The 116,528-nt window shown below is 47.7% G+C and overlaps 2 protein-coding genes across 7 annotated transcripts; both read right to left on the reverse strand.

Moving 5' to 3' along the window:
• Positions 1-3,926: 3,926 nt before the first annotated feature.
• LOC120996546 (mitochondrial uncoupling protein 2-like) lies at positions 3,927-24,544 on the reverse strand. Of its 3 annotated transcripts, XM_040426513.1 has the most exons (8): positions 24,493-24,533; positions 23,846-23,927; positions 12,019-12,203; positions 11,715-11,922; positions 8,037-8,234; positions 7,718-7,819; positions 5,208-5,388; positions 3,927-4,788 (listed from the first exon to the last, which is right to left on the reverse strand). In XM_040426513.1, the coding sequence occupies exons 3-8, from the start codon at positions 12,142-12,144 to the stop codon at positions 4,674-4,676; spliced, it is 930 nt and encodes a 309-aa protein (XP_040282447.1). In that variant the 5' UTR covers positions 12,145-12,203; positions 23,846-23,927; positions 24,493-24,533; the 3' UTR covers positions 3,927-4,673. The 3 variants fall into 3 exon arrangements, with proteins under 3 accessions (XP_040282447.1, XP_040282450.1, XP_040282448.1); XM_040426516.1 differs by lacking the exon at positions 23,846-23,927 and having other exon boundaries at positions 24,493-24,544; XM_040426514.1 differs by lacking the exons at positions 23,846-23,927; positions 24,493-24,533 and adding an exon at positions 15,265-15,320.
• An 8,022-nt stretch (positions 24,545-32,566) lies between these two features.
• Positions 32,567-103,932, reverse strand: C2CD3 (C2 domain containing 3 centriole elongation regulator). 4 transcript variants are annotated; one of them, XM_040426520.1, is made up of 33 exons: positions 103,821-103,932; positions 97,998-98,267; positions 97,679-97,836; positions 97,431-97,594; positions 95,630-95,847; positions 92,802-92,940; positions 90,212-90,370; positions 88,564-88,708; positions 88,328-88,470; positions 86,964-87,164; positions 86,256-86,365; positions 76,998-77,116; positions 76,762-76,893; positions 72,455-72,877; positions 72,049-72,200; positions 71,290-71,530; positions 58,873-59,047; positions 58,565-58,748; positions 57,802-57,974; positions 57,596-57,719; positions 57,243-57,511; positions 54,808-54,894; positions 53,947-54,549; positions 52,409-52,735; positions 52,201-52,339; positions 48,559-48,623; positions 46,821-47,026; positions 46,521-46,639; positions 46,165-46,320; positions 41,441-41,640; positions 39,852-40,674; positions 38,413-38,515; positions 32,567-33,341 (listed from the first exon to the last, which is right to left on the reverse strand). In XM_040426520.1, the coding sequence occupies exons 1-33, from the start codon at positions 103,864-103,866 to the stop codon at positions 33,195-33,197; spliced, it is 6,720 nt and encodes a 2,239-aa protein (XP_040282454.1). In that variant the 5' UTR covers positions 103,867-103,932; the 3' UTR covers positions 32,567-33,194. The 4 variants fall into 4 exon arrangements, with proteins under 4 accessions (XP_040282454.1, XP_040282452.1, XP_040282453.1 ...); XM_040426518.1 differs by having other exon boundaries at positions 54,808-54,906; XM_040426519.1 differs by having other exon boundaries at positions 71,281-71,530.
• Positions 103,933-116,528: the final 12,596 nt, after the last annotated feature.

The following is a 116,528-nucleotide window of genomic DNA, read 5'->3' on the forward strand; positions in this document are numbered from 1 at the left end:
TCATTGTAAAATGTTGCATGAAACAATCATTAAATAGGTGGCCAACAAAAAAGTGGCGGGTCAAAGGGCGTGGTAAAACACTGTCTGAGCATGCTGAGAGTTGTAGTTTTGCAACAGTTGGAGGCATCCTGGTTGGGAAAACACTGTGATAATATGAACAATGGGGGTTCTACAAAAGAGCTATCGTGGGGCAAAGTTCATATTCGTGTTTACACACGTGTTTTAAAATGAACGCTTTATTATAAACAAGTAAATAATGACGCAATGCTGTGGGGCTGGTGTGCAACTGTTTCCAGGGCTGGTTTTTATCCCCAGTCCGGCCCTGCCCCCTGATGCAAGGCGTTCCACAAGAGTTACTGACAAATGGAGATACAATTTCAGAATTTCAATTTTTCTGCAAATTTTCCATTTTAATCCATTTTTCCCAGTAACAAAGCAAGGGTTAACAGCCAAACAAAACTCTACATTTATGGCCCTGATTCTGTCGTTTACAGAAACACCCCATATGTGGTCGTAAACTGCTGTACGGGCACACGGCAGGGTGCAGAAGGAAAGGAATGCCATACGGTTTTTGGAAGGCAGATTTTGCTGGACTGGTTTTTTGACACCATGTCCAATTTGAAGCCCCCCTGATGCACCCCTAGAGTAGAAACTCCAAAAAAGTGACCCCATTTTAGAAACTACGGGATAGGGTGGCATTATTGTTGGTACTAGTTTAGGCTACTTTCACACTTGCGGCAGGACGGATCCGACATGCTGTTCACCATGTCGGATCCGTCCTGCGGCTATTTCGCCGTGCCGCCGGGGATGGGGGCGGAGCTCCGGCGCAGCTTGGCGGTGCACGGCGAAAGCCGCCGGACTAAAAAGCCTGACATGCAGTAATTTTAGTCCAGCGGCCTTTCGCTGTGCACCGCCGGAGCTCCGCCCCCGTCCCCATTATAGTCAATGGGGACGGAGCGGCGGTCCGGCGGCACGGCGAAATAGCCGCAGGACGGATCCGACATGGTGAACAGCATGTCGGATCCGTCCTGCCGCAAGTGTGAAAGTAGCCTTAGGGTACATATGATTTTTGGTTGCTCTATATTACACTTTTTGTGAGGCAAGATAACAAGAAATAGCTGTTTTGGCACCGTTTTTATTTTTTGTTATTTACAACATTCATCTGACAGGTTAGATCATGTGATATTTTTATAGACCAGGTTGTTACGGATGCGGCGATACCTAATATGTATAATTTTATTTATGTAAGTTTTGTGATATGTTTATAGAGCCGGTCAATATGGACGCGGCGATACCTAATATGTATACTCCCCCCCCCCCCCCCCCCTATTTTTTACCAATTTCTTTTTAACTTTATTTGGGGAAAATGACGTTTTTGTTTATTTTTACTTGAAACTTTTAATTTTTTGGGGGGGAAACTTTATTTTTTCAATTTTTTTTTCCACTTAATTTTTTGTCCCACTTTGGGACTTGAACTTTTGGGGGTCTAATCCTTTACAATGCATTCCAATACTTCTGTATTGGAATGCATTGGCTGTATGAGTAATACTGTGTGTATTACTCATACAGCTTCCGGCCTGTGAGATCCAGGGGGCTGGATCTCACAGGCTCTTCATCGGAAGGCAGCGCAGATGCCTCAGGAAGGCATCGCGCTGCCTTCCATGCCATCGGGTCCCCCCCACAGCCCCATGGGAACCCGATGGCACCGCCGCCGCACCAGGTAAAAGCCGCGAACCAAATCTGAATTGACCTGCAGTTTGCGGCAATCGCCGACACGGGGGGTCACGGGACCCCCCCCGCACATTTAGCCGAGGTGCCTACTCAATGATTTGCGCCGGGCGGCGGTGATCGGAACAACACATGACGTACCGGTACGTCATGGGTCCTTAAGGGGTTAAGAAGGGAGATGGGCCTATAGCTCCCGCAAAGCAAAGGGTCCTTTCCCTCTTTCGGGAGTATAGTGACTGTCGCCTCCAGTGATTGCCTGACATAAAAGAGCTGCACCAACCAACAGGGACACCGTCAGCTCCAGGGCTTTTCCCTGATGGCATAGAATTCATAATTTCCCTCACTTCCTCCTCGGTAATAGGTCTAAGCAAGGTGCCTATTTCATCTATAGTTAAGCATGGTAGGATTAGATACACGGCTCAGCAGACAGTATCACACAGGACAGGATTAGATACACAGCTCAGCAGACAGTATCACACAGGATAGGATTAGATACACAGCTCAGCAGACAGTATCACACAGGATAGGATTAGATACACGGCTCAGCAGACAGTATCACACAGGACAGGATTAGATACACAGCTCAGCAGACAGTATCACACAGGATAGGATTAGATACACAGCTCAGCAGACAGTATCACACAGGATAGGATTAGATACATGGCTCAGCAGACAGTATCACACATGATAGGATTAGATACACAGCTCAGCAGACAGTATCACACAGGATAGGATTAGATACACAGCTCAGCAGACAGTATCACACAGGATAGGATTAGATACACAGCTCAGCAGACAGTATCACACAGGATAGGATTAGATACACAGCTCAGCAGACAGTATCACAGAGGATAGGATTAGATACACAGCTCAGCAGACTGTATCACACAGGATAGGATTAGATACACGGCTCAGCAGACAGTATCACACAGGATAGGATTAGATACACAGCTCAGCAGACAGTATCACACAGGATAGGATTAGATACACAGCTCAGCAGACAGTATCACACAGGATAGGATTAGATACACGGCTCAGCAGACAGTATCACACAGGATAGGATTAGATACACAGCTCAGCAGACTGTATCACACAGGATAGGATTAGATACACAGCTCAGCAGACAGTATCACACAGGAGAGGATTAGATACACAGCTCAGCAGGCAGTATCTCACAGGATAGGATTAGATACACGGCTCAGCAGACGGTATCACACAGGATAGGATTAGATACACGGCTCAGCAGACAGTATCACACAGGATAGGATTAGATACACAGCTCAGCAGACAGTATCACACAGGATAGGATTAGATACACGGCTCAGCAGACAGTATCACACAGGATAGGATTAGATACACGGCTCAGCAGACAGTATCACACAGGATAGGATTAGATACACAGCTCAGCAGACTGTATCACACAGGATAGGATTAGATACACAGCTCAGCAGACAGTATCACACAGGAGAGGATTAGATACACAGCTCAGCAGGCAGTATCTCACAGGATAGGATTAGATACACGGCTCAGCAGACGGTATCACACAGGATAGGATTAGATACACGGCTCAGCAGACAGTATCACACAGGATAGGATTAGATACACAGCTCAGCAGACAGTATCACACATGATAGGATTAGATACACAGCTCAGCAGACAGTATCACACAGGAGAGGATTAGATACACCGCTCAGCAGACAGTATCACACAGGATAGGATTAGATACACAGCTCAGCAGACAGTATCACACAGGATAGACTTAGATACACAGCTCAGCAGACAGTATCACACAGGATAGGATTAGATACACAGCTCAGCAGGCAGTATCACACAGGATAGACTTAGATACACAGCTCAGCAGACAGTATCACACAGGATAGGATTAGATACACAGCTCAGCAGACAGTATCACACAGGATAGGATTAGATACACAGCTCAGCAGACAGTATCACACAGGATAGGATTAGATACACAGCTCAGCAGACAGTATCACACAGGATAGGATTAGATACACAGCTCAGCAGACAGTATCACACAGGATAGGATTAGATACACAGCTCAGCAGACAGTATCACACAGGATAGGATTAGATACACAGCTCAGCAGACAGTATCACTCATGATAGGCTTAGATACACCGTTAATATAGAGTTCAGTAGGCTGTATGATCTTTATATGTAAACTTTAATGCTTCACATTGCAGTAAACATGACACATGGATGGTGCGGTAACATGGAATGGATCCTGAACGTCGGGCGTCCTCATCGGGTCTCCTGGTATTGGTCGTTGTGAAGGATTTCACCAGTTGGTGTAATACCCCTTTAAGACACAGTCATCCAGCGATTAGATTTTTACCATTGTGACCTGTTGGTTCATCCATCTTGTTCCCTAAAATTCTCCAGAGTACAGTGATGGGGGCACAGCGGGCACAGTGCCAGTAGTCAGTGGTTCTGATAGGGGCCTACCGCTGGTCCTCTAGTGGTGGGGCCTTATGATTGCAATGGACCTTAGGGGCAGCAGTACCACCCTCCTCCCGCTGGGCGCCATTCATCATTTATGGCCAGCCTCCTGGCACAGGGAAATGTTTTTCACTAAACGTACAGATATGTACTGTAGATTTCAAAGTCCTGATCTGCTCTCTGTCCTCTTGCACCTTGCCCTGTTTTATACCCAGATGGCACAAGGCGTGGCACCTTTAAAGTTCAAATTAAGTGCTAACGAAGCAATTTACAGTCAGATATTGGCACGGCAACACTATGAGATACAATCCGCCTCCATGTAATCCTCCAGGCTCACGCCGGCTCCCCCCTCTACATGGCTGCCGCATGTCTATAGGCAAGGGTAGGTTGGCATCCAGAAGGCATGACCTTTGACCCTCTCAACAAGAGGCAAGTGGCTTAACCTGGTCACCGGGAAGTATTTTGACCCCTAAATGTGACCGCTCTTTAGTGGGGGTCTTCTAAGGAGCCATTGACCATCATCATAGCTCTCTTCAGCTGCTCGTAGCTGACGAACATGACGATATTCCAGGAGCCGAGTCTGAGGAACGCCGGGACAAACCTGCGGAAAAGAACCCAAAAATTAATAAAGAATGCACCTCTAACGTGTCACGTGAAGTCTCGTCTATTCCTATTTCAATTTACCATCCATTTCAATATTGATGCTTGCTGTCAGTGAATGTAAGCATTCTCGTTTACACAAAAAAAAACAAAAAAATCCGTCCTGACCTAATACTTCTCACAGCTGAGGGTTTGTCACAGACTATACAATCCTATACAGAACTGCTTGAAGATGTACAGAAGGTGTGCAGCATGTAATCTTGCAGCTTGTGTTAAGTGTTGAAGAAGAGACAGTTGTAATAGGTGAAAGCCAAAGCAATGGTGAGGTCTCCCTTTTGCATGGTCGCTGTCTAAAGGCATTGCAAATTTTTGCGATGTGCCCTTTGTGGTTTATATTGTACCAATCCGTTATTAGCTTACCCCTTGTAAAATGACAGTCTGCCCTCGTTAACCAGCATGGTGAAGGCGCAGTTCAATGCATTCTTGTATTGGCCAGCTGCAGAGTTCATGTATCGGGTCTTCACTACATCCACCGGAGAGGCCACAATTGTCGTACAGAAACCAGCACCAAATGCAGCCACGAAATGACACGGAAGGTTATCTGGAAACGATTCATCACATTACAGGGGATCGAAAATAATCTAATATTATTAGGGCTTTGTGCCCGTGCGGTCCGCAATGCATGGGCACTGGCCGTGTGCACTCTGTGCCGCAAATGCGGACCCGTTGACTTGAATGGGTCTGCGATCTGCAAGATACGGCAAAAGACAGGACATGTCTTATCTTTTGCAGTGCAGAAGCATGGAGCCGAAAGTCCACGGAAACACTACGAAGCGCTTGCATGTGCTTTTGGGTCTGTGCCTCCGCACCACAAAAGATATGTTCTATCTTTTGCTGGATCTTGCAGATCGCAGACCCATTCAAGTCAATGGGTCCGCATTTGCGGCATGGAGTGCACACAGCCAGTGCCTATGCATCGCAGACCGCTATTTGCGGTTCACAACACGTGCCCGGAGCCCTTATGTTCATGGGCATGAGCCCTTAAAGTCACTGATGACTGCAAACTAATTAGCAGAGTTACCTACAGCTGGAGGAAGGTAATACCCTACTGAACATGAATACTTCCACCAAGTACAAGAATATAACTACTATAATACTGCTCCTATGTACAAGGATATAACTACTATAATACTGCTCCTATGTACAAGAATATAACTACTATAATACTGCTCCTATGTACAAGAATATAACTACTATAATACTGCCCCTATGTACAAGAATATAACTACTATAATACTGCTCCTATGTACAAGAATATAACTACTATAATACTGCTCCTATGTACAAGAATATAACTACTATAATACTGCCTCCTATGTACAGGAATATAACTACTATAATACTGCCTCCTATGTACAAGAATATAACTACTATAATACTGCTCCTATGTACAAGAATATAACTACTATAATACTGCTCCTATGTACAAGAATATAACTACTATGATACTGCCTCCTATGTACAAGAATATAACTACTATAATACTGCCCCTATGTACAAGAATATAACTACTATAATACTGCCTCCTATGTACAAGAATATAACTACTATAATACTGCTCCTATGTACAAGGATAGAACTACTATAATACTGCCTCCTATGTACAGGTATATAACTACTATAATACTGCCTCCTATGTACAAGAATATAACTACTATAATACTGCCTCCTATGTACAAGAATATAACTACTATAATACTGCTCCTATGTACAAGAATATAACTACTATAATACTGCTCCTATGTACAAGAATATAACTACTATAATACTGCCTCCTATGTACAAGAATATAACTACTATAATACTGCCCCTATGTACAAGAATATAACTACTATAATACTGCTCCTATGTACAAGAATATAACTACTATAATACTGCCTCCTATGTACAAGAATATAACTACTATAATACTGCTCCTATGTACAAGGATAGAACTACTATAATACTGCCTCCTATGTACAGGAATATAACTACTATAATACTGCTCCTATGTACAAGAATATAACTACTATAATACTGCTCCTATGTACAAGAATATAACTACTATAATACTGCCTCCTATGTACAAGACTATAACTACTATAATACTGCCTCCTATGTACAAGGATATAACTACTATAATACTGCCTCCTATGTACAAGAATATAACTACTATAATACTGCTCCTATGTACAGGAATATAACTACTATGATACTGCCCCCTACGTACAAGAATATAACTACTATAATACTGCCTCCTATGTACAGGAATATAACTACTATAATACTGCCTCCTATGTATAAGAATATAACTACTATAATACTGCTCCTATGTACAAGAATATAACTACTATGATACTGCTCATATGTACAAGAATATAACTACTATAATACTGCCTCCTATGTACAGGAATATAACTACTATAATACTGCCTCCTATGTATAAGAATATAACTACTATAATACTGTTGCTATGTACAAGGATATAACTACTATAATACTGCCCCTATGTACAAGAATATAACTACTATAATACTGCCCCTATGTACAAGAATATAACTACTATAATACTGCTCCTATGTACAAGAATATAACTACTATAATACTGCTCCTATGTACAAGAATATAACTACTATAATAACATTATTGTGTTTTTCTGTATCTGTTGTGCTGTTGAAGGTACTTGGGAGTTGTTATCCGTCAGGTGTAATATTTCGCGGTGGACATATCGTCCTCTCCATCATCTTGATGAAGGTGTACAGATAAGTAATCGGCTGTCTGTTATCACTATATATCGGTATAATGTACTGGCACTACAGGTATTGGAATGTCCTGTGCTGCGGGGATAGCAGATATCGGAGGCTCCAATGTTCGCACACAGTAATCCTCACCTGTCATCAGCTGGCGGTTAAGGATGGCCTCTTTGATCAGGTCGTAGGTCACTAGTTCTGCGCAGTTTACGATGGCGTTGCGGGTAATGTTGGGTACAGTACCTGTGTGGAGAAAAAGGAAATTATTAACCTATTATAGTCTGTACAGATATATATAATAAAAATATTTCCTGTTTGTGTGTTATAATGACTTAGCGCCCCCTGTTGGCTCGATGTGTGTGAAAATGGAGAACGCTCAGTAAGGAAGGGGAAACGTCGTGGACATTGTTTCTGTAGATATTCCTGTCTTATATGAATCTATGTGGATTTGCTCTCCCACCTTTCCACAGTCCTCGGACTCCCTCCTCCCTGGCGATGGTCCTATAGGCGTCCACCGTCCCATTATACCTTCTGTTTCCATCTATGACTCTGACGTCAGCCTGGAACCTCACTTTTACCACATCTGTTGGCTGAGCGCAGGTGACGGCCAGGGCCCCGGTTGTAGATCCAGCGAGGAGTCGGCACGTCACCCCCGAATCTGGAAGACGAGAAAGAAGAAAGATATATCAAATAGAACAGAAGCCAGGCCTATGACACTATTATAGGTGCACTGTGATGTCACTATTATAGGTGCACTGTGATGTCACTATTGTAGGTGCACTGTGATGTCACTATTATAGGTGCACTGTGATGTCACTATTATAGGTGCACTGTGATGTCACTATTGTAGGTGCACTGTGATGTCACTATTATAGGTGCACTGTGATGTCACTATTATAGGTGCACTGTGATGTCACTATTATAGGTGCACTGTGATGTCACTATTATAGGTGTAATGTGATGTCACTATTATAGGTGCACTGTGATGTCACTATTATAGGTGCACTGTGATGTCACTATTATAGGTGCACTGTGATGTCACTATTATAGGTGCACTGTGATGTCACTATTATAGGTGCACTGTGATGTCACTATTATAGGTGCACTGTGATGTCACTATTATAGGTGCACTGTGATGTCACTATTATAGGTGTACTGTGATGTCACTATTGTAGGTCTACTGTGATGTCACTATTGTAGGTGCACTGTGATGTCACTATTATAGGTGCACTGTGATGTCACTATTATAGGTCTACTGTGATGTCACTATTATAGGTGTACTGTGATGTCACTATTATAGGTGCAGTGATGTCACTATTATAGGTGCACTGTGATGTCACTATTATAGGTGCACTGTGATGTCACTATTATAGGTGCACTGTGATGTCACTATTATAGGTGCACTGTGATGTCACTATTATAGGTGCACTGTGATGTCACTATTATAGGTGTACTGTGATGTCACTATTGTAGGTCTACTGTGATGTCACTATTGTAGGTGCACTGTGATGTCACTATTATAGGTGCACTGTGATGTCACTATTATAGGTCTACTGTGATGTCACTATTATAGGTGTACTGTGATGTCACTATTATAGGTGCAGTGATGTCACTATTATAGGTGCACTGTGATGTCACTATTATAGGTGCACTGTGATGTCACTATTATAGGTCTACTGTGATGTCACTATTATAGGTGTACTGTGATGTCACTATTATAGGTGCAGTGATGTCACTATTATAGGTGCACTGTGATGTCACTATTATAGGTGCACTGTGATGTCACTATTATAGGTCTACTGTGATGTCACTATTATAGGTGCACTGTGATGTCACTATTATAGGTCTACTGTGATGTCACTATTGTAGGTGTACTGTGATGTCACTATTATAGGTGCACTGTGATGTCACTATTTTAGGTGTACTGTGATGTCACTATTATAGGTGTACTGTGATGTCACTATTATAGGTGCACTGTGATGTCACTATTATAGGTGCACTGTGATGTCACTATTTTAGGTGTACTGTGATGTCACTATTATAGGTGTACTGTGATGTCACTATTATAGGTGCACTGTGATGTCACTATTATAGGTGCACTGTGATGTCACTATTATAGGTGCACTGTGATGTCACTATTGTAGGTGTACTATGATGTCACTATTATAGGTGCACTGTGATGTCACTATTATAGGTCTACTGTGATGTCACTATTATAGGTGCACTGTGATGTCACTATTATAGGTCTACTGTGATGTCACTATTGTAGGTGTACTGTGATGTCACTATTATAGGTGCACTGTGATGTCACTATTTTAGGTGTACTGTGATGTCACTATTATAGGTGTACTGTGATGTCACTATTATAGGTGCACTGTGATGTCACTATTATAGGTGCACTGTGATGTCACTATTTTAGGTGTACTGTGATGTCACTATTATAGGTGTACTGTGATGTCACTATTATAGGTGCACTGTGATGTCACTATTATAGGTGCACTGTGATGCCACTATTATAGGTGCACTGTGATGCCACTATTATAGGTGCACTGTGATGTCACTATTATAGGTGCACTGTGATGTCACTATTGTAGGTGCACTGTGATGTCACTATTATAGGTGTACTGTGATGTCACTATTATAGGTGCACTGTGATGTCACTATTGTAGGTGTAATGTGATGCCACTATTATTGGTGCACTGTGATGCCACTATTATAGGTGCACTGTGATGTCACTATTATAGTTGCACTGTGATGTCACTATTATAGGTGCACTGTGATGTCACTATTATAGGTGCACTGTGATGTCACTATTATAGGTGCACTGTGATGTCACTATTATAGGTGCACTGTGATGTCACTATTATAGGTGTACTGTGATGTCACTATTATAGGTGCACTGTGATGTCACTATTATAGGTGCACTGTGATGTCACTATTGTAGGTGCACTGTGATGTCACTATTATAGGTGTACTGTGATGTCACTATTATAGGTGCACTGTGATGTCACTATTGTAGGTGCACTGTGATGTCACTATTATAGGTGCACTGTGATGCCACTATTATTGGTGCACTGTGATGCTACTATTATAGGTGCACTGTGATGTCACTATTATAGGTGCACTGTGATGTCACTATTATAGGTGCACTGTGATGTCACTATTGTAGGTGCACTGTGATGTCACTATTATAGGTGTACTGTGATGTCACTATTATAGGTGCACTGTGATGTCACTATTGTAGGTGTAATGTGATGCCACTATTATTGGTGCACTGTGATGCCACTATTATTGGTGCACTGTGATGCCACTATTATAGGTGCACTGTGATGTCACTATTATAGTTGCACTGTGATGTCACTATTATAGGTGCACTGTGATGTCACTATTATAGGTGCACTGTGATGTCACTATTGTAGGTGCACTGTGATGTCACTATTATAGGTGTACTGTGATGTCACTATTATAGGTGCACTGTGATGTCACTATTGTAGGTGCACTGTGATGTCACTATTATAGGTGCACTGTGATGCCACTATTATTGGTGCACTGTGATGCCACTATTATAGGTGTACTGTGATGTCACTATTATGGATGTGCTGTGATGTCACTATTATAGGTGCACTGTGATGTCACTATTATGGGTGCACTGTGATGTCACTATTATGGGTGCACTGTGATGTCACTATTATGGGTGCACTGTGATGTCACTATTATGGGTGCACTGTGATGTCATTATTATAGGTGCAGAGTGATGGCACTATTGTGGATGCACTGTGATGTCATTATTATGAGGGCACTGTGATGTCACTGCTATGGGTGTAGTGTGATGTTACTATTATGGACATACTGTGATGTCATTATTATGGGTACTGTGATGTTACTATTTTGGGTGTAGTGTGATGTCACTATTATGGGTGTAGTGTGATCTCACTATTATGGGGTACCGTCGTGGTCACTGGCTCATTCCCTCTAAATGGATATTTAATTGATAACCGATGAGCCCACATGGAGATCTCAGAAGAGACAGAATAGACGTTTTTATGCTGACAGTTACCACGTTACACTCTGACACTACCCACAAAAAAACTCTAAAAAACAAAAAAAAATCCCAACACATTTAGAACCTTTTGCTCACTTTCGGTCTGCCGGCAGTAAAACTGTTTCACGGAGTCGTACATCCCAATCCGGATGGAGGCGAAGGTCATCTGTCGCTGCAGCCCGGCCACCAGCCCGTTGTAGAGACTAGCCGCCCCCTCCATCCTCACCATGGTGGTAATAGTCCCCATCACACCCTTGTACTGGACGATGCGGACTCCAGTCTCGGCCAGACCCTCCCCTTGGATCTGCAGATAGGACAAAGTGGGGAGACCTTCACGTATATATTCACGGCCCCCCCCCCCAATCTGGTCACCCCACCTCCGTATAATAATCCTATATACCTGCAGCCGGACTTTTGCCGTGTCTAAGGGGAAAGTTACCAAATCCGCGATACAGGCCGCCACCCCAGCACCCACAAATTTCACCATGAGCGTGGGGGGAACCTCCGAGGGCTTGAGTCCAACCATCTTTCTTCTAAGCCAAGTGGAGCTGCTGTAGACGACCAATGAGATGTTTCACTCCTTCCCTACGAAGATATAAGTTATAACATAAGGAACGTATCATATCATGATGGCCGCCATCATATGCGCTCTTAAAGGGCCAGTCTAGTGTAAACATGGTGAAATCAGTGCATTATGATATGTTTGATTCATCTTTTTCAAGATCTATGCTTGCTGTCAATGAAGATACGAAGAAGCTGACACCCTGACATGACCCAACACGTCACACAGCGGAAGAATAGCTATAGTGTGGATAAAATCTAAGGTTGGGTTTTCATTCGCTTACAGCCAGCAGAGGTAGACAAAGAATATAAAAAAAAAATAAAGGTAAGAGGGTTTCATAGCGGATAATCTGTGCAGGACTATAGGCATTTCTGGACTACTGGATGCCGGATTATAGAAATCCCGTCTAGTGTGTGTAAAAGCGATGTCGTAATGTAATGAGGGCTCGATGACGCGCACATTTTTAGAATTCTGTTCACGACTTCCCAATTCTATCCGCTCATTTCCTGCTGAGTCACCGAAAATAAAAATCACTGTGAAAGTTTCCTGTACTTCCCTTACTGACAAGATCAGGAACTTCCAATTAAAGGGCTCGTCCATTTGCATAGCTATAGTCATAGTTATAATAATGAAAAAAAATTCTAATTTCTTTATACACATTGGGAATGCCCGTTGTTACTGACAGCAAGCAGAGATCTAAAAAATGGAGGAGGAATTAAAGCCGATATTTCTGAAATTTGTCTATATGAAAAACTGTCTTTCTCACCCCTGGCAACCAATCAGAGCACAGCTTTCATTTTAAAAGGGCACAATAGAAAATGCTAGCTGTGATCTGATTGGTTGCTAGGGGAAAGGAAGAAGGGCAGCTTTATGAAACTGTGTTAAAAAGCAAATGCAGTCCCTAGCAACCAATCACAGCGCATCTTTCATTTCTTGCAGGGCTCTTGAAAAATGAAAACTGCGCTGTGATTGGTGGCAAGGACAGTTCATCATTAGTATTAATTCCCCATTATTTTTAAGATCTCTGCTCGCTGTCAGTGACAAGGGACATTCTTGTTTACAACCAGAGGCTTAAAACCTGTGTCTGATACTTCTCACAGCTGAGGGTTTGTTACAATTCTTAGGTAATCCACCTGCCTATGAGCCAAAAAATAAATAAAAATGCTCCCACTCATTGACAGCAAACAGAGATCTTGTAACACAATATTTTATTGACTAGAAAAGAACGACTGCTTGGAGACTATGATTTATTTCTTATTTTTGGGAGAACCTGGCTTGGGTTAGATCTGAAAAGCAGGAATATGGGTGAAGGGTGACTCCTACTGGGTGCCATGAAACGTGACCTTATGCTGGTCGCTGGGATCCGGGCTGAGGAGTCATAGATATCACAGTAATCGAATCTGCCTCCAGCCCCGCGGTCATGTCCTGCGCTGACCTTACATCCCATTTGGTCACTGAGCCCGGAATACCGCATATAAAACCGCCTCTATCCTAAGTGTGTCAGTTTTCACCGTAGTTCTGGCATTCTATTCACAAAGCAGGAGTTTTACCTGGCCCAGTGGGCTGACCCTGTGGACAACCGCAAGCGCCGAGTTATGTGACAGTGACGCCCATGTAGCCCTAGCTATAGAAAAAAATCATTTTCTTAAATTTTCAAATTACCTGACTCTGCGAAGATGGCCATATGGCGGTCTACACCCAGCTGTGTACAGAAGACGCCATCTCTCCGATGGAGCCGTGCACACTAGTGTGTGTATATATATAGACTTTTCTGACGTGTTTTTATGTAAGCCCCGTACCCTAACCTGGGGCGGCGTCCTTATACCTGTCCTGCCGGTTCATTGTTTCCATTCTATGACAGGTGACATGTTGTATAGCTTTCTATAGAGTACAATAACAATCAGGATCTCAGCCTAAAGCGATCAGGACATCACAGTAAATTCCTTGCTTTTTATAGATCTTCTTAATCCTGGGTCGGGCGGGACCGAAATCCCATAAATAAAGATATTAGGGCGCAGCGGGGCTGAGAAAACTCCTTGCGGTGTCGCAAAGGGAGGAGCTGAACCCAAATGTCACCAAAATCAGGTCTACAGACGTGGTCCCGTGTCCTATCTGACATGAAATCATTTTTTAATGGGAAAAAAAAATTCTGAATTAAAGGGAAGGGAGAAATTAGGATTTAGGCTACATGCGCACGACAGTGAAAAAAAAACGTCCGTTAAAAACATTTTTAACAGACTTTTTTTCACTGATGCCTTTCTAAGAAACGGACGTTAAAAATTGACCTATTCAATTGTATGGGGGCAGTCTGGACAAGATGGAGCATGTTCTATTTTTTGACGTCTGTTTTTCACTGCCATGTGAATAACCCCATAGACCAGGGCTGGCCAACCTGCGGCTCTCCAGCTGTTGCAAAACTACAACTCCCAGCATGCCCAGACAGCCTACAACTATCCGCCTACAGCAGTGCATGGTGGGAATTGTAGTTTTACAATAGCTGGAGAGCCGCAGGTTGGCCAGACCTGCGCATAGACGATCATTGGTCTAAAAAACGGATGTGTGATGGCCATTAAAAAAAAATCGTGTGCATGTAGCCTTTGGAAAACTATTTTTAATTCCTGGCCCTTTTGTTGGAAATGAGCTCCCTCTAGAAGACCACTTTGCAAGGCAATTTTGGGGCAGGTGTCTCAAAGAGATGCAATGGAAAATTTGAAAAAAAATAAATAAAAAAAATCCACTAAAATGATATAAATTAAACAATAGAGAGAGTAAAATAAGGTCAGCGGCTTTCAGACTCTGGAGTAATAATAATAATAATAATAATCCGCAATATAAAATCTATATAACAGATAATAGAAAAAAAATAATGCAGTAATTTTAATATAATATTATATTAAAACAATATGCTTATTAAATTGATGGATTTAAAATAATAATAATTATTTTTTCTATTATATAACTGTATACGTTCTATTATTGCTATTATTATTATTATGATGACGTCATTATTCTTTTACATTATTTTCTATCATTATTGTTCTGATATATCCTTATTGCTGTATTTCCCATCCCTCTGATCATTACCTGCAGCACTGGTTCCCGGTCGCCCCTCGCTGTGCCTCTCCCGCTCTGAGTCCAGTGCTGACAGGAGCCGGACCTCAGCTTTTATATTTTGGGCACAGCAGCCTCATCTGGTTACCAGTCTCCAGGAACAGGGATCACTTGTCACTGGTGTGAATCGCTGAGCACAACACAGAACAAAGCAGAAGGATCTTTGGCATCTAAGGCCTTATTCACACTGACACTAATATAATACTGGAACCAACGTCCTGCATTATGTGGAGAGTACAGGGAGGACAGAGATTGTGTCTCCTCTGTCCTGACGACATTATGTGGAGAGTACAGGGAGGACAGAGATTGTGTCTCCTCTGTCCTGACGACATTATGTGAAGAGTACAGGGAGGACAGAGATTGTGTCTCCTCTGTCCTGACATTATGTGAAGAGTACAGGGAGGACAGAGATTGTGTCTCCTCTGTCCTGACATTATGTGGAGAGTACAGGGAGGACAGAGATTGTGTCTCCTCTGTCCTGACGACATTATGTGGAGAGTACAGGGAGGACAGAGATTGTGTCTCCTCTGTCCTGACGACATTATGTTGAGAGTACAGGGAGGACAGAGATTGTGTCCCCCCTGCTCTCCTCTGTCCTGACGACATTATGTGGAGAGTACAGGGAGGACAGAGATTGTGTCTCCTCTGTCCTGACGACATTATGTGGAGAGTACAGGGAGGACAGAGATTGTGTCTCCTCTGTCCTGACCACATTATGTGAAGAGTACAGGGAGGACAGAGATTGTGTCTCCCCTGCTCTCCTCTGTCCTGACGACATTATGTGGAGAGTACAGGGAGGACAGAGATTGTGTCTCCTCTGTCCTGACGACATTATGTGGAGAGTACAGGGAGGACAGAGATTGTGTCTCCACTGTCCTGACAACATTATGTGGAGAGTACAGGGAGGACAGAGATTGTGTCTCCTCTGTCCTGACGACATTATGTGGAGAGTACAGGGAGGACAGAGATTGTGTCTCCTCTGTCCTGACAACATTATGTGAAGAGTACAGGGAGGACAGAGATTGTGTCTCCCCTGCTCTCCTCTGTCCTGACGACATTATGTGGAGATTACAGGGAGGACAGAGATTGTGTCTCCTCTGTCCTGACATTATGTGGAGAGTACAGGGAGGACAGAGATTGTGTCTTCTCTGTCCTGACGACATTATGTGGAGAGTACAGGGAGTACAGAGATTGTGTCTCCTCTGTCCTGACGACATTATGTGGAGAGTACAGGGAGGACAGAGATTGTGTCTCCTCTGACCTGACATTATGTGGAGAGTACAGGGAGGACAGAGATTGTGTCTCCTCTGTCCTGACGACATTATGTGAAGAGTACAGGGAGGACAGAGATTGTGTCTCCCCTGCTCTCCTCTGTCCTGACGACATTATGTGGAGAGTACAGGGAGGACAGAGATTGTGTCTCCTCTGTCCTGACGACATTATGTGAAGAGTACAGGGAGGACAGAGATTGTGTCTCCCCTGCTCTCCTCTGTCCTGACGACATTATGTGGAGAGTACAGGGAGGACAGAGATTGTGTCTCCTCTGTCCTGACATTATGTGGAGAGTACAGGGAGGACAGAGATTGTGTCTCCTCTGTCCTGACGACATTATGTGGAGAGTACAGGGAGGACAGAGATTGTGTCTCCTCTGTCCTGACAACATTATGTGGAGAGTACAGGGAGGACAGAGATTGTGTCTCCTCTGTCCTGACGACATTATGTGAAGAGTACAGGGAGGACAGAGATTGTGTCTCCTCTGTCCTGACATTATGTGAAGAGTACAGGGAGGACAGAGATTGTGTCTCCTCTGTCCTGACATTATGTGGAGAGTACAGGGAGGACAGAGATTGTGTCTCCTCTGTCCTTACGACATTATGTGGAGAGTACAGGGAGGACAGAGATTGTGTCTCCTCTGTCCTGACAACATTATGTGGAGAGTACAGGGAGGACAGAGATTGTGTCTCCTCTGTCCTGACGACATTATGTTGAGAGTACAGGGAGGACAGAGATTGTGTCTCCCCTGCTCTCCTCTGTCCTGACGACATTATGTGGAGAGTACAGGGAGGACAGAGATTGTGTCTCCTCTGTCCTGACGACATTATGTGGAGAGTACAGGGAGGACAGAGATTGTGTCTCCTCTGTCCTGACCACATTATGTGAAGAGTACAGGGAGGACAGAGATTGTGTCTCCCCTGCTCTCCTCTGTCCTGACGACATTATGTGGAGAGTACAGGGAGGACAGAGATTGTGTCTCCACTGTCCTGACAACATTATGTGGAGAGTACAGGGAGGACAGAGATTGTGTCTCCTCTGTCCTGACGACATTATGTGGAGAGTACAGAGAGGACAGAGATTGTGTCTCCTCTGTCCTGACAACATTATGTGAAGAGTACAGGGAGGACAGAGATTGTGTCTCCCCTGCTCTCCTCTGTCCTGACGACATTATGTGGAGAGTACAGGGAGGACAGAGATTGTGTCTCCTCTGTCCTGACATTATGTGGAGAGTACAGGGAGGACAGAGATTGTGTCTCCTCTGTCCTGACGACATTATGTGGAGAGTACAGGGAGTACAGAGATTGTGTCTCCTCTGTCCTTACGACATTATGTGGAGAGTACAGGGAGGACAGAGATTGTGTCTCCTCTGTCCTGACAACATTATGTGGAGAGTACAGGGAGGACAGAGATTGTGTCTCCTCTGTCCTGACGACATTATGTTGAGAGTACAGGGAGGACAGAGATTGTGTCTCCCCTGCTCTCCTCTGTCCTGACGACATTATGTGGAGAGTACAGGGAGGACAGAGATTGTGTCTCCTCTGTCCTGACGACATTATGTGGAGAGTACAGGGAGGACAGAGATTGTGTCTCCTCTGTCCTGACCACATTATGTGAAGAGTACAGGGAGGACAGAGATTGTGTCTCCCCTGCTCTCCTCTGTCCTGACGACATTATGTGGAGAGTACAGGGAGGACAGAGATTGTGTCTCCTCTGTCCTGACGACATTATGTGGAGAGTACAGGGAGGACAGAGATTGTGTCTCCACTGTCCTGACAACATTATGTGGAGAGTACAGGGAGGACAGAGATTGTGTCTCCTCTGTCCTGACGACATTATGTGGAGAGTACAGGGAGGACAGAGATTGTGTCTCCTCTGTCCTGACAACATTATGTGAAGAGTACAGGGAGGACAGAGATTGTGTCTCCCCTGCTCTCCTCTGTCCTGACGACATTATGTGGAGAGTACAGGGAGGACAGAGATTGTGTCTCCTCTGTCCTGACATTATGTGGAGAGTACAGGGAGGACAGAGATTGTGTCTCCTCTGTCCTGACGACATTATGTGGAGAGTACAGGGAGTACAGAGATTGTGTCTCCTCTGTCCTGACGACATTATGTGGAGAGTACAGGGAGGACAGAGATTGTGTCTCCACTGACCTGACATTATGTGGAGAGTACAGGGAGGACAGAGATTGTGTCTCCTCTGTCCTGACAACATTATGTGGAGAGTACAGGGAGGACAGAGATTGTGTCTCCTCTGTCCTGACGACATTATGTGGAGAGTACAGGGAGGACAGAGATTGTGTCTCCTCTGTCCTGACGACATTATGTGGAGAGTACAGGGAGGACAGAGATTGTGTCTCCTCTGTCCTGACGACATTATGTGGAGAGTACAGGGAGGACAGAGATTGTGTCTCCTCTGTCCTGACAACATTATGTGGAGAGTACAGGGAGGACAGAGATTGTGTCTCCTCTGTCCTGACGACATTATGTGGAGAGTACAGGGAGGACAGAGATTGTGTCTCCTCTGTCCTGACGACATTATGTGAAGAGTACAGGGAGGACAGAGATTGTGTCTCCTCTGTCCTGACAACATTATGTGGAGAGTACAGGGAGGACAGAGATTGTGTCTCCTCTGTCCTGACGACATTATGTGAAGAGTACAGGGAGGACAGAGATTGTGTCTCCTCTGTCCTGACGACATTATGTGGAGAGTACAGGGAGGACAGAGATTGTGTCTCCTCTGTCCTGACAACATTATGTGAAGAGTACAGGGAGGACAGAGATTGTGTCTCCTCTGTCCTGACGACATTATGTGGAGATTACAGGGAGGACAGAGATTGTGTCTCCTCTGTCCTGACATTATGTGGAGAGTACAGGGAGGACAGAGATTGTGTCTCCTCTGTCCTGACGACATTATGTGGAGAGTACAGGGAGTACAGAGATTGTGTCTCCTCTGTCCTGACGACATTATGTGGAGAGTACAGGGAGGACAGAGATTGTGTCTCCTCTGTCCTGACAACATTATGTGGAGAGTACAGGGAGGACAGAGATTGTGTCTCCTCTGTCCTGACGACATTATGTGGAGAGTACAGGGAGGACAGAGATTGTGTCTCCTCTGTCCTGACAACATTATGTGAAGAGTACAGGGAGGACAGAGATTGTGTCTCCCCTGCTCTCCTCTGTCCTGACGACATTATGTGGAGATCACAGGGAGGACAGAGATTGTGTCTCCTCTGTCCTGACATTATGTGGAGAGTACAGGGAGGACAGAGATTGTGTCTCCTCTGTCCTGACGACATTATGTGGAGAGTACAGGGAGTACAGAGATTGTGTCTCCTCTGTCCTGACGACATTATGTGGAGAGTACAGGGAGGACAGAGATTGTGTCTCCTCTGTCCTGACATTATGTGGAGAGTACAGGGAGGACAGAGATTGTGTCTCCTCTGTCCTGACGACATTATGTGGAGAGTACAGGGAGGACAGAGATTGTGTCTCCTCTGTCCTGACGACATTATGTGGAGAGTACAGAGAGGACAGAGATTGTGTCTCCTCTGTTCTGACCACATTATGTGGAGAGTACAGGGAGGACAGAGATTGTGTCTCCTCTGTCCTGACGACATTATGTGGAGACTACAGGGAGGACAGAGATTGTGTCTCCTCTGTCCTAACGACATTATGTGGAGAGTACAGGGAGGACAGAGATTGTGTCTCCTCTGTCCTGACGACATTATGTGGAGAGTACAGGGAGGACAGAGATTGTGTCTCCTCTGTCCTGACGACATTATGTGGAGAGTACAGGGAGGACAGAGATTGTGTCTCCTCTGTCCTGACGACATTATGTGGAGAGTACAGGGAGGACAGAGATTGTGTCTCCTCTGTCCTGATGACATTATGTGAAGAGTACAGAGATTGTGTCTCCCCTGCTCTCCTCTGTCCTGATGACATTATGTGGAGAGTACAGGGAGGACAGAGATTGTGTCTCCTCTGTCCTGACGACATTATGTGGAGAGTACAGGGAGGACAGAGATTGTGTCTCCCCTGCTCTCCTCTGTCCTGATGACATTATGTGGAGAGTACAGGGAGGACAGAGATTGTGTCTCCTCTGTCCTGACGACATTATGTGGAGAGTACAGGGAGGACAGAGATTGTGTCTCCTCTGTCCTGACGACATTATGTGGAGAGTACAGGGAGGACAGAGATTGTGTCTCCTCTGTCCTGATGACATTATGTGAAGAGTACAGAGATTGTGTCTCCCCTGCTCTCCTCTGTCCTGATGACATTATCTGGAGTACAGGGAGGACAGAGATTGTGTCTCCCCTGCTCTCCTCTGTCCTGACATTATGTGAAGAGTACAGGGAGGACAGAGATTGTGTCTCCTCTGTCCTGATGACATTATGTGGAGAGTACAGGGAGGACAGAGATTGTGTCTCCCCTGCTCTCCTCTGTCCTGACGACATTATGACTTCTACTGAAGAATGCAGGATTTTGTCAAGGGTTTCAGACAGGGCAGGATTTCATAGAAAGTTTCCAGGTACCGGCGTCCTCATATGTCATGTTTTATCTATTCCTGAAAATTTGGATGACAACCAATATGGGCGCCATGACCTTCCAACAGGGGTCATGACTCAGCTTTCCTAGAGTCCTGAAAAGCAGATCTTCATGGGTTGCCACCCAGCTTTCCTAGACTACAGAATGGTAATTATGGGCAAAGTCTAGTGAGGGGGGCCTTCACACTTCTCTCCAGCACTGGAAGGGTCACTATGTTTGTCCTGACCCCGGGGTGGAAAGTGTTTCATCTTCCCAGAGTCTCAGACGTCTTATTTCTAGAACATCAGACTTCATCCTTCACCGAGTGATAACAGAGCCCTGTGATTGTCAGGGGGCGTGGAGCTCAGCCAATCAGGAGCAGGGGCTGGTGGAGGGCCCGGCCCTGGAAAGGCTGTGTCGTTACCGGACCCCGGGGGACACCGGATCCCAAGAATGAAGGAACATGACATCCCCAAACTGTACAGAGGAAATATAGCATGGAGGGTGGGACCGTATCACAAAGGAGTGGCTTAGATACACTGACTCTGCATCACACATGAAAGGATTAGATACACCATTCAGCAGACAGTATCACACAGGATAGGATTAGATACACAGCTCAGCAGACAGTAGCACACAGGATAGGATTAGATACATAGCTCAGCAGACAGTATCACACAGGATAGGATTAGATACACAGCTCAGCAGACAGTATCACACAGGATAGGATTAGATACACAGCTCAGCAGACAGTATCACACAGGATAGGATTAGATACACAGCTCAGCAGACAGTATCACACAGGATAGGATTAGATACACAGCTCAGCAGACAGTATCACACATGATAGGATTAGATACACAGCTCAGCAGACAGTATCACACAGGAGAGGATTAGATACACAGCTCAGCAGACAGTATCACACATGATAGGATTAGATACACAGCTCAGCAGACAGTATCACACAGGATAGGATTAGATACACAGCTCAGCAGACTGTATCACACAGGAGAGGATTAGATACACAGCTCAGCAGACAGTATCACACATGATAGGATTAGATACACAGCTCAGCAGACAGTATCACACAGGATAGGATTAGATACACAGCTCAGCAGACAGTATCACACAGGATAGGATTAGATACACAGCTCAGCAGACAGTATCACACATGATAGGATTAGATACACAGCTCAGCAGACAATATCACACAGGATAGGATTAGATACACAGCTCAGCAGGCAGTATCACACAGGATAGGATTAGATACACAGCTCAGCAGACAGTATCACACAGGAGAGGATTAGATACACAGCTCAGCAGACAGTATCACACAGGAGAGGATTAGATACACAGCTCAGCAGACAGTATCACACAGGATAGGATTAGATACACAGCTCAGCAGACAGTATCACACAGGATAGGATTAGATACACAGCTCAGCAGACAGTATCACACAGGAGAGGATTAGATACACAGCTCAGCAGACAGTATCACACATGATAGGATTAGATACACAGCTCAGCAGACAGTATCACACAGGAGAGGATTAGATACACAGCTCAGCAGACAGTATCACACAGGATAGGATTAGATACACAGCTCAGCAGACAGTATCACACATGATAGGATTAGATACACAGCTCAGCAGACAGTATCACACAGGATAGGATTAGATACACAGCTCAGCAGACAGTATCACACATGATAGGATTAGATACACAGCTCAGCAGACAGTATCACACAGGATAGGATTAGATACACAGCTCAGCAGACAGTATCACACAGGATAGGATTAGATACACAGCTCAGCAGACAGTATCATACAGGATAGGATTAGATACACAGCTCAGCAGACAGTATCACACATGATAGGATTAGATACACAGCTCAGCAGGCAGTATCACACAGGATAGGATTAGATACACAGCTCAGCAGACAGTATCACACAGGATAGGATTAGATACAGTAGGTCAGCAGACAGTATCACATATAATAGGATTAGATACACAGCTCAGCAGACAGTATCACACAGGAGAGGATTAGATACACCGTTCAGCAGGCAGTATCTCACAGGATAGGATTAGATACACAGCTCAGCAGACAGTATCACACAGGATAGGATTAGATACACAGCTCAGCAGACAGTATCACACAGGATAGGATTAGATACATGCTCAGCAGACAGTATCACACATGATAGGATTAGATACACATTTCAGCAGACAGTATCGCAGATGATTGGATTAGATACACAGCTCAGTAGACAGTATCACACAGGATAGGATTAGATACACAGCTCAGCAGACAGTATTACACATGATGAGATTAGATACACAGCTCAGCAGACAGTATCACACAGGATAGGATTAGATACACAGCTCAGCAGACAGTATCACACAGGATAGGATTAGATACATGCTCAGCAGACAGTATCACACATGATAGGATTAGATACACATTTCAGCAGACAGTATCGCAGATGATTGGATTAGATACACAGCTCAGTAGACAGTATCACACAGGATAGGATTAGATACACAGCTCAGCAGACAGTATTACACAGGATAGGATTAGATACACAGCTCAGCAGACAGTATCACACAGGATAGGATTAGATACACAGCTCAGCAGACAGTATCACACAGGATAGGATTAGATACATGCTCAGCAGACAGTATCACACATGATAGGATTAGATACACATTTCAGCAGACAGTATCGCAGATGATTGGATTAGATACACTGTTATCTGGGATGTTACGGGTGGACATTACAGGTTCCGTGCTGTTCCTTCACACGTGTTCTCCGCTCCTTGGAGGGATGGCCGGCGTCTGGAAGGATCAGTGAGCACGTTGTGTAGTTTGTACGTCATACAAAAGTCGTAAGATTTTGCACAAGCAGCATTTTGGGAAAAGGGGGCAGGGGTGTAGCTATAGGGGGTGCCTAGGGATACTAATGGTGTTGCGTTGGAGGGGGCAGATGGAACGGAGTAACACAGGACTGTAGGGTCTGACTACACAGGGTTTGGATGTAGTCTGTAACCATGGCGACTGAAAGGTCTGCACAGGAGATGGATAGGCAAAACTTTGTAAATCAGGAGTAGGCGACCTCTGGCACTCCAGCTGTTGTGAAACTACAACTCCCAGTATGCATACTTCCTGTACTCTGAACTCTCACAGAAATGAATGGAGCATGCTGGGAATTGTAGTTTCACAAAAGCTGGAGTGCCGAAGGTTGCCGACCCCTGTTGTAGATACTGTAGATATTTGCATTGCTTGCGGCCCTGTGACCTGAGCAGTCATCTATGGGATTGCTACTTATGCAATTGCCTCACATATTCAGATATGACATCAAGCAATAGACATATAATAGTGGACATAACAGTGAAGAACTCACGTGCACCAGGGGCACCTGGGATGGGCATGAAACCATTCTGGGCACGGTGTGTATGATAGAACCGAGCCGGAGCAGACGAATCTGCAGTACCGTGATAAGGCGCTGATGAGTCATAACGTCCCGACCTCCAGAGGCTGCGGCCTCTAATAGACTCCGTGTTTCAGTTCTTCACCATCATCAAGATTTCTGCTTGCTGTCATTGAATAGGAACATTCATTGTTTACAGTCAGAGGACGGCAACCCATCACATGCCTCCCAACTGTCCTGGATCCAGCAGGACAGTCCGGGATTTCACGGGCCTTCGCTACTGTGTTGGGGGTCAAATTGGGGGGGCATTATTGATGTGAGGTGGGGGAAGGGGCACTAAAAGGATATCAACAAAACCAGTTGGGGTATATAAAGTTAAATATTGTAATAAAAACACATCACCACAACGTAAACCTGATTAGATAATTCATTTGATTGACATCAGAAATGAAACATGATCGGCACTATAGTGGTGGTCTTAGAAACAGTGCAATAGTAAACAGGCTGGTAATACAGTAACTAAAGGGAGGCTTTGTATACACATGGAACCTATGGCCACTCTCAGGGGCGCACCACCAATGAGGCGATCGGTAGGGGCAAGAGGGGGGCAGCGGAAGGGCCATGGGCAGTGAGCGCTTTCATTGTGGCTGCTCATGATTAGCAGATCACAAATAGCAAACCAACCAAAATCCTGTGCTACGGCAGGCCGCCACCACGCCCCGACGCACGCTTCGCGGTCAGCCGGTGCGGTAACAATGAGGAGTATATATACTAATATGGCCGAGATATTGACCAGTGGGTGTAGAAAAGTGTGATAAGCCGAACCAAAGAGCAGCAACAAAATAAATAATCAGATTCATGATTGCCACAACCTGGTAGAATAAAACCTCATGTTCACACTACTCCTGATGAGAAAAGCACCACAGAAGGCATGTTTGTCCTGCTCTCCTCAGCCTCTACTGAGTACTGTCAGCAGTTTAGCATGGTCAGAACTGCTGACAGACTTCCTTTTCAGCCGTACAGTACAGGGGCATTTATTAATACAAAAGGCCTCAAGACTGAATCGTTCTCTCGTATACCGCTGAAAGAGGCGGTGCTCTCCAGGGGCCAATCGGGAACTTAAACTGGTCCTAAAAAAGAAATAAAATAAAAGTGGGTCCAGATTGGCAGAAATCAGGGACTATACAAGCAGGTGGGGTCTGTTAGGCATTAAACAGTTGCTGAGAACATAAAGCTGGAATCTGACTGGTTGCAACTTCACCTTCATAACAACCAATCAAGTCATGGCTTTAATTTTCCAAAGGGCCGCTTAGAAATGAGAGCTGGAATCTTATTGGCTGCCTCCTCACCTTCATAACAACCAATCAAGTCATGGCTTTAATTTTTCAAAGGGCCTCTTAGAAATGAGAGCTGGAATCTTATTGGCTGCCTCCTCACCTTCATAACAACCAATCAAGTCATGGCTTTAATTTTTCAAAGGGCCTCTTAGAAATGAGAGCTGGAATCCTACTGGCTGCCTCCTCACCTTCATAGCAACCAATCAAGTCATGGCTTTGATTTTCCACAGGGCCTCTTAGAAATGAGAGCTGGAATCGTATTGGCTGTCTCCTCACCTTCATAACAACCAATCTAGTGATGGCTTTCATTTTCCAAAGGGCCTGTTAGAAATGAGAGCTGGAATTTTATTGGCTGCCTCACCTTCATAGCAACCAATCAAGTCATGGCTTTCATTTTCCAAAGGGCCTATTAGAAATGAGGGCTGGAATCTTATTGGCTGCCTCCTCACCTTCATAACAACCAATTAATTCTGGTAACTAGATAGGATTCTTTCGTGACAGCGCGTAACCATGACGATATGCTGCCAAATTGAGGTCCAGTTCACCCTCATGTACGTTATTTCTGTGACCCTTTAATGGGTGTGACCCTTGGCAGTGCCCGCATGTTATTATAATGCCAGCCTTTAGGCTGACATCTAAAACTGGGTGAAAGGTTATGGCGAGGCTGGTCCCGAAGCAGGAGATTTTCCTGGCAGCGGACCCCGCAGCTCACACTCTCCATTCACCGGGGTCTTATTTATTTACCAGCCAATGCAAAAAATGAATTGGCAGGCAGAGCCAATTCAATCAGCAGGACTGATGCACAAGTGAGACATTTGGGGAGATTTATCAAAAGTGGGGCCCATAGCAACCAATCAGAATGACCCTTTCATTTTCCAAAGGAGCTGTGAAAAATGAAAGGTGGAATCTGATTGGCTGTTATGGGTAAGTTTTCCTTTGCACCACTTTTTTTTTATAAATCTCCCCATTGCGTTGGTAGGAATCAGCGTCATAGATGGACACGGGGCAGATTCAAAATCCACCCTGAGGTCACACAGAAGAAGAGGAGCAAGCACAGTCTGCACTGATGGCCCCGACACGTGGCAGCATCAGGACCCTTTGATCCGCCATGTTCTGATGCTAGGAGCGTCAGGTCCTTATGTACCCGGCCAGCGTTCCTGGAAGATCTATTACAGTATTATACCAAAGAAGAAACCGAGGGGGGCGCTATGCACTAGCCCACCGGGACGTCTAAAAATCGGATGTGTCTAAATCCCAGGCCAAGGGGATCTCTGCAGTCTCTTCACTTTGCCGCAGTCCATGGAGTCCACTGAAAGGGTTAATCCACCCGCTCTTTCGTTAAGGCCTCATGCATACGACCGTAGCAGGTCAGTGCCCATATTGCGGCCTGCAAACAGCGGTCCGCAATATACAGGTACCAGCCGTTTGCGCACCGTATCACGGATGTAGACCCATTGGGTCCGCAATCCGGAAGATACGGTGCGGTGTGGAATGGAGGCACGGATCAGAAGCCCACGGAAGCACTACGGAGCGCTGTCCGTGCACCCGCACAGCAAAAAAGTACTGCATGCACTACTTTTTTTGCAGTGTGAATCGTTGGATGGGTCCGCGTCTGAAGGCAGCGGGAACATGGTCCGTGCCTGTGCATTGTGGACTGCAATTTGCGGTCCCCGCAGCACGGGCACGGTCGTGTGCATGAGGCCCGAGTCAAATTTTTGTTACTTTGTCTCCAGTTGTTTATGTGACTTTTTCTTTTGTTTTATGACCCAGAAGCAGGAGGCGATAGGCTTTTACCATATTTTAACCCTTTTGCACGCTGTGCTGTCCGTGTAGTTGGCAGAACCTGTCCTGCTGAGATGAGCTGACCCCCTGCTGCAGTGGTCATGATCAGAGTTAACTACGATCCTGGCAGTTTAACCACAGCCTAAGGTCCCTTTCACACGAGTTTTCCGCGCGGGTGCAATGCGTGACGTGAACGCGTAGCACCCGCACTGAATCCTGACCCATTCATTTCTATGGGTCTGTGCAAATTTGTTTCACACATCAGTTCTGCGTTGCGTAAAAAACGCAGCATGTTCTATATTCTGCATTTTTCACGCAGCCCTGGCCCCATAGAAGTGAATGGAGCTTCAGTGAAAAACGCATTGGAAGGGCTCAGTCACACGAACAAGTGATGCCCGTGCTGTGGACCGCAAATTGCGCATGGGGATTGCAGACCCATTCACTTGAATGGGTCCGCGATCCCTCAGTTCCGCAAAAAGATAGAGCATGTTCTATCTTTTTGTGGTGCGGAGCCACGGAACGGAACCCCAGAAAGTACTCTGTAGTGCTTCCGTAGTGTTCCGTTCCGCGTCTCTGGATTTGCGAACCCATTGAAATGAATGGGTCCGCATCCGTGATGCGGAATGCACACGGAACGGTGCCCATGTATATCGGATCCGCAAATGTGGTCCGCAATACGGCAGCGGGCATCACACGTTCGTGTAAACGAGCCCTAATCCGCGTTTTTCACTGATGGTTGCTAGGAGATGTTGTTTGTAAACTTTCAGTTTTTTATCATGCGCATGAAAAACGCATCAAAACACATTACACCCGCACGGAAAAAACTGAACAACTGAACGCAATCGCAGACAAAACTTGCTTGCAAAATGGTGTGAGTTTCACTGAACGCATCCTGAACGCATCCGGACCTAATCCGTAATAGGGTGACTGTCATAATACACTGCAAAAAGATGTAAAAAAAAGTGATACATAATTGCTATCACCGTATCCCTACGTACTGTAAGGGCTCATGCACACGACACGTGTTTTTGGTCCTCATCCGATCCGCATTTTTTGCGTGTTCTCCACATCCATGTCCGTTCCGCAGCTCCACACAAAATAGAACATGTCCTATTCCTGTCCGTTTTATAGACAAGGATAGGACTGTTCTGTAGATGGCAGGACGTTCCTTTCCGCAAAATTCAGAACGCAAACGCCCGGTATCCGTGTTTTTGCGGATCTGCGATTTGTGGACCACGAAAACGGCTACGGCCGTGTACATGAACCCAAAAGCTAACATTATTTATTCCACATGGTGAACGCTGTGGAAAAACCCAGAATTTGTTTTACTGTAACCTCACCTCCAAAAAATGGCTAAAAAGAGATTTTAAAAAAGCCATATGCACCCCTCAATATGGTGACACAAAAAAAAAAAACAATGGGGGTCAGCTACTAAATTTTTGACGCCAGTTTAGATGTAAAAAAAAAAAAAAAAAAAAAGTCACAAGACCCCATTTTGCTAAATGCCCATGCGGCAATATTTTGACCCATGGGCGTTTTTACACTGTCTTCGCTACTTGGGAGTGGCGGGGGCGTGACGGGGAACGGGAGGTTGGCCCCAACAGATTTATGCCTCATGCACACGACCGTTCTGTTTTTTGCGGTCCGCAAAAAACGGAAGCCGCCCGTGTGCCTTCCGCAATTTGCGGAACGGAACGGGCGGCCCATTGTAGAAATGCCTATTCTTGTCCGCAAAACGGACAAGAATAGGACATGCTTTATTTTTTTGCGGGGCCACGGAATGGAGCAATGGATGCGGACAGTACACGGTGTGCTGTCCGCATCTTTTGCGGCCCCATTGAACTGAATGGGTCCGCACCCGAGCCGCAAAAAATGCAACTCGGATGCGGACCAGAACAACGGTCGTGTGCATTTCCAGCATTTCTATCCAGGGGCTGGAATAGTTTGGACACCAGGCACACGGACTGCTGACGGTGGACCTACTTTATGGTGAGGAGCATCCTTCAGCAGCGCAGGGGGGCAAAGAGAGACCGTTGTAAAATGCAGCGTTTTTTTGTAAATGACCCCCAATGATTTTTGTGAAAAACTGTGCTTTATTGTGCAAAAGTAAAAATAAAATTATATCATATAGAAAAGAATATAAATAAAACAAATGAAAAAAACGATATACCGTAAATTTGGGATCGCTGTAATCGTACTGAACCAGAAAATAAAATGATCGTGTTATTGCGCCGCAATAGTTGCAAGGGTTTTCCGAGATTTTTTTCTACTGATGACCTCTCTTTTGGACAGGTCACCATTATCTGATCGGTGGAGGCCTGACTCCCGAGACCCCCGCCGATCAGCTGTTTGAGAAGTCACCGGCGCTCCTGTAAGCGCCACGGCATTCCCGCAGCTCCCTCGGCACAGGGCCAAACGTAGTACAGCGCTGTACTTGATATCGCACTCAGTGCCGTTCACTTCTATGGGGCTGAGCTTCGCCTTGGCCACGTGATCGATGAACGCAACGTCAGTGGCCTAGGAAAAGCAGCGAGAGGGACGCGGTGCTCACACCGCCGGTGCCTTCTCAAACAGCTGATCGGCGGGGGGTCCCGGGTGTTGGATGACCTATCCTCGGAAAACCCCTTTAAACAGTAAAAAAAAAAAAAAATTCATTTTGGCCTCCTGGTCTTCCGGAGGGATCTACCCTGACAAGCGAGTTTTATAGAGTTTTTTTATTATAATCATTTGATAATCCAGAATATCACATAATTGGTTGGGTTTTTTTTCTTGCGCTTTTTTTGTACTACTTTTTCCTGCAGTGTTTTTAGGAGAATGGTGCGTGGAATACCGCAATGGAAATTACGCCGCAGAGCTCTGCATTATAGGAAATAACTGAAATTTAGGGTCTTTTTACATTTGTCTTTTTTTTGCACTTTCGCAAGTAAAAAACTGCGACAAAAACAGAAAAACAGCCTGAGGTACGGTAATCTCCTCACTCCAGATGAGCGCTGACGGTCAGATGAAAGTGATTATGGTCGAGTGGGGGGGACGACGACGACACATGTTAGTTTCAGGAAATGTTATGGGGGGGGTCAGTGACTCAGCACATGCAATAATTTCTGTCAGCTGGTGGTCTCAGCCAATCACAAGCCTTATTATGGGAGGTGTGTGCCCTCCTCCTGACCAGGTGGTGTCTGCGGGGCCCCCGGGTGGCGGATCTGTAGCTGTAAACATCCCAGTAAGTAGAGGACGCATTACATACGACCACTGCCATGCTGAATTACCCATGGGGCAACTGTGGGTGATGCCAATGCTCTTAGCCACTGCCGCCACTAGATGGAGCGTCATCAAACTCCTGCCTCCCAGTAATGGTGGTGACCACCACTGGTGGGCAATGACCTGGTGGTGGGTTAGGCCTTCCGGATTCTGAATATGATTTTCCGATGCTACTGGTAGGCGCTGCTCATCTTTGAAGGGGCAAAACTAGACGAGAGGAGGGATGAAATGGTCTGAAGGTAACAGCAGAGACCCCTCAGGCAGAATGGGGACTATAGCTGTGCTTTCTGCATCATGAATAGAATGCTAGAGCTACAGTAAAGACTGACACCTCCATAGCTTGAGCAGGAGGAGAAAAATAGGGGGTTGGGAAGAAGGCAGGGGTATAATTTCAGGGAAACAGCACCTATGGCTACAGCAATGGCGGCCATTAGAGATCAACACGCCTGTGGCTACGTGATCCACTCCAGACCTGACACTGAGGTCACCGCTTTCCCATCATCTGAAGTACATTTATCCCTGCCTGTCGTGTCAGGATGTTCATGCTGCCATATTGTGGTAAGACACAGGCCGCACGCAGCATGGAAGGTGTATCACAGCTAGTACCAGGGAGAAAGCGAGCTGTTGCCCATGGCAACCAAACAGCTCACTGTATTCATTTTCCAGAGGGCCTCTTGAGAAATGAGAGCTAGAATCTTATTGGCTGTCACTTCACCTTCATAGCCACCAATCGGGTTGCTGCTTTCATTTGCTGAACAGCTTCTGAGAACGTAAAGCTGTAATCTGACTGGTTGCAACTTCACAGCATCAACCAATCAAGTGATGGCTTTAATTTTCCAAAGGGCCTCTGAGAAACGAGAGCTGGAATCTTATTGGCTGCCTCCTCACCTTTATAGCAACAAATCAGCTTGTTGTTTTCATTTCCCAAAGAGCTGCTGAGAAATGAGAGCTGGAATCGAATTGGCTGCCTCTTCACTTCCATAGCAACCAATCAATTCTGGTAACCATTTAGGATTCTTTCGTGACAGCGCGTAACCATGAAGATATGCGGCCAAATTGAGGTCCAATTCGCCCTCATGTGTGTGTTATTACCGTGACCCTTGGCAGAGCCCGCATGTTATTACAAAACTGGGTAAAAGGTTGTGGCGAGGCTGGTCCTGGCAGCGGACCTCGGAGCTTACACTCTCCATTCACCAGGTCTTATTTACTTACATGGGGCCCATCAGCTGCGAGGTCATGGCGTTCCGTAACACCTTCACTTGCATCTTACGGAATTGCACTTGTTATAGAGAGAAACGTGACCCCTGTTTCATCTCTCCTAATGGCCTGCCTGTGTGTCAGTGTTCACTGCAGTGCTGGCATTCTGTTCCTGAACTAGTGAGCTCAGGATGAACAGCAGGGACGGGCCCTACATGAAAAGATCAGGGAAGGATACGAGGGGTGACTGTATAATATACAAAGTGATCGTCTTGTGCTGTGATCGGCGCATGCAGCAGAGCTCAGTGAGCGCAATGTACTGCCCGGGTACACACAATGGCCACAGGGCGTTCCGGATCCGGATTATTGGACCTTCCGGATTATTTGACCCCCTCAGGACGCGGGCGATCACCGTTATATACAAAGTTTTATTCCAAACTTTATTGACAATGAATAAATTAGACATGATGATAAATCCATGCAGAAATAATTTATCTATAAAAGAAACGCCATAAATAGTTATAATACACAACTGTATATTATATATACACAATATCACACAGTGTACCGGAGGGGGCGCCGATGAGCGTGGGGCGGCATCACCACCGCCACACAGCAGGCGAGGAGGAGTAGTGCTAGGACGGGACACTGCTCTTTCAGTCACATGATAAAGCCTGTATTATACTCCAGAGCTGCATTCACTATCCTGCAGGCTTCAGAGCTGAAATCTCCAAATATTTCCTGCTTGTCCGGTATCTGCACAGAATTAGCTCTGAAGTGCATTCACAACCTCAGCCACAGTAGCCATCTAACCGTATCCCCCCATGCATTACAGGAACTCAACTTCATTTCCAATAACAAGCAGCAGAATTATGAATGCAGCTCTGGAGTATAATACACCACTCCATTTTACAGATTCAGGCCTCCAGTGATTGGGGAGGCGGTGTTTCACTTGAAGCATCTGTGTAATGTACGGACATGGGTTATCCCCACCCGCAAGGTCTACATCATATGTGCAAGGCTGCTGCAGAACTACAAGTGACAGCACACCCAACCCCTCACGGATGTGGAGGGTCGGAGACCAGGCTGTAGATATCGCCCTCACTTTTTATTGGAAAACTGCGCTGCAAAAATCCTTGCGATGCGGTTGACCTCGGCCTCCGGTAGTTCACCACTTGACATCCGGGGGAGCTGCCGGGGGCGACGCCGGAAAGGGATCCCTCTAGAGACCGCGGTGTCATCTCCATCCTGGAAAAGAAAGGTCAGTGAGATCCTGATGGCAGGAGAGGGTACAGACAGGAGACACATACAGGGGCGGGGAGCGACCGCCAGACGCCACCCTGCATCCTGTACCCCAAGTGTCGGCGTCATCATCCTGTACCCCAAGTGTCAGTGTGTCATTATCCTGCACCCCAAGTGTCACTGTATCATTATCCTGCACCCCCAAGTGTCACTGTATCATTATCCTGCACCCCCAAGTGTCAGCGTCATTATCCTGCACCCCAAGTGTCACTGTATCATTATCCTGCACCCCCAAGTGTCACTGTATCATTATCCTGTACCCCAAGTATCATTATCCTGTACCCCAAGTGTCAGCGTCATTATCCTGCACCCCAAGTGTCAGTGTCATTATCCTGTACCCCAAGTTTCACTGTCATTATCCTGTACCCCAAGTTTCACTGTATCATTATCCTGTACCCCAAGTTTCACTGTATCATTATCCTGTACCCCAAGTATCATTATCCTGTACCCCAAGTGTCAGCGTCATTATCCTGCACCCCCAAGTGTCAGCGTCATTATCCTGCACCCCCAAGTGTCAGCGTCATTATCCTGCACCCCCAAGTGTCAGCGTCATTATCCTGCACCCCCAAGTGTCAGCGTCATTATCCTGTACCCCCAAGTGTCAGCGTCATTATCCTGCACCCCCAAGTGTCAGCGTCATTATCCTGCACCCCCAAGTGTCAGCGTCATTTCCCTGGGCTCCCAGTGTCTGCCGCAGACAGTAAGTTCCCACACAGGGCCGGGGGGGCGGTGGTGCGGGGGTCGGCAGCTGCGGTTCCTCCTATCAGCTCTCAAGGCCAAATTTGCAGCTAATTTCGGAAGCAGCTGATTTGGCTCTGGCGGCCGGACAGAACCGGCTGATGATGATCAGGCTCTGAACTCTGTACACAGTGTCCTCAGGACCCCGTGATGTCATCGGTAAGACGCTGCACCCGCTGGATGACATAATACAGGACCTTTCTGGTCTGTTCCCCACCACGAGGAAGATTACAGCCCAGCTTTATGCAGACCCTGAATGGTGCATATATATATATATATATTCACATTACTAGATATGGAAACATCCGCTCTTCCTCTTTCTCCCCAGGAAAGTGTCAGTCTTCACTGTCCTTCTGGCATTTTATTAATGAACCAGGAGGCTCTGGCTGAGCAGGACCTCATCAATCTTGGATTGTTGAGTGAACAGAACTCCCTGTGGGTCTAGTGCTGATTCTGTAGAGGAAAGCGTTAACCCCTATACGGGCGCAGCCCTCTTTTTGTTTGCCATCTCCAAGAAAAACCGGTTGTCAGAAACAAAAAGATGGAGAAGAAAACATGTTTGTGACACGGCAGGAACATTCTCAGCTCCGTGACCTGCGGAGGACGACGCGCTCTTTCCATACCACAGACGTGTTTACTGCATTCCTGGCCTGGGAACCTGCCCGCTGCTGGAGCGGCCCTGGCACCTGCTGGGGGCGTCACTGACAACCCTCCCCTCCCCCGAGAGGTCGCACCTCGTATTCAGACCAGGTCTCTGAGGTTTCATCTATTTTGTCGTCTGCACGAATAATGGATACCGGCCGTGGGTATCCCGCAATATTCGCGGCCCCATTGTCACCTTAAAATCTCTGCTTGCTGTCAGTAAAAAAAGATCACTCCCAGACCAAAACCCAGTTCTGACCACATAAATTCTCACAGCTGAGGGTCTGTTACAATTGTATCCAGTCCAGATAATCCTCTGTGATCAGCAGCACAGATCTCTCTCCTCTGCAGTTTGTTACAATGTATCAGGGTGGATTACCTCCAGTAGCCATTGACACTGTGTGACCTAGTCCTGCTCACGTGGCAGGGTTTGCTACAATGTATCAACCTGCCTCCAGGTTACTAGCATTAACCCACCCCATTTATAGGGAAGCCACCACAGGCGATGACAATTTGGATTATGAAGGACTCTTCTTATACCCACATACTCTCCTCTGGAAACCATCAGTATTCCTGTACCAGCCAGTCTGAAGAGAATGGCCGCACTGGTGGAGACCCCTCAATGCCCATCCCTCTGCTGGCTGACGGAAAAGATGGCGTGCGCTGATAATTGTTGGAAAAGTCAGTGCAAAATCTGAATTATTCCATTTTCTTTTGAATTTAACTGATTTTCCGATTTTGCTCTGGTCTTATAGGTCCAAGAAAAAAATAAAAAAAGACGGTGCCCTCTAGTGGCTGCCACTGAGAACTGCATATTTCTAGGGAAAACTTAAGTAGAAGGGCGCATTCATACGACTGCGCTGTGTTTTGCGGTCTGCAAATTGCGGATCCACAAAACATGGATGCCTCCCGTGTGCGTTCTGCAATTTGTATAACGGAGCGGACGGCCCATTATAGAAATGCCTATTCTTGTCCGGACAATACATGCTCTAGATTTTTTGCAGGGATTCGAACAGCATACGGTGTGCTGTAGGTCCGCACCTGTTCCGCAAAATTGTGGAAGGGATGCGGACCCTGAATGTGGAATTTCCTCTGACACTACGGAGCAGGGACTCCGCGACGGCTAGGCTCGTCTGCCTCCGCGGCAGTTTTGCCGCAGATCTCAGACATGATTGACATGCCGGAACATTTGAAAACTGTAATGCAAAAGTCGTAGATGAGACTTGTGTCATCTCTGGTACTGTAATATGCTGCGGCTTCTCCGCACGGAATAACTGCACATATACTGCAATGTCTGCAGGTACCTTTATGTCTACTACTCCAATCACATCCAGAGCTGCAATATTGTGTCTCTAATCCAGTCACATGCATCACTGCCTTCTACTCCAGTCACATGCAGAGCTGCGTCACTGCCTTCTATTCCAGTCACACGCATCACTGCCTTCTACTCCAGTCACATGCAGAGCTGCATCACTGCCTTCTACTCCAGTCACATGCAGAGCTGCATCACTGCCTTCTACTCCAGTCACATGCAGAGCTGCATCACTGTCTTCTACTCCAGTCACATGCCGAGCTGCATCACTGTCTTCTACTCCAGTCACATGCCGAGCTGCATCACTGTCTTCTACTCCAGTCACATGCAGAGCTGCATCACTGTCTTCTACTCCAGTCACATGCAGAGCTGCATCACTGTCTTCTACTCCAGTCACATGCAGAGCTGCATCACTGTCTTCTACTCCAGTCACATGCCGAGCTGTATCCCTGTCTTCTACTCCAGTCACATGCAGAGCTGCATCACTGCCTTCTACTCCAGTCACATGCAGAGCTGCGTCACTGCCTTCTATTCCAGTCACACGCATCACTGCCTTCTACTCCAGTCACATGCAGAGCTGCATCACTGTCTTCTACTCCAGTCACATGCCGAGCTGCATCACTGCCTTCTACTCCAGTCACATGCAGAGCTGCATCACTGCCTTCTACTCCAGTCACATGCAGAGCTGCGTCACTGCCTTCTACTCCAGTCACATGCAGAGCTGCGTCACTGCCTTCTATTCCAGTCACACGCATCACTGCCTTCTACTCCAGTCACATGCAGAGCTGCATCACTGCCTTCTACTCCAGTCACATGCCGAGCTGCATCACTGTCTTCTACTCCAGTCACATGCCGAGCTGCATCACTGTCTTCTACTCCAGTCACATGCAGAGCTGCATCACTGTCTTCTACTCCAGTCACATGCAGAGCTGCATCACTGTCTTCTACTCCAGTCACATGCAGAGCTGCATCACTGTCTTCTACTCCAGTCACATGCAGAGCTGCATCACTGTCTTCTACTCCAGTCACATCCAAAGCTGTAGCACTGTCTTTTACTCTAGTCACATGCAGAAATGCACTACTGAGTCTTCTACTCTAGTCACATACAGAGATGCATCAGTCACTATACAACTCTGCAGTCCACCAAAATTGTGGAAACCTCAGCCAAGCTGTTGGGGTGGGGCATCTAACGGCAGAGAGAATGCAGCTTTGGATATGACTAGAGACATGTTATGGAGATTCTGACTGTTGATATTACAGATGATGAATGTCCTCAGTGCAGAGGCCGGACCTCCAGACAGAGCAGAAAGGTGTGGAAGATGGGGGTAATATGCCCGTGCTTACTGGTAATGTGGCTGGCACTGCTGGGAGGTACTTTGTGCTCCGGGGGACTGTTGGGGTGGGATTCGTGTGTGAATATGGCAGGGATGGCCAACCTGCGGCTCTCCAGCTGTTGCAAAACTACAACTCCCAACATGCCCAGACAGCCTACAACTATCAGCCTACAGCAGGGCATGGTGGGAGTTGTAGTTATACAACAGCTGGCCATGCCTGCAATATGGTATTGGCACTGCTGAGGGTTATAATGCCCATAGGAAGGGGGTACCTGGTTGGCACTGCTGGGGGTTATAATGTGCGTAGGAAGGGGGTACCTGGTTGGCACTGCTGGGGCTATAATGTGCGTAGGAAGGTGGTACCTGGTTGGCACTGCTGGGGCTATAATGTGCGTAGGAAGGTGGTACCTGGTTGGCACTGCTGGGGTTATAATGTGCATAGGAAGGTGGTACCTGGTTGGCACTGCTGGGGTTATAATGTGCATAGGAAGGGGGTACCTGGTTGGCACTGCTGGGGTTATAATGTGTATAGGAAGGTGGTACCTGGTTGGCACTGCTGGGGTTATAATGTGCGTAGGAAGGTGGTACCTGGTTGGCACTGCTGGGGTTATAATGGGCATAGGAAGGGGGTACCTGGTTGGCACTGCTGGGGTTATAATGTGCGTAGGAAGGTGGTACCTGGTTGGCACTGCTGGGGTTATAATGGGCATAGGAAGGGGGTACCTGGTTGGCACTGCTGGGGGTAATGCGGGCACTGGTATACAGTAGGTGATGCTGGAGCAGAAGGTGAGACACTCTGGATGTGAGGATACTATAATAGTGCAAATAACACAGACGCCACCTAGTGGTCACACATCACACTGCAGAAGAGTCTGTTCCATGGGGCATCATATGTCTATGTGGTCTCCATGCGGTGTAGTGATATGTCCCGGAGCGTCTGCTTCAATAATGAGGATTTCTAGAACATTGTGACAGATGAAATGACACGCACCTTCTGAGCGGAGGGGAGCGCGGGAGAAAGGCTCAAGAACCTCATGGAGGCCTCCAAGTGCTCCGGGGGAAGGAAGAAGTTTGGGAGAAGCACCGGATCCGAGCTGGAGCAGGAGAACGTTAAGGAGAAGATCAGTGCATGGCGATTCCAGCTACAGAAGTCACATGCCGGTGTAACAGAACATCCATCCGATCTCCGCGCCTGCGCAGTGTGGGGGTAGGGAGATATGATGGCCATTTTTTCTGTTAAATATATATATATATTTAACAGAAAAAAATGGCCATCAGATCTCCCTACCCCCACACGGCGCAGGCGCAGAGATCGGATGGATGTTCTGTTAGCCGCGCTTGCGCACTGAGCCGTAATCTTTCCCTACCCCAAGGCTGGTGACGCTCTCCGGCGCATGCGCAGTGTCCCGGTGTCCAGCTGAACTCCGTTGCGAGATTTCCCTAAACCGTCGTTTTGCGCATGCGCAGATCGGCACGCCTCCTCACGTCATTTCCGGTGCGACCGGAAGTTACGAGGTAGGGAAATCTCACGAAGTAGGGTAATGTAACGTTACATCTGCGAGCTGAACATATCGGCTGCACATACCTCTCTCCTGTCCTGATAGTTTGTTACAATGTATCAGTTCAGATAAAAGATATCATTCTGAAGTCCAGGCTGTTTACCTCACACAGACCCGGCACAGTCCTTATGCTTCTCACAGCTGAGTGTTTGCTACAACTGTATCTGGTCAAGACAATCCGCATGGAACTTAACAGTGTGGCTTTCTGGCTGATACAAAGCAGCAAAGTATCAGGACAGCAAAGAGGATAACCCCCAGCAGATACAATCATGAGAATTAATTCTGTACAGGTTTTTCAGCTTCTGGATGTAAACGAGAAGGTTTACGTTCATGGTCAGCAATCAGAGATCTTGAAAATGGTGACATCTCCTAGAAAATTGCTGAAAGCTTTGATATCCATGATGTCAGAAAATTTCCTTAAATGGGTTCTCCGGGTTTTTACCTAAACTCTCTTTTTCAGCTATCCTGAGGAAGGAAGAGAGTTTCCGCAGAATTTAACCCTTCCGATGTGCCGTCGAGTCCGCAATCTCGGCTGTGGTCATGTGACTCCCTGACCGGCTGTGGGCTCTACATGCAGATACACAGGAAGACACAGAAGCACCAGGACCTCAGCGGAAGAGCCCACATCCAGTCAGGCGATCACAGCGGAGATCGCCCGTCAGCTGAAAAACTAAATTTAGGGAACGCTCCGGAAAACCCCTTTAAAGCCCTGAGTAATCTGACAGACTGGTTGCTAAGGAGTTTCTGCTTTACCTTCTAGAAAAGACTGTGGCAGTGAATCCCTAGCAACCTGACTGTCAGACGGGTCTCCAGATTGTCTGTGCCACCCACAGCAGAGGACCTTGGCATCTATTCATACAGATAAGGATACAGTAAATGCCCGCTTGTACCCTCTACCGGGCCGGTCGCTTCCTCTTCGGACATGTCCGGGTGGGTAGAGTCACCTTGCGATCTCGTCTCGTCCTCAGATTCCTCGTGATGCAGATGAGGGTCATCAGTCTCCAGCTCAGCGGAGGTTTCCTGTGCCTCTCCAGATTCTTCCTCCTCGCAGTGGTTGGAGGTGAGGATTGTGTGCCCGGTCTCTGCGTCTTGTGCCTCAATGTCGTTCTGAGCACAGCTTGGGGCTCGGAGGTCCTCGTCTGGACTCTGGGATTCACTGGATCCATCCGAGGTCAGGGTATTGGACTGATCAACCTTAAAAAGTACCTGGGAGAGGAGAGGAGGGTTCTCGGTGGGATCTTCACCGTTCTGGCTGTCGGCTGGAGAAGTCTCATCTTTTCTTGGCTTGTGTTCTATGAAGTCAGGCTCAGTGTCTGAGTCCATGCTGGACCAGGGGCTGGTCCTATCTGTCAGGGTGGAGATTTCATTAAGAGTCCTTGGCTCGATGACATTTTCTTCATACTCCTCATCGCTGCTGGCATGGTAATCATCTTCTCTCAGCGGAGGATGAAAAAAGTTCTCCAAGTCATTCTCTCTACGAGTGGGGGATCCGGCTGCAGAGAATGGCGGAGTATCTGCTCTAGGGTGATCACTCTCATCATCTGACTGCTCCTGGTGACCAGTCATCTGGTTGCTCTCGGCACAAGGGGCAGGAGAAGGCTCCTGAGCTCCGGTGTCCACGTGCTGGCTGTGACTTGTAGCATCGCTCCGGCTGATGGTGGGCGGTTCTCGAAAGACATGTCGTCCCTGCAGACCTGGAGAAAAAAAAATGGCGGATCAGAATAATGATCACGCTGAGCATGGATCACAGAACATTCACCCCTTAAATGCTGGGCTTCTACATGGCTTACACAGGAAGAGTGTGACAACTACTACAGAGTCATGGGTTGTCAGCTAGCTTCTCCAAGACCCTGAGAGGCATATGAAGCCGCGGGGTCAGAGAGCATTAAAGGGATTGTGTTAAAATAGTCAACTTCTCCTATACCCACAGGATAGGAAATAAGTCACTGAACGGTGGGGGTCCGACTGCGGGAACTCGTGCTGCTGCTCTATGGGACTGCCAGAGATACCCAAGTGCTGGACCCGAATGAAAGGAGTGGCAGCAGGAAGGCTCGTCTGCCACCCCTTCATACTGGGCACAGGACCCCCTTTCTGTTGATCAGCGGTGGTCCGACTACTGGGACCCCCACTGGTCAGATACTTATCTCCTACTGCTGTGATGGCTAACCTCCAGCACTCCGGCTATGGTAAAACTACAACTCCCAAGATGCTCACTTGCTTCGCTGTTCTCAGAATTGCACAGAAATGAATAGAGCATGCTGGGAGTTGTAGTTTCACCACAGCTGGAGTGCCGGAGGTCAGACATCACTGTCCTACTGTATGGATAGGGTTATAAGTTTCTATCTTGGTACAACCCCTTTATATCTCCCCTTCAACCTATCCTGCTATACCTGTTTAAGTGTCAGTATTTACTAATGTTCTGGCATTACACTCATAAACTAAAAAGATCAATGTTTTTACCGCTGAGGAGGTCGCTGACTTGGGACACTAACAGACTGGATTTTGTCAGCAGCAGACGAGTTTCGGTATCTTCGGAGCTCGGGGGTTTTGGCTCCACATTCTGCAGGGACGCTCCTTCCGCTGGTTCTGTGTTGGACAGACTGCGGTACAACTTCTGGTTGAAATACTTCTGGATATCATCAAGTTCGCCGAGATTCCTCCTGCAAACAGACGAAACATTGCTTATTTAATCAGAACTAATTGAGGCTTTGCCTGTTTTCAAGATATCTGCTTGCTGCTGGTGAATGGAAATAGGCTTATTTACATGCTGATTGGTTTCATACCTTCCTGCCCCATGACGCTCTGGTGGTCCGCGCTGCCTCCGCTTTCTCCATCTTCTGTCCCCGCGCTGTTTATATATATCCATCTGGCTATGGGCATGGAAACATGCACCGCTCCAGCCAATGACTGGCTTCAAAAGGTGACATGCTGCTTGTGACCACATCACCGCTGAATCCAGTCATTGGCTGCAGCCGTGCATGTCACCATGCAGGGACCGGATGACGGAGACAGAACAGAGGACCTAAGCTGCGTGGAGCAGGTAAGTATGAATATTCTGTTGCAGGGACCATAGTGTTAAAAAATGTATTTTACTGGAAACCCCCTTTAAAAGGTTTCCATTCACTGAAAGCAAAGAGATCAAGGTTTTTGACGGACCCCGCCCATGCAGTCAACTAAGAATTGTCGCCTGCAAGACCACTCGGCCCACGCAGCGACCATCACGATTCCTCCTAGCCCAACAAGCGCCCACCGCTTTGGGGGAGTGAGCCGTGACACCTAAGGGTGGAACCCCGCTCCGAGCGCGGTAAGCTGCAGCACTTCCAGACCGAATCCAACGTGCAATCGCCCTTTGTAGGCCGCCAATCCCCAGCGAGGACCCTCCTGAGAGAAAAAGGGATCCGTACGCAGAGAGGGACCGGAGGCTGCTAATAATGAGTAGAGCACTGACAACGACCATAATGTAACTCCCTTCCGTAGGGTGCGAAGGAAGGGACCGTGATATGGAAGTCAGAGACCACCTTCGGGAGAAGAAGGAATGCTGAGAAAACCATATTCAGATCCCAAGGCTGTAAGGACGGTACAGAGGAACCGTACGTGACGCTCCTTGAAAGAAGATTCCCACGGGCACCAGGGAACCTGGAAAGCTGCCCAAGACGGAAGCGCCAACACCTGACCCATCAAGGAAACAAGGGCTAAACAAAAAGGTCCAACCCTTAAAGTAGAAAGGAGAAAGAAAACCCCAAAGTGAGGGGGACGTCTTGGCTTCAGAGAAGCCTCACAAGGACCTCCAGGTCCCATAACAGATACTGGCGATGCAGACTTCCTGTCCTGAATCATAGTGCGGAAGATATCCGCCGAAAAACCCTCTCCACGTTAGAACGGCGGACTCAATAGCCACGCCGTCATTGAAAAGGTCATGTAAGACTGAACCCCTTGAAAGAAGGACGTCTCTGAGTGGCGGTGACCAAGGGACGTCTCAAGGAGAACGAGGTCGGCGTACCACGCACGACGAGTCAGTTTCGGAGCGACTAGGATATGTCTGAATGTCCTCCATCCGGATCTTCCGTAGAACCCTGAGAAGGAGGGGAAGAAACTCCCGCCAAGGAGAATCAGGACCTCCATGGCGGATGCTTCCGGAACTCTGGCTCTGGAGAGAAGGCGGGAAGCCTTTGTGCAGATACCGTTAGCACACCCAGCCCAATGGAAGAGTAGGAGGAAGAATGTGGAGAGCGGCACAGCCCACCAGTTGGGACCAGATCGCGTCCGGAATGGGAAGGTAGCAACGTAGGAACTACCAAGGCATACGGGGTGACAATGAACCATGAGGTTCGCTGGAAGGGCGCTGAACAGGCGCAACTGCCAAGCTAGCTCCAGGGTAGGACCCCTACCAGAGGGGGATGTCCTACTGCAGCGACCATGAACTCGAACATTAGCGAAAAGCTGCACCAGAGAATGGGGAGTGGTGGATAGAGAATACGGAGTCAGCGAAAAGAGTCGACCCGCTGGAACGTACTCACTAGGTAAGTGCAACGGAGTATGTATTACGTATTGATGCGGACAATATCAGGACCGACTGGAGCAACAGAGGCCCATGGAGATGGGGGGTCTGTAAGACCCACAAGTGATGCTAGGAACCCCCTGGAAGACAGAGGAGGTTATAATCAGGCGCGAAAACCAGCACCAAAAGAAGGATGCAACGATGAATAGCCACCGTATCCACTGGTGGCACCCATATAACACTAGGGTAAGAGTGTCGGGCGCCTGCGAGAACCAACTGTAGCCACGCCCTCTTGAAAATAAGCAAAGGCACCTAGAGCCGCAGAAGATGCTTAGTCACTACCCGCTAGTGGATCACTAGCGGAAGGGGGAAATGCGACGGAAGCACGGTGATGTGGAAGGATAGCGGACAGTCGGAACCGTATTCAATGGTAGAGTAATTAGCTACCTAAGGAAGGTGTGAGCATACAGCAAGTACTGGTCAGTGGTAGGGAGAATACCCCACCTAAGAAGGGGGGCGAATGCCCACAGCGAGAACTAGCGCATATGGCGAGTCCTGTACCCCGTGGAGTGCAATAGTGCACCTAAGGGGGTAATGCATACAGCACATAATGTAACCAGTGACCATGTCATCGCGCCACCGATGGATCTGCATATGGCAGGTCCCGAACCCCAAGTCATTGTACTTAGTCCACCTATGGCAGGGGACAATGTATAAGGCAGGCACTGTATCCTGAAGTAGTGCAGTTACACCAAGGAAGGGGGTAATGCATACGACAGTACTGCCGGCCACCTAGACGCAATCTCTGGAAGATTGCTTCGGACTCATGTAAGGGTCCGAATTAGAGATTCTCCCCTCTTCCTGGACGGACCCTCCCCAGTGAGGGAGGGTGTGTCTGAGCATGATTTAGGGAGAAGGAGTAGGGGAGCGGAAATATTCGAGTCCTGCTGCGGTTCGCTTGAGCGTAGAGCTACCCTTCAGAATCTCGCCCCTGGCAGTTGTGGACTGCGCAGGCGGGGACTTATCAACCAAAACACCCGAGGGTGGAACGGAAACTCCCAGAGGTCTCTCCACCGGATTGCGAAGGCGGTGCATTATCAACCAAAGAACCCCGGAGGATGGATGGGAGATTCCAGCGGACCCCACTGGATTGTGCAGGTGGAGAATTATTAACCAACAACCAGGAGGGTGGATTGGGAATCCCAGAGGTCCTCCACTGTATGGCGCAGGTGGAGAATTTATCAACCAAAAGGCCCCGTAGGACAGATTGGGATCCTGCAGAGATCCTTCACTGGATTGTGCAGGTGGAGAATCATCAACCAAACGGCCCCGGAGGCTTTATTGGGAACTATGCGAGTGTGGCTGAGGAGGGGGACCCGTATGGACGGACATGTCCTTTATTATTATTTATTGGAAGCCGGCCTCAATGACAAGAGGCAGGAAGGGGTTAAATTCTCCACTCATGTACAGTATACTTAGGGGAAGGGTCCCAGATAATCAGGGACGAAGGCTGCAGCTTTTCAGAGATTGCCTTCCCCCCCACCTAATGCTGCACCGGCCGTGTCACAGATCGGCCGGACTGAATGGGGGCGTCACCCCGCCGGCTGGGCCGTTGATAGCGGGGGTCGGGCAGAGAAGGTGCGGGCCGGAGCACTGATACGGTGCACGGCTGATCGCGCTGCAGTTAACCCCTTCTGGAGCGGCACAACGGCGTCCGCTCCAAGAGGTGTAAATGTGGGAGGAGTCGGGGAGCGGAGTCTCCTCCGCATGTGTGAACGTCTGCCCTGCTGGCCGCCATATTCTTTGAGCAGGGCGGCAAAAATCGCGGCAGGAACACCGAAGCGGTGTCGGCCGAACGCAGGGTGGTTAACCCCCTCAGGAGCGACGCGCCCGGCATCCGCTCCCGAAGGGGTGGAGAAGGGTAAATTGACGCCTTGTCGGAGAGCGGGGGTCACCCCTTCAGCTACTGGCACCGTAGTCGCAGGACGCTGGAAAAGGGGGCTTGGATGGGTGACCCCTCGGCTGGCGGGATGCAGGGGAGCGAGGCTGCCCTGGTCCACCTTGTCTTCTGTGGGGGAGGCAGCAGTGCGGGTGACCGCCACTGGCCCAACTCGACCCCGGGAGAACAGGGAGGCGAGGCGTCCACTGTTGTCCCATCTGAAAAAATTTAAAAAAATAAACCAAAATATAAAATCTTCAGGAGATGCCTCCTAGTGGACATAGCTATACCACGGTCTCTGTGTCCCCCAATGAATATGGGCGAGAAAAAACAACCCTACACCTGTCCATAGCTTGTGCTTGATTTTCCACCTCAGCTTCACTGAAGTGAATGGGGCTGAGCTGCAATACCACCACCAACCTGTGGCCAGGGGGTGCTGCTGTTTTCGGGAGGAATCAGCCATCTTTTCCTAGTCCTGGACAACCCCTTTAAATACAGCATATGTGTCCTCCTCTTCATTCAGCTCTATGGGACTTGCCAGAGATAGCAGCCTACAAGCGCTCTCCTACCTCCAGCAGTCGCAGTGCACATAAGTGTCCGTCACTCCATTCAAACAAGGGAACTCACGATTGGAGGGTCCCCCATTGGTCGGACCTCTGCCAACCATACATTTATCTAATGGGACAACCCCTTTAACTCCAAGAGTTTAGGACCCTGATGTACAATCCCCACACATCCAATCCTCACCTGAGTGCAGACAGTAGAGGGGCGCGCGAGGACTGTGACAGAGCATCCATGTGCTCCGCGCTCCAAGTGTTCTGCTCCGCCTGCTGGACCGGCTCTTGGAAGCGACGTATAGTCTCCGTACGTTCCTCATGTCGTGTGGTTGGGAATATAGTCTCTCTAAGTGAGAAAAACTGAAGTCATAAGCATGGCTCCTGCAGAATACCCTGGAACATTTGTGAGATCCATAAGGTTATAGGCCCAAAACATGAGGCTGCACTACTGAAACAGGCGAATGACAACATGACCCCTTCTGATGTTTAGTGTCAGGTGTGGAGACGGTATATGTGATACTATAGATCATGGAAAAGCAGTCTTACCTGTTACCGGCTCCAGGAGGCACGTGGGCGAGGTCTGCTCTTTGGGGAAGAGGGGAAGTGGGGAACGACCCCAACAAAGCAGGACCGGGAGGGCACAGAGAAGACGGAGGTAATAGGACCTGGAGGGAAAAAACTGTATTCACAACAGAACAGATACTGAACTAAGAGGGACTCTCTGCCTTTGGGAATTTTTAGGTCCAACGAATTTCCTAATCAATCTGTAGAACGGTCAGATCTGCTAACACAGAGCTCCAAATCTGCAGCTCCCAGGGCTGCGTTATCAATGGAAAAATCACCCACCTCGGGCGGTCTTGGAGAGGCCTCATTCCTTAGCCGTTTCTGCTCCTTCAGGTGCGAGATGTTTTCCAGAGGAGTAACGGACACTTTGATTTGACCCTGGCACTGACCAGTGAAGTCTCCGATATTATACCACCCGCACACGGACTGAAAGCCAGTAAGTAAAGGGGAGAGGTCCACTGAGGCGAAGCCCAGGACTCGTTCCACATCTGTAACAAGTCAGAGACGGCTTTAGAACTGCAAAGTCTTCCTTGGGGTTTCCAGTTCGTCTCAGCTCCGGTCAGTAAGCGGTCGTTTCGCTTGCGCCCCTTAAGGCTGGCGCATGACAATTTTTTTTTAATGATAGTCTATGGTGCGATGCAACAGTCACAGAAAAATCTGTTCGAGATGGATTTTTCTGCGACTGTCGCGCCTCCACGTGACACCATAGACTATCATTATAAAAATTGTTGCGCGACAAAATGTCTTATCTCTGATCTCCTGACCCCGTAACCACTTATTAGAGCTTGATTCCCATCAAATTAATAAGAATATGACTTAAAGGGTAACGGTCATATAATTGGATTGGTCTGACTAAGTTTACCTTGGTTCCCTAGTTAATACTCTTCTATAGGTATTGAATTACCTAGTAATCGCAGACGGTTCTTTCCTCCCCCAGGCCAAGACAGCGCTGCTAGGTGTCCTCCGTCTCCCATCTTCTGGAGGGCGTAGTAGTGGGCCCTCCCGTCAGACCGGGATAGTGCCGATATTCGCGATAAAAAAATTTGCGATTAGAATATTCGCGATCAACTACTCAGGAGGAAGAGGGCGTGTTTAAGTCTGGAGAAAGCCGATTGGCTGGGGCGAGCCGAATGAATTCTGGGTAGTTAGGGAGGGAGGTCTTAGCCTCAGGGTAAGGGCATCGCCGGCCATCTTGAGAAGATAGCCAGAAAGACGTCTTGTGAGGAGCGGTTTATATGGACGGAATCTTATTAAACAAGTGGTATGTGAACACAATCATTAGTGATTGATATGGATTATCACCACAGCAGCAACAACATATATGAAAAACGGAATTCTGAGTGAAAATATGACGGTTATCCTTTAAATATATGTATTTATGAGGTCAGGGTATCAGAGACAACAGACTGACGGCTTACAGACAGACTAGTGTTTAACCCCTGTATCTCAGAAAGAACTAAACACTTGATAAAGACCAACTGAAGAAATACATTTTAGCCCCCCAAAAAATTTGTAAAATGCAATCATAAAACAAATGCCCCTGGAGGGGTCCATAGTCTTTAATGCTCAGCATCATGCATCGTACATTAAGGGTCCATTCACACGTCTGTGGTGTATCGCGGATCCGCAATACACCCGGCCGGCACCCCCGTAGAATTGCCTATTCTTGCCTGCAATTGCGGACAAGAATAGGACATGTTCTATTTTTTTCGGGAGCCGCGAACCGGAAGATCGGGGCCGCAGACAGCACACTGGAAATGTGGATGCGGGCAGCACACTGTGTGCTGTCCGCATCTCTTCCTGCCCCATAGAGAATGAACGGGTCCGGATTCATCCCACAACGTTGCAGAACGGGTCCGGACCCATTCTACGGACGTGTGAATGGACCCGTTATAGCGCATGGTGCACTACAACCATAGTTATTAATGTGTGTGCCTGCACCTGACTACAGAGATTAGGATACATGCATTATTGTGTACATCTCCCTCTGCGGCATTCACGAAACTAATGAACGACTTACCTGCTTTGTGCCACACCTTGAACACTAAGGTTTGCTGAGGGTCCAGGAGAAGTTCTTCACTCAGTCTACAGACACAAAGAGTAACATAAGAAACGTGCACAATCCACAGCTCCACATTCTAGACACTCGTTCACAAGTAGCAGATTTGTTAGAGAAATTTCTACAATGGAAAATACATCTCATACATGTAAATGGGGTTGTTTCTGCTGCATGGACTTCGGCAAACCCCATTCAACACGGTAACATTTGTAAGGGCTGAAAAAAAGACAGGCGTCCATCTAGTTCAGCCTGTTATCCTGCAAAGCTGATCTGGATGAAGATAAAACAAACACTCTTGTGAGGGTGGCATAAACCGGTGACACCTATGCTACCCCCTATGTAAGGGCGGCATAAACCGGTGACGCCTATCTGAGGGTGACACCTATGCTGCCCCCTATGTGAGGGCGTCATAAACCGGTGACACCTATCTGAGGGTGACACCTATCCTACCCCCTATGTAAGGGCAGCATAAACCGGTGACACCTATCTGAGGGTGACACCTATGCTACCCCCTATGTGAGGGCGGCATAAACCGGTGACACCTATCTGAGGGTGACACCTATCCTACCCCCTATGTAAGGGCAGCATAAACCGGTGACACCTATCTGAGGGTGACACCTATGCTACCCCCTATGTGAGGGCGGCATAAACCGGTGACACCTATCTGAGGGTGACACCTATGCTACCCCCTATGTGAGGGCGGCACAAACCAGTGACACCTATCTGAGGGTGACACCTATGCTGCCCCTATGTGAGGGCGGCATAAACCGGTGACGCCTGTGACTCCTATCTGAGGGTGACACCTATGCTGCCCCCTATGTGAGGGCGGCATAAACCGGGGAAGCCTATCTGTGACACCTATCTGAGGGTGACACCTATGCTACCCCCTATGTGAGGGCGGCATAAACCAGTGACGCCTATCTGAGGGCGACACCTATGCTACCCCCTATGTGAGGGCAGCATAAACCGGTGACACCTATCTGAGGGTGACACTATGCTGCCCTCTATGTGAGGGCGGCATAAACCGGTGACACCTATCTGAGGGTGACGCCTATGCTGCCCCCTATGTGAGGGCAGCATAAACCGGTGACACTTATCTGAGGGTGACACCTATGCTACCCCCTATGTGAGGGCAGCATTAACCATTGACGCCTATCTGAGGGTGGCACCTATGCTGCCCCCTATGGGAGGGCGGCATAAACCGGTGACGCCTATCTGAGGGTGACGCCTATGCTACCCCCTATGTGAGGGCAGCATAAACCGTTGACGCCTATCTGAGGGGGACACTATGCTGCCCCCTATGGGAGGGCGGCATAAACAGTTGACGCCTATCTGAGGGGGACACCTATCCTACCCCCTATGTAAGGGCAGCATAAACCGGTGACACCTATCTGAGGGTGACACCTATGCTACCCCCTATGTGAGGGCAGCATAAACCGTTGACGCCTATCTGAGGGGGACACCTATGCTGCCCCCTATGTGAGGGCGGCATAAACCGGGGAAGCCTATCTGTGACACCTATCTGAGGGTGACACCTATGCTACCCCCTATGTGAGGGCGGCATAAACCAGTGACGCCTATCTGAGGGCGACACCTATGCTACCCCCTATGTGAGGGCAGCATAAACCGGTGACACCTATCTGAGGGTGACACTATGCTGCCCTCTATGTGAGGGCGGCATAAACCGGTGACACCTATCTGAGGGTGACGCCTATGCTGCCCCCTATGTGAGGGCAGCATAAACCGGTGACACTTATCTGAGGGTGACACCTATGCTACCCCCTATGTGAGGGCAGCATTAACCATTGACGCCTATCTGAGGGTGGCACCTATGCTGCCCCCTATGGGAGGGCGGCATAAACCGGTGACGCCTATCTGAGGGTGACGCCTATGCTACCCCCTATGTGAGGGCAGCATAAACCGTTGACGCCTATCTGAGGGGGACACTATGCTGCCCCCTATGGGAGGGCGGCATAAACAGTTGACGCCTATCTGAGGGTGACACCTATCCTACCCCCTATGTAAGGGCAGCATAAACCGGTGACACCTATCTGAGGGTGACACCTATGCTACCCCCTATGTGAGGGCGGCATAAACCGGTGACGCCTATCTGAGGGTGACACCTATGCTGCCCCCTATGTGAGGGCGTCATAAACCGGTGACACCTATCTGAGGGTGACACCTATCCTACCCCCTATGTAAGGGCAGCATAAACCGGTGACACCTATCTGAGGGTGACACCTATGCTACCCCCTATGTGAGGGCGGCATAAACCGGTGACACCTATCTGAGGGTGACACCTATCCTACCCCCTATGTAAGGGCAGCATAAACCGGTGACACCTATCTGAGGGTGACACCTATGCTACCCCCTATGTGAGGGCGGCATAAACCGGTGACACCTATCTGAGGGTGACACCTATGCTACCCCCTATGTGAGGGCGGCACAAACCAGTGACACCTATCTGAGGGTGACACCTATGCTGCCCCTATGTGAGGGCGGCATAAACCGGTGACGCCTGTGACTCCTATCTGAGGGTGACACCTATGCTGCCCCCTATGTGAGGGCGGCATAAACCGGGGAAGCCTATCTGTGACACCTATCTGAGGGTGACACCTATGCTACCCCCTATGTGAGGGCGGCATAAACCAGTGACGCCTATCTGAGGGCGACACCTATGCTACCCCCTATGTGAGGGCAGCATAAACCGGTGACACCTATCTGAGGGTGACACTATGCTGCCCTCTATGTGAGGGCGGCATAAACCGGTGACACCTATCTGAGGGTGACGCCTATGCTGCCCCCTATGTGAGGGCAGCATAAACCGGTGACACTTATCTGAGGGTGACACCTATGCTACCCCCTATGTGAGGGCAGCATTAACCATTGACGCCTATCTGAGGGTGGCACCTATGCTGCCCCCTATGGGAGGGCGGCATAAACCGGTGACGCCTATCTGAGGGTGACGCCTATGCTACCCCCTATGTGAGGGCAGCATAAACCGTTGACGCCTATCTGAGGGGGACACTATGCTGCCCCCTATGGGAGGGCGGCATAAACAGTTGACGCCTATCTGAGGGGGACACTATGCTGCCCTCTATGGGAGGGCGGCATAAACCGGTGACGCCTATCTGAGGGTGACGCCTATGCTGCCCCCTACTTGAACTGACCCAGCTGTTTTGCTAAAATGTCTGCTCAATCCACAGCATGCATCAGGGAGTCCTCATATCAGTGAGCCCCTGCCTCTCCCGGCTCCGCCTGCCGCTGATTGACATCTTCTGACCTGTTGCAACCAGCAGTGGGGTGGGGGCTGCTGGGAGTTCCCAATGCGCGCCGTTTATCGAACAGCTCCGGTGCTCGGCTTGCGCTGAAGCTGTTCAATATAAACTTTATTAAAACGGCTCAAATCAAGCAAGTGACCCAGCAGCCCTCAGACAGGGGCATAAAACTGGCGACACATTCACTTCAGTGGGGCTGAAAACAGTTTTCTGTCTGTAATAAAGAGTCCCTGTTCACTGACAGCAAACAGAAGGATTGAATACAGTACAGAATTGAGACACAAAGTACATTACAAAGTTGCAGAACTTTTCATTTGGGACCTACCTTGTTTGGAGTTGGAAGTTCCAGGTTGGGGAGTCCGTGCTGTCAACTATCGGGGTGGTTACAGGGGTTGCCGTACCAGCAACAGGGAAAGACACCGAGCAGCTGGGCACGGGCACGGCCCTCTCCGTCAGGGGGCTGCCTGGAATCACACGCTCATTAGTACATTAGTCTTCTCTGGCACTTTCATGGCATTCACATGGTCAGATACCTTTTAGGCTGAGATGCATGGCCCGCTCTACCACTATATTCACAGCAAATGTGTTTTCCAGCTCCGCGGATGTGGCCTCGCTGCCGGGACTCTGCGAGGATTTATCAATTTGCGCTTTCTTGCTAGACTGAATGGGATCTTCGCGTTTTCCTTCGGCATAATCCTCGGAGACATCTTGTGCCTCGTAGTCCTCACTAAGGCTCTCCTCCTCTGGAGAATTTGGGCATCTGGCTATAGACGGGTGATATGCAGAGCTCAAGCACAGGTGAACTCGCAGTGCTGCCCCCCACAGGTTGGCCACTTTGTGCTTAAAGAGGGGATATACGCCTGAAAGAAAAGACGGAAGAATCAGCAACCAAAAAAAAAATATATATATATATATATATATATTTCAGCTTCAAAAATGTCACATCCACGTGGCCTTCTGTATTGGGAAAAGCACTGACTGGTCATCAGCTGTGATCTGTGGCCCCTCCATCATCACAGAAGGCCCTTACTGGGGTTGTCCATCTTCTATGACGGCGCCTCCGAGGGTCTGGTCCCAGGCGTGTGAACTTACGGACGACCCCATGTTCACTGCTGCAGCCAATCACTGTAAGTCTTCTAGCAGCATTTCACTGCTGGGTGATTGGTCACAGCGGCACATGTGACCCAGTCTGGAAGTTTATACGCCAGGGATGGGAAGGAAGCGGCGGGAGCTGTCAGGGGCACAGATGAAGGTCTGATAGGAGCTGGACGGCCTACATAACTCATTCCTGCCCTGTAGTGCATTTTTACGTTGCGGGAGCTATTCACTGAATGCGAGCCACAGTAAGAGTATATTGCAGGGATGGCACAGGCAGAGGAGCTTCACCTGCGGGTGTCAGCTGTATTATACAGCTGACACCCTGCGCTAATGGTCTGGATCGGAGTTAGCTGCGATCTTGACTGTTTAACTCTTTTAGATGCTGTGGTCAGTGCTGACCGTGGTATCAATGTGATTATACGGAGGGATACCCCCTGCCACAATCAGCACCCCCCAAAATACGTTTACAGTTTGCAGGGCCTGCCCGTCAGTGATAAACAGGTATAATTCTGTGCAGTACAATTACAGCGTATTATAGAGGCGGTCAAATGATCCCAAATCTGGTCCTGGCTACTGTATTAAAGGGATAAAGAAGTACAGAGACCAGAGGGGGATCCGGGAGCGATGATCTGTAAAGTATTACTTCTATTATTTTACATTGTTCTCAGCAGAGGTTAAAGGGGTCCTCCGATGTCTTCAGGATAGGTCATCAGGCCAGTGTGGGTCGGTTCCCAGCATCCCCCATCGATCAGCTGTGCGGCACCAGAACATATGGCCACTACACAATGGACGTCTCGGTGCCACAAAGCTAATCAGTGGAAATGTCCGGCGTTGGACCAACCCCAATCTGACATGGATGATTTATCCTAAAGATGGGTCTTCAATGCTTCAAATCTCAGAGAACTCCTTTAAGATCGTTGCATTGCAAAAGTGCCGCATCGGATTTCATTTACATTCCAATACATTCACCTACCGCTAACGGAGAGGGTGCGCGAGGTGTTTTCTGACAGGACAGCAAGGTCCACATAGGCACAGCCAAGAAGACGGTCAGTGTCTTGAGGTCTAGGCCCGCTGGTGTCCTTTCCATAGGAGCGCCAGATCTGAATTTCCAGCTTCTCTTCCCTTAGATACCACACGAGCGGCTGATGTTTCATCAGCTCCACAGTCCTCGTCTGCTCGTACACAACAGTCGCCTGCTGGCCATCTTTGGATAGGATCGGCCTTGTTAATGGCGAGCGGACAGCTTCTTTATCGTACAGCTTGTACCTCAGGTAGCAGTGAGTGCTCTTGTGCAGGTGCTTGTGGCCGGCCATCAGTAGGCAGTGCACTGGAAGCCAGATCTTGGGAACTGTAACCGAGAGGTTGACCAATTCATCATGACCTGAGTGATTGCCGTCTCCGTCCTCGCCCTCTGTCCATCCTAGGCCTCGAGCAACCTCCAGGACACGTTCTCTGTCTGAATGGTGAGCAAAGCTAACAGAAAGCTCCAGGCCTCCTACAACATTGTCCAAAACTCCGGCTGTGCCGGAAAGCGTGGAGTCTTCGGGGACCATTACTGGGTACCAGCCTGAGATTCCTAGGAGATGACACATCAGTGTAAGGGGGTCATTGCTCAAACTATTGGAGATACAGGCACGCAATAGGGTTGTGGATCCAGAGCAGGGATGGCCAACCTGCGGCTCTCCAGCTGTTGCAAAACTACAACTACCAGCATGCCCGGATTGCCTACAGCAGGGTATGGTGGGAGTTGTAGTTTTACAACAGCTGGGGAGCCACAGGTTGGCCACCCCTGATCTAGAGTAAGGGATTCTGATACAAGTCGACCATGATTTACCCGATCTCTTGGTAAGCAGCTCTCTGGTCGGGATTCTCACCACTCCCAGCTGATGGTCCCGCGCTGGATGAACTCTGCTGCCACTAGCTGTAGACAGAACTGCTCATTAATATTTTCTTTGGCATTTTGGAAAATGGAGATGAGTGAAAAAGCCGATCTCACGGATAATGGTTGTGGGGTGAAACAGCAGCCTGAGCAACTAGAGGGGCATGGATGTCAGACTCCAAAAGACAACGCAGCAAAGCTGGAGTCAACTTGTCAGGCGATGCCCTCAAGCCGCGTTGCAGATCTTAAGGCTAGATTCACATGCTGTCTTTTGCCGTGAAACTTTGCCGCGTACACCCACTCTGGAATTTTTCAGATGGAAGTGTTGTTTCTGCCTCCTATTCATTTCAATGGGAGGCAGAGCTGAGGACTGCTGAGCAGTGGCTGCGCCGACAAGGGACATGTCCGTTTTTGGTGCGCCGTGGCTTTAAACAGTCACCCCACGATCCTCAGTGCTGCCTCCTCCTGGAATGAATGGAAGGCAGAAAGGACGAGGCTGTTGTGGCTGTCCACAGTGAAATCCGCTGTGTGAACGGCCCCTTATTAAACATTTCCTGCTTTTTGGTGAAGGAGTCTCCATTGTAACAGACGATTATTATTTTTTTAATAAATGTGTTTATATATATATATATATATATATATATATATATATATACAGTACAGACCAAAAGTTTGGACACACCTTCTCATTCAAAGAGTTTTCTTTATTTTCATGACTATGAAGGCATCAAAACTATGAATTAACACATGTGGAATTATATACATAACAAACAAGTGTGAAACAACTGAAAATATGTCATATTCTAGGTTCTTCAAAGTAGCCACCTTTTGCTTTGATTACTGCTTTGCACACTCTTGGCATTCTCTTGATGAGCTTCAAGAGGTAGTCCCCTGAAATGGTCTTCCAACAGTCTGAAGGAGTTCCCATAGAAGCTTAGCACTTGTTGGCCCTTTTGCCTTCACTCTGCGGTCCAGCTCACCCCAAACCATCTCGATTGGGTTCAGGTCCGGTGACTGTGGAGGCCAGGTCATCTGGCGCAGCACCCCATCACTCTCCTTCATGGTCAAATAGCCCTTACTTTCAAAGTTTTCCCAATTTTTCGGCTGACTGACTGACCTTCATTTCTTAAAGTAATGATGGCCACTCGTTTTTCTTTACTTAGCTGCTTTTTTCTTGCCATAATACAAATTCTAACAGTCTATTCAGTAGGACTATCAGCTGTGTATCCACCTGACTTCTCCTCAACGCCACTGATGGTCCCAACCCCATTTATAAGGCAAGAAATCCCACTTATTAAACCTGACAGGGCACACCTGTGAAGTGAAGACCATTTCAGGGGACTACCTCTTGAAGCTCATCAAGAGAATGCCAAGAGTGTGCAAAGCAGTAATCAAAGCAAAAGGTGGCTACTTTGAAAAACCTAGAATATGACATATTTTCAGTTGTTTCACACTTGTTTGTTATGTATATAATTCCACATGTGTTAATTCATAGTTTTGATGCCTTCATAGTCATGAAAATAAAGAAAACTCTTTGAATGAGAAGGTGTGTCCAAACTTTTGGTCTGTACTGTATATATATTACCAACAGACAACATTTTGATTGATTTTATAATACAATGCACTATCCCTATAGGCGCAGGGAGGCGCAGCCTTCTGAAAACTACTCAAAGCAGGCTTGGGGCCTACATCAGACCCAAGCCAATCGTTACACGCATCGGCACCCTGCAATCACATTTGCAGGGTGCCGATGGGAGACAGAGGGCGTTTGCTCCCTCTGTCAGGGCTTTACATGTGGCGGACGCTGTTGCCCGCAGCATGTAAAGCATTAAACAGCCTGGATCGACACTCCTGCTGGTCCGGGCTGTTAGAGCAGGAGCGCAGCACTCATATGAGAGCCGGGACCCGTGCAGCACTTAGACTGGGCCCCCGCAAAAAAAAAAAAAACGGCGGTCCAGCCTAAGGCCCCTTAGTGACCGCCGTAAAAAGGCGTATGGGTGGTCACTAAGGGGTTAAGGCCTATTGCAAAAACTCTTCATTTTTTTTTTATATGCACTGAGATAATAAAATAATTGTTTGCTAAGGTTTACATGGCTTTTGGAGGGAACCTGTCACCTCCGTTATGCTGCGCCCTCTGAGGGAAGTATAAAATGACAGACATTCTGATTTCGGTGAGCGAGGAGTCTGATGTATTCATGATATCCCAGCTCAATGATTGGCAGGTTTGTCCTTATGCACAGTAATAGGGAGAAATCTGTTAAACCGTGACTGGAGGGCAGATGGAACATCGAACACATGGGACTCCTCACTGAAAGGATAGCTGCTCAAAAAGGGCAGCATAACAGAGCAGGATTCTTCTGCTTTTTGGAGAAGTATACGGGGACTCTTACCAGGTGTCACACTCTGGTGATGGATGGAGAATACTATCTCAGAAGAGTGGAGGATCTCTGCCAGGCTGCAGGCTTCTCCGCTGCTCCTCTGTGTCACCAGATTACAGGGAAACTCTGAGTGATAATCAAACTCTGGGCAGAAACTGCGAGCAATAGTACGGGTGTTGCGAACTTCAGCCTCAGGCAAGAAAGATGGACGGATAATGATGAAAGCGTTCACCCCGACATCTGCGCTGTACTGAAATGAAGGGTCCTGCTGTGCCACAACTCTGCAACAGAAAACAAAGCAGATCAGCCGTAAGGACTGACCCCGTGTATGTCTGCTCCAGTATGGGTCATTGTGTGAGGAGTACCTGGCGGCAGCCTGCAGACCGGATGCCCTGTGGATCTGCACAGATACAGAGGCCATACGAGTAGCCAGCATCCCCACTGGGTTTCTGACAGAGCGTCTGTAAGTCACATTTACGTTCAGTAAACCTGGGAACAAGGTGATGTCATGTGTTACTTGATGGCTTTGCATTACATACTTACTAGTGCAACGACCTTATGTGCTGCTCACCTGAAGATGGTGGTGGGGCGCCCGCTGAGGATTCACTTATTGGGGTGAGTGGCAGGCAGAACGCCTGGATTCCCAATTCTTCCCGGTGGTGCATCGTCACCATAGCACACAGACGGGACAGTGGGAGAATAGCTCTGGCCACGATCTGGTCTCTCACATTGGGGTAATAATACCTAAGAGATTTAAAACCATTCTTTAAATGGATACCTATGACATGGCAAAAATGAGTTTCACAAAGGTAAGTGGTTTACTAGATGCCTTCCTTTCCAGACTGCTTCATGTGGACGTGTGTCCGGGATGCTGCTGCCTTCACTAGCTCTCATGTATCAGCACCGCTTCATTCCTGCTCCGATTTCCCCTTCTACAACTCATGAGGCATGTCCTCTCCCCTGTGCTGACAGACATTGATGCAGACTCTGCTGTTAGTTCTCCTTTCGCTCTACACTAACACACAAGCCTAAGTGATTCACACCCTCCCCTATGCAAACTCTGCCATGCTTTCCTCCTATATACACTCTGAGGCAAATAAATGTGTGATCTGCCCTTCCTGAAGACTTGGATGCTTTCTTCCTCTCCACACTCTGAACTGCTGCATATAACCTCCTCCCCCACCTTGAGGAACATTGAGGGAAGGGGAAACACAACCAGGAGCAGTCCTCTGAAGGATTTGTGTCAGAACAGCAGCAAGAAAACCAGCCATATGGCACCCAGTAAGCAGAGATCAGTCGAGATAGTAGTAGAAACCATTTTATCTGTATCTTACCGGCACCAGATTTCAAAGGTCATCCCTCCTCCGGCAGAGAGGCCCTGCATGGAGAAGGCATTGAGCAGCAGCCTCTGAACCGGAGTATCTGACGGAGCAACCAAGGAATGGTTCTGCCGGTCATTGAAGACAGGATCTGGCACACAGAGGGTGGTGGCTGTACGTACAGGCTTTAGACTCAGGTCTGAAATAAACAGAGAGGCAAACTGAAATGACGGTAATGGCAGTAGAACATGGAACTGGTTTGCATAAAACCTATATGCTACTACGCTCTACGCGCATGAGCCACCATCTTGGACCCATCATACCTTGTTCTGGTAGCTCTGAACCTAGACTGGATATTGTAGAATGTGCTGGGAAGAAATACTGGACGTAGCAGTCCGCTTCCCCCCACACAGTGGACTGCAGAGGAGTGAGACCCTTTACATTCTCCACATGTATCTCAAACACATGATCAGTGCTGCTGTCTGAAGGTCGGGACACCTGAAAGAAGGAAGGACGCACAATGAATATATATGCCAAAAATAGGATTTTTTTGTGCTTACCTTTTCTTGCTGAGTTTATTGGGGAACACAGGAGACCATGGGTATAGCTGCTGCTGCCACTAGGAGGCGACACTAGGCAAAAAAAAGTGTTAGCTCCTCCTCTCAGCTATACCCCTCCTGCAGACACTGAGCTCATCGGTTTGTAGCTCCTCCTCTCAGCTATACCCCTCCTGCAGACACAGAGCTCATCGGTTTGTAGCTCCTCCTCTCAGCTATACCCCTCCTGCAGACACTGAGCTCATCAGTTTGTAGCTCCTCCTCTCAGCTATACCCCTCCTGCAGACACTGAGCTCATCAGTTTGTAGCTCCTCCTCTCAGCTATACCCCTCCTGCAGACACTGAGCTCATCAGTTTGTAGCTCCTCCTCTCAGCTATACCCCTCCTGCAGACACTGAGCTCATCAGTTTGTAGCTCCTCCTCTCAGCTATACCCCTCCTGCAGACACTGAGCTAATCAGTTTGTAGCTCCTCCTCTCAGCTATACCCCTCCTGCAGACACTGAGCTCATCGTTTGTAGCTCCTCCTCTCAGCTATACCCCTCCTTCAGACACTGAGCTCATCAGTTTGTAGCTCCTCCCCTCAGCTATACCCCTCCTGCAGACACTGAGCTCATCAGTTTGTAGCTCCTCCTCTCAGCTATACCCCTCCTGCAGACACTGAGCTCATCGGTTTGTAGCTCCTCCTCTCAGCTATACCCCTCCTGCAGACACTGAGCTCATCAGTTTGTAGCTCCTCCTCTCAGCTATACCCCTCCTGCAGACACTGAGCTCATCAGTTTGTACAAGAGCAGTAGGAGCAGCCAGGAGAAGCCAATTGTATGAAAGAGAGCTGGAGATGGGTCCCAACCAAGAACAGGTGGGGCCCACCAAAAAGAACCAGCAATGACCTTACTGGGTGGGTGCCGTGTCCCCCATTGAACTCAGCGAGAAAAGGATTTTACAGGTAAGCACAAAAAATCCTATTTTCTCGCTTATATCATTGGGGGACGCAGGAGACCATGGGAGGTTCTAAAGCAGCACCATGGGGAGGGAATAATAGACTAGAACAAATCTAAGGCCGGTGATAAGGCCCCGCACAGAAATGTGGGGTAACGAGGATGCACAGGAACCCTGAATAGTACAGGAAGAGCATGAACCAGGAAGGCCAGAGAGCGAAGCACGCACGGCGTCTTAGACTGGGCAAACCCAGGATGTCTTGCATGGCAATAGGCCCCATGGAAAATCGAGGGGTGTCAACAGAAATGAACCTGGCGAAGGAGCAACAGGAAAACCCAAACACGACCTTACCAAATGTGTAGGTATCAGGATGGGATACTTCAACCCAGGAAAAAACTGGGAAAACTGGAAGGAATTACTGGGCACTTGGCCGAGGACTAGTCCTGTAGTGATCTCCCAGGTACGTGAGGAGACCCCTGGGGCCAATTTGTAAAAGAAAATAGAGAGTAGCCGCTCCATTGTAAAGAATCCAGCAGGAGAAGAGACTAAAAAGTATGGAATATGATCCCTCATCAAGACTGAGATAAGGGATGGCCAAGAGGGACAAACAGCCACAACGGGAACCAATCAGAGGAAAAACCATAGACAAATGGGGAGTAAAATAAATCACTGCAAATAATACTATATAGTACTCTCAATTGCATCACTAATAGGTACAGGTGAAACTCGAAAAATTTGAATATTGTGAAAAGGTTGAATATTCTAGGCTCAAAGTGTCACCCTCTAGTCAGATAATTAATCCATACCCCCTGAGCAAAGGGGACCTGAGATTGTGACTTTGGGCTTTCATAAGCTGTGAGCCATAATCCTCCAAATTATACAAAATAAAGGTATGAAATCTCTCGCTTTGCCTGTAATGAGTCTCATATATTAGTTTCACCTTTTTAGTTGCATTACTGAAATAAATGAACTTTGCACCATATTCAAATTTTTCGAGTTTCACCTGTACAGCTCACAGAACTCAAGGACGCTAAAAACCCCCAAAAAACTTTCTGATGATGTAATGCTTAAAACTGGGTAGGAAACACTCATTAAATTTACACTAATCCCTTTTCATTTTAAAATCCTATGCCTGCATGCCTGATGATACAACCCCTGTATATGGGATTCACCCTACCTCCAGTTTCAAGGGGTACACCCGGTAAGCAGGATATGTGACACACCTGGACAAGGGCAGATGCAGATCGCACACAAACGGTTATCACAGGCAAATACCGAAATTAGCGGTATGTCACCTGGCTCTGTCCTTGTTTAAATGTCAGTGGCTCAATAGTGAGGGTCCCGGTGGGGGATGAATATGTATTCCTGGTTAGCACTGCTCTAATATTCAGTGTGACTCAGGTGGTCCGCACCGCCTACACTTCAGACACTAGGTACGGCAGTATCATCACTTGTATCCCTCACTCTAGCTTAAAGGGGTTCTGCACTTTGTTTAAACTGATGATCTATCCTCTATCATCAGCATCTGATCAGAGGGGGTCCGACACCCGGGACCCCCGCCGATCAGCTGTTTGAGAAGGCAGCGGCGCTGTCTTCTCACTGTTTACCGCAGGCCCAGTGACGTCACGACTAGTATCACTGGCCTGGGCGCGTTCCCTTGAATGGAGCTTAGCCCCGCCCCCGGCCAGTGATACTAGTCGTGACGTCACTGGGCCGGCGGTAAAACAGTGAGAAGACAGCGGCGCTGGCCGGAGCGCCGCTGCCTTCTTAAACAGCTGATCGGCGGGGGTCCCGGGTGTCGGACCCCCGCTGATCAGAAGCTGATGATCTATCCAGAGGATAGATCATCAGTTTAAACAAAGTGCAGAACCCCTTTAAGTGACACATTGTAACTAAATGTCATACGCTGATTCAGTCTGATATAACTAGCTAAAAAGTCAGCCTCAGGCTACTTTCACGTTAGCGTTTTTTTTGCGGATCCGTGATGGATCTGCAAAAACGCTCCCGTTACAATAATACAACCACATGCACCCGTCACAAACGGATCCGGTTGTATTATGTTTTCTACAGCCATGACGGATCAGTCATGAACACCACTGAAAGTCAATGGGGGACGGATCCGTTTTCTATTGTGTCAGAGAAAACTGTTCCATCCCCATTGACTTACATTGTGTGTCAGGACGGATCCAGGCAGTGTTTTGGTGTCCGCCTACAGAGCGGAATGGAGACTGAACTGATGCGTTCTGAGCGGATCCTTTTCCATTCAGAATGCATTACGGCAAAACTGATCCCTTTTGGGCCGCTGGTGAGAGCCCTGAACGGATCTCAGAAACGGAAAGTCAAAACGCTAGTGTGAAAGTAGCCTCAGGCTCAACGGGTTTCTGATTCAAAAGAATCCTCATCAGGAGCCCTTTTGTTACTATAGCTAAAGCCTATTACGATACGCAGACAGACAAACATAAATGAGAGCGGTGGACGACGCGTTCATGTGTCACCCCTTTTTCATCATCTCAACCTTATAAGCGGTGGTGCCATCATAGTAACGAGTGCTGAGATTCTTCACACATGTAGATTTTTTAGGATTCCCATGTAATTACCACTTGACACTTAAGATCCGCCACTTAGGTCCCTGCTGTAGGTGGAGGAGATTAATATCTCATTATGGCCGACCATTGAGGGTGACAGCCGGATACTTACCCCGGGGGGGTGGCCAAGTTGACGCGCTCCTTTCTCCGGTGTATCTGCGGCTGTATGGCCAGGTCTGTAACAACGGGCGGAGTTACATCATTTAAAATCACTGAGATTCGGCAGCCGCAATAGTGCCGGAAGCGCAACCACGTGAAGAGGCGACGGGCGCTCATTTAGGTTTGTCTGTCTGCGTATCGTAACAGGCTTTAGCTATAGTAACAAAAAGGAGTTTTTTTGGAATCAGAAACGCGTTGAGTCTGAGCCGGACTTTCGCTAGTTATATCAGACTGAATCAGCGTATGACATTTAGAGTGAGGGATACAAGTGATGATACTGCTGTATAGACAAAAACCAAACAAGTGGAAATAATGTATCAAAATGTCATTTATTATAAAATATATAAAGTATGGAAAAACAACAGGATGGTATACAGTGTACGGAGAAGCACAGGGCCAGTAACACCAAGAAAACTACCAGTAAATCTGTGCAGTGTAGGGCACAGGTAGGTACGACCAAAAAATCAAGGCGTAAAGCTCAGGGATAACCAGAATAGTATGACATATAAGGGTCGCCCCCAATAGGGCTATGTACACAAGGTACAACAGACCAGATCTGGTGAACCGTGAGCCATAACGCACATACACCAAAATACATAGGCGCCAAGACCGACCAATAGTAGTAAATCCAAATGATAGGAATCAATGGCTAGGAAATCAGACATAGCATGCACCTAAATACAAAGGACCCACTATGGATACATACAGAGGTGCCCTATAGGATGTATGGAGCTGTACTAGTGACAGGACGTACCTGAAGACATGGTAGCAAGGTGGATGTCAGACCCTGAGCGCGAGACCTCGACGCGCGTTTCACCTCAGCAGCTTCGTCAGGAGGTACTAAGTAGTAAGTAAGCAGGGTATATATAGGGTAGAATGGGGGTGGGATGATGGAAGAAAATTACCTGGATGCGGCACACCTGCGGACCACACAATCGGGCGCGGAGAACACCATGGTATGCGGCGCCATCTCTCAGCGCGTCCACGTCTGCGCACCGCGCATGCGCGGCGCTTGCAGACGTCACGGAGCGCGTTGAGATGGCGTCGCGCAGCGCATGCGCACCCCGCGACCCAGTGGAACGCAGGTGACCCGCAACTCACGGCTCTAGGTAAAGACCTGAAAATAGACCTAATCGCATAGGTAATGCGGCCAATACTACGGGACGCACACTCTCTGTATCCATATTGGGTCCCATATAGTCCAGGGCACATCACATCAGCAGAAAGAATCTACCAGTGAGATAGAAAGTGAAAATATAAATGTGAAAAGGTAAACAAGTGTCGTATAAATGTGGGCATGATCCATAGATTTGGCTGTCTATGACATAACACCGTAACCCGCCCACATAGTGAAACATCAGGTAAAAAGAAAGTGATGTACTGGGGGCCCATGGTAAATGGAACCGAAGTACTATATATGGATCATAAAAACAATCTAGATGTATGGTGCAAGGAAAAAGTTATTAAAAAACATCATATGTGTAAATATAAGTGCCATCAGTGATATCAATATAGTCAATAATATCCAGGATGATCAAGAATGATCAGTATGGACGATATAGTGTATAAAGAGCCATCAATAATATGCATATAATCAATAAAATCCATAATCCAAAGAACGTATAATCGAGAGTGCTCATAATAACCAGTATAATATACAATATAACCCATGATTGGAGTACACTCTATGTCGATCTAAAGTAAACATGATAATATGATCTCTCTAATTGCAAAACAGATTCATGTATACAAGATGGAAGGACAATAGATCATATAGGCATAAAGAATAAATATAATAAGACAACAATTCATAAAAATAGGAAGAATCTTCCTAATACATAAGTGAAAACAGGATCGCTGTGCTTTATGAAAACCGCATGGTGAAGGCCCTAAGGGATGATTGAATGTCAACATCCATAATACCAAGGATATGGGGTGGGAGTGACAGAAGGTGGCACCGCGGGCGGCAAAAGGCAGCCCGCGGGGTCGCCCAAGGCACTACCAACCCACAGAAATATAGCAACTAATTGACCACATGATTAATCCCAAGAATATGGGGAGGGGGTGACCGGGGCGACACCACCGACGGCAAAGGCCGTAATGATACTGCTGTACCTAGTGTCTGAAGTGTAGGCAGTGTGGACCACCTGAGTCACACTGAATATTAGAGCAGTGCTAACCAGGAATACATATTCATCCCCCACGGAAGCCCTCACTAATGAGCAACTGACATTAAACAAGGACAGAGCCAGGTGACATACAGCTAATTTGGGATAGGTATTTGCCTACAAATGGGGAGTAGTCGAAGAGGAAAAGACTGTCCTGTTTTGCTTTTCCATAAGTGTATAAAACCTCTCTCTAAATATCCTAGTTATAATGGATTTGATTATATATATAAGAGGCCATATTGTTATATTTACCATTTTGTATGTATTTTAAAGATGGCCTAGAGAGAGTTCGTGGGAAGGGCACGGTTTATAAGGTTTCTTCTCATGAATGTACCTGTCTGAAAAGAGGCCTTCTTGTCTCCATATCAATTTATAGCTGAGATAAGGATTCTCTGGATGCAGCTGGTGCTAATTACATCTACAGTTTGGTATCTGCTAATGAAGCAGAAAGTCTGTGATATCTATATACACTTATAATCAACCTTAGTTTTGCATAAGAAAATCAATAAGACATATGTATTGTGTTATATTGTTATGTCTTTTTAAGGACATTTATATATCTGCTATCGTATATATTTTATGAACGCATATATTCCTAAAATATGATCAAAACAGTTGAGGTATAGACTTTGCTAATGAGCATCTGTGATATTTTACTAACAATCAATTAACCATTGGTGTAGCAGAGGAGGCACGGATATCTCTGTGACAGGGCTCATTCATATTATCGGTCCCTTAATTTAACAATGTGAAAAACAATCAAATGGCATCTAAAGGTCTGTCCCTAATTGGTAAGAAGTGTCAAAATTAATCCGTTAGCTTTGATTTAAGCTTAAGATCTCAGGTGTGTGTAGTGAAGATGAAGTCAAACTTGCATAGTTAACTCTTTAGGGCATGATTCTTATGACTTATACAACAGTGCCACCTAGGTATGAGTAGGTAACACTAGACCAGTAGCAAAAGTGCATTCTGGGTAGTGTTATGACATCACATTCCTTATCAATGTACATGCCTATCCGACAAGGATTGGAAAGTTCCAAACTAGGAAGGTGTGTTCAACTGATAAGCTTTTGGTTAAGAAACCACATAGGGGTGGTGAAAGAGAAAAGGAAAAACAAAGAAAGAACAGGAGATCCCTGGAGAAGATCCTAATTATCAGAACATTCGGAGAGCTGACTTCCCCGAGAATCTGTACATCACTTGACCCTTGGGTAATGTATGCTTTTGTCATGTGTAGTATTGACAAAATTATTCTGCTTGATATTTAGCCAAATCCCCTTTTTGTGTGGATATAGTGTTAGTGCTACATCAGTGTTGGCGCTATTCAGTTACGATGCATATAACTGAAAAAGGGTCCAATATTGAATTCGGAGAAAAACTCTGGTGGGATTCTTTATATTCTCTAGTCTGATATCAAGCCGATAATTTATACGTTTTATTGCAATGCTACCAATACATCCGAGATTGGTCATAAGTTTTGGCAGAGCAAGGGCTCGTATCTGTCACTTTCTATACTGAATTTCTGTGCATAATTATTTGATTGGTGCAATATTTTATAAATTGTAAGTAGAATATTTGCATTGCATTCTTGTGCTGGTTGGATAATAGATTGTGAGGACGCTGGTCTTGGTGTTATTAATGTCCTGTTGGCACCATCTAGTGGCAGATTTTGGGTATTACAGTTTTCTTTCTATCATTGGTCTTATACTCATTGTTATTGATTGTATCTAAATTATTGTATAATAAATCATTTATATTTTTGCATAGACGCTTGTACCCTGTTCTTACTGATTGCACAAAATAATTAAGTTCTCGATCAAACTCTTTTTGAGGTGTCTATATGTCCACCTCGCCGCAGAGGCTTGTCGTGAGACTTCTAACAAAAGAAGCTGCTTGATACTTCACAAACTGCCTGGATCAGACCCAACTGCAGGCTTAAAAACAAAAATACCGTAGTGAAAGGTAGAAGCAAAGTTGACGCCAAAAATATCGGAGGTGTGTAGATTCGTCAGAGTCCATCTACTGTCATTGTGTAGCGACTGTGCCTGAAGAAGACAATGCGTCATCAGCGGAATGCACAGATTGGTCCGAGATAGGAGAAATACTTCTCCAGGAGAGAATGTGATAACTACGTCCGACGTCAGAAAAACATCAGAGAAAATCTGGACCAATAAGAAAAATATAGTGTAGGCTTTCCAGAACAGTAAGAATCCAACCTCAGGAGTATGGATACTGGCCAGGTAGACAGAAACAGCATCTGGGGGGACGACGACACAATCAGTCGTCTTGCGGAGGGGCATAACGTAGAAAGGGTGTTGCGTTCCAGCAACGAAACATGCGACAGCACAACAGCTCCATCCAGTGAGGGGGGGGGGGGGGGGGGGGGGGGGGGAAAGCAGTTGATGCACAATATGTGCCCTGAATAGGTGTGTCCCCTACATAAGGACATGTCAAATCTATTACTCATCTCTTGAAAGAGGCAGTGTTGATGGTGTCACAGCATCAACAGTTAGCGCCAGTGTCCCACTTGAAATGAGAACCTTGTGGTAGACCAATGTCATAGAAACTAGGGGGTTATGCCAACCAGGGAGAACCCTGCAAAAGTGTGCACCTGAAGTGAATGGCTCATCAGCTATAGCATGCATACTAATGCAAATACCTGGTCAGAGAATGGAAGTACTGCAGATGATCATGTCTTCAGGGAATCAGCTAAAACTGCAAGCGCCAGCATAAAGACCCCACCTATTGGTGCAACGGCATCCATTGGTCGTGCCGGAGATCAACCTGAGAGGGAATGTAGACACGACCACCACACCCAAGACCAGTGTGAGGGTTCCACCTATAGAAGGAGAGAAGCGGTAGAAGCTACAGCATACAGAGCCAATGCCGAAACATGGAACGGAGGCAATGTGGTAGAAACCACAGAACCATATCCAGTGCAAATGCAAGGAGAGGGGATGAAAGCAACGCGGGTACCACCATGGGTTGCAGGGGGAACGTAAGCCCCGAGCCTGAGAAGGGAACCACACAGTGGTAGACAAGGCACTTAGGGCTAAGGCAAATTCTCCACCTGAGAATAGGGCCAGACAAGAGTAGCCACAGGAACTAGTGCTGGTGCAATACTCCAACTGAGGAGGAGGTCATAAGGTAGAAGCCATATTATACGGTGATAGCACCATACTCCACCTGATGAGGAGACCATACAGAAGGAGCCATGGTATGAAGTACTAAACGCAAATACTTTTAATATAGGCCGAAGTAGGTCCATGGGAAGATTATTGTGTTGTTCAAAAGAACTGATGTTAATGTAACAATTAATTATATATTTAGACAGTTAGAATACACAACACCTGCAGAAGTAAAGGCTTCACTATATTTCTAATCTGAACATAAATTAAATTACACAGTGTGAGAATTGTCTAGATGTTCCTCAAAGTATATATTCATGTATCAAAGTTTGTCTCTTAGCTCTGAGATAAGGACTCCATGGATGCAGCTGGTGCTAATTACATCTACAGTTTGGGGTTTGCTAATGAGCAGAAAGTCTGTGATATCTATGGACACTTATAATCAACCTTAGTTTTGTATAAGAAAATCAATAAGACACATGTATTGTGTTATATTGTTACGTCTTTTTAAAGACATTTATATACCTGTTATCGTATATGTTTTAGGGACGTATATATATCTAGAATATATTCAAAGCAGCTTAAGCATGGGCTTTGTTAATGAGTATCTGTAAAGATGTGGTATTTTACTAACAATCAATTGACCGTTGGTGTAGCAGAGGAGGCACGGATATCTCTGTGAAAAAGTTTATTCATATTATTATCGGTTTTATAAGTCAACAATGTGGGAAACATTCAAAAGGCGTCTAAGAGTCTGTCTCTAATTGATAAGAAGTGTTAAAATTAATCAGTTAGCTTTGATTTAACCTTCCAAATACTAGGTGCATGTGGTAAGGATGAAGTCAGACTTACATAGTTAACTCTTTAGGGCATGATGCGTGTGACTTTTACAACAGTGCCATCTAGGTATGATTAGGTAACACTACACCAGTAGCAAAAGTGCATTCTGGGTAGTGTTATGACGTCACACCCCTTATCAATGTACACGCCTATCCGACAAGGATTGGAAAGTTCCAAACTAGGAGAGTGTGTTCATCTGATAAGTTTTTGGTTAAGAAACCACATACAAGGGGGAAAAAAAGGGAAGGAGAAAAAAAACAAAAAACAAAGAAAGAAAGGGAGATCCCTGGAAAAGATCTTGATTATCGGAAAAACTTTTGAGAGCAGACTTCCCCGAGACTCTGCACATTACCTGACCCTTGGGTAATGTATATTTTGTTTTAAGTAGTATTCGCATAAATTAATTGGCTTGATACTTAGCCAAACCCCGCTTATTGCGGACGTATAGTGTTAGTACCACATCAGTATCAGCGGCTTCAGTGAAAATGAATATCACTAAATACAAGATCTGATATTGATAACAAGAGAGCTTCTCTGTTAGGAATCTTTATATTCCCTAGTTTGATATCAAGTCGATGATTTATAAGTTTCATTGCAATACTACTTATACAATCTGAGATTGATCATTGTTTTCTGCAGAGCAAGGGCTCGGATGTGTCATTTTCTTGGTTGAGTTTATGTGCATAATCAATTAATATATATATTTGCATAATTTCTCTTTTGATCCGTACATTTTTTTTTTAATATAAAGCATTTGCTTTATATACCCAACATAGTGCTAGCGTAAATACTCCACCTGTGGAAGAGGACATACAGTAGTAGCCATGGAATGGAGCGCTAGCCTAAATACGCCACCTGAAAAGGAGGAGAGCTAGAAGTGGAAACAGTATTCAGAGGCAGTGTAATATTCAATTCGCTTGGTAGTAACCACCGAATTCTCTTCTAGGGAAGATACACCATCTAAGAAAGTGTCGAGTATCATGACCAATCATGTCGTTTGGAGTCTCACCGGGACTTAAAGCGGTGTTGTGGGGATACACCCTGGGAGGACAGAGACACTCTAAACCAATAACGAAAAACAAAGGGGATAATGCGGTAGTAGCTGCCTTATCCAGTGGTTTCACCCGTATTCCACTTGTGGGGGGAGGACCGGGTAATAGTAGGTACCGTCTCTTGGCATACACCTCCGTGGAAGAGGAAGAATATGATAGGAAATAAAGTATCTGGAGGGGGGTTTCATAAAAAACATCCAGTGGACTTGTTGCAGGGAAGTGCGGCAGTAACCGCATGAGGGGGAGCGCACATGAACCACCTCAGAGGGGGTTAATTCTGCAACAGACACCACACTCAGCACTTGATAGTGCCAGTCAGCCAGCCTCAGTAAGGTGGCAGGCAAGAAGGGTTTTTTATAATTTTTTTTTTGGACAGAGGCTGGGGCGGACCTCAGCAGGCTCCTGGAGAAGGGGGATGTCTGGATTTCGCGCCCGGGGGACAGTCCCCGCCCACCAAACTCCAGGATGGAAGTTGCGGCCTAGAAGACCGCAAAGCCAGGGACTCGTGTAGCTGCGGGCCGACCAGAACGACTTCCGGCCGGAACAGAAGGCTGAGAAGAATGGCTGTGGGATTCCCAACCCCAGACCGAGGAGACCTGGGATGGGGGTACTCGACGCACAGTAGCTGGATAGAGCAGTCGCCCCAGGAGGGAATGTGACCACTGGGAAATGGTACCGGTAGGCCCCAGAGGAAGATAGGTGGATGGATGGGTGGGTGGGATCACAAGGAGAGAACGAGGAATGGAGAGGGGAGGTGGCGGTGAGATTAGGGGAGTAGGTGGATGGAGGGGGTTATACTCACCCTGTGTTCACAATACTCACCCCATCTTCATCCTCTTCTGTTCACCCGCCCGTCGCCCCCCCCCCCCCCCTTCCTTCCCACGGTAGTAGCAGGTTCACCTCTTCAGCCACTAGCACGAGGTGGTAGTGAGGCTGGAGTAGAGGGGACTGCAGAAATGCTGGTGACCCCATGGCTGGCGGGATGCAGGGGAGCTAAGCTGCCCTGGTCCACTTTTGCCTTCTTGGGGGAGGTCGGGCGGTGAGGGGAACAGACACAGACGGGAAAAAAGGTAAAAAATAAAAATAAAAAATAAGATGCCCTGCCTCCTACAGACACTAGGCTAAAACTGATTAGCTCAGTGTATGCAGGAGGGGTATAGCTGAGAGGAGGAGCTAGCACTTTTTTTTTGCCTAGTGTCGCCTCCTAGTGGCAGCAGCAGCTATACCCATGGTCTCCTGTGTCCCCCCCCAATGATACGAGCGAGAAATGTTAAATAACATAGCCACCATAGTGAGAGATCTTACTTGCTTCACCTCTACCGATGACTGTGGTGGGTCCAGGAAATGTGCCGGTCTCGGGATTTGCGCTGCAGATGTTCCCTCCTCATTTTTTAATCTCTGCAATGCCACCACTTGGTCTCCTGATCCCATGGCAAGTAGGACCTTGAGTCGTCCACGCTCACAGCCGCTGAACATGTCAACGATTGGTACAAAGCTGTCCACCGCAACCACTGGATACTGTGCTTGGAGCAGAAGACGGCAAATTTTTGGGTCACTGTGAAAAAAAAAAAAAGAAAAAAAAAAGAAGAGTCAAAAAAAAATTCTAAGCCATTCCCCATTACCTGTTCAATCTCCCTCTGTCTAACCTGTTAACATGCTGAAGTCACTATTGGCCGTGGCATCTATACAGTTAGAAGGGCTGTTACAGCTAAGAAACTCTAGAGCCCATGGCTTCTCCGGTGCTGAGCATTTACTGCATAGCGACAGGACACCGTCAAGGAATTAAACGGGAGGATGCCTCATCAGAAATAAATGAAGGCTGTCAGGGCATGCTGGGGCTGCAGTTTTTCCAAGCTGAAGAACTGCAGGTTCAAGGGGTATTTCGGTTGTGAGAGGTTACAACTATTAATTGGTGTGGGTCCTACCACTGATCACGTGAACAGGGAACTTTGTACCCTCCTCCGGTGCCCCCAAAATTAATGGAGCGGCAGGTCGGGCATGTGCACATCAGCAATGGGGGCCCTAAGAGCATACAATATCCGGCAGCATGACATGCTTCTTCTGAGCTGTTACCTGAAGGACATGTAGAACTGATGCAAGGGGAGCTTTACTAGGCCCAGCAGCTGATCTGTAGTCGGGTCGGGAACTTTATTCCAGACTTCAAGGATCATCACATTGTTCTCCATTCTCTCTAGGAGCCGACTTGTCAGAGAGACTGGAGCGACCTGGCAGAACAAGTAATAAGCACTATAACACAGCCCTCCACAGCTCATCTTCCTGCTCGTTCTCTCCCTCCACACAAGCACAGCAGACGGACTCTTCCAGATATGTCAAAACGGTAAAGTGTCAAATCAGATGTCCCCCCCCCCCCCCCCCTCCCGGCTTTTCCGTAACTAGATGGATTTTGGGGGGAACTGATTAAAAACGCTTTATATCACATGCACGACTTATTTTCTGACTTCTAGTGAGCAGCAGTTACCTGAGAGAAGCTGAACAGTGGCTGGTTGCTGCCCCACGCGACCGCGGAGCGAGTGGCTTCCTGGCTAGAGAAAAGCTTGCAGTTCAGATATGGATTACATATGGAGGAATACTCCGGGTCGCACACTAAGCCCTTGCCTTCAGGCACCATGAGGATAGCATGCAGTAAGAGGCCATTCTCCTCTTCAGACTCTGGTGCTTTTGGCCGCTCTGTCTGGTGGTGGACATGCTGCTTAGCAGGCAGGACTGAGGGCATGGGCTCTACAGGCTCCTCTGGAGATCCCTCTGTGTAGGACTGATCTTCAGGTGCCATGACGCTCACGTTGGGTCTACAGAATGAGGCGGACGCGTCCTGCACTCTCAGAGATGCCTTCTCTGGGATGTTAGAGAATTCTCTGCTGTCTCCAGCAACGGCTACAGACACCTGTCGGAGAAATTGGAGAGAGGCGGTAACAACCTGCCCAGCAGACGGAACAGTTTATGGGGCAGAATAAAAAACTGTCACTGCTGGGCCAGTGAATGGCTGCAGTGGTCAACTTCACCATGGATGGTACTCTGGGGACTAAAAGCAGGAGCCTGTGTGTTAGAACAGATTCCCAGAGGTCAGTTTCTTTTTTCCATTAAAGGGAACCTGTCATCAACTTTACGCTGATCTCACCGAGAGCAGCATACATTAGTGACAGCAATGCTGATCTCAGCGGTGTGTCACTCATCAGCTAAAAGTAAGTGTTTGCTTAGAACCAGCATCATAATCATTACAGCACAGGCCTGGAAAAGAGTAAAATCTACTTGAGAAGAGTCCTGGTTATTCATAATCTCCTGCTCTCCCGCCCATCTGCTGATGATTGGCAGTTCTCTACTAGTGAGAAAGGGAGAAAAGTACAGTAGGTGAACCCGATTTTGTGTCAATCTCGCTGTATTTCTCGGCGAGATTGAGCACATACGAGCCCCATCGCGGGAGCCAGCGCCGAGCTGGCTTGCCGCAATGGAGAGCAAGCGCGTCATAGAAGCGACGGGAGATCCGACTTGGATTCCCGCCAATTCTACACGTGTGCGGCGTTTGTTATGAATCCTGAGGGGGAAGTCCCCGCCGGATTTTAAATAAAAATCCGACCTGGGTCCCACCCTCAGGAGCATACCGGGCCCTTAGGTCTGTTATGGGTTGTAAGGAGAGCCCCCCCTACGCCGAAAAAAACGGCGTAGGGGGTCCCCCTACAATCCATACCAGACCCGTATCCAAAGCACGCTACCCGGCCAGCCAGGAAGGGAGTGGGGACGAGCGAGCGCCCACCCCCCTCCTGAGCCGTACCAGGCTGCATGCCCTCAACATGGGGGGTTGGGTGCTCTGGGGCAGGGGGCGCACTGCGGCCCATGTTGATGAGGACAGGGCCCCTTCCCGACAACCCTGGCCGTTGGTTGTCGGGGTATGCGGGCAGGAGGCTTATCGGAATCTGGGAGCCCCCTTTAATAAGGGGGCCCCCAGATACCGGCCCCCCACCCTAAGTGAATGAGTATGGGGTACATCGTACCCCTACCCATTCACCTGCAAGAAAAGTGGTAAAAACACAAATAAACCACACAGTGTATTAAAATATTTTATTTTTCTGCTCCGGAGGCCGCCCCCTGTCTTCTTTATTAGCTCTTTTACCAGGGGGGGCTCTTCTTCTTCCGATATCCCGACGGGTCTTCTCCGCTATCCGGGGGGGGGTCTTCTCAACTCTCCGGGGTTCTCCTTCTGTCTTCTCCTTCTGTCTTGTTGTCTCCTTCTGTCTTCTGTCTCCGGGGGGGGGCTCTTCTTCTTCCGATATCCCGACGGGTCTTCTCCGCTATCCGGGGGGGTCTTCTCAACTCTCCGGGGTTCTCCTTCTGTCTTCTCCTTCTGTCTTGTTGTCTCCTTCTGTCTTCTGTCTCCGGGGGGGGGCTCTTCTTCTTCCGATATCCCGACGGGTCTTCTCCGCTATCCGGGGGGGTCTTCTCAACTCTCCGGGGTTCTCCTTCTGTCTTCTCCTTCTGTCTTGTTGTCTCCTTCTGTCTTCTGTCTCCGGGGGGGGGCTCTTCTTCTTCCGATATCCCGACGGGTCTTCTCCGCTATCCGGGGGGGTCTTCTCAACTCTCCGGGGTTCTCCTTCTGTCTTCTCCTTCTGTCTTGTTGTCTCGGCGCACCCCGATTCTTCGTCTTCTCTTCTTGTTTTCGCCTCTCTCTGTTGTTGACTCGGCGCACCCCGGTTCTTCGTCTCGCGAGACTCGGCGCACCCCGATTCTTCGTCTCGCGAGACTCGGCGCACCCCGATTCTTCGTCTCGCGAGACGAAGAACCGGGGTGCGCCGAGTCAACAACAGAGAGAGGCGAAAACAAGAAGAGAAGACGAAGAATCGGGGTGCGCCGAGACAACAAGACAGAAGGAGAAGACAGAAGGAGAAGACAGAAGGAGAACCCCGGAGAGTTGAGAAGACCCCCCCGGATAGCGGAGAAGACCCGTCGGGATATCGGAAGAAGAAGAGCCCCCCCCCCGGAGACAGAAGACAGAAGGAGACAACAAGACAGAAGGAGAAGACAGAAGGAGAACCCCGGAGAGTTGAGAAGACCCCCCCGGATAGCGGAGAAGACCCGTCGGGATATCGGAAGAAGAAGAGCCCCCCCCCGGAGACAGAAGACAGAAGGAGACAACAAGACAGAAGGAGAAGACAGAAGGAGAACCCCGGAGAGTTGAGAAGACCCCCCCCCGGATAGCGGAGAAGACCCGTCGGGATATCGGAAGAAGAAGAGCCCCCCCTGGTAAAAGAGCTAATAAAGAAGACAGGGGGCGGCCTCCGGAGCAGAAAAATAAAATATTTTAATACACTGTGTGGTTTATTTGTGTTTTTACCACTTTTCTTGCAGGTGAATGGGTAGGGGTACGATGTACCCCATACTCATTCACTTAGGGTGGGGGGCCGGTATCTGGGGGCCCCCTTATTAAAGGGGGCTCCCAGATTCCGATAAGCCTCCTGCCCGCATACCCCGACAACCAACGGCCAGGGTTGTCGGGAAGGGGCCCTGTCCTCATCAACATGGGGACAGGGTGCTCTGAGGTGGGGGGGCCGCAGTGCGCCCCCTGCCCCAGAGCACCCAACCCCCCATGTTGAGGGCATGCAGCCTGGTACGGCTCAGGAGGGGGGTGGGCGCTCGCTCGTCCCCACTCCCTTCCTGGCTGGCCGGGTAGCGTGCTTTGGATACGGGTCTGGTATGGATTGTAGGGGGACCCCCTACGCCGTTTTTTTCGGCGTAGGGGGGGCTCTCCTTACAACCCATAACAGACCTAAGGGCCCGGTATGCTCCTGAGGGCGGGACCCAGGTCGGATTTTTATTTAAAATCCGGCGGGGACTTCCCCCTCAGGATTCATAACAAATGCCGCACACGTGTAGAATTGGCGGGAATCCAAGTCGGATCTCCCGTCGCTTCTATGACGCGCTTGCTGGGATGTGCTGCCGCTATCCCAGTGAGTGCGAGATCTCGGCACCACGTCGCCGAGTATCAGCGCGACGCTGTCGTGCTAAAAGCACAATATCACAAACACCTACTGTAGGTAGAAGACTGTCAGTCATCAGCAGGTCGGCAGGAGAGCAGGACTCTTCTCAGGAGGCCGTGACTCTTTTCCAGACCTAGTCTGCAATGATTGTGATGTTGGTTCTCGGCAACCACTTACTTTTAACTTATAAATGACAGATCTCTAAAATCAACTCACCTGTCTCTACTTTGCGCTGCCGTTAGTATGAGCAGCATAACGTTGATGACAGGTTCCCTTTAAAGGGCATCTGTCACCAGATTATCAGCATTAATCCAGCCGACATGTGACACCTGCAAATGTCAGACAAATGAGGGAGGTGCTGCTGCAGGCAGAGGCTCTGCTCCCTGCGGGGTTGCCGCACCTCCTGGTCTCCATCCTTGTACAGCGTTTGCGCCCTATGTGATCCTACGAGACATCAGGGCCAGACATGAATATGCTTTCACTGCCTAGCCTGTCAGTCTTAGCAGTGGGGGTGCAGCAAAGCAGACAGGGAGTGGACCCTCTGGGTGCAACAGCACCTCCCTTGTTGCACCCACCAGCTTATTTAGGACTAAAAGCATTATGTTCAGGTGGCATGTGCAGATGCTGCGGTCAGCTGGTTTAATGCTGATAATTCGGTGACAAATGGCGTTTTTTGCATTCAGCTTCCACAGCACAATCTGGTATTTCACCATCTCACTGACTTTTGACTTAAATTAAAATTTAGAAGGGATATTTTTTAAAAAAAACATGTAATTCAAGAAATGAGCACAGACATTACCTTCAGGGGCCCCACATCCTCTAATTGCTGCTGATTCTCCAAGCAACGCACTGGAAGTGTCTGCGAGACGGAGAGATCCTGAGACCGGAGAACATCGCGGAGGGACAGAATGGCCGAGCCAAGAAGTCCGGGCTGCAAGGACAAATATCAGGTCCGTATCGCATTGCACAAGTGTAAAGATGGAGGTGAGAGAAAACGGAGGCTGTAAATCAGGTGTAGCCTTATGGGAACTATACCTTTTTCTCGGTGCTCTTCCTCATATAGATTCGGAAGGTCAGGCCGGAGTTCCACCAGTGCTGGATCATTAGTCCATGGAACAAGATCGGGAACACAAATCTTTGCTGGAACTTCACAGCTGCAGAAGAGAAAGCGAAGACACCTGTGATTACGTATAAAGAAAGGGATAAGCTTACACCTGGGGATGGCTATGCTTTGACCGATGGAGGAATTAGAAAAAGGTCCACGGATTCTCCAAGTGTTCTGGAGCCACAATGCCCAACATGTTCCAAAAGCCGAAGCATGCTGGGAGTTGTTGCTTCACATGCTGCACACCACTGCTGACATACTTCACCTATCTGTCAGGACGGTGTTAAATTTGGAGTGAAGCCAATAATCCCATGCGAGTTCAAACTTGGCTCGTTTGTTGGATATGGAAGCATTGAACATTTCATACAGACCGTTGTTGTTGACGGCGTTTATCATTTCCGTCAGTGGAGGAGGGTTTGGATTATTCCAAATCGTAGGCAATTTTCATTCTAGTAGCCACAATTACACGAGTGACAACTACTCTAATAGTTTGGGGAAATAAGTCTAAATCCACGGAGAGTAAGGCCTGAGCTATAGATAGTGAGATTGGGAGATTCCATATTTGAGTTAAGAATTAGATTAATTGAGTTCCAGATCGGTTTGATGTCTCGGCATTCCCACCATACGGGGGATGATAGGGGGTACATCTTAGATAATCTGTAGGGTGTATAGTACCATCTGTAAAGGAATCTCCTGGAGTGTTCAAGATGGTTTATACATTTAGAAGAAACCCGTATAATAGAGAATGCAGTTTCCCATTGCTCTAACTTAATGTAGATTCCCATTTTTTTTAGTAAAGGGGTCAGTGGTGAGTCTAATCTCTCCGCCATAAGGTGATAGCTGAGAGATAGAGCCTTGAGGGTACTTAAAGGATTTCGGAAGATTTCAGAGGATATGGGGAGGCCCACCCCAGACAAAAAATGTCTGATTTGTAAGTACTTGTAGAAATTCCTATGGGGGAATCTTACATTTCAATGATAGGTCTGTGAAGGAGCTTAAAATATTATTAGTGTAAAGTTGACTCAGGTTTTTAATTCCTAGCTCGGTCCAATTATAAATCCTTAAGTCTGGGATGCACCTCCCCAACGCCTCCAGGGGAATATCTGCAAAGGAGATATTAATACGTTTCAATTTTGTCGTCAATAGGGTCCAGAGTTCGAATGCGGCCTGAATAGTGGGAAACAAGTTTGGGATGCGAGTTTTTCCCAATAGTGGGTTTGAAAGGAAAAAAAAAAATATATTTTTTTTTTACACCCATGATATAGTTTTCGATTGTAACCCAGTGCTTGTCGGTCTGGTTGTTCTGAAATACACGCCCTATAGTCCTTAATTATAGAAGGGCAGCCTAGTCCCCCTGTGGCAATGGGTAGGTACATTACCTCTGCTTGGATTCTTGGTTTTTTGTCTTGCCATACAAACTTAAGAAGTCGTTTTTGGATTTATGGGAACAGAGATTGGGAGGTTACGGAATAGGTATAGTATTTGTGGGATGATGAACATTTTTAGGGGCCGCTATTCTTCCCTGGTTAGTACCAGGATTATATCATCAGCAAATAGACCGATTTTGTGGTTTGTTTCCCCAATTTTTATACCTGTTACTTGTGTATGGGCCCTAATACTTTCTGCTAGAGGTTCAATTGCCAGTGCGAAAATGATGGGAGATAAGGGGCATCCCTGCCTTGTTCCGTTTTTTATTTGGAATTGGTTAGATAAGGACATTAGCGGATGGTTTAGAGTATAATGCACTTATAGCTGCCTCCAAATACCCCCAAAGCACTCGGTCAAATGTCTTCTCCTCATCCAGAGACAGAAGCAGAGAAGGCATCCGCTTTGCCCTGGAAAAGTAGAGGAGGTCAATTATACGTCTGGTGCCGTCTAGGGCCTGTCTTGATTTGACAAAACCCACTTGGTCATGATGAATAAGATGGGGAATAAGTAACGTTAATCTATTGGCTTGTAGTTCTGAGTATATTTTAAGGTCGGCGTTCAAAAGGGAGATCGGGCGGAAATTTTCTGGGGGTGTCGGGAGATTTGCCTGGTTTGGGAATAGCTACAATAGTAGCTTGGAGCATTTCTGGTGGTATGTTTCCAGTGGACATTATATGGGTAAATGTGGTTAAGAGGAAAGGAGATAAGATATTTCCAAATGTTTTAAAATATTCGTTGCATAGTCCATCCGGGCCTGCGGATTTATTACTTTTGGTTGATTTTATAATGTGCAATATTTCATTGGTATCTATTGGTTTGTTGATCTGTTCTAGCTGTTCTGGGGAGAGTTTGGGCAGTGAAATACCCGCTAGGTCCGGAGTTGGCTGTGGAGTTTGTTTGTTGTCTTTAAGATTGTATAGATTACGATAGTAATTGGCAAAAGTGTTAGCTATTTCTTGGGGGTTAATTACCTTTTCCTTATTGGAGTTATAAATGTATGGTAGTTTTTCCCTATTTAATGAGGATTTGACTTTGTAGGCTCGTATCTTGTTTGCTCTGTTTCCTTGCGCGTAAAAACGAGATTTTTGTATAACTTACCAGTAAAATCTCTTTCTCGCTCTTCCTTGGGGGACACAGGAAACCTTGGGTATAGCTCATCTCCATAGGAGGCGTGACACTAAGTGAAGACTGTTAAGCCCCTCCTCCACAGCTATACCCTCAGCCTGGAGAGAGAGACTACCAGTTATGTGCCCAAGTAGTTAAAACAAAGGCAAGGATCAACCAAATTAACACCAACAAGTCAAAACACCCGTCAGGGCAACCAAAACAATGGGTGGGTGCTGTGTCCCCCAAGGAAGAGCGAGAAAGAGATTTTACTGGTAAGTTATACAAAAATCTCGTTTTCTCGCCCAATTCCTTGGGGGACACAGGAAACCTTGGGACGTTCAAAAGCAGTCCAAAAATAGGGAGGGACCACAAACCCAAGATGCATTAAAACACCATATGCATTAAGGCACCGCCGCCTGCAAGACCAGGCGGCCCAAAGCAGCATCCGCCGATGCATAAGTGTTCACCCTGTAGAACTTGGTGAAAGTGTGCAAAGAAGACCAGGTGGCCGCCTTACACAATTGTTCAGCCGAAGCTCGATTTCGCTGAGCCCAGGAAGCCCCGACCGCTCTGGTAGAATGAGCGGTAACACCAAAGGGCGGCTCCCTGCCCTTAGCACGGTAAGCCTCAGCAATAGCCATCTTGATGAAGCGGGCAATAACCACTTTAGATGCCGCCAGCCCCCTGCGCGGACCCTCCGGAACCACAAATAGAGAATCCGAGCGCCGAAAGGGTCTAGTTACATCCAAGTAGATCCTCAGAGCCCTAACAACATCCAGACGGTGAAGATCCCGTTCCCGAGGATGAGACGGGGACGGGCACAGAGAAGGAAGGACAATATCTTCATTTAGGTGAAAAGCGGACACCACCTTCAGAAGGAAATCCGGAACCGGGCGGAGAACCACCTTGTCCTGGTGAAAAACCAAGAGGGGTTCTACGCAAGAAAGTGCCGCCAATTCAGATACACGCCGAAGAGACGTGATGGCAACAAGGAAAAAAACTTTGCAAGACAACAAGCGAAGGGAAACCCTACGCAGAGGCTCGAAAGGAGAAGATTGGAGAGCCGTTAGCACAACATTAAGATCTCAAGATGGAACGGAAGCGCGATACGGGGGAGCATAGTGAGTAACCCCCTGAAGAAAGGTCTTAACTGGACCGAGCGGAGCCAGAGGGCGCTGGAAGAGGATCGAAAGCGCTGAGATCTGACCCTTTAGGGTACTGAGACCCAAACCCAAGTCTAGACCAGACTGCAAGAAGGATAAAATCGTGGGAAGAGAAAACCGAAGGGGATGAACATCCAAGGTCTCACAGAAGTTCAAATAGGCCCGCCAGGTTCGGTAATAAATCCTGGACGAAGCCGGTTTTCGCGCACGAATCATGGTACGGACCACGTCGGCAGAAAACCCCCGCCGCGTTAGGACTGCGGTTTCAATAGCCACGCCGCTAAACGTAGCGACCCTAAATGCTGGTGGAAGATCGGCCCTTGAGAGAGGAGATCTTCTCTTAGAGGCAGAGGCAAGTGAGCGTCTGCCAGGAGCAGCATAAGGTCGGCGTACCAAGGACGACGAGGCCAATCCGGGGCTATTAGGATCGCAGGCGTGCCTTCCGCCGCGATCTTCCGAAGGACTCGTGGAAGAAGAGGCAGGGGCGGAAAAACGTAGAGGAGAGAGAACCCTGTCCAGGGAAGGACGAGCGCGTCCGCGCCGTAAGCGTCCGGATCCTTGGCTCTGGCCATGAAGGTGGGAAGCTTGTGGTTGAATCTGGAGGCCATGAGATCCACGTCCGGACGACCCCAACGAAGGCAAAGAGACTCGAAGACGTCGGGGTGCAGAGACCACTCGCCCGGGTCGATCGTCGTCCGGCTGAGGAAATCCGCCGCCCAATTGTCCACCCCCGGGATGTAAATGGCCGAAAGGGCTGGAACATGAACTTCCGCCCAGCGAAGGATTAGAGACACCTCCCTCATCGCCGCCGTGCTGAGAGTGCCCCCCTGATGATTTATGTATGCCACAGCCGTGGCATTGTCCGATTGGACACGAACAGGGTGACCTTGAAGCAGCGAAGTCCAATGCCGGAGTGAGAGGAGAACCGCCCTCAGCTCCAGAACGTTGATCGGCAGTTTGGACTCCGATGGAGACCAAGTGCCTTGTACGAACCGAGGAGGAAACACCCCCCCCCCCAACCCCGCAGACTGGCATCGGTGGTAATCACCCACCAAGTTATCGGCAAGAAGGACTTCCCCTGGAGAGGGGTCCGCAACCACCAGAGGAGAAAGGAACGAACCTGGGGGGGGGAAGGGGAAAATGCTGATCCAGACTCTCCTGGGACTTGTCCCAGGCAGACAGAATGGCAGTCTGAAAGGTGCGGGAGTGATACTGCGCGTAGGGGATTGCTTCGAAACAGGACACCATTTGTCCCAAGACCCGCATGCTGAACCGGAAAGAAGGATGGCGGTGGGTCAGAAGGCTCCGAACCGACCGATGAAGGAGCTGGCGCTTCTCTGACGGAAGCCGAACCTCCGCTGCCTCTGTATCCAGCAGCATCCCCAGAAAGATTAGTTGCTTGGATGGAACAAGAGAGGATTTGGGAAGATTGATAATCCAACCGAACCGGCGTAAGGTTTGTAGCGAGAGGTCCACACTGGCAGATGTCAGTGACAGAGAGGGTCCCTTGATAAGGAGATCGTCCAAATATGGAAGAAGAAAAACTCCCCTGGAACGAAGTAAGGCGAGGACAGGGGCTAGGACCTTTGTGAAAACGCGAGGGGCCGTCGCCAGCCCGAAGGGGAGGGCAATGAACTGGTAGTGGTCGGACCCCACTGCAAAGCGCAGAAAACACTGATGATACCGAGCGATTGGAATATGAAGGTAGGCGTCCTGGATGTCGATAGAGGCCAGGAACTCCCCTTTTTCCAGAGAGGCCACCACCGACCTGAGAGACTCCATCCGGAACCGCTGAAGACGAAGGAAACGGTTTAACCGTTTTAGATCCAGAATGGGACGAACCGAGCCTTCTTTTTTGGGGACCACAAAAAGGTTCGAATAGAACCCCTTGAATCTTTCTTCCATAGGAACCGGAGCGATGACCCCTTTGTCCAGAAGGGTGCGAGTGGCAGTAAAGAAATCGGCCGCTCCTTGGGGATCCCGGGAGCGAAAGAACCGAACTGGGGGGAGGGACGCAAACTCGAGTTTGTACCCGGAAGACACCACCTCGAGAGCCCAGGCGTCGGAGACGTGCGCCTGCCAGAAGTCCCTGAACAGGAGGAGACGTCCCCCCACCCGGGTGGGTGGGGGCGCACCTTCAGGTAGGGTTCTGCTTGGTCGCGGGAGGGCGAGCAGGCTGTGACTTGCGCCAGGAGGGCTGGGTCCGAAAAAAAGGTTTCTTACGTCTGTCTTGGACAGGGTTAGAGGATGGACCTGAAGTGGTGCGAGGTGTGGGAACCCTGCGGGAAGACCTGAAGCGAGAAAAGGTGGGACGGCCTCGAGTGGTGCTCCTAGTCCTGGATTGGGGAAGATGTGTACTCTTCCCTCCCGTGGCTTCGGAGATGATTTCATCCAAGCGGGTCCCGAACAATCGAGAACCAGTGAAGGGAAGGCCAGTAAGAGACCGCTTTGACGTGGCGTCCGCCGTCCAAACCTTTAACCAAAGCTCCCTCCTAGCCGAAACGGCCAGGGCAGACGAACGGGCTATGAGAGCCCCCGCATCAAGGGATGCTTCACAGACGAATTTGCCGGCTTGAACGATAAGTTGGGCTAGAGCACGGAGGTCCTGAATAGGGACGTCGGATTTAAGCTCCTGATCCAGCTGAGACGCCCATTCTGAAACCGCTTTTCCAGCCCAAGCGGAGGCAAAGACCGGCCTGAGGGCGGAACCGGAGGCTGCAAAGATACCCTTTGTAATGGCCTCTATCCGGCGATCTTCAGTGGATTGTAAGGAAGAACCATCTGCAACGGGAATAGCCGTGCTTTTGGACAAACGGGCCACAGGGGGGTCGACTTTAGGTGGTGACGCCCAGTTTGTAATGCAATCCGCCGGGAATGGATAACAGATATCCAACTTCTTAGGCGGGGTAAAACGGGCATCAGGACGGGCCCAGGCCTTAGAAACCACCGACGAGAAGTCAGCGTGGAGGGGAAAAACCGCAGACGCCTGTTTTTGGCGAAAAAAGGAAACACGGTTTTTGTCAGAATTAGGAGGGTCATCGTGAATCTTAAAGGTATCACGTATATTGTTAATAAGATGGCCCACGGCAGAAGTCAGCTTTGAAGGCAAGGCCGAGTCCATATCCCAATCAGAATCGGCTAGTTCCCCTTTAGAGGGCATATCCTGTAATGAGGAAGGGCCCGACTGAGGGCGCACCCTTGGGGGTGATACCGAAGCATCCGAGGATGATAGGTGCTCCGCCCTGGACCGCTTCTGGGGTTGACGGGCTCTGGAGGTGTCGCCTGGAGAGAGAGACTTAGACGGGTCAGCTAAGGTAGCGGACCCGGAGGGCCCAGCAGGGGAATTATCCGGCTGCGGTAAGGGCAATGCATCTGCAAGGCGGCCCACAACGTTAGTGAGACTGACCACAGCCTGGGAAAGGGATCTAGCCCAGTCAGGGGGATCCAAGAGGCCAGGGGGTGACACAGCAGATGGCGGACCCTGTAATGGGGCTTTGCAAGCCGAGCAATGCGGGTCAGGCTGCCCTTGAGGAAGGGGCGCCTTACATGCGGTGCAGGTATGATACCAAGGACCAGCAGGCACTGAGGGGTCAGACATGTTGGCTGGAAGTAATATACAAAACGTTCAGGCCAGAGGGCTGCAGAGCTAGAAGGGGTCAACAGTCCTACCAGGTCACAGTGGGAGCGGACGGCAACAGCAGCGACAACAGCAGCGGCAACAGCAGCCGCAAAACGGCAGCGGCAACACCTGAGGTAAAAATGATCCGTCCTGAGAGCAGGCAGGCACGAAGAGGAGGCGGGGCTAGTGAGGAGCGGGAGAAGAGACGTCCGCCCCTTGACTGAAGCCTAACATGCACAGGGGAAGCGGAACGAAGCTCCGCGCACCGATGAAACTTTTCGCGTGCGCGATTCAAAAAAATACATGCCGCCGAAAACCCCACAGAATATTGTCCCCCTTCCACCTCCAAATAAGCGGAGGCGAACGCACACCGGTGGCCGGACAAGAGCGTGTGCTTGTCAGAATGTCAGCCGGCAGTTCAACACAGCCGCAGTACTAGCCGAGATAACGAAAGGCGGCCCCACGGCCGCCGCACCTGAGGTAAACTGCGCTGTAACCCTCCCCCTCGAGCACCGCTCAGCTCTGCCCCACACACAAAGGAGCCGCAGGACTCACAGCTATGAGAGCTGTATATTGTAATCGACAATGAAGGTCAGGCAGAGGGGACAGCAGGATCAGGGCCCTAATGGGGGGGGGGGGAGGAACGGCTGCACAGCCACCTCACCAATCGACGTTTTCACCCTCTGTCCATCCAGCAGGGACGCCCCTTCAGCCACTGGCACCGAAGTGGCAGGGAGCTGGAGAGGGGCTTGCAGGCGGGCGACCCTTGTGCTGGCGGGATGCAGGGGAGCTGGGCTGCCCTGGTCCTCCTTTTCTTCTGTGGGGGAGGCAGCAGTGCGGATAGCCGCACTGGCGCAGCTCAACCCCGGGAAAACAGAGAGGTCTATTGCGACTCTGTTGTCCCTGTTGAAAAAAAGCAAAAAAATTGAAAATAAAAAATAAAATCTTTAGCAAAGACAGCTCTGCAGAGCAGAGAGTGTCTTGCCTCCTTGACACTAAGCAAAAAACTGGCAGTCTCTCTCTCCAGGCTGAGGGTATAGCTGTGGAGGAGGGGCTTAACAGTCTTCACTTAGTGTCACGCCTCCTAGGGAGATGAGCTATACCCAAGGTTTCCTGTGTCCCCCAAGGAATTGGGCGAGAAATTTTGCTTTTGACCGTCTTAAATTGTGTTCAAACGTATTTTGGTAAAGTTCGAATCTTAGGCCTCTGAGTTGGTTACTAATAGCTTGGGAGGGGTTTGCTTTGTCTAAAGATTCTAACTTTGTTATCTTTGCGCATAACTGTTCTGTGAGCATGCGTTTTTGCTTTTTTAGATCAGATGAGATACGTATGAGGTGACCTCTTATGAGCGCACCAGATTGTGGTGGGTTGGATGTCTGGAGTAGAATTATGTTTAAAATATTCCAGGAGTGCTTCTGTAATTTGGGATTGAGTAGAAGGTAGGGACAATTGGTAGTTGCCAAGGAATAAAAGGGGGATGATTGAATCGTTATGAAATCTGAGAAGATACTGGAGCATGGTCGGACCAGGTTATGGATCCTATACTAGAGGACGTAACATTTTGAAGGGTCCATAAAGCAGTTAATCCCTATGGGCTGAAACAGTTGTATCTAAGCTGGAATAGAGGACGCTGCCTTTATAGGCTGTACATCCGTGCCAGCCCTCACTAACCAGGTTCCATACATCTCACATACTAGTGGGGCACAAGATGCCAATTACCTGATCGAGATATATTTGAAGGGAGGCAGACTCACAGGGAACACATACAAATGAGGCACATCCAGGAGGCTGACGATGCAAGGCAATATTGCTACGTAGAGTCTTTCATCCTACATTGTAAGGAGCACAATCTGGAGATGGAAGCCACTTACCTCCATTTGTGATCTTGTTCGACACCAGCCGGGTTACTTCTGTGGCCACTGGCAATTCTCCGTCTTTGTCCTTAGAGGACACTGGAAAATGGAATTCCACAAAAAAAGTCCTGCCGGAAAAAAAAAGAAAAAAGGAAAAGACGACACATTACAGACTGCGACTCCGATCAGAACATATGGCCATGCTTACAGTTAATGGGGTTGTGTCACCTCACACATTGGTGTAATACGTATCTCTAGGATATGCTACCAATGTCAGACATTCTAGAACAGGCCCCCAGAGTGAACCAGACAGAACCAGGCATGCGCGGTGCACTTTCCATTCACTTCTAGGGGAGTTCTGAAAATAGTTGAGCGAGTGTGTTTGCCCATTTTCAGAAGTCCCATAGAAATGAATGAAAAGTGCAACGCGCAAGTGTGGCCACCGCTCCATTCACTTCCATGGGACTGCTGGAAGTAGCTGAGCCAGTGTTCAGCTATTGTTTGGAACTCCCGTATAAATGAATGGATGGCGGCCGTGCATGCGCTGTGCGTTGGCGTTCACCTTGGGGGGCTCCATTCTAGAGATAGTCCTAGAGGTAGGATCCGCACATGACATTGGTGGCATAGCCATAATGGAGGGTTTTTGTTTTTCCTGTACGATTCCTATGAGGGCAGAAATCACCATTACCAGGTGACACTTTCCTGCTCGTAGGTGACACGACTCACCGCTTGATGGCTGGTGCTGGACGTGGTGGTTTCCCTTTCCTGCTTAATTTGCTGGATGTCACCTGGTCGCTTTCTCGTTGGATCTTTAGGGATTGGACTATGACCCGCGCTGCATGCATACGACCCAAATGTGCAAGCCGATCAACACTCAAGTCAACCGCTTCAGATCTTGTCCCAGTTTTGCTTGGTCGCTCCGGGGATCTGCAATGTGACAGTATTTTGCTATGTTATTTAACACTCACCTGAGAAATTCCGTTCAGGTCCCGCTGCTCTGGTCTCACTTCAGCAAATGGCATTTACCATGTAGAGAAAGTTAATACAAGCCACTTACTAATGTATTGGGATTGTCCATATTGTCTCTTCTCTGGCTGGATTCATTTTCCATCACACTATACACGGCTCGCTCCCATGGTTACGACCACCCTGTAATCCAGTAGCAGTGGCCGTGCTTGCACGCCAGCCTGTGTGTGCTTCTATGGTCCCGGTTACTAGAGAGGCCAGTGCTTTTTTCTATAGTGTGCAAGCACGGCCACCACTGTTAGATTACATGGTGGACGTAACCATGGAAACAAGCCATATATCATGTGATGGAAAAATGAATCCAGCCAGCAAAGGAGGCAATATGGAGAATCACAATACATTAGTAAGCGGCTTGTATTAACTTCCTCTACATGATAAATGCCATTTGCTGAAGTGTGAGACAGCCCCTTTAGGATTCTGGTGCAATTAATTGTCGCCTTTCATTGCAGTAAGCCGGGGTTTAAATCACAAGACAATGTCAGGCGGCAAGGATTGGTCCCGAGATCAGCGCATATCACCCTGGGCCAGTAAATCCTCAAATGGAGCATTACAGAGCCCCCAATTAAGTCAATCGATAAGGAGAGCAACCCCTTGGGATCTGTCAGGAGCATATTCTCCTGTATATACACTGCCCAACCATTCCTATGGTCTACACCAGTAATCATGCGAGTAGTTTAAAGGGGTTGTCCTATGGGTATTTACAACAGGCTCAGAATGGTTAAAAAAAAATTCAAAGCAGAAGTAGTCACCTGATTCATCCCCTGGCACTCTGATGCTGTCACGTCCCCCGCCGGTGGTCTCTCCTCCCTGGTCCCTCTCGGCACAGAGGAAATGCCCGCTCAGCCAATAACTATCGACATGAGTGACCCATCTCGGCCAGTGATTGGCTGAGGGGTCACTTCCTGTGTGTCAAGAGGGAAGCCTCAGAATGGGAGGTGAGGCGGCTAAACCCTGGGGGGGAGGGGGGGGGGGGGAAATGAAGCCTCACCCATGACAAATGAAAGCATGTAAAGTGAAGGAATCCCATCTACAGTTACCTAGTGCTCTAGGACTAAAGAAATCACCTGGAGGAGAGTTCCTTCTCTGCGTCGCATGGAGCTGATTTACGCTCATCAGCCTTTTCAGATTTCACAGTTTTTGTTCTCTTCCTTCTTGATTTAGACAGATCGTCATCACTGACGACGTCGCTGGAACTGTCCTCCAATTTCTGCAAAAAAAATTCAAGTGGTAAAAGGTTCCCCTTTAAGCAGCCATACTTGCACATGGGGTATCCTGACAAGCGGACCCTCCTGGTCCTCACCGGTGCCTTGTAGAACAGATTCTCCAGCAGGCTCTGGTCATAGAGGGGATCGCCGAGTTCACTCTCGTTGTAGAAGTCACTATCTGCTATGGACTCGGGGGGCGAGCCAGTCCCATCCCAGAAGTGGCGGATGGACACAGGGGAGCTGACAGGGAAAAAAAAATAAAAATAAAAGCTGCATTGTAGATGCTGTCCTTGAGACTGGAGGGGTGCAAACACTGGGACCCAAAGTTAGAATCTTTGGGTCATTTTGATATAAAAAAAAGAAAGTTTTTATCAATAGTAGCCAATCAGACTGCAGCTCCTGTGAAGGTTTTATACTTAAAGTGTATGTCATAGGGAAATATCAAAAGTGAGACCTCCACCGATCAAACAAAGGGGAAGAGAAGCGTTTGCTTAAAGGGGTTGTCCCGGGAAAAATATTCTACAGTCTTCAAACCAGTCCCTGGATCTGAATACTTTTGTAATTGCTTGTAATTAAAAATTTAGCATAGCCACAGAGCTATTCAATAAAATGTATCTGTGTAGCGCCCCCTGCTGTTAGATTTTTTTTTTCTTATTTCTTTGACCTGCTCACTGAGGTGGCCGCACATGCTCAGTTTCATATTTCAACTACCTCCTGAGCTGTGATAGGAAGAGCATGGGCACGCCCTTGAGCTGTGATAGGAAGAGCATGGGCACGCCCTTGAGCTGTGATAGGAAGAGCATGGGCACGCCCTTGAGCTGTGATAGGAAGAGCATGGGCACGCCCTTGAGCTGTGATAGGAAGAGCATGGGCACGCCCTTGAGCTGTGATAGGAAGAGCATGGGCACGCCCTTGAGCTGTGATAGGAAGAGCATGGGCACGCCCTTGAGCTGTGATAGGAAGAGCATGGGCACGCCCTTGAGCTGTGATAGGAAGAGCATGGGCACGCCCTTGAGCTGTGATAGGAAGAGCATGGGCACGCCCTTGAGCTGTGATAGGAAGAGCATGGGCACGCCCTTGAGCTGTGATAGGAAGAGCATGGGCACGCCCTTGAGCTGTGATAGGAAGAGCATGGGCACGCCCTTGAGCTGTGATAGGAAGAGCATGGGCACGCCCTTGAGCTGTGATAGGAAGAGCATGGGCACGCCCTTGAGCTGTGATAGGAAGAGCATGGGCACGCCCTTGAGCTGTGATAGGAAGAGCATGGGCACGCCCTTGAGCTGTGATAGGAAGAGCATGGGCACGCCCTTGAGCTGTGATAGGAAGAGCATGGGCACGCCCTTGAGCTGTGATAGGAAGAGCATGGGCACGCCCTTGAGCTGTGATAGGAAGAGCATGGGCACGCCCCCTAAGCTGCAGCAGAAAGGACACGCCCCCTGAGCTGCCAGCTTGATATAAGTCTAGCAGAGCAATGAATGAATGTCATTCTGGTACACTCTATCCATCCTTGTATTATATGCTTTTCTTAATGGCTGCCAGGTAATAGGACACTTACTCTGTGGTGGAAATGACTGCCTGGCCAAGGATTCCCCGGCGCAAAAACTAGCTGTCCGCCAGTGAACAGCCGATTGCTGCAGAGGGCAATTCTTAAAGTATTTGTCTCTGATGTGAGAACACCTTTTAAGGGGGCCATCTTCACAGAATTTCATTGACAAGATGAGCTGATCTCATATTAACTCTTACCTGCCCAGCAGCAGCTCTATGGCCCGGGTATCACTGTTCAGCTCTAATTCAGGAAGAGTGTGGTCTGCGGGTGGCAGGATCCTACCGTTGCTCGTCAGAGATTTGTGGGCATTTAGGAGGTTGTGATCGATAGTCATTGGGAGGGTCTCAGGAGCTGCCCTAGAGGTGAACAGAAAGCTCAAATTTTAGGAAATAACTGTTAGACAGTGTGGATAAAAATGTATGATTTAAAAAATAAAAATAAAATAAAATTCGGAAATAGCAGAAGTTGCCAGAGCGGAAGGCTCTCCGGTAGATCTTAGGGGCTGGGTATTTGAGGCCTATAACCTAAACATATGGCCAGGTCCCTACTAATACCCTGAATCCGAAATGGACCTTATTAAATGTGCCTGTGGCTCTATTAGCGCATAAAACAGGTTTTTATAACCTGTCACTCACGTACCAAATGTGTCCAAGCAGGGTCTCATCATGCAGGGTGCCCGGCTGCAGCCGCCTTCCGACTAGAAATCGCCGCCCTCCCTTTCAATAGAGCCGCGTACCTCACCTCATCGCCGCCTTCGAAATCGTTCGCTCTCCTCAGCCAGATCCCGCGCGTGTGCGCACTAGGTATAACCTGATGCGCCCGTGCGGACTCCTGGCATCGGCCTTGTTGAGCGAAGTGCGCATGCACCAGCCGGCGCACTTCACTCAAACCTGCCTTGACCGCCCTATTGCAGCCATCCAACCTCTTACAGCCGGGTGCAAAGATGTTCGGAGAGCACAGGCTGCCTTTCTACAGAGGCTCCCTTTTGATCTATTTCTAGTCATACCTAGTGCGCACACGCGCGGGATCTGGCTGAGGAGAGCGGACGATTTCGGAGGCGGCGATGAGGTGAGGTAGGCGGCTCTATTGAAAGGGAGGGCGGCTATTTCTAGTCGGAAGGCGGCTGCAGCCGGGCACCCTGCATGATAAGATGTCCCCTTGGACACATTTGGTACGTGAGTGACAGGTTATAAAAACCTGTTTTATGTGCTAATAGAGCCACAGGCACATTTAATAAGGTCCATTTCGGATTCAGGTTATTAGTAGGGACCTGGCCATATGTTTAGGTTATAGGCCTCAAATCTCATGACAGAATCCCTTTAAATCTGATATTTTTTTTTTATATAAAATGCTTTTTGAGGAAAATATATTACCATCCAAAGGTTATTCCATCATGAAATAAAGATTAGTTTTTTAATTATGTAGAATAAGGCTGTATATGTTAAATTTTTCTGGTAAATAAATTCCATTAATCCATTCACAATGGGAGGGAAGAAATGCAAATGAGCTCTTAACAAGCTCTGCCTCTAATGCCACCAGATGTAAGGCAGCCGTCCTAGAAGTCAGTGTTCATCTCTTAAAATAAGCCTTGAGACAAGACTTGGATATTAAATAAGCCAGCACCTCATCTGCAGAGCAGAGAGTACTGGCTTAACTGGGTAGGAGGCCTGTGTCCGGAACAGCTGTCTGCAGATGAGGTGCTGGCTTATTTACTATCCAAGTCTTGTCTCAAGGCTTATTTTAAGAGATGAACATTGACTTATAGGACGGCTGCCTTCCATCTGGTGGCATCAGAGGCAGAGCCTGTTCAGAGCTCATTTGCATCCCTTCCCTCCCAGAATTCCAGAGGAACAGGTATGGCCTATAAGTCTGATTAAGGTGCTCTAAGGAGAGTTAGTTTCCCCCTCTGTCCATTCACAATGTCTTGCTCTTCCAGAGGTTTTTGTACGATTATTGGGCAGTTTCTCTGCCTACAAGATATTATCACAGATGCTTGGTTTACTTTTGCAGTTCTCAAAACTGAATTTGACTCAGCAGAGATCACATGCCTCTTCTTCACAGCAAAAATGTTATAACATGAACAGAGTTGAGAAAAAGACCTTAATCCTAACTTCCACAAACCTATGAATGCAGAATCAACCGAATATGAAAAGTTGTTATTCTAAAAATCTACTTGCATATTATAAGTTATACCAGCAAGAATTAGTCTTTATGTAGAAAACTAGGATTACAATGAAGCCTTACTGACTAGTGATTTAAATAAAATCCACCCTGCTGTTAGATCAATGGTGGTCCAACAACTGGGATCCCAACCAGTGGGGGGTCCAGTGTCCCGCATTTAAATGGAGTGTTGGTGGAGCATGCACACTGCCGCTCCCACTATGGGACTGGTTGTGACAGCACACGGCTATCTCTGCCAGTCTCATACAGATGAACGGAGCAGGAGTATGCATGCTTGACTGCCGCTCCATTCATACAGAGGAGACACAGTCCCGTTCTTGGGGATCCCAGGCATTGGACACCCACCGATCTAAGTTATCCCCCATCCTGTGGATAGGGATAACTTGTTATTACCCCCTCAACATAAAGTGAGAAGTAGCCAGATGCTCCTGATCACAGGTGGCTGAAGTGTATGCCATTCTGATCAGTCATGTGTCCCCATATCTGACATTCGACATATAGTTCACAATCTTCCGCCGCAGAGGGACATTCTCGCCCCCTTATAGGGGTCCAATGCTGTGCTGGAATAAAATAATGACTTGTGTCATTGATATACAAGCCAATCACCTGAGAGCTCGTGAGCTATAATGGTCTCTAACCGGGACAGGGGGCCGCTCCGACTCCACATCGATGTCAGTCTGGGGGTCTAATCGCAGAGCCGATTCAACCATAGCATCTCTCAGTTTGCTGCCTTGATCCAAGAGAGCTGAAATACAGAAACACGTGTTTTATTAGAATAAAAGTCTGACAATCAATTCTGACAACCAGCAAGGACACATTATAGTGTATGTATCGCAATCAGATAGAAGTGTCTGATTTGTACAAATGTGGCACAGATATGGAAATATTAAGTGATGGTCTGATTAGACACTGGGTCTTGCTATAAGGGTGTAAAAGTGCTTCCCTCACTGCCCTATAAAAAGGCTCTCAGAGGCTACTTTTGGGTAGTGTACCTCTTGGTTGGAGATCGTTGACTACTAGACATTGACCGCCAGCCACCATCACCTTCGTTTGCAGAGTTGTCATGAATGAGAACCCTGGACTGCTCTGGACTGGAACCGGGTCGTCTTTAGTGATGAAACCAGGTTCTGTTGGGTTTGAGTATGGTGGCCTCCTGGTGAGCGCTTCAATCCTGCCTTTGCTGCGAAGGACACACTGCCCCAACTACTGGTGTAGTAATCGGGGATCCATCGCATATGACAGTTGGTCACCCCTAGTAGCGATACGAGGGAGACTAAAAGCGTAGTACTACTTGCGATAACATTTGATGCTGCAGCTGACAATCCTACTCCGTTCGGGTGTGAATGCCGTCGCTGGCAGACCTACTCATTTCAATGGCAATTGTCGACTGCTTTACCTCTCCAACAGGTGGAGTTTTGGCGCTCGATGCTGTGGCTGAAACCACATTACCCCCATTCCAAGGTGGAGTATTTGTGATTGCACCTGATGCTGTTGCTGGCAACCTATTCAGGTCTGATGGCTCTGGTCAATTACATTACCCCCTTCATCGGGTGGTCTGGTTGTGCTGATGGCACCGCTGAGTCTTCTCAAAATTCTCCCATTTCCTCATTTAACAGGTGGAGCAGTTGTGTTATCTGTAGAGGCTATATCTGTCTAGCTTACCCGGTTTTCACGTGCATCGGGCAATCGCATTAACCCCTTCTCAGAGGGAATACCTGTTCTAAAGCTACATAGTGTCTCTGACAGGCATTCCCAGTTCTGTTTTGCACTGTGCAACTGCATCACACCCTTCCGCAGGCGCAGTATTTGTGCTGTCCAGTTTGAATTGTACCTCAGACAACCACATTCCCTCCCTTCAACAAGTGGGGTCCTTGCGGGATGCTGTCTCTGACGAGCCCCCATACTTCTGCCTCTGCTTTACCTCTGTCTATCGACAGGGTACTCCTTCTCCTGCTCCTTCTGACGAGTACCTGTCTGGTATTTATACCGTCTCCGCCAGGCAATCACGTGTTCTCTTGATAAAGTATATATGACAAGCCACGGCGGCTCTGCGTGCACCAGCAAACCGAAACGCCTTTCTCCTTAGGGAGTACTTCTGCTGTTTCTTCCTCTATACTCTCTATGGGCGAACTAATGGTGACATCACTGCGTGTTTCCGGGCCAGCGCGTGCGGTCTCTCTAGGCAGCTACATTTCTCTTTCTTTATGCAGCTGCCACCAGTCGTGAATAGACGGGCGATGGTCTTCCTACTGTCCTGGGTGTGATATGGCACGGCTACACTCTTACCACAAGCTCCTATTAGCCGCGTGACTGAATGGGCGCTACTGCCCTACTGTTCCTGCCCTACCGCATCACTGCTCTTCTTTTATAGCCTCCAGCTTACATGGGGGGCCTTCTCTACCATGACATAGATCCGTGAGAACGGGGGTGTTAAAGCGACTGCTTTACGATGCAGTGATAATGCTCTTTCAGAGAATCCGTTGATATCAGTCACCTCCATGGAGGACACCGCAGACGTTTTCTTTTGTACATGTACAGCTCACGGGGTGCTGTGATGTCTCCATTCTATTCTGACTGGCCTCCTTTCCACATCCCTCTCCTGATGCATCTTTTACATACAGTCTGGAACTCTATGGCCAGCCTTACAGATTGTGTTCTGGTTTTTTGTCCCTTCCCATGGTACTGCCTTGGAATGTTCCACGGTCTTCTACATCCCCCAATGTTTAGATGGAGAGAAAATAGGACTTTTTGTGCTTACTTGTGAAATCCTTTTCTCGCTGAGTTCATTGAAGGACACGGCTCCCACCCAGGTCATTGAAGGCGCTTACTGATGGGTCTCACCTGTTCTTGGTTCTGGTCCATCTCCAGTTCTGGCTGTTTGCTACTGTCTGTCTTCTGCTGCTTTACTGATTCGGTACAAACTGATTAGTTCCGTGCCTGAAGGAGGGTTATAGCTAGGAGCAGGTGCCAACACTTTTTTTCAGCTTACAGGTGAAACTCGAAAAAAAATTTGAATATTGTGCAAAAGTTCATTTATTTCAGTAATGCAACTTAAAATTAGAATATTGTGAAAAGGTTCAATATTCTAGGCTCATTTCCAGTCAGCTAATTAACCCATACCCCCTGAGCTTGTGACTTTGGGGTTTTCATAAGCTGTAAGTCATAATCATCCGAATTATAACAAATAAAGGTATTAAATATCTCGCTTTGCCTGTAATGAGTCTCATGTGTTCGTTTCACCTTTTAAGTTGCATTACTGAAATAAATGAACTTTGCACGATATTCTAATTTTTCGAGTTTCACCTGTAGTGTCACCTCCTAGTGGCAGCAGTTATACCCCAGGTCTTCTGTGTCCTATTTTGTCAATGAGTGTATGTGTCCAATGTGTACACAGCAGGGTTCAGCGGTGGACACAGGCATTGAAGGTCTCTAACCTGTAAGCAGGTCCTTGGCTGCAGGTCCAGTGGTCACATTGGAATAACCCTTGGTTTGATCAGCTGATCTCTCCTGTGTAAAAGGAATAACCGACGTCTTGTCCTTAGAGGGGAGTCTCTGAGATCTGTAACCATCATCACTCAGGGGATCTTCGGATCCTGTAACCAAACCTCGATTTGGTTCTGCGTTTTCCTTGAAGTACAAGTGGTCTCTGCCCCTAGAAGGCAAGGAATAAGTCAGTGCCGTGGAGGGCTATGCACTGTAAGAACTGCACGAGTTAGATGTTTCGGCTACAAATCTGCAGCAAGATCCATCTGCACAGAATTTGCTTACAATTTTAACCACCTAACAATTTTCCCCGAGTTCAGCTCGGGCTCTGGGAAAAGCACTTAACTGTCCTGGCCGAGCCCAGGGGAAGGGGGGGGGGGGGGCTGCTTTAGCTGTTCATATCTCTGGATTGGTAGCAACAAGAGACATGGGCATGGTTTGAAAGCTGGCATTCCAGACTTTTATACAAGATCAGACAGCATTAGCCCAATATAAGCAGGAGATATCACAGTTAGAAATCCAGTTGCGAACAAATGGGATAAAACCTGCTTTCACTTTAAGCTGTTTCCACTGCATCCTGATTTCTAACAGCGATATCTCCCCATGTAGTGAAGATAATGTTGTCATTCTGGTATTGTTTGAAACCTTGGAATGCCAGCTTTCAATCCAGGCCCATCTCTCTAGCGGCTACCAAATCAGAGATCTGAGCATCCAAAGCAGCTGCCCCTCCTCTCCTTCAGTCTGGAGCCGACAGCTGCAGGAGGAAAGGAAAAATAATAAAAATATATAGAAATTTGTAAGGGCCCACATAATAATGTTATTTATACTACACAGTGAACGCTGTAAATAAATTCCACAAAATAAGGTTAAAATTGCTGTTTTTTTTTTAATCTTTCCCCCTAAAAATAAAATAAAAGTTATGTACTACACTATATATACCCCAAAACGGTTCCTAAAAAATCTACTACTAATCCCGCAAAAAAAAAAAAAAAGTTATGACTGCTGGAACACAAAGGGGGAACATGTTTCTGGTCCTTAAAGGGGTTTTGCAGTTCTTTTAAACTGATGATCTATCCTCTGGGATCTGACACCCGGGAACCCCGCTGATCAGCTGTTTGAGAAGGCTGCGGCGCTCCAGGAGCGCCGCTGCCTTCTCTCGGTTTCCCTCAGGCCCAGTGACATCACGACTAGTATCAGTGGCCTAGGCGGGGCTAAGCTCTGTTCACTTGAATGGAGCTTAGCCGTGCCCAGGCATTATAGGGGATGGATAATCCCTTTAAAGGGAACCGGTCACCCGGATTTTGGGTATAGAGCTGAGGACATGGGTTGCTAGATGGCCGCTAGCACATCCGCAATACCCAGTCCCCATAGCTCTGTGCGCTTTTATTGTGGAAAAAAAACGATTTGATACATATGCAAATTAACATAAAAGAGTCATATCTTACTTGTGTGACCAGAGAAGAGTCATATTTTCAAGCTCTGACTCATCTCAGGTTAATTTGCATATGTATCAATTTTTTTTTTTTTTTACACAATAAAAGCACACAGAGCTATGGGGACTGGATATTGCGGATGTGCTAGCGGCCATCTAGCAACCCATGTCCTCAGCTCTATACCCAAAATCCCGGTGACAGGTTCCCTTTAAGTTTTATATAGTGCTTCTGAGCCACTGGCCCTTTAAGACTGAAGCCAGTCTTAAAGGGCCAATGCCATTAATAAGCAGCCCTTCAGCCACAGCAGACAGCACATTACCTGGGTGTGGCGGCCCTGCTGCTCTCGGGCCCTGTGCGGCCTGCAGACAGTTTGCTGGGCTGCAATCGGTGTCCTGATGGAGCTGTTTCGTGGCTGACATCGGAGTTGAGGATGGAGCCACTGTCACCGTTTTTCTCACACAGAGGCTCCAGAGCCACGGACACCTGGAGCGGAGAGACAGTTGAGGCGCAGCTGGCAGGGACGTGTAGTCAGACATCCGTTACAGCAAACCTCAAATGGTTGGTTACCTGTAGTTCTCCCAGTTTCTCCGATGTCGGGGAGACAATGGTGAAGAAGCCGCTGAGTGGATGTGTCGGGGAGAGCCGCGAGATGTCGCTGATCTGAGCACGACCGATAGCAAGGTGGTCAAGTCTGGTCAGAACTTCCAAAACAAGGGCCCCCATATCTGCAGAGGGTAAGAATAGAGAGAGCAGTGAGAGAAGTCCCCGCCACTATATATACCCCCTACTGCACGATGGGGGCTGCCAAATGCCAAGTCCCCTGCCCAAAAACAGTAGACCGCATTCAGCAGATTCTGGCTTCTCCAAGTGTAGGCCGGCGGCTCACCTGTCAGGTACGAGGTCAGCTGTTTGGGTCCGCAGTGCACAGCGTAGCGGGTTGTGGTTTTAACCTCCTTCTGATCAGTCTGTGAGGAGTCCCTGGGGTGGAAGATGGTTCCGTTGGTCGTCTCTCCCCACCATCGGAGCCTCACATGGACAGAACGCTGGGGTCTGGGGGTCGTCCATAGGATTTTACTGACGGTCACTCTCAAAATACAGCGAAGCTGACCCTCTACGAGCGGCGGGAGAGAGGTGGACGGAGCGACGTCTGTGGCCCCTGAAAAAAGGATCATCTTATGTGACGTAACATCAAAGTCCACGACCAGCACAATAGACCAATGTCCTCCTCCTCCATATTACACCAATGTCCTCCTCCATATTACACCAATGTCCTCCTCCTCCTCCTCCATATTACACCAATGTCCTCCTCCTCCATATTACACCAATGTCCTCCTCCTCCTCCTCCTCCATATTACACCAATGTCCTCCTCCTCCTCCTCCTCCATATTACACCAATGTCCTCCTCCTCCTCCTCCTCCATATTACACCAATGTCCTCCTCCTCCTCCTCCATATTACACCAATGTCCTCCTCCTCCTCCATATTACACCAATGTCCTCCTCCTCCTCCTCCTCCTCCATATTACACCAATGTCCTCCTCCTCCTCCTCCATATTACACCAATGTCCTCCTCCTCCTCCTCCATATTACACCAATGTCCTCCTCCTCCTCCATATTACACCAATGTCCTCCTCCTCCTCCATATTACACCAATGTCCTCCTCCTCCTCCTCCTCCATATTACACCAATGTCCTCCTCCTCCTCCTCCATATTACACCAATGTCCTCCTACATATTACACCAATGTCCTCCTCCTCCTCCTCCATATTACACCAATGTCCTCCTCCTCCTCCTCCATATTACACCAATGTCCTCCTCCTCCATATTACACCAATGTCCTCCTCCTCCTCCATATTACACCAATGTCCTCCTCCTCCTCCATATTACACCAATGTCCTCCTCCTCCTCCATATTACACCAATGTCCTCCTCCTCCTCCTCCATATTACACCAATGTCCTCCTCCTCCTCCTCCTCCATATTACACCAATGTCCTCCTCCTCCTCCATATTACACCAATGTCCTCCTCCTCCTCCTCCATATTACACCAATGTCCTCCTCCTCCTCCTCCTCCATATTACACCAATGTCCTCCTCCTCCTCCATATTACACCAATGTCCTCCTCCTCCTCCTCCTCCATATTACACCAATGTCCTCCTCCTCCTCCTCCTCCTCCATATTACACCAATGTCCTCCTCCTCCTCCTCCATATTACACCAATGTCCTCCTACATATTACACCAATGTCCTCCTCCTCCTCCTCCATATTACACCAATGTCCTCCTCCTCCTCCTCCTCCATATTACACCAATGTCCTCCTCCTCCATATTACACCAATGTCCTCCTCCTCCTCCTCCATATTACACCAATGTCCTCCTCCTCCTCCTCCATATTACACCAATGTCCTCCTCCTCCTCCTCCATATTACACCAATGTCCTCCTCCTCCTCCTCCTCCATATTACACCAATGTCCTCCTCCTCCTCCTCCATATTACACCAATGTCCTCCTCCTCCTCCTCCATATTACACCAATGTCCTCCTCCTCCTCCTCCATATTACACCAATGTCCTCCTCCTCCTCCTCCATATTACACCAATGTCCTCCTCCATATTACACCAATGTCCTCCTCCATATTACACCAATGTCCTCCTACATATTACACCAATGTCCTCCTACATATTACACCAATGTCCTCCTCCTCCTCCTCCATATTACACCAATGTCCTCCTCCTCCTCCTCCTCCTCCATATTACACCAATGTCCTCCTCCTCCATATTACACCAATGTCCTCCTCCTCCTCCTCCATATTACACCAATGTCCTCCTCCTCCTCCTCCATATTACACCAATGTCCTCCTCCTCCTCCATATTACACCAATGTCCTCCTCCATATTACACCAATGTCCTCCTCCATATTACACCAATGTCCTCCTCCATATTACACCAATGTCCTCCTCCATATTACACCAATGTCCTCCTCCATATTACACCAATGTCCTCCTCCATATTACACCAATGTCCTCCTCCATATTACACCAATGTCCTCCTCCATATTACACCAATGTCCTCCTCCATATTACACCAATGTCCTCCTCCATATTACACCAATGTCCTCCTCCATATTACACCAATGTCCTCCTCCATATTACACCAATGTCCTCCTCCATATTACACCAATGTCCTCCTCCATATTACACCAATGTCCTCCTCCATATTACACCAATGTCCTCCTCCATATTACACCAATGTCCTCCTCCATATTACACCAATGTCCTCCTCCTCCTCCATATTACACCAATGTCCTCCTCCTCCTCCATATTACACCAATGTCCTCCTCCTCCATATTACACCAATGTCCTCCTCCTCCATATTACACCAATGTCCTCCTCCATATTACACCAATGTCCTCCTCCATATTACACCAATGTCCTCCTCCATATTACACCAATGTCCTCCTCCATATTACACCAATGTCCTCCTCCATATTACACCAATGTCCTCCTCCATATTACACCAATGTCCTCCTCCATATTACACCAATGTCCTCCTCCATATTACACCAATGTCCTCCTCCATATTACACCAATGTCCTCCTCCATATTACACCAATGTCCTCCTCCATATTACACCAATGTCCTCCTCCATATTACACCAATGTCCTCCTCCATATTACACCAATGTCCTCCTCCATATTACACCAATGTCCTCCTCCTCCTCCATATTACACCAATGTCCTCCTCCATATTACACCAATGTCCTCCTCCTCCTCCATATTACACCAATGTCCTCCTCCTCCTCCATATTACACCAATGTCCTCCTCCTCCTCCTCCTCCATATTACACCAATGTCGTCCTCCTCCTCCTCCATATTACACCAATGTCCTCCTCCTCCTCCATATTACACCAATGTCCTCCTCCTCCTCCATATTACACCAATGTCCTCCTCCTCCTCCATATTACACCAATGTCCTCCTCCTCCTCCATATTACACCAATGTTGTCCTCCTCCTCCTCCATATTACACCAATGTCCTCCTCCTCCTCCATATTACACCAATGTCCTCCTCCTCCTCCATATTACACCAATGTCCTCCTCCTCCTCCATATTACACCAATGTCCTCCTCCTCCATATTACACCAATGTCCTCCTCCATATTACACCAATGTCCTCCTCCTCCTCCTCCATATTACACCAATGTCCTCCTCCTCCTCCTCCATATTACACCAATGTCCTCCTCCTCCATATTACACCAATGTCCTCCTCCTCCTCCTCCATATTACACCAATGTCCTCCTCCTCCTCCTCCATATTACACCAATGTCCTCCTCCTCCTCCTCCATATTACACCAATGTCCTCCTCCTCCTCCTCCATATTACACCAATGTCCTCCTCCTCCTCCTCCATATTACACCAATGTCCTCCTCCTCCTCCATATTACACCAATGTCCTCCTCCTCCTCCATATTACACCAACGTCCTCCTCCTCCTCCTCCATATTACACCAACGTCCTCCTCCTCCTCCTCCATATTACACCAACGTCCTCCTCCTCCTCCTCCATATTACACCAATGTCCTCCTCCTCCTCCTCCATATTACACCAATGTCCTCCTCCTCCTCCTCCATATTACACCAATGTCCTCCTCCTCCTCCTCCATATTACACCAATGTCCTCCTCCTCCTCCTCCTCCATATTACACCAATGTCCTCCTCCTCCTCCTCCTCCATATTACACCAATGTCCTCCTCCTCCATATTACACCAATGTCCTCATCCTCCTCCTCCTCCATATTACACCAATGTCCTCCTCCTCCTCCTCCATATTACACCAATGTCCTCCTCCTCCTCCTCCTCCATAATACACCAATGTCCTCCTCCTCCTCCATACTACACCAGTGCTTGAAGTGGGCCGGAACGCGGCGGTACTCAGTACCGCCACTTCCAAAAATTGCCCTGGAGAGTACCAGCACCTCTCCGTGCGCCCAGTACGTGGGTTTCCGGTACCGGAGCGCAGGGCCGGCCTTTGGGGTGTGCGGGCTGTGCGGCCGCACAGGGCGCCATAGTAACAGGGGCGCTGGGCGGCCGACAGCTCGCAATGTAATATGCGGCAGGCGAGGCTGAACTTGTGTTCTCCCTCGGGGCGCCCCCTCCATCTAGCCCTCCCCTGTCTGACCTGATTCGTTCCTCCTCCCCTGTCTGACCTGCCTGCTGCCCCCGCCGCTGCCAATAAGAAGAGAGACGGGAGGAGGAGGGGAGGGGCTGTGGCCACTGCGCCACCAATGAAGATAACTGACCTGAATACAAAAACAGGAGGCGGGTGCCGGAATCAAATAGCCGACAGCCAACCTCTGTGACAGGGAGCTGCGATCAGCTGCAGTTGAGTTAACCCTTCAGGTGCGGTACTGGAGGGGTTAATTGTAGCTGATCGCAGCTCCCTGTCACAGAGGTCGGGTGCCGGCTATTTGATTCCAGCACCCGCCTCCTGTTTTTGTATAAGAAACGTTTGTGGCACAGTGCGCCCCCCCCCCCCCCCCCCAACACCCCAGTATAAGAAACGTTGGTAGGCAGTGCGCCCCCACCCCCCCCTCAGTATAAGAAACGTTTGTGGCACAGTGCGCCCCCCCCCCCCCAACACCCCAGTATAAGAAACGTTGGTAGGCAGTGCGCTTTCCCCCCCAAACACCCCAGTATAAGAAACATTGGTGGCTCAGTGGGAAGTGCCAGTGAGGGTTAAAAAATAATAAAAAATTTTTAACTCACCTCCTCCAGATGATCGCGTAGCTGCCGTTCTCCTGTTTTCTTCAAGACCTGTGGTGACGTCACTGAGCTCATCACATGACCCATTACCATGGTGATGGATCATGTGATGCTAACAGTGATGTCACCACAGGTCCTTTGACAGGTCATGAAGAAAGAACAGAAGACGATCAATTGGAGGAGGTGAGTTAATTATTATTTTTATTTTTTAACCCTCATTGGCACTGCCCACTGCGCCACCAATGATTATTATATTGAGGGGGGGCCCACTGCGCCACCAATGATTATTATATTGAGGGGGGGCGCACTGCGCCACCAATGTTTATTATATTGAGGGGGGGCCCACTGCGCCACCAATGTTTATTATATTGAGGGGGGGCGCACTGCGCCACCAATGTTTATTATACTGGGGTGATGGGGGGGCGCACTGCGCCACCAATGTTTATTATACTGGAGTGTTGGGAGGGGCGCACTGCGCCACCAATGTTTATTATATTGGGGGGGCGCACTGCGCACAATGACGGGTTAGGGAAATTTCACAGCAGAGTGCGCATGCGCTGGGAGCCTCGCCGGCGGTTAGGGAAAAATTATGGGCCAGTGCACAGGTGCGGTGATCGGATGGATGTTCTCAGCAGGACACCGGCCGACACTGCGCATGCGCTGGGGGGTACTGGTACAGAGAGGAATTAATGTGTGTGTGTGTGATGAGTGGGGGGGGGGTCTGATGTGCAGGGGGGTACTGGTACAGAGAGGAACGAATGTGCGGTGGTGGGGGGGGTACTGTACTGGTACATAGAGGAACTAATATATATGTGTGTGATGGGGGGGTCTGATGTGCAGGGGGGGGGAGCACCGGCGCCTAATAGAGTACCGGCACCTCTTTTGGCCCACTTAAAGCACTGTACTACACCAATGTCCTCCGCTATCAGTCCTCGCTCCTCCGCCGCTCCCCTCTCCCGGCCTCACCTCTCTTTTTCCCGGCTTTCCCACTTTTACTTCCCCGGCTCTTCATCTTGCTTCCTCGCTGTCATATCGTTTTCCCCGCCGTCGCCACACGGAAGCTTCTCTCCCGTCTCCTGGCAACCACAAACTGTGACTTCCGCCTCCGTCCGCGGCATCCAATCAGGAGCGAGCAAAGCTTAGCCCGCAGGGAGTTCTGGGAGTGACCGTTGGAACTTGCCGGTCACGTGATCGCTATACGCCTTCTGGGATTTGTAGTTTTTCTGTGGAAGTCACAACTACAAGTAAACAAAGTGCTTTTGCTTTGTCAGAAAGCTCCGGGCACCGAGTGTCCCGAGTTTATACTGCCGATAAATGGCAGTGGGGTGAGAACTTGTCATGTTATTATTTCAAGTGATCCACTGGACCCAGGAGGTCAAAGGATACGATTTCAATAGTCAGAGACTATATTTCCTGTTTCTGGTCTTTTCACAAATTTTCCTTTTAAAATATAACTTTTATTTCTCTTTTAATAAACAGATTAGTCACAAAAACATATATTTAAAAAATGCCATATGCTGGGCAAATACTAGTGGGGGACTTATGAGCTTAGCGTCCACTGCCTAGTTATATGTAAGCTAAGACGTTGGTTATCTCTAGCAACAGTTTGCGAGATGCATGTCTGTAATGTCAGCCGACATCAGACACTTTTAAAGCTATCGCTCTTTGGTTTAAATACCCTTCCTATAGCGCTATGTCTGCCCCTGTAAGGTGCTTGTGTAAGCGGCGTCTGCAGATCGCCGTTCAATTAATGATTTCTTTTGCCCTGCATAATCTTTAAAAATTATTGGTGCAGCTCCCCCAACATGTTTCACCGCGAGATGCGGCTTCTTCAGGGGGGTAAGGAGCTACTAGCTAGTAGCTCCTTACCCCCCTGAAGAAGCCGCATCTCGCGGTGAAACATGTTGGGGGAGCTGCACCAATAATTTTTAAAGATTATGCAGGGCAAAAGAAATCATTAATTGAACGGCGATCTGCAGACGCCGCTTACACAAGCACCTTACAGGGGCAGACATAGCGCTATAGGAAGGGTATTTAAACCAAAGAGCGATAGCTTTAAAAGTGTCTGATGTCGGCTGACATTACAGACATGCATCTCGCAAACTGTTGCTAGAGATAACCAACGTCTTAGCTTACATATAACTAGGCAGTGGACGCTAAGCTCATAAGTCCCCCACTAGTATTTGCCCAGCATATGGCATTTTTTAAATATATGTTTTTGTGACTAATCTGTTTATTAAAAGAGAAATAAAAGTTATATTTTAAAAGGAAAATTTGTGAAAAGACCAGAAACAGGAAATATAGTCTCTGACTATTGAAATCGTATAACTTGTCATGTTGCAGCCATAGCCTAGTAGAAATCAGTGGGGACACTAGGTTCTGCTGTCAGGGGCCAGTATTGCACTGAATAAAGGTGGGCATCAGAGACTAAAACCTTTACATTAACCCCTTTAGGATTGAGACAAGTTTGGCTTTAATCTTTTAGCTTTCTCCTGGTTTCATTCCAAGAGCCAGAACTTTCCCATTGACATGACTTCGATTTAAAGGGGTTGTCCAACAACGAAAACGTATCCCCCTATCCGCAGGAAAAGAGATGTGTCTGATCGGTGGCGCTCTGACCACTGGGGCCCAGTCATACATGTGTGCATGCCACTCCATTAAAACTGGGAGCATGGGTCCCTGCATTTATGATCATTGGGGTCCCAATGGTCAGATCTCCACCAATCACACACATCCCCTGTTCTGTGGATAGGGGATATGTGTTGTCTTCATGGGACAACCCCTTCAAAATGGTTTCATGAGGAAACCAGACAAGCCCTGGAATCTGCCTGCAATGAAGAATCCGGCACCACCACTCCTTACCCGGCTGCAGCGGTGATATCATGTCGAAGACACATGACCACTGGGACCAATCACTGGCCTCGTCAGGTGACCACTGAAGCCACGTGTTATCCACTACAGCCCGGCCAGGAGTGGCGGTGCAGGATCTGTGAGGTAGGTACATACTTGTTCTTTACTTCAGCCGGATCTACAACCCCTGAGGGAACGCGTCATCAGAAAATGACCTCACGTTTTTATGTTTAACATATTTTTAAAGAATTTTTCAATATCTATATTTCAACAAGAACCATAAAATCCTGCAGTTTTCACACTGTCCACTAAGGCTAATAATAAGCGCTCCTTCTTGGTCTGTACAGATCACTTTACTGTAGTCATCTGCTTATCTGTCAGTCCAATCCTGCCTGTAATGATATCACCTCTGTGTGAAGATAAGACAGGATCCTCCATTCAAAATAGGTGATAGTCAGAGCTTATCTAGTCTTTCCTTGTACAATGACCTCCGCACAGGTCACAGAGCCTGCCCAGAAAACTCTCCCATAGGAGTCACTGAGGTCCCCTCCTGTCTATTGTGTCTGTGGTCCATGGGGCTGTCGTAAAGTGTGTAAATGCTGTTAAGAACAGATCAGGCAAGATGGCCGCCCCCATAATCATGTTTAGGAAATAGAATTTAAAAAAATCTTAAAATAAAGAGAGATCAGAAAAAAAGGAGATGTGTTGTTATCTAGTTTTAACTGGCAGAAAAAAAATTGGGGTGACACATTTCCCTTTAAGGGTAACAAAACTTTTGTTGAAGTTATTGATAAAATGTCACTTTTTCTAATATACTTTATTAATGTGTTTCTTATTTTTAATAGGCTCCCCTTCCCCAAAAGCTCACAGTTTGCGGTGCGCTTAAAATCCACTTTTCTATACACCGCTGTGTACAGTGTTTGCAGTTTATCAATGGGATGGCAGCGCAGTAAGTACAGGCAGGGGCGCACATTGCTTCTCCTGCCCGTGCCCCCCCGGAGGTTTACTAAATGCTGGCATAGCACATGGGTACCCTGTAACAATATACTATGCTAGGATTAGCAGAGCGGCTCCTGCTCCTGACCTGGCGCTCACATGTTTACAGGGTACCTTAGTTAACCTCCGGGGGTGGCAGGAGCAGCAATGTGCGCCCCTGCCCATACTTACTGCGCTGCGGTCCCATTGATAAACTGAAAACTCTGTACAGTGCTGAGCCCCCTCACTGCTTAGATTACATGGACTCCATTGACCGCGGCATCTTAGGCATTAAATGGCCAGGATTGGAGTCATTTCCTATCTCAGCCTTTTTAGGGGGGTATCGGCTGTGTAAGCCATCCCCATACTGACCAACATTCTTGTTGGTAAATTTGGTACATTGAAGCCCCACCTCCCACATGGGAACACCCGCTTCTGGGTGGGCTTACATAAGACTAGCCTATTTTCAACCTGGGATAGCCTGGATTTGCTGGGATTGTCATATAGTCCCAGTCTCAAAGCGCTTGTCCCACTTTTATGGCTTATCCTTTGTAAGGTGGTGTAGCACCAAGCACTGGGAGAACAGGGTTAGGGGGGCGTTCGCATCACCGCTATTTTTCCATTCTTCTGATAGAAACATAGAACGTGTCGGCAGATAGGAACCATTTGGCCCATCTAGTCTGCCCAATATACTGATCTGTCAGAAGAACAGAAAAAAATGGTTCCTGTAAAAAAAACGGATCCTGTGCATCGGTTCTGCACATTTGGCATCCGTTTGAGCCATTTCCGTCTGAGATCCGTTATCTTGCATGCAGGACTCAGACAGAAATGGCTCAAACGGATGCCAAATGTGCAGAACTGATGCACAGGATCCGTTTTTTTTTTTTTTTTTCCTGATCAGAAGAATGGAAAAATAATGGCTGCCTAACCCTGGCCCCTGTACTGGAAGCTGAGACAGTGACCGTGTGGAGAGGCGGCCATGCACATTGCAGGTTATGGGAAGAGATGAGCAAGCTTACGCAACGTTCCGACTTTAAAGGGGTTGTTTAGGTGTGTGGTCTCTCCTGATCGGACCCTGGGGGTGTGGAGAGGCTCGGCTGCATGCTGGGCGCTCAAGATAGCCATTAATGAGAGGAGTCATGTAACCCCACTGCCGAGCATGCCAAGTCGAGGTCCTACTCTAGCGCGGTTAGACATCGGAAGGCGTCGCATGGAGGGGTTTGTACTGAAAAAGCCGCCTCCTGGTGCTCAAAGTTGCCTGCCAGCAAAGGTATAAAAGTATGAGTGAGGAGGAAGGTATCATTTTAAAATGCAGGATCACCCCTACCAGGCCATGTGCCAGCTTTAGGGGTGATCTGGTGACATGTCAGCACGCCGGGGATACAGAATGATTCACCGTCAGTGTGAATACAGCAGGAGCGCAGAGCAAATGTATATCCATAGAACAGATGTTATTTTCTAGAAATCTATAGGAGCCTTTAAATGTACAACTTCATTAAGGGTCCATTCACACGTCCGTTGTTTCTTTCCTGATCTGTTCCGTTTTTTGCTGAACAGATCTGGACCAGATCTGGACCCATTCATTTTCAATGGGTCCTGAAAAAAATCAGACATTGAGCTGTCCGTTTTTTTCCAGGACCCATTGAAAATGAATGGGTCCAGATCTGGTCCAGATCTGTTCAGCAAAAAACGGAACAGATCAGGAAAGAAAAACGGACGTGTGAATGGACCCTAAATAAAGTGCATTTGAAAAAATGTTCCCTATCAATGACCCAAAACATTACAGGGAAAAAAGTGCTTACATTTGTAAAGAATAATAAAGTTATTGTAAAAGTTAAAAAAGCAAGAAAAGCTGTCATTTGCATAGCTCCATACTAAGAAATGTGCTGCAATATTTAAAAATAAGGGGGAGATTTATCAAACTGGTGTAAAGTAGAAATGGCTTAGTTGCCCCTAGCAACCAATCAGATTCCACCTTTCATTTTTCACAGCTCCTTTGGAAAATGAAAGCTAGAATCTGATTGGTTGCTATGGGCAACTAAGCCATTTCTACTTTACACCAGGCCTCTTGCACAGGAATGTATTCGTTCTGTGCCGTGCATTGGGGACCGCAATTTGCAGTCCCCAATGCATGGGCAATGTTCATGCGGCCGCCGGGACGGATCCAGACCCATTCAACTTGAATGGGTCCGCGATAAGATAGAACAAGTTCTATCTTTTTTGCGGAACGGAACACCACGGAAGCACTCCGTACTGCATCTCTGGATTTGCAGAGCCATTCAAGTGAATGGGTCCGCATCCGTGATGTGGAATGCACACGTGTATTGCAAACAATACGGCCACGGCGGGGGGGGGGGGGGCAACGGCCATGTGCAAGAGGCCTAATTGCTTACTTTTGTATAAATAAAGTTGAAAAGCTAAAAAAAAAAAGACAAGAAAAGCTGTCATTGTTTACATTTCTCGATACTAATAAAGATATTGTAATATATTTTTTTTAAGTGTTTACTTTTGTATAAAAAATTATTAAAGGCATCATTTTGTTTTATTTTTTATTTTTTTTACAGTAGTTTGATTTGGAACATACAGGACGTCATTATACAGATAGATCAGCATTTTCAAATGACCAAAACCAAAACGAATAAAGAAAATCCTAGAGCAAAAACAGTCGCATCTCATCTGAAATCAACTTATTAAAGTACATCAATGATATACGTACTATGATATAGCATATCAATCAAGTATAAAAGAGGACATTTAGGGAAGACAGATCCAGGTGTGACAGACACAAGAGGAGACAAGAAGGGAGAGGAACAATACAAAAGGCAATATTCATCCCAGGGGCCCAAATCTTGTCAGTATGATACATAGTCCTCAAATCTTTTATCCTAATGATCAGATCTGTACTGGACGGGGCCACAGATTGTTCCAAAACTTCTAGCTGCTGTTAGACTATGAATTACTAGTTTGAAATGGTGTCTCGGAGGAGCCAACTGTAATACATTAAAATAGATAGAGTAGGGTGTCTAAAGGAAATTTAAAGGCTATGGACAGATTTAAAGGCTAAGGATATGTAGATTATATTATATTACATTTTTAAAATTGGTCTTTATTACAAATATGGCGTCCTTTTTTCTGTACAGAGCTGAGATGCTCTAGTAGCAGCCTTTGGATTTTCTCTGTTTTCTGTCAGACCAGGAGCTGACGGACTCCTTATCTCTACTCTCAGACATTATAAACACTCATTATAACTCAGTTCTTATCTTACTGATAAAATGTGGCTCAAATAAGTGTTTATGACCTCTTAGGCTGGGTTCACACCTGAGCGTATTCGATAAGCGCTTTTTACAGGCGTTTTTATCGGGCGTTTTTGAGGCGTATTTTTGGGCGTTTTTGTATTTTGGAAACGCGCGTAGTACGTGCGTTTGTGTGATTAACCACAGAGGAATCCAATGAAAAACTGCCACAATACGCGCGACAATACGCCCCAAAGAAGCTCCTGTACTTCTTGGGGCGTAGGGCGTTTTACAGCGTGTTTGTACGCGCTGTAAAACGCTCAGGTGTGAACCAGGCCTTAGTAATTTAGAGATAAGGGTTATTAGAGGACTGGCACAAAGTGAAATTACGATTCACACAGCTAGAAAAACAGTTAACCCTTTGTGACAGAATGGCTCAATATGTTTAATAAAGACCTATTGAAAAAATATATTTTTAGCCAAAAATGATTAAAATTCAATCATAAAAATAAAATTGCCTCTGAAGGTGTATATAGCCTTTAATATGAATCACCCTATGTATAAGATCCCAGACTATTGGGGTCATTTATCAAACTGGTCTAAAGTAGAACTGGCTTAGTTGTCCTTAGCAACCAATCAGATTCCACGTTTCATTTTCCAAAGGAGCTGTGAGAAATGAAAGGTGGAATCGGATTGGTTGCTATGGGCAACTAAGCCAGCCCTACTTTACACCAGTTTGATAAATGACCCCACATGTGCTAAAAGGGACGTTTTATCCCACAAGACCAAGAAATATATGGCAGTGTTCCCACCTCAGTCTGGCAGGAGGGGACGGGTTAATGCCATGTAATAAATGCCGGGTGTGATACCAAAACATTAACTATTTGTATTGGTTCTCCTTGTAAGCAGTGAAGACAGATGTCACCGCAGCGCTCTTCCCTATGCTCCGCCATATATCCTCCGAAAGGGGACGATCCAAAAAGGTTCCCCGCCTGTTCATATACCCATGTCTAGGGAATACAGTAGACAGGGGAGAGGATGAATGTGTGAAATTAACCCCTTCTCGAAATCTGTAGGGGGAGAGATTTTATTGGTTCTGATTTACAGGGAACAATGTGCTACAGGGAACAGGCTGGAAGGCATGCTGGGGCTGGAGGCATCTGAGCAGGGACAGAGCCTGGGACCGCGGTGGTACATAGGTAGACACCGACAGCTGACCACCGCCACTACCTGTCCTGCAATGTGGCTGGACGTGGACAATGATGAAGGCGGACAGGGAGGACAGTGCTTCCTGAACACGGAGCACAGGACCTCTGTGGTGAACAGAGAGACATTGGTGACCAGCTACTGCTGTAGGCATGGGGTCATTTGATGGATGCAGTAGGAATAGAATATAAAGCCTGCATAGCTGTAAAAAGGGGACCCTTTAGACCAAATGTAGTGAGGGTGGTAAACATACGGCCAGTTTAGGCGGTCAAACGCCTTTTCCGCATCTAAACTTAAAAGTATGGCCTGGGTTCAGTCTTATTGGCCACTTCTATAACGTCTAAGGCACGTCTAGTGTTATCTCCTCCTTGCCTACAGGGTACAAAACCGACCTGATCCTTATGAATAGGCTGAGGTAACCAATAAGATGATCTATTGGCCAACATTCTGGTTAAGATTTTGAGTTCTGAATTAAGAAGGGGGCGATAGGACGATAATTAGAACAAATTTAGGGCGTCCTTATTGGGTTTAGGAATTAATATGATGAAAGAGTGGAGCATCGTCTCCGGAATCAGGCTACCCTGATAGGGAGGACATATAGGGGATCACGGTGGACTGGAATGTTCTATAATATATGTAAGTGAGACCATCTGGACCAAGGAGCCTTACTAGCAGGAAGTTCTTTTATGACTTCTTCTATTTCCTCAGTTGTTACAGGGTTATTTAAGGCTTCACGAGCCTTAGAAGAGAAAGATGGTAATTTAGCATCTTTAAGGAATTCCAATAACAGTTGAGTTCTAGTATTAGGCTATTAGGTAATGCATCAGGTAAGGGGTATAATTTGTCAAAGTCATCATAAAAATATGTCAGAGATCTTGTAGGCGTCATAAGTTATTGAACCAGTGGGTGAGTGTAACGCATGAGGATTACTCTGGACTGCATTATCCTTAAATTGTTTAGCTAAAATATTGTGGGCCTTTTTGCCCCTTTCATAATACACTAAAATCTTCTGGAATATAACAACATTTTATCCACTCTTCCAACGGCCAATTCTTTTAGTTTGTAACTAATAGTGAGTATACAGCAGAGTATTGCACGAGAGGGTTTATTTTGAAGGACATTTCCAAGTCTTTGGGTTGGGATTTTATGATAGTCTCTTGGAGGGCAAGGCCTCCTTTTGTACGAGGGGCCTAAGGCTATACAATGACCCCTCATAACCACCTTGTGAACTTCCCACAGAGTAGACAAGGAAGAGACAGAAGGACCATTAGTTGCCAAATAGTCTGATAGGTGGGTCCGCAATTCTGCTTGACATTGAGAACATTTAAGAAGAGACATGGGTTTGACCTATAGGAGACTTTAGAGTTATGGTTATAGGCGCATGGTCCGACCAGGTAATAGGGCCGATTGTTGCATCAACCAGAAGTCTGAGGGCAGGGATGTTACCTAAAGAATAATCAATACGGGTATGCGTGTCATGGACATTAAAGTAAGACGGTTGATTCTCCAGAAAAAGAGTACATTTACAGATAACATTTCTGGAAAGTTGTGATTGTGTAACCGTTGGTCTTGCCTGAGAACGGGGAAGTCCATCCATAATTTCAGAAAAAACAACATTGATATTGCCTCCAATAATCAGGGCAGATGGGGGGGGGGGGTTGAGACTTGAAAGCTTTAGAAAAACCTTGCGCAAGAATTTGATTTGAGAAGTGTTGGGTGCATAAACAATACAGAATATTAGGGGTGTGCCAGGTAGGGTAGCTTGTAGAATAATGAATCTACCCAGGGGATCTATAATAGAAGAAACCACCTGTATGGGGCAAGTCCTAGATAGCAGAATGGCCACCCCTGCAGAAGCAGAATATACTACCAGATAGTGTCTAAAGGCAAACCTCAATGAACCACTATGATCAAAGTGTGTCTTCTGTAGAAGGCTGGGTTCACACCTGAGCGTATTCGTTAAGCGCTGTTTACAGGCATTTTTGAGGCGTATTTTGGGGCGTTTTTGTATTTTGGAAACGCGCATCGTACGCACGTTCTTGCTATTGACCACAGAGGCGTACAATGAAAAACAGAGGTGTTACGCACGACAATACGCCCCAAAGAAGCTCCTGTACCTCTTGGGGCGTAGGGCGTTTTACAGGTGAGAACCATGCCCATAGGGAAACATTGGTTTTTGCCTGTTAATCGTTTTACAGCGCGTAGGAACGCGCTGTAAAACGCTCAGGTGTGAACCTAGCCTAAAGGCTATGTCTGCTTGGAGAGAGCGAAGTTCACTAAGAACCAGTCATTGCTCACCATTAGAGTTATCCAGAATAAATCAAAAATGAAACCGCAGCACTCGCCGGTCTTCAATTCATGCTGGTTTATTTACCAAACATTGCAACATTTCGATGAAACCAGCGAGAATTGAAGACCGGCGAGTGCTGCAGTTTTAGGCTTCTTGCACACGACTGTATGGCTTTTTCTGTATTTTGCGGTCCGTTTTTCACGGATCCGTTTTTCAGTTTTTTTGTTTCAGCAGTATTTTCCGCATCCGTTCCGTTTTGCCATTCCGTTTGGTTTCCGTTTGTGATCCGTTTTTTACGGATCGCAAACGGAAAAAATCAGGCTGGGCATAAAATTTTCAATAGATGGTTCCGCAAAAAACGGGGCGGATACAGAAGTCATACTGATGCATTCCGTATGCATTCCGCCTTTTTGCGGACCCATTGACTTGAATGGAACCACGGATCGTTATTTGCGGGCAATAATAGGACAAGTTCTATCTCTCAGCGGAACGGAAATACGGAAACGGAATGCCTACGGAGTACATTCTGTTTTTTTTTTTTTGCGGAACCATTGAAATGAATGGTTCTGCATACGGACCGCAAACGGAAACGGAAAAAGGCATTATTTTTTATTTATTCTGGATGATTTGTGGATGCTACAGACTGGTATCCAACACTGCGGGCACCGCCACCATAGAGACTTTTTGCTATAGATTTGTAAGTGCTGCTACTTTTTTTCTTTTTTGTACCATTTGTGTTAAAGAGGACCTCTCACCGCTCCTGACATGTCGTACTTTTAGTCCGGCTGCCTCTCGCCATGCGCTGCCGTGCTGACGCCGGAACTCCGCCACCATTATAGTCAATGGGGACGGAGAGGCAGTTCGGGGGCACAGGTGAACTAGCGGCAGGGGAGTCCGACAGGCTAGACTTACTGAAACTAGACTTACTGAAGGTTAATAGCAATTCATTCATAACTTCTAGTAGAAATAATAGAGGAACGGCACAACATAGAGACATAAGAATAGATGCTCCAGGATTGTTATTACATGGGGAATGCATAAAGCTATTAAAACAGACATGTCAGGGGCGGGGAGAGGTTCTCTGCCCCTTGGCATTCAAGGACACGCACTTAGCCAGTGTCCATTTAGAAGGATGTACCTGCTGATGAAAAAGCGTAACCTGTAGGTATCTATCCATTCAAGTACAGAACTCCACCAAGACTGTATGCACAAAAAAGAACCAGCGCTGCCTAATAGATTTCTGCAAGGATGAGGAGCACCACCTGAAATGAGAAACTACCGATGAACCTCCAGCAATCAGTATTAAAGTCTCGGAAAACCCTTTTAATGTCGTCAGGAAATATGCAGTGTTTTTCTTCCGGACGATTCTCAGTATATTTGCTGGGTTGCGGCCGGATCTCCACCGATCATCATTATAGTTGATGGGGATGGACGACGATGTTAAAGCTTCTGGCAATACCAGAACAGCCTGCCGGATACATAGCACTAGTGTAAAACTCCGTCTTCAGTCTTTCCCGAGGCCGGTGACCACACGTTCATCTGTCAAGTGGCCTAGGAGCAGCTCAGCCACTATACAATGTACGGCGCTGGGCTCGGTGAGCTGATCGGTGGGGGTCCCAGGTCGGACCTCTACTGATCAGATACTGATGACTTATCCTGGGAATAGGATAACAGTATTTATTTCTCGGAAAACCCTTTTAAGTTATTGTAGAAGTTACAAAATACAAATAAAGTTATTGCAATATCGTAAGGGGCAGATTTATTAAGACCAGCGTTTTAGTCACCAGTCTTAATAGAGGCCCACAGCTATCGGAGGATAGAGACGCCGGCCTCTCCATAACTTCGGCGCATTCAGCACCAGTTCTAAATGTAAGACAGCTTCCTTGCTGTCTTACATTCAGACATTTGTCTACTCCTGAAACAGGTGTAGAAAATGGTAAATAAGACCTGACGTGAGCGGGGTGAAGTCGCACATAGCGACACAACTAACCTAATAAAGGTGTATTTCAGTATAAATAATGACCCCCTAAGTGTTTACTTTTGTATAAAATAATAAAGTTATTTTAAAGTTAAGATGGGGACGGCGTTTGGCCGCAGAGCTTGACGCACATGTCAGCGTGAGCTCTGCCGAAGACTCAGAGGAAGCGAGCTCCATAAGCTACTTTAAATACATGCAAGATAAGGAAAACTAATCGAGAAAAGTCCAGAGACACCCCAGGAATACAGAGGACCACTTCTAACCAAGGGGACATGGAGAGATTCCTCAAAAGAGGAGCTTTAGCAGCGAGGTCCGAATCCAAGATGGCGCCAGACGAAGAACCCTCGACACGAACAGAGCAGTTGGACTACTCTGCAGACTCAGATGGAGGCCGAGAGAGTGATGCTGAATCACTCCCCACACAGGAAAACCTCACGGTATCCAGAGCCTTCATAAAGGATGTTCTGGGAGAAGCACTGGCCCCGCTGAAGCAAGACTTACAAGACTTTAAGAAGGACCTCAAACAGGTTGGTGAACTGGTGGAAGCGTTGGAAGCGGGTCATGAAGGGATTATAGCATTCAACACAGCGGTCTCCCACAGCCTTGACCATGCACAAGCCCATATGAACAACCTAGTCGAGGACCAAGATAATCGGGGAAGGAGGAATAACTTACGCATCAAGGGCCTCCCCGAGTCTATACCTCCAGATTCTATAATGGCGTCGCTATTGGAACTTTTTACAACCCTGCTAGGTCCAGAGGCGCCAGACGACCTCACCATGGATCAAGCCCACAGAGCACTGCGTCCGCCACCAAAACCGCAAGAACCACCTAGAGACGTCATCTGTCGGATGGTTAACTATCAGTCCAAGGAAAAGCTATTGAAAGCAGCGCGTGACAAGCAACCACTTACCTGTTTTGGGTCTACCATTTCCTTCTTTCAGGACTTATCACCTATGACCTTGCAAAAGCGCAGAGAGCAGAAACCCCTCTTAGAAGTGCTCAGATAGCGAGCTATCACCTACCGCTGGATACACCCATTTAGGCTGCTAATAAATGCCCCAGGCCGCGAGCTAGTGATCAGAACCCCAGCCATACCGGTGATCCCAACTTGGACACCCACTGTCACTTCCAGGCCACAA

The sequence above is a fragment of the Bufo bufo genome, chromosome 3, assembly GCF_905171765.1.
Source record: "Bufo bufo chromosome 3, aBufBuf1.1, whole genome shotgun sequence".
Classification (NCBI taxonomy): Eukaryota; Metazoa; Chordata; class Amphibia; order Anura; family Bufonidae; genus Bufo; species Bufo bufo.

What these genes read in the sequence shown, in the direction of transcription:
- LOC120996546 (XM_040426516.1), bottom strand. Translation starts at nt 12,144, where the DNA reads ATGGTTGGACTCAAGCCCTCGGAGGTTCCCCCCACGCTCATGGTGAAA. An exon ending in TTACTGCCGGCAGACCGAAA is followed by an intron (nt 8,235 to 11,714) that starts GTGAGCAAAAGG and finishes CTCGTCTTCCAG; the next exon opens with ATTCGGGGGTGACGTGCCGA. An exon ending in TAACCGCCAGCTGATGACAG is followed by an intron (nt 5,389 to 7,717) that starts GTGAGGATTACT and finishes AATCGTTTCCAG; the next exon opens with ATAACCTTCCGTGTCATTTC.
- C2CD3 (XM_040426517.1), bottom strand. Translation starts at nt 103,866, where the DNA reads ATGAAGAGCCGGGGAAGTAAAAGTGGGAAAGCCGGGAAAAAGAGAG. An exon ending in GCTGACCTCGTACCTGACAG is followed by an intron (nt 97,837 to 97,997) that starts GTGAGCCGCCGG and finishes TACCCTCTGCAG; the next exon opens with ATATGGGGGCCCTTGTTTTG. An exon ending in GAACAAGATCACAAATGGAG is followed by an intron (nt 77,117 to 86,255) that starts GTAAGTGGCTTC and finishes TCTCTTCTGCAG; the next exon opens with CTGTGAAGTTCCAGCAAAGA.